General features: G+C 41.4%; 1 protein-coding gene across 1 annotated transcript; it reads left to right on the top strand.

Moving 5' to 3' along the window:
• The first annotated feature begins 35,135 nt into the window (after window positions 1-35,135).
• Window positions 35,136-87,192, top strand: GPATCH2L (G patch domain containing 2-like). The gene is made up of 10 exons (XM_011949518.1): window positions 35,136-35,183; window positions 37,557-38,228; window positions 50,111-50,175; window positions 55,283-55,459; window positions 57,121-57,200; window positions 60,540-60,607; window positions 61,894-61,948; window positions 64,703-64,788; window positions 79,826-79,920; window positions 85,674-87,192. Exons 2-10 carry the CDS (start codon window positions 37,567-37,569, stop codon window positions 85,829-85,831), a joined length of 1,446 nt encoding a protein of 481 aa, XP_011804908.1. The 5' UTR covers window positions 35,136-35,183; window positions 37,557-37,566; the 3' UTR covers window positions 85,832-87,192.
• Window positions 87,193-144,179: the final 56,987 nt, after the last annotated feature.

Below are 144,179 nucleotides of genomic sequence, written 5' to 3'. Positions count from 1 at the left end.
GACAGCAACATCAACTCTTACCTGAAACTCCAACTTGCTAATCTGCCCTACAGATTTCAGACTTGCCAACCCCCACAACTGCATGAGTTAATTCCTTAAAATCAATCAAAATCTCTCTCTCTCTCCTTTCTCTCTCTCTCTCTCTCTCCCCATAGATATAGATATAGATAGCTCCTGTTGGTTCTGTTTCTCTAAAGAACTCCCACCTGATTAATACATATTATCCTCATTTCTAGGTAAAGACAATGTTCAACTCTAACTAGCAGTATGGCCTTGGACAAGCCTTTTTCCCTTTAGGCCTCTGTTTTACCATGGCCAAATGTAGGCCTTAGGTAAGATGAATTCAAGGTTACTTCCGGGGCTAACATCTGCTTCCTCAGCCCTGGAGCTTGGCTGGCCTTTGCTGGGTCTCCGACCAAGACTGCAATCTTGCCAAGGATGCTGCAGTGGGCCTTGCATGTTGGCCATCTAGCAGCCATTCCTAGCCTATTTCTCCCTTGCCACCACTTACAAATTAGCCTAGATACTCTCGTTATTAGCCACTCAAGTAATTAGGGGAAGTTGTGTGAACGTCTTCTGGCTAATGATAATTAGCTAATGATGCAAGTCTACTGGGGGTTTCTAGAAAACATATTTTGTTTCCCAACAGAAAGTTTAGAGAGAAGAGTTCACTGGTTCTGATCTTTCCCCTTTCTTTGTGCCTCAAGGAAGGCCATGAGGCTTAGACCTACAGCAGTTGGCTTGTGACTATGGGGCACAAACCAGCTGCTTAGGATGGCAAAACAGAGACAAGCACAAAGGTCCTTGATATATGCTTGAACTGCCAAACCAACCCTAAGACCTGCTGCCTCTGTACTTCTTGGTATTCAGGCTGCACAAATCCTTATGGTTGAGCCACCATGGCTAAGTCCATGCTACTTGTACTTGTTACTTGCAACTAAGTCACAGTATTGTAAACTGATACCAGGCCCTTCAAATACTGCTAGAGACCAAGGCTCAGCTTGGTGAGTGATCTAGGGAAGGGTCCTGACTGGGGAATGTTGCTTTCAGCCTTAAGAGAACTGAATTTACTCATTTTGATTGAGTCATGACTTTGACCCCAAAGAGAGAGCCACTAATACTATGATTTTCCAAATTCCCAATAGGTGGTGCCACATATTCTTGATCAGTAAGATTGATGCTCCCCAGGCAGTTTCAGAACAGTGTGCTTATCAAATAGATGGCTTTGGAGCTCATAGAAAAGTATGTGGGTCAAAGGGGCCTGCATTGCTCATCCCAGCCAAGCCTCACTTTCCTGTTTCGGAAGATTGATAAGGGGAATGTCAGAGACTTCACATTCTTATATTTCAGAATGTTTGATAAAACCTATCATAACGGACTTGGGGCCTCATACAGAAACGTGGGTTAAATAATAACAGTTTCAGTTCACAGCTCTTTATTTCTTTATTTATTTTTGAGATGGAGACTTGCTCTGTCACCCAGGCTGGAGTGCAGTGGCACAATCTCGGCTCACTGCAAGCTCCGTCTCCTGGGTTCATACCATTCTCCTGCCTCAGCCTCCCGAGTAGCTGGGACTACAGGCACCTGCCACCACGCCAGTTAATTTTTGTATTTTTAGTAGAGACGGGGTTTCACTGTGTTGGCTAGGATGGTCTTGATCCCCTGACCTCGTGATCCACCTGCCTCGGCCTCCCAAAGTGCTGGGATTACAGGCGTGAGCCGCCACACCCGGCCTCAGTTCACAGCTCTTGATCTACCAAATCCCAGTTTGTTTACCAAATATTTTCATATTACTTGCTGTGTGCTAGGCCTAAGAGCTTTACAAATATTAACTCATTTAATTGTCACGTCCATCTTATGAGATAGGTGCTATTACTATTCTCACTAAAGAGGGCTGATCATTGGGTTGATGTGAGCCTAGGTGAAGTGTCTAGAGGCAAGCCACAGGACTCTGCTCTTAACCCTGTTCTGTTCAACCCATTTTTAAAATCAAAGACTTGGCGCTGGGTATAGTGGCTCATGCCTGTAAACCCAGCACTCTGGGAGGCCGAGGCCGGTGGATCACCTGAGGTCAGGAGTTTGAGACCAACCTGGCCAACATGGTGAAATCCTGACTCTACTAAAAATACAAAAATTAGCCGGGCATGATGGTGCGCGCCTGTAATCCCAGATTTCCTGGAGCTGAGGCAGGAGAATCGCTTGAACCCAGGAGGCAGAGGTTGCAGTGAGCCAAGATTGCTCTACTGCACTCCAGACTGGGTGACAGAGCGAGACTCTGCCTCAAAAATAAAATAAAATAAAGACTTGGATAGTAAGCATCTGGCATTTTGACCACAATTTTAGGACTGCCAACGCTGTCCTGTGTTAGACGATTCCAGTGGGCCGGAATGAGGCAGCTGAAACCATCAAGCTGAAATTGAATAGGGTTACATACAAAGCCATTCATCCTTGCTTAAAAATTCCTACCTTAAAAACACAGAAAAGGAGATGGGGGCTAACTGCAGCACACAGGAAGGAAGACATGGGTGTGTTAGTTGCCTGTGGATTCAGGGAGTCAAAGCTTCAGTGTAGTCACGTCATATCAAATGGGACACCTGTTTCTGTGATGAAATGGGGTGCCCGGGGGTGCAGTGGGTAGACCCAGCCCCCAGTCTTTGCTGTTGACAGCACACAGGAGATATTGGGTTCCAGTATCTGAACTACACTCCACAGAGAAAGACTAACACATTAGAGAATGGTCAGAAAGAATCGCCAGGATGGGACAGGCCTCAAAACCATGGGAACTACAATGGGCAGTGGTCGTTTTGGCTCAAACCCCATTTCCCTTTGTTCTGAAAATAACTGTATGACTTCCCTTAGGAGATCCACTCCGGCCCTCTTTCCATGTCATATAAGTGTGGTCAATCCCAGAGGATGGACACATGACCCAGGCCCGGCTACTCAGAGACTTGTGACTTCCTGGCCACAGGGATTGGTTCGGGGTAGACACGTAACCTAAGGCAAGCCAAAGAGAGCCCTACCCGTGGCTTCCACTAGATTTACTGGGAAACAGGAGTTCTCTTCCTGCTGTGTTTGGTGAGCTGGCAGGATTTAGGCTGGGTCTCCCAGGGCTACCACATTAGGAGTGCCTGCCTGAGAATAGGGTCAATGCAGAGGAGGGTGGGGACCAAGAAAGGGGAGCAGGTTTCTGAAAAATTTGTTTATACCCTTGCATGCCACAGTCCCTAACTCTGGATTTTCCCAGTTTCATGAGCACTAAGTTCCTTTTTTCAGTTGGCTTTTGGCCCCTGTGACTCTGACTGGCACAGCAGCTGAGCCTGTCTGGTCCGACAAAAGGGCTTCAAATTCTTAAAAGTGAAGTGACTTGCACAGGATGAGACTTGTCCGTGTGGATCCCAAGAGCCAGTGGTAACAGAGATGGAACCTCATGGATTGGGCTCCAGAGAGGTGAGAAAGAGTTTTCTAAGAAAAGAGTGCCAGCAGGTGCTGCAACACCCCATATTGAGGTTATCATGAAGGTCACTTGTGTGTAAGGTAGAGAATGGGACCCTACGGTCCTTGAGCTCTGAGTTATGATGATTCAACTGTAAGTTTGCAACTAGGTGTGGTGGGGAACATGATTCCCTAGACTGTTCTGGTGGAAAGAGACAGATCTAGAATCAGAATCTCTGGGTTCTATCCCTTTCTTTCACTAGCCAGCTCCATGGGCTAAAGCAAGTCAGTTAACCCTTCAGACTCATATTCTCCCTCTGCCCAGGTTAGGGGAGTGCTGTCTGCTGGGGGTTATTGTGAGACTCAAAAGTAGTAAAAGCTGTAAATGGTTTGAGGAAGTTAATGCATGGGCAGACAGATGTTAGAGTCTGGCAAGAGGGAGTGAGGTGGAAAAGGAGATGCCAGAAGAATGAAGGGCTGAGTGGGACCACCCAGAAGTCAGATCTGGGCTTCAGGGGCTTTCTTGGGGTCACGCTTCTTGTGGAGAAGAGGTGAGTGATGTCAATGACCAGAGCTTGGAGGGAGGGTGAGATGGCAGGTATCTGTGGAGCACGGATTGTTGAAAACTTGCCCTGTCTGAATATCTGCTCATTCTAATCTGATAAAACCACTGCAGATCAAATATAGACAGACACTTGTGGGGCTATGTTTGGCTTATGGGCCCTAGTTTGCACCTCCTAAGCTAGACTCAGGAAGTAGGTAAAGAAGCACTTGGAAGCCTGCTGGTGTCTTGCAAACGAGTGTGTTTAAGGATAATCAACTCATGCCAACTCAAGGGTACACCCACAGAGGGGGATATGACTGCCCAGGCCAGGGTTCCAGGCCAACAGCATTCTATTCTTTGCACCTTGGTGGAGACAGGTCTCTTCATTGTAATCAGTGAAGTTTAGAGAAAGGCCCCAATGAGTGCTGCACACAACCTGTGACATCATCCTCATCAGTGCCCTCTGTCCAGCTGGCTTCTCACCATGTAGGAAGCATCACACCCATGCCTGATTCTCCTGCCCTGTCTCCTACTTGGAAGAAGTTCCTGATTGAGCTCTTTAGAGAACCCCATCCAAGGAGGGGCTAGGCCAGGGATTGCTTTGCATAAGGCTGGTTCTCCTTCCTTCCCTCCCCTCTGTGATACAATAAAGCTGCCTACAAGCCAGCATCTGTGGTCCTGCTGCCCTTCCCCATTTCACCCTCCCCAGGGACATTGGAGTGGACGTGACATTGGAACTCCTGTAGAGGCTGCCAGCTTTGGCAAGGTTGATTGGGACCCACATGTCAGCCTGGGCCACTTCCTCATCACCGTAACTCTGCGCCAAATAACAAGACCACGGGAGTCTGCTAGCACAGGCCTGGGGAACGCACTCCATTACTCTCTTTTATTCTCTCGGGAGATTTATGTGGCCTATCTCCCTTCCCTTTGTCCACCTGCGAGGCCCTATAAGTCATGTCTCGGGGCTGACAGGTCACAGGGCCTGTGCTGCTGCTCTGTCAGAGTGAGTGATGCCAAGGGGTGATTAAAAAAGAGGAAGGGTGAGAGGTCAGCAGCAGACAGCATGATGGGAGTTTGGGATGTAATTATCACTCCTGTGACATACTGCTGGGCTGTTCTCCCCCTTCTTATAATAGATATACACACTTGGGTGCAGCTCAGAGAGAGGAGGAGGGCAGTGATGCTGAGAGGTGCCGAGGACCTGCTGGAATGGGCTTTGTGTACTGGGCGTCACAGGTGAAGTTAGAGCACCAAGGGACCCAGCAGCATCTGTGGCCTCACTGGAGAGCAGCACCCTCCATACAATGAGATGTTCCCCAAAGCCCTCTGCACAAAGCCTGAGACACAGGAAGCACAGGTTACTGCTGTTACTGTTAATTATCAATTAGATCTGAGGGAGATTATTGGGGAAGACAGAGATGGGGCAAGCTCAGGAGGTAGTTGGGTGGGGCAGATGGATCACACCTCTCTGACTTTACACTTTCGTGTGGTTTCCTCCCACAGTGAATCAGAACTGACCTATGACTTGCAGCCAAAGTGAGATTGTGCAAGGTCTGAAGGTGGTGCCTAGGTCTGAAGAAACCTTACAACTTCTGCTTTCTTTCTTGGAGTTCTAAGCCTCCATATAAAGAGGTCTGGGTCATCCTGCTGGAGAAGTCATGTGGCGATAAAAGACCTGGAGGACGAAAGACTGAGAGGAAAGAGGAATCCTAGTATTCCAGCCATCCCAAGGGAAGGGGGCAGGCATGAGAAGGAAGACACTGGGGATCTTCAAGCCCAAATTGTAAGCCACACACTAAGTCCAGTCAAGCTGCATGGAGCAGAGATGAGCCATCCCAGCTGAGCCCTGCCCTGCCTTGCCAACCCACAGAATCATATGCAGTAAAATGGCAGTTGTTGTAAACCATGTGTTTTGGGAAGGTTTGCTATGCAGTAATGGAGTTCTCTTATCTGTGGTCCCTAGACCCATTCCTCCGTCTGTTCTTTGCCTCCTGCTAGGGTCCAGGGCTAGGACTCCTTTCTGGAGTAGATGTACCTGTACCAAATAGAACTCCTGCCTAGGGTTGTACCAAGGATAAGTTGGGGGTTAATCGTCTACCCTGACTGCAGGCATTTAGAACTTAGAGTAACAAAATATTTTTTCAGGGAGGAGAATTTTATCACTGGCATGGTTTAGAATTACTAGCAAATGGTAATAATAAAAAGCAGACTTTCAGTTAGTACTATAATTTTTTTAAGTTCCTTAAGGCAATGGACCCACTTATTGCCAGATCCTGGGGCAGACGGTGCTCACTGCTTCACCCTTGGGACACCACTGTTCTTAGTTCTTCCTCATGACCATATGAGCTTTGAGAAGAGAGAATTGGGATGAGGCCAAATCTGAAAATGGCCCCAAAGTCCAAGGCAAGAAAGACAGTAAGGGTTTTGGGGGCCCCTGTTCTATGAAGGGCTTTTGCAGGCATTGTTGCTTTTAATACTCAAGGAGACCCTGCCTGTATTTTAACCAAGGAAGACAGGGAGGCTTGCCTGAGTTTACAGAGCAATGAAGTGGTGGAGCTGGGGTGCAGACACAAGGCTTTTGGACTCTGGACTCCATGACTAGCAAGAATGGAGGGAAGTATGTCCCAAAGGCTGGGACATGCTGTACAAGGCTGGGGTTATGATGGCCTCTTCCTGGTGCTTTTCTGAACCAGCTAAGAGGTTTATCCCACTTTTCACAGTTACCACAAAATGTGAAATCTGGCTCCCCTCCCCTCCCGTCCCTTTTAACAATACATAGTGCAGTGATTAAATGGTGCTGAATGACCTGAGTTGAAATCCTAGGTCTGCCTGTATGGTTGTGTGACCTTAGACTAGTTTTTCAACCTTTTTTTGCCCCAGTTTCTTTTTCCATAAAGTGGGATTAACAGGAGTATGTATTGCATCAGAACTGATGGGGGACTCAAATGAATCAATATACGTAAAGAACATAGATGCTGGCATGTAACCTACAAATATGAATATCCACTACAGTGGGCACTTGAAAATGCTACAAATACTGTATTAGTCTCTGCTCACGCCGCTAATAGAGTCATACCTGAGACTGAGTAATTTATAAAGGAAAGAGGTTTCATTGAGCCACAGGTCCACATGGCTTGGGAGGCCTCACAATCATGGTGGAAGGTGAATGAGGAGCAAAGTCACGTCCTACACGGTGGCAGGCAAGAAAGCGTGTGCAGGGGAGCTCCCCTTTATGAAACCATCAGATCGTGTGAGACTGACTCACTATCATGAGAACAGCATGGGAAAGACACGCCTCCATGAATCAATTACCTCCCACCAGGTCCCTCCCAAAACATGTGATCTACAATTCAAGATGAGATTTGGGTGGGGACATAGCCACACTGTATCAAATACTAACTCATTTAATTTTTCCAATGATCCTATAAGGTGGCTACTATTATCATCCTCATTTAATAGAAGGGGAGCCAGGACTCATAAAGGTTAATGACTCCCGCAGTGTCACACAGTTAGAAAGTGGCAAGACCAAGATTCAAACCCAAGTACACCTGCCCCCCAGACATGTGCTTAACATCTACACAGGGTTGTGCTCAGTAAATGTCAGCTGTTATGATTTTGCCCAGTTTCCCTAAATAAACGCCAGGGGTTGCTCTGTCTCTCTCCACTTTTCTTCCATGGGAATTATACTAGGGACCCCTTTGCATAAGTAATCACAGGAGAAGAAAAAGCAGAAAAGTTAAAGTGGGCACCATTTTCCACTCATCAAGTAAGTAAAATTTAAAAACTATGGTATCATCAAGTATTGTCAAGAGTGTGAGGAAGTAGTACTTTCATACGTTGCTGGTGGTACTGTAAACTGTAAATCCTCTTTGAAGGGATTGTTTGGAAGGACAGTTAAAGTTAAAACCGTGTATTCCTATGATCCAACAATGTCACTTATGGGTGTCTATCCTAGAGAACCACATGCACAAGCACACAAGACAACACAGATATTTTTAATGCTATCATAGTTGCCACTGCACTGTGATGTGATAGCAATAAACCAGGAACAGCCTAAGTCCATTAATAGGGATGGCTTAGCCTCAAATGGAGTGAAAACCATGTAGTGGTAAACAGAATTCTGAACGAAGAAAGTCAGTTGCAGGCCAGGTGCAGTGGCTCACGCCAGTAATCCCAGCACTTTGGGAGGCTGAGGAGGGAAGATCTCTTGAGGTAAGGAGTTTGAGACTAGCCTGGCCAACATGGCGAAACCCTGTCTCTACTGAAAATACAAAAATTAGCTGGGTGTGGTGGCACACACCTGTAATCCCAGCTACTTGGGAAGCTGAGGCAGGAGAATCACTTGAACCCAGGAGGCAGACGTTGCACTCAGCCGAGATCGTGCCACTGCACTCTAGCCTGGGTGACAGAGTGAAACTCCGTCTCAAAAGAAAAAAAAAAAGAAAGTAAACAACACATAGAAAGTCATTCACACAAGAAAAAAATGACACTGCAGCACAATAATATGTCTTTCCCTAAACGGTATGCACATATGTATGTAAGGACATAGAAAAATCACTGGAAGGTTATGCACCAACTTGCTCACAGTGATAACCTCTGGGAGAACAGGAGGAGACCAAGACTTAAGGTTGGTCAAACATTATCATTTACGTTTTATTTTTTAAATGATAATTTATTTTACTATTACTTTTATAATTAAATTTTAATATTAAAATGGGAAAAATCAATCAGGGACTGTGGTTTTCTGTAGTGTAGACCTCAAAATTAGACAAGCCTGATGTCTTAGCCCATTTGGGCTACCATAACAAAATGCCATGGCCTGGGTGCCTTAAATGCCAGACACATATTTCTCACAGTGCTGTAAGATAAGGCCCAGATCAAGGCATTAGCATCTGTCTGGTGAGGGCCTTCGTGCTGTGTCCTCACATGGTAGAAGGTGGATGGGCGGGGCAAGAGAGAAACCAACTCCCTTCACCAAGCCTCTTTATAAAGGCAGCTAATCCCCTTGACAGGCAGGAGCCCTCCTGGCCTAATCACTCCTTAAAGGCCCCACCAGTTAATGCTGTCACATTGGCAACACCTGAATTTTGGAGGAGACACATTCAAACTGTAACAAAGAGGATGACCCTAACCAAGGTTCCCTCCCTTCTGTTTTTCTACCTGTGCCCAGGAAAACTCCAGAAACCCCTCCCTCCAGTAGTTTTTCAAGGAGGTAGGGAACCCAAAGGGCAGGATTTTGGGTTCGTCTCAGCAGCTCCAAGGCAGATAGGCCTGGAGTCAGAACTGGAGTGTGTGTGGGTTGGCAGTAGAGAATGTGCTCTGTTGAGAAGGTGAGAGCTTTATTCCCAGCACAGTGTAAGGCTCAGTGAAAGTGGGAAGGAGTGAACAAGGGTCTGCAGTGAGAGAGAGTGGTCACACAATCCACACATGTTAGTGCTGCAGAGGCCATGTGGCACAAGGAGAGCAGAGAGTATTTCTACCACAGAACTTTTCTTTCAAATAAAATCCTGCAGAGAAGCCCAGTGAACGACACAGACATAGGTGGAACAACTGAGGCTGCCCACTCCATCTCCTAGAGACCCTCGTCAGTAAATCCCTCTTCTCACTCAACAGTGCACTTTCCAGAAGCCTAGAAAAGAATAGCTCATTATCCAAGGAACTCTCCCCCTTTCCCACCAACCTTCTGGATCCTTCATGGCCTGAGAAGTTTTGCTCGTATCTCACCCAGGTCTTCCTCTGACAAGATTTTGACCCTCAAAAGCCTCACCTGGACACTGGACACTTCTGGGCTGTTGGAACTGCTCTGTATCTTGATCTGAGTGGTGGTTGCACAAGTTTATTCTACAATTTACAGAGCAGTGCTGGATCCAGCTTACCCTGGCTCTCATCCACTCACATCTCTTCTAAACTCTGCATTTGGTGAGGCCATGTTGAGGTTTAGAATTAGCCATGATGGGAGTACCTACACCATGGAAATGGGCAAATGTTACATTTGGGGCTTTCTTCCCCATGAAGAGCCAGTAAAACATTTACCAGCACACTGCTGGATATACACATATATAATTATTCATTAAGCTGTGCACCGATATTTGCATACTTTTCTGCATGCACATCGTACCTCAATAAAAAGATCTGGGATCTCCAGACTGCAAGGTCCAAGGCTGCAACCTAAAATTATTTATCGTCTGCCTTCTTTCTCTCAGTTCTGGGAGAGCAGGGGCCTCATCTGCCTCGTTCACTACCCAATAATTAGCAATTGCATGAAAAAGGAATATCTGTGATGCGAAGGAAGCATGGGCCATCCTAAAGGTGTGCTCATTCATGACATGCCTAGGTTTGTGCTGCTGAGGGCCTAGGCTGCCCATGGGGGTGCCCACCATTGCTGCCTCTGCAGCCTAGAACTGTAAGGTTGGCATAGCTTCTTATCCCCACTAAACTTCCATATTTGGAGAACACTAGTTCCTTTTTCAGTCTCTACCACCTGAAATTCTATCTATCATCACCTCACCCACAAAATAGAATTAACTACTGTTTCCTCTCAAACTCTTTTCCTGTTTCTCTATAGAGCACTTAGCCATGTTTAATAGAGTTAGGAGGTCATGTCTGTTTCCCCTGCAAGACTAGAGGTTAAGAAGGACCATGTTTTATTCATCCCTGCTAGATGGGACTGTGGGGCTTACATCCATCAGACCCTGAACAGAGGCCTGTGGAAAGAGTGAAATGGGCTTCAAGAGTAGCAAGTGGGTTGGGTATAGTGAATCATGCCTGTAATCCCAACAGTTTGGGAGACTGAGGTGAGGTCAAAGTCAAGGCTCGTTTGAGCCTGGGAGGTCAAGTTTAGGTTGCAGTGAGGTTGCAGCACTGCATTCCAGCTTGGGTCACAGAGCAGAATCCTGTCTGAAAATGTGTGTGTGTGTGTGTGTGTGTGTGTGTGTGTGTGTGTGTGTGAGAGAGAGAGAGAGAGAGAGAAAGAGAGAGAGTAGCAAGCAAGAGTAGGTTTGGAGGAAGAATAAACTGCCCCACTGACAAGGTCACACATTGTTGAAACAAGAGTGACCCTCCAGAAACAGGCCAGGCCAGTGTGCTTCAGGTTATGGACTTGCTTGGTGGTGGTGGCCAAGCAGCCTTTTGAACTCTTCTCCACTTCTGGGGCCCTACTACTCCAAAGCAGAGGATATGTGTGTGACTACTGAGCACAAGATCAGAAGCCACTTCACCACACGAGCTCATACCTGAAGGAGTTAGCTCACATCTGGTCTAGGTCTCCTTTCCAGAAGACGTTTTATTCTTAAACATCTCCCTGGTAAAGCGGAAAGCAATTAGAGGTGCTAGAAATGTTTTACATCTTGATTCAAGTGATGGCCACAGAGTGTGTATGTAAAACACCGTTGAACTGTACACATAAGAATTGTGCATTTTGTGTGGGTTATACCTCAATGAACAAGTGTTCCCTGGTGTTGAGGAAGGCACTAGCTCAATGAACATCGTTGAGGAAGGCACTAGCCCAGTGAACATCCCTCTGGCTCCTGCAGGGGATCCTGTGCAGGCAGCCAGCGGAGACTGAAGTTGCTCAGAGGCTAGGCTAACCAGGAGAGAGAAGATGGAGAAAGAAAAACCATCCAGGGATTCCAGGGAAGACAAAGATGCCTGGGCTTTTGGGAAACAGGGAGGGTCAGGCTGGAGGAAGGTGCTGGCATTGAGGAAGCCCTGGGGAATGCAGAGGGTGGAAGGGAGCCTTGCTTGCCCGTGGGTGGGCTGGGCGGGAGCGCTGACCATGGTGCCTCGGAGGAGAGAGGGGGCGGGCTGGGGAGGGGGAAGACAGCGTGACTGCGTCTGATCTACAGTGACGAGTACCAATGTTAACTGTCACCTCTCATCTCCAAACTAAATCACACCTGGAATTGGAGGAGCCGAGGAGCTGATAGAGTCAGCCTCGCAGAGGCGACAAGTCAATCAGCACGGAGATGCCCGCGGAGACACCGGCTCCATGGGCTGGGCGCCTCCATTCATTCTGGGATTTACACTTGTCAGGCTGCCACCTCGGGTGGGCAAGAGGAGGGGTGGGCAGGAGGCCGGTCTCACTTCAGCTCCACTTAAAATGGGATGACAAGCGGCTCCTCCCCAGAGGCACCACAGGCTGGGCCCATCACTCTTGATGTCCCTCCACTTCTCTCTGTCCTGTGGGTCATTCCCCCAGGTCAGTGGACTTCAGGCTCAAGGAGTTGGAATAAGCCCAGCAGTCAGCATATAGGGACAGATTGGTGGTCTCTCAGGGCAAGGGGTATTGGCTGTTTGAGAAACCTTTGTCTGAGAGCTTGACAAGAATTCTTTCCTGGTCCCCAGGTCATCTGTTTGGGAGGGAGCAGTGGGGCTTTGTGCAAAAGGAAGGATGAAGTCAAACTACTTTGGAGCAATACTATCGGTGGTCAGATGAAATGGAAAAGATTGTTGCTTTTTCTTTCATTCATTTCTTTGCTCATTCAACAGATGGCATTCAGTCGGGCTGTAGTAGAGTGCTGGGGGTTTAGCAGCACTGAGCCTCCACATCCTGAAAAGGGGGAGAATTAAAGCAATTAGAACTTCTCAGGTTGCCATCTGCCACTGTCTTAGAATTAGTGAATGAAACTGCAGCTCCCCCATCACTTTCCATCACTGACCACACCATCATAATCCTCTGCACAGTCATTTATAAAATGCTTTTTCACCTATAAACATAACTGTGCTAAGTGTTGTGCCAAGGAAAATGCCTAGAGATATAAATTCCAGATGGAGAAAAGCATATTGAGGTCCCATTGCTGTTTGAACATCTATTTTATTTTTGTCACCATGAAAGTAAGGAAACTTCATTCCAGAAAATACGAAGCAATAGAGAGGGGGGAAAATCCCCTAAATACAAAGTTAATATTTTGATGTGCTTCCTTCTTGACTTTTCTCCTATATCTCTTTAACTTATTTTCTCAAAAGCCCCCAGCCCAGACCATGTACTATGTCAATGAATGTGGGGTCAGGGTAGAAACCTCATTTGTCTCCTCTGACCCCCATTCAGAGTGGCCCCTGAGGCCTTGACTTCATTCTGCCTGGTGCCCGGACATAGCAATGGTGATACAGGCATTCGGTAGGCTGATCTCTTAATCCAGATTGGTGTAGTCATTTGAAACTGAAAGCAGCTCCTTTTTATGTCGCCTGCTTCTCAGCATTAACTTCTCTTTGATGTAATTTTTGCTTCCGATGCTCTCTCCCTTCATGGGTTAGATTAGTGTGAAATTGGCCTGGCTCCTCTAGAGACTGCAGTGTTAAGCTTCAAATACTTGGTCCTTATTGGAAATCCTTAACCCACATCAGGAGAGAAAAGTGGCAGTATTACTTGGGAATGAGAGAGTGTGTGTGTGTGTGTGTGTGTGCGCGCGCGCACGCGTGTGCATGTGCTTACGAACACGTGTGCAGGAATGGGTGTAGACTAAGAAGGAGAGAAGTAAGGGGAAGGTGGGGAAGGGGAGGTTGAGATTCTTCTCCATTTATTGAGTCCTGAGAATCTGCTTATCTTAATCTTAGGAGGAAGAGGTAGGAATCGGTCTTAGGGAACTTGAAAATGTGATAATAAGGGTAAAAATCATGTTTAATTTGCTGGCTCTCTGGGTGGAGCTGTCCAAAAGTCTTGGTGCTGAAGGGAAGAAAGAAAGGTGCCAGTGCTGGAGAAAGTAACAGGGCTGTTACATAACCTAACCTACTTCGCTGGGGTTATGTCTGCCTCTATGGGTGTGGCACCTGGTTCAGATGTGACCTTGAGTTGCACACAAGACCTGGTTACCAACATTCTGAGAGGACTGGCAGGAGCCACCAGTCCTGCTCTTATTTCTTGTTACTTGGGACAAGAAATTTGACTTGGGACAAAGAATGGCAACTAATTAGGCCAGACTGCTGGAGGGAGGTACTCAACTGCAGGAGAGACTCACCTGGACAGGTGACCCAGGAGAGGGTTTCCTTCCACTTTTAAGGTATAACTGGGGGACCTCCTCCCGTGAGCAATTCTGATCAGCCCAGAAGGAAGAGACTGCACCTCCCACTTGCTCCCCCAGTAACACAAGCTCAGACCATCTGCCCCCAAATTCAAGTTGCCACCTGAGGACATCACTGGAGAACAGAAGTTGCCAGAGGTGGTTCTGATGGCCTGGCCAACAGGGCAGAGCTGTTCATAGAGGATATAATTGCCAAACTGTATGACCACTGGAATGTTCTCAGCAAACTTCAGACTCCCTGTTCAAAAAAAGTTTACCTCCAAATATTTCAAGCTTGTTACCAGCCAACCTATACTTTCTCCCCTCAATCCCCATCCAACTTTCTCTGCTCCACTAGCCTTGGCCTTTTCTTGTACTCTCAGCTTCTGCCTCAGTTTCTTTTCTTTCCCACAATGCCCCTTTTTCCAGTCTCAGCCATCCGTTACCCCCAGACACCATATATCTGTGACCTTTCTTTCCTTTGCTCTGTTCTCTGTTCATTTTTCCACTCACCTGGGTCTTCCACTTTGCCCCCTTCTTCCCTAGCTTTGTTCCACTCGCCCCACTGGGGTGCCCCAGCCCAGCCTCTGCCTGTGGAAGGGCCTTGGCCCACCATGGCTTAGCCTTGTGCCTCCTTGTGCATGGGCCCTCCTCTCCCCTTCTTGAGTCCGCAAATCACTTCTCCCAGTGTCAGCCAGCAAATTGGTTTATCCTCCCCCCAACCCGGCTTTCATTACCTTGCCGAAATGAAGCGATATCTCCTCGGCGGAGGCTTCCCGGCCGTGCCGCCGCTGGCATAATAAATGAAGACAAAGTGCCGGCGGCATAGACCATCTCTCCCACCGCACTACCGTCCGCTGCCAGCTTCATTATTCGCTTAAGTTGCCGGAGAGAATTACTTAACCCTGACCCGTGTATTAGGGGCCTGTATTAATGCCGCGACAGGCGCCTCTTACGGCAGAGAACAATTTATTAGTGCCGAAACAGGCTGCTTTTCTCTGTCATTTTTCCAATCTGAGCTTTGAACACACATCATTAAACTTGTCTGACTCTCTCCCCTTCTCCATCATTCCTTTTTCATTTTTTTTAAGCAGAAAGCACCGTAAAGAATGGAGATTGTTCTGAAAATCTCCAAGTGCCTCTCCTGCTCTTTTCTCTCCCTCTTTTCCCTTTCTTTCTTTTCTTCTTTCCTAATTTTTCCCAGGCCTCCTTTTGGTCTTGATGTCTCTGCTGGTGGCTCTCCTATTTTTGGAGTCTGGATATATTGGAAGGGAACATTTGGTTCTTGGAGGAGAATTCAGTTGTCCTTTGGGTGTGAGGTTTGGGGACAGGATAACCACAGCCCCCTTTCCTTGAATCCCACACCAGCTCTCTCTCCCTCATATTCCTCTGCTTCTGTCTCTTTTGTGCCTCCAGCTGGGAGCATCTTACTTTGAAAACAGACATTGGGAAGCATTCTGGGAGCTAGAAGAGCTGGGTGTGAAGAAGAACTGGGCATGGTTTCCGTTTGTCTTGGAGAATGTCTCAGGTCCACAGTTGAGAGAGGAGGTCAGGAGGATTTGGAAGCACCTAGAGATGGCCATTTAGTATCTGGAGCACCCTGAGCCCAGGTGCAGTGTCTGGCCACATCCCAGGAAGCTGGCCATGCTGCTGTGGCTATGCCACCACAGGGCTGCCTAACAGAGGAGTGTCAGTTTCCAGGAGTCGTCATCTCTGGCTCACATGTGGTTTTGTCTCAGCACCTGAGCTCCACCTGTGGCTTCCCCATTCTCCTTGGCTCCTGATCTTGGCTCTTCCGCCCTGGTATATGCCTTTGTCTCTAGCACCTGCTGCTGCCCAGAGCCATTCATTCTCTGATGTAGTGCTTGCCACTCTCCCTTATGACCATCTCCTGCCCTTTGTACTAGGGACACATATGGCCAGTGTCTCAGTTTGTGTTTCCCTGAAAGCAGAACTGAGCAGACTTGGGTACAGATAGTTTGAGAGGTGACACCAGGTAGCAGGAGTGAGGGTGGGGTAAGTGAGATACACCGATACAGATGCCAGTGAAGGAGTGTGCTCCCAAGAGAGCTGCTGCAGGCAGTGGGGCTCGATTCCACCAGGCCCTCTGAGCTGGACACAGAAAGGCCCCCAGAATTATCCTTCCAGGGTATTTATTCACAGACCTCTGTCCCCGATTGGCTCAGGGGGCATAAATGCACTCAGACTTCTGCACTGTGCTTGGTGTGTGTGTGTGGAAGGGGCTGTGTTGGAGGGCTGAGCACCTTCTCCTTGGAGAAGTTCCTGGGGCAGAAAGCTTGAGAGAAATATGAGGTCCTGCTTGAGGTGAATTGGGTTGGAACATGTTCCCATGACAATGACCAGCATAGCTACAGCTGAAATCACAAGTGGGTGGGAAGGATGTGAGGTGGGTACCAACAACATCCACCCTTGGTACCATCCCACGTGCCCATCTCCTCTCACTGTGTCCTCCCTCTCAATCCCCAACCGCCTCCAGCAGTTCTGAGCTCTGCAGCCCCAGCCTGACCGAGCTGCACACACAAAGGATATCACAGACCAGGCAGGGACATAAACAAGTGAGGCAGGATGGGGGCAGTAAACAGGAACTGGTGGGGACTGGTAAATCAGGGAGTACAATCACATAATTAAAATAAACACACTGAGCCAGAGGTGGTGGCCCATGCGCATAGTTCCAGTTCCTCAGGAGGCTGAGGCAGGAGAATGACTTGAGCCCAGGAGGGGTTTGAGTCCAATCTGGGCAACACAGCGAGACCCCATTTCTAACAAATCAATCAATCAATCAATCAAATTAATTACTTTTAAAAACCACACATGCAGTCTCTTAGACAAACATATTTGGGGGCTAGAAAATTTGAACTGGAGGAGAAATGACTTTTGCTAAGTTTTCACTCACTTTTTTGCATTCTTCCCAACTCTAGTTGCTAGTGTTGGGGACTGTTTGAAAGTGAGTCCTGGGGAGAGGGGCTGAGAGGGGGCAGGAAAGCCCATCTACAAGACCAGTGGCTTTTCCCCCAACCCAGCCCTTCCCAAATTCCCACAGCCTCCAGATCCCTGCAACCCTCCCTCCCGCTTAGCTCAATAGCTCTTGAAAGTTCTCTAATCACCTCTCTGCTTCCTGCATTAATGAGCCTCTCATCTCACTGATGGCAATCAGAATATTTGCTTATGAAAGGGACACGGTTAATAACACGATTGCTCCCCTCCGCCTCCTTCCTTCCTCTCCTTCCCCCTCCCCTTTCCTCGCCCTCCACACAATTCTCTCAATTAACGATAGGCAGAAATTAATTTTTCCCCTCGATCGAAACAATTGCAGGGAAGCGGATTGCCAGCGTGGCTTCAGATAGGGACGGCTCCCAGCAGAGTCAAGAGAAAGGAGCGAGATGCGGGAGATAAGCAGGCTCTATCTGCAGGCACAGGACAGAGTAATACAAATGTTATCCTTAGAAATGTACTTAAAGAGGATATGTTTATAATTCGGAGGGGATTTTCGGGGGCTCTCCTGCCCTCCCTCCCTCTCCAGGGCACTCCACTCAACTCACTTCTGCATAGCAGAACCCAGAGTTTGTTGGGAATTTTGATCCTGTTGCCTCGAAATGAGTAGCGTGGGCCTGTGGTGAGAAGGGAGATCAGGTTATGCAGGGAGTCTTGGCTATGGTCTGGGCCCAGGGCTTAGGCCACCATTGATAGGGCTCTCTTTGCGGCCAAGTGCCAAACACCAGGTGTCAGGTCTGACTGTTGTGTGGGCTTTCCAGGTGAGGGCCTGGCTTTTCTGCCATCTTTACCACCCCTTCAGCACCAGCCTGTACTCCTGGCATGGGCCTCCCTCCCAGCCCACTCCACCATCCAGGTAGAGAAGCAGAGTCCTGTGTGGAAGCCAAGATCGTATCCCAGCAAAGTGGGTTTAAGAACACAGACACTGAAGCCCGAAAGCCTGAGTTTGAATCGCAGCTCTGCTGCTTCGCAGCTCTGTGATCACAGGCAAGTTGCTAACCCTCTCTGTGTCTTGGTTTCCTCATCAGTAAAACAGGAGCCACATCTACCGAGCAGGGTTGTTATGAGGATTCAGTGAGTGAATATTAGTAAGTCCTTAGAACATATCTGCCATGCAGCAAGGGCAAATGCCATTTAAACATCTGGCAAACATAGATAGATAGATAGAGAGAGTCTCACTCTGTCACCTAGGCTGGAGTGCGGTGGCATGATCTCAGCTTACTGCAATCTCTGCCTCCTGGTTGGAGCGATTCTCCTGCCTCAGCCTCCTGAGTAGCTGGGATTACAGGTGCCTGCCACTGTGCCCGGTTAATTTTTTTGTAATTTTAATAGAAAGGGGTTTTCACCATCTCGGCCAGGCTTGTCTTGAACTCCTGACCTCGTGATCCACCTGCCTCGGCCTCCCAAAGTGTTGGGATTACAGGCGTGAGCCTTTTTTTTTTCTTCCTTTTTTTTTTTTAAAAAGCTTGTACTCTTGTGGTAGTCAGAAATGTGTTGATCCATTGATTCCACAAACATTTACTGTACACCGGTCCTAGGGAGGATACAGACGTTTTAAAGATTTGGTAGTCTCTACACTTGACTTTTAAGCCACCATAGCATGGGCAGAATTCGCCATAATCACAGTGTGTGAAGAGCGCTATGGGATTTTTAGAGAGATTCAGCCCGGACAATCAGGGTCGGCTTCACGGAGGAGGTGGTATCTGAGCTGAGCTTTGATGGATAAGTCAGGTTTTGGGAAAAGGTTGCTGCTGGGTAGGGGGCAGGAAGAACGACGTATCTAGTTGTAACGCCAACAGGTCGGGGGGAAAGTTGGAGAATGGGGTGGGGGGAGGAAGAATTAGAGTGGCCCCTTCCATCATCGCCACCCTTCTGTGTTCACCCACCCCCGGCTCCGTCCCAACTCTCCCTTCCTCTCCACATCCAGGAAAGATTAACTTCTCTCTGTGCGAGAAAGTTATCATTAGCCAAGAATTAAAAGAGTGATTAATGATGCGCCCTTCCCCCCCGCCCCCTCCCCAAGGCCTTATCTGGTGGCGGTGGGCTGGACAATGCGGAGGGGTGGGAGGGGGAAGCGAGGGCGAGGGAGAAAATGGAAAACAATAAATATTAAGTGCAAGGAAAAAGGGAGCGCAGCGCCGTTCCCACTTGTTAGATTGAAGGCGCCTCTCCAGAGGGGGGAAGGCTCCAAATTGCTAATTAGTGCCTGTGAAAAGGCCTGGCTCTGATATGCGCGCTGCTGAAAGGCCGGCATTAATGAAGCCGCGGCGCGCCCGCTTTCCTTTGACTGGCCTTCATCCCTCCTCCGCGCCCCGGGCCGGCCCGAACAATGCGGCGGGGAGCGCAGGCTCCCCCAGGCCTCGCCGGGACGGCCCGGGCAGTGCGCGCGGGGGGCGGCGCGGCGCCGGCGAAATGTGGAGGGGGAGATAAGGCAGAGCGCAGGGAAGAGGCTCACTCCCAGGGGCCCAGGGAAAATTTGCAGTTATTATGAAGGAGATGAGACAGATTAAAAGCCCTTGTGTTCGCCGCTTTGCCCCTTTATTTAGTGGCTTCATCTACGAGATGAAAGAAGTTGGAAATGACTTTCTCTGCTTTGCGCGGCAAGAAGCTTCATGGCACATTTCTTGACTTTATTTCTTCTTTTGTTTCTCTCTTTCTTGCCTTTAACCCCTGAAAGGCTTCACTTTTCGGCCACAGGTACTTAAGGCTGGGAGGCAGGGACTGGTCGGGGCCTTTGCCGGTCTTTGGCTTTTGTCTCCGAGGTCAATGGCTGAGGCAGGCAGGTGGTGAGCTTGCCCTTCTTGGAGGGCTCCAAGAGGAGGCTGGATGACCCATTTTCCAGATGGGTTGGAGGCTCCTGGAATGCCCTGGGCCTGTCCCTAGAGGGAGGTAGAGCGCTGTGCTTGAAAGCACAGGGACTCCAGAGCCACATCACCTGGGTTCAAAGCTACCCCTTTGGTAAGATCTTGGGCAAGACATTTAACTTCGCGGTGCCTCAGTTTCCCATCTGTAAAATGGGGATGATGATAATAATTCTAATACCCACTTCCCAGGTGGAGTAGACACTGTGTGAATGTCCCTGATTTTTCATGCCTCTCTGTATCTACGCCCCTTGCTACTGCCTTTCCATACTGACTCTGGGCTTGGCCACTTGACTTGCTTTGGCCAATGTCAGTTACAAGGTTGATTCAAGCAGAGACTTGAAGAAGTGCTGTGTGTTTCTGCCTCCTCTCTTAGAATCCTACAACGGCTATGAGAATATACTAGGGCTGCCCTCTGGTCATGAGAAAATGACCTTGCCATCTATCTCAGGTGTGTGGGAGACATGAGGAAGAGAGTTAAGTTGTCCCAGACTAGGACATCCTAGAACATCCAGTCCCCAGCTGACTGCAGATGCAGGAGCAAGCCCAGCTAAGATCAGCCAAGCCTAGGCCAGATAAGCAGAACTTCCCAGCCAGTATATGAACTTACGAGAAGTCATAAGTGAGCGCTGTTTTAAGCAACTAAATTTTAGGGTGACTTGTTATGCAGCATTAAATTGATGCCTAAAAATCAGGCATTGCTATAAACCAAACCAAAACCAAAATCAACTCTAACACATATAGTACTAGCTTTGGGATTAGAAAGCAAGTAGAGGCTAGAAAAGATGATAAAGAAACTGGCTAGGCGCAGGGGCCCACACCTGTAATCCCAATACTTTGAGAGGCCGAGGTGGGGGGATTGCTTGAGGCCAGGAGTTTGAGACCGGCCTGGACAACATAGTGAGACCCCACCTTTAAAATAAATAAAAAATTAGCCAGCCAGGCACAGTGGTATACACCTATAGTCCCAGCTACTCTACTCAGGAGGCTGAGGTGGGAGGATCTCTTCAGCCCAGGAGGTCAAGGCTGCAGTGAACTGTGATCATGCCACTCATAGAGTGAGACCCTGTCTCAGAACGAAAGAAAGAAAGAAAAAGAAATAAAAGGAAGGAAGGAAGAAAGAAAGGAAGGAAGGGAGGAAGGAAGGAAGGAAAACTACTATAGTAGCCTAGAAAAGAAGGTGACCCATATTATGTCTAACAAAATAATAGGCAAAACTGTTGTCTGTGGTAATTCAGAAGATAGAATTACTTAATGAACTTGTGGATTTGAGCAATGAGATTTCCAGGTAGAAGGCTGAAAGGATCAAATGGCTCTTACTAACCGAATTTGATAAGGTACTAGGAGAAAGATGAGCTGAAGAAGGAAATGACCAGTTCGTTAACATAATTTAGAGGGAATATAAAAGGCCCAGAACTTGCTGAATTGGAGCAATTTCGCCACCCTTATCCCCAGTTGTTCCAGCCAGTAAAAGACTCTCAGTGTACTACAAGACCTAAGACTTTCACTATAGGCATTAATGGAGTAACAGGGACTGTGTTTACCCTCTCACCTAAACAATTAAAGGAATACAAAAATTTCCAGCATCCTACAAGGAAAATTAATAATATATGGAAAACAATAAAAATTATGAGACACAGAGAAGCAGGAAAATACACTTATACAGAAAAATCAATCAATAAAACTGAACCAGAAATCACACAGATGACAGAACTAGTAGTCAAGATTAGTAGTCTATTAGTACGAACAGTAGATGATTGACTTGTAGAAAATTAAATTATAGCAATTATAACTATATTTTATATGTTTAATAAGGTAGAAAAATCCATGAGCATACTAAGGAGAGACAGGGAAGATATAAAAAAGCTCCAAATCCTGGGCACGATGGCTCCTGCCTATAATCCCAGCACTTTGGGAGGCTGAGGCAGGTGGATCATCTGAGGTCAGGAGTTCAGTATCAGCCTGACCAACATGGAGAAACTCTGTCTCTACTAAAAATACAAAATTAGCCTGGCTTGGTGGCACTTGCCTATAATCCCAGCTACTCGGGAGGCTGAGGCAGGAGAATCACTTGAACTGGGGAAGTAGAGGTTGTGGTGAGCCGAGATCATGCCATTGCACTCCAACCTGGGCAACAAGAGTGAAACTCTGTCTCAAAAAAAAAAGCTCCAAATCTAACTTCTATATGAATACAATGTCTGAGATGGAAAAACGTATTGGATGTGATAAATAACAGGTTATATACTGTGGAAGAAAAGGCTGGTGATTTTGATTTTGAAGATACAGCAGTATAAACTATCTAAAATGAAACAGAGAAAAAGAAAAATCCCTAAAAAACAAAAAAGAAAAAAAAAGACAATAAGGAAGGAAGGAAAGAAGCAAGGAAGGGCAGATGAACAACTTAAAGTGACCTAATATATGTGTAATTGGAGTTCCAGAAGCACAGCCATACATTGGAGATATTGTGGTTTCAGTTCCAGACCACTGCAATGAAACTAATATTTCAGTAGAGTCACATAGCTTTTTTGATCTCTCAGTGCATATAAATGTTTGTTTGCTTTTTTGTTTTTGTTTTGTTTTATTTTTTTTTTTGAGACAGGGTCTCACTCTGTCTCTGAGACTTGAGTGCAGTGGCAGGGTCACAGCTCAGTCTCAGCCTCCTGGGCTCAAGAGATCCTCCCACCTCAGCCTCCTGAGTAGCTAAGGCCACAGGCATGTACCAGCATGCCTGGCTACTATTTCTGTTTTGTAGTGGCAGGGTTTCACCATGTTGCGCTTGCTGGTCTTGAACTCCTGAGCTCAATCTGCTCACCTCAGCCTACCAAAGTGCTGGGATTAAAGGCGTGAGCCACTGTGCCTGGCCGTGCATATAAAAGTTTTGTTGGCTGGGCACCTTGGCTAAAAAAGTTTTGTTTACACTATAGTGTAGTCTATTAAGTTTGCAACAGCATTACTTAAAAATGCAATGTACATACCTTAATTATAAAATATTTTATTGCTGCTGGGTGTGGTGGGGCATGCCTAAAATCCCAGCTACTCAGGAGGCTAAGACAGGAGGATCACTTGAGTCCAGGAGTTTGAGTCCAGCCTGGGCAACATAGTGAAACCTTGTCTCAGAAAAATACCACAAAACCTTTACTGCTAAAAAATGTTAATGATTATCTGAACCTTCAGGGAGTTGTAATCTTTTTGCTGGGGGAGGGTCTTGCCTCAATGTTGATGGCTGCTGACTGATCAGGGTGAGGGTTCCTGAAGACTGGGGTGGCTGTGGCAATTTCTTAAAATGAGGCACCACAATGAAGTTTACCACATCAATTAACTTGTCCTTTCACAAAAAATTTCTCTGCAGGAGGTGATGCTATTTGATAGCATTTTAACCATAGCAGAACTTCTTTCAAAATTGGAGTCAAAATTCTCAAGCCCTGCCACTACTTTATCAACTGAGTTTATGTAATATTCTAAATGCTTCATCGTCATCTCAAAAATGTTATCAGCGTCGTTACCAGTAGTAGATTCTATCTCAAGAAACCACTTTCTTTGCTCATCCATAAGAAGCAACTTCTCATCCATTCATATTTTCTCATGAGATTGCGGCAATTCTGTCACACTTTCAGGCTAGTTCTCTTGCTATTTTCACCACATCTACAATTACTTCCTCTGTTGAAGTCTTGAACCACTCGAAGTCATCTATGAGGGTTGGAATAAAATTCTTCCAAACTCCTGTTAATGTTGATATTTTTACCTCCCCCCATGAATCACAAATGTTCTTAATGGCATCTAGAATGATGAATCATTTCCAGAAGGTCTTCAATTGACTTTGCCCAGATCCATCAGAGGAATTACTATCTATGGCAGTTATAGCCTTACAAAATATCCTACTTAGATAATAAGACTTGAATGTCACTTGAAATCACTTCTTAATCTGTGGGCTGCAGGATAGATGTTGTATTAGCAGGCATGTAAACAACATTAATATTCTTGTATATGTCCGTCAATGCTCTTGGTTGATCAGGTGCATTGTCAGAGCAGAGCAATAGTATTTTAAAAGGATTTTTAAAAATCTGAGCAGTAGGTCTCAACAGTTGGCTTAAAATATTCAATAAACCATGCTATAAAATAGATGTGCTATCATCTAGGCTTTGCTGTTCCACATGTAGAGCACATGCAGAGTAGATTTAGCATAATTCTTAAGGGCCCTAGGATTTTTAGAATGGTATATGAGCATTGGCTTCCATTGAAAGTCAACAGCTGCATTAGCCCCTCATGAGAGAGTCAGCCTGTCTTTTGAAGTTCTGAAGCCAGGGATCGATTTCTCTCTAGCTATGAAAGTCCTTAATGGCATCTTCTTCCAATAGGAGGCTGCTTTATTAACATTGAGTATCTATTATTTAGCACCACCTTCATCAAATATCTCAGCTAGATCTTCTGAATAACTTGCTGCTCTAGATCAGTACTTACTGTTTCACCTTGCGTTTTTACGTTCTAGAGATGGCTTCTTTATCTGAACCTCATAAACCTACCTCTGTTGGCTTCCAGCTTTTCTTTTGCAGTATCCTCACCTCTCTCAGCCTTCACAGAGTTGAAGAGAGTTAGGGCCTTGCTCTAGATTTGACTTTGGCTTAAAGGAATGTTATGGCTAGTTTGATCTTCTAGGCAGAACACTAAAACCTTCTCCCGGGAGGCCGAGACGGGTGGATCACGAGGTCAGGAGATTGAGACCATCCTGGCTAACACGGTGAAACCCCGTCTCTACTAAAAATACAAAAACTAGCCGGGCGAGGTGGCGGGCGCCTGTAGTCCCAGCTACTCGGGAGGCTGAGGCAGGAGAATGGCGTAGACCCAGGAGGCGGAGCTTGCAGTGAGCTGAGATCTGGCCACTGCACTCCAGTCCGGGCGACAGAGCGAGACTCTGCCAAAAAAAAAAAAAAAACCTTCTCCCTATCACCAATAAAGCTGTTTTGCTTTCTTATCATTCATTTGCTCACCAGAGTAGCACTCTTAATTTCCTTCAAGAACTTTTCCTTTGCATTCAAAAATTGGCTGTTTGGTGCAAGAGGCCTGGCTTTCATTTTGTCTTGGCTTTTGACATGCCTTCCACACTAAACTTAATCATTTCCAGCTTTTGATTTAAGGTGAGAGCTGTATGACTCTTCCTTTCACTTGAACACTTAGAGACCATTGTAAGATAATTAATTGGCCAAATTTCAATATTGTTGTGTCTGTGGGAATAGGGAGGTGTATTAGTCAGTTCTCACATTGCTATAAAGAAATACCTGAGACTGGGTAATTTATACAGAAAAGAGATTTAATTGGCCCATGATTCTGCAGGCTGTGCAGGAAGCAAGGCGGCTTCTGCTTCTGGGGAGGCCTCAGGAAGCTTCCAATGGTGGAAAGCAAAGGGGGAGGGAGGCACTTCATATGGCTGGAGCAGAAGGAAGAGAGAGAAAGAGAGGGGCAGGGGAGGGAGGTACTATACACTTCAAAATAACCAGATTTCATGAGAACTCACTATCATGAAAACAGCTCCAAGGGGGATGGTGTTAAACCATGAGAAGCTGCCCCCATGATCCAATCACCCCAAGTAGGGCTCACTTTCAACATTGAGGATTACAAATGAACATGAGCTTGGGTAGAGAACCAGATACAAACCATATCAGGAAGCTTGAGAAAGGGGAGAGAGACAGGGAAATGGCCAGTCAGTGGAGCAGTCAGAACAGAAACAACATTTATTGATTAAGTTTGTCATCTTACATGGTCACAACTCATGGTGTCTCAAAACAGTTATAATAGTTACACCAAAGACCACTGATCAAAGATCACCACAACAGATGTAATAATGAAACATTTGCAGTATAGTGAGAATCACCAAAATGTGACACAGAGACATAAAGTGAGCACATGCTGTTGGAAAAGCAGTGCTGATAGACTTGCTCAATACAGGCTTTACAGGGTTGCCGCAAACCTTCAATTTGTAAAAAAAAAAAAAAAAAAAAAAGAGTGAAGCACAATAAAATGAGGTATGCCCATACATAAAAAGTGGGAGAAGAAAAATATTTTAAGAAATAATAGCAAAAAGTATGAAAACTATAAACCCACAGATTAAAAAGCTCAGTGATTCCAAGGACAAGAATCATAATGAAACATTATAAAAATGACACCAACACACATTATAAACAAATTGCTTGAAGCTAGTGATAAAGAGGAAATCTTTTTTTTTTCTGTTTCTTTCTTTCTTTTTTTTTTTTTTTTTGAGACGGAGTCTCGCTCTGCCGCCTAGGCTGGAGTGCAGTGGCCGGATCTCAGCTCACTGCAAGCTCCAACTCCCGGGTTCACGCCATTCTCCTGCCTCAGCCTCCCGAGTAGCTGGGACTACAGGCGCCCGCCATGTCGCCCAGCTAGTTTTTTGTATTTTTAGTAGAGACGGGGTTTCGCTATGTTAGCCAGGATGGTCTCGATCTCCTGACCTCGTGATCCGCCCGTCTCGGCCTCCCAAAGTGCTGGGATTACAGGCTTGAGCCACCGCGCCTGGCCTTTTTTTTTTTTCTTTCTGTCACCCAGGCTGGAGTGCAATGGTGCAATCTTGGCTCACTGCAACCTCCACTTCCTGGGTTCAAGCAATTCTCCTGTCTCAGCCTTCCAAGTAGCTGGGATTACAAGCATGTGCCACCATGCCCAGCTAATTTTCATATTTTTAATAGAGATGGGGTTTCACCATGTTGGCTAGGCTGGTCTTGAACTCTTGACCTCAGGTGATCCACCCGCCTCGGCCTCCCAAAGTGTTGGGGTTACAGGCGTGAGCCACCGTGTCTGGCCAAAGAGGAAATCTTAACAGCAGCAAGAGTACAAAGACAATATGTATAGAGGAACAAAGATAAGAAGAAAAACAGGCTTAATCTTTGTAATAATGTGAGCCGGAAGACAGCAGAGCAACACCTTTAAAGTGCAGTCACATGTTGCTTAACAATAGGGACAGATTCTGAGAAATGAGTCATTAGGTGATTTTGTTATACAAACATCATAGAATATAGTAATACAAGCCTAGGTGGTATAGCGTGCAACACATCGACGTATAGCCTCTCCTCCTAGGCTGAAAACGTGTATAACATGTTACTGTACTGAACGCTGTAGGCAGTTGTAACAAAATGGTGTTTGTGTATCTAACCATGTTCAAATACAGAAAAAATACAATAAAAATGCAGTATTATAATCTTATGAAACCACCATTGTATATGCAGTCCATCGTTGACCAAAACGTCATTATGTAGCATATGACTGTCCTGAAAGAAAAACATTGTCAACATAGAATTCTATACCCAGCAAAGACATCTTTCAAAAATGAAGACAGTTATAAAGACTTTACAAGAAACCAAAGCTGACGGAATCATCACAAATGTACAAGAACTATATGAAACGTTAAAAAAAGTTTCAGACAGAAGGAAAATCATATCAAATAGAGATCAGAAGATAACAAAAGAATGAAAAGCACCAAAAGTGGTATTTATGAAACTATAAAATATATTTTCTTTAAAAAAACTCTTTCAGTAATAATTGACTGTTTAAGAAATATAAATGTATTGCAGGATTTCTGTCATAAGTAAAAGCAAAACATATGAAAACTGGTGGCATTCAGGACACACTACTCCAAAATATAGCACTTTTGCTATAGAAGAAATAGCAGAAACAGGCCATAGAAACTAAAAAGAATTTCTCTCACTTCCTTTCCCCTGTAGTGGGCCATAAACCCAAGTTGACATTCCCTGAAAATAGGTCATAGGACTCTCATTCTAGAGGCATTCTCCCTATACCCGGAGAAAAAGAATGTCCTTATCCTCAAAGATGCAAAGACACCAAAAAGAATCTGAACAAATGGGCTTTGCTAAGTTTCCCCCAGTTTATTACCATTAGATCATATCCTTTTGTCTCCAGTCATATATCTGAATGACTGTCCATAAAAATACAGTTTTCCCTGTTTTGTGAGGTCTTCATTTCTGAATGCTCTTGTGTCAGGTAAAACTTATCTCAAATACATTTGTATGCTTTGCTTTTGTTAATCTGTCCTTTATTATAGGTGCCATAGCCACAAATGTCAAAATGGTTATTGACAAGATTAAATGAAATACTGAATCTAGTCTTCAGCATGATTCTTGGCTAAGATTTTAGTAAATGTTACTTCAACAAAACCCCCAAATTCAACAGAGTTGAGGAGGGTAAGTGAGAGAGCATGAAAGGCATGGCAAGGGAGGAGTTGGCGAACCTCTGTCCACTGCCACCTGCTCCTTGGCTGCTGCCGTGGGTCCCTGCACAGCCCCTCACTGTCCCCTCTCTTGATGTGCTTTATAGGAGATGTGTTTCTGTTATCACTGCTGCCAAGGAGTGCTCAGCATCTCTCCATCCCTGCATTCCTGTTCCAGGGAAGATTCCTATAATCCCAAAGAGAAGGCACCAGGAATACCAGGGGTAGGGGAAGAGGGCAAGTTGCCAGGTGTCACTCATTTTCCAAGTAAACGCTAACACTTCCTGTCCTCCTTGGTGGACACTGTTTCTGTTAGTAACATCTCTCCAGTGGCTTCTGGGAAAACTTTCTGGAAAGCTTCCAGGATGTCTTGGATCTGTTCAGAGAAGATCTGAGCCAGGAAAAGGGGAAAATGGAAATAAATTATGGAAAGAGGATGAGGAATCCATTCATTCATCAAATGTTTATTGAGCACCTACTATATGACAGGCACTGTTGTAGGTTCCAGGGGGATACAACGGTGAAAGGACAAATACCGTCCTTATTCTTATGAAACTTACATCCTGTTGGGAGGCAACAGAGTACAAACAAATAAGTACCAAATAATAAGTGCCATAAGGGAAATATACAAGGTGCTACGGTTTAAATGTGTCCTTTCCAAAATTCAGGTGTTAGAACTTAATGGCCAGTGCAATTTTATTAAGAGGTGGAGTCTTTAAGAGGTGATTAGGTCATGCGGGCTTCTCCCCTCATGAATAGAATTAAGGCTCAGATAAAGGAGATTTTACAGAATGTTGGCTCACTTGCCCTTCTACCTTTCATCATGTGAGGACACAGCATTCCTCCTTTCCAAAGGATGCAGTAACAGGGCATCATCTTGTAAGGAAAGAGTGAACCTCATCAGACCACCAAACCTGCCAGCACCTTGATCTTGGATTTCCCAGACTCCAGAAACCATGAGAAAATAAATTTTTATTCTTTATAAATCACCCAGTCTATGGTATTTTGTTATAGCTGCACAAAATGGATGATGAGATAGAAAGTACTTTAGATCATATTAGAAAAGGTCTCTCTGTGGAGGTGATATTTTAGCCAAGGCCTCAGTGATGCTCTCAGGTGCAGGACAGCATATCAAGGCCCTGGGGAAGGTGGAAAAAGAGGATGGTGGTTTGGTACTGTAGGCACAGGGAAGAGTCAAGACCAGAGGCAGGCAGGGCCCACATCACACCTGGTTGTGTAGGCCATGGTGAGGACTTTAGTTTTATTATAAGTGCAGGGAATGTAATAAATCAGCAGTGGAAGATTTTCATTTATTATTAATTATTTGTTTAAAAAATATATTGGGCTGGTCACAGTGGCTCATGCCTGTAATCCTAGCACTTTGGGAGCCAAGGTGGGCGAATCTCTTAAACCCAGGAGTTTGAGACCAGCCTGGGTAACATGGCGAAACTCTGTCTCTACAAAAAGTACAAAAATGGCCAAGTTTGGTGGCTCACGCCTATAATCCCACCACTGTGGGAGGCCAAGGCAGGCAGATCACTTGAGGTCAGGAGTTCGAGACCAGCCTAGCCAATATGCAAAACCCTGTCTCTACTGAAAAATACAAAAATTAGCTGGGTGTGGTGGTGTGTGCCTGTAATCCCAGCTACTAGGGAGGCTGAGGCACAAGAATCGCTTGAATCCAGGAGGCGGAGGTTGTGGTGAGCCAAGATAGCGCCACTGCACTCCAGCCTGGGCGACAGAATGAGACTCTGTCTCAAAACAAACAAACAAACAACAACCCCCAAACAAGTAAACAAACAAAAAGTACAAAAATTAACTGGGCATGATGACGCATAGCTGTAGTCCCAGCAACTCAGGAGGCTGCGGCGGGAGGATAACCTGAGCCCAGAGAAGTCGAGGCTGCGGTAAGCCATGATCGTGCCACTGCACTCCAGCCTGGGTGACAGAGTGAGACCCTATTTCAAAATATATATATACATTTTTGTGGGGAGGAAAGAGGAGAGAAGTCTATTATTTCCTTCCATGTGCAAGTTCTTTTTCAGCTGGGAATTTCCTCATTTCACTATGTTTGATGGTCAAAAAAGGGAAACTTCTGTTGACTACTCCCCTCTTTTCAGTAACTACTAATACTTTTGGAGCAGTTAATTTGTGTTGGGCTGTATACTAAATGCTTTACATTCATTATTTCATTTCGTCTCCATCCAAGAGACAGGTATGTACAAATATTGTCTCCATATTGCAGATGGGGAAGCGAAGGCTCAAAGAGGTGAAGCTGCTAGCTCTGGACACAGTCAGGCAGTTAGGGCTTCATCCTTCACCTCCTTCCCCCTCCTCCACTGCTGCCTGCTCGCAGCCTGCTCGCAGCCTGCTCAAACCTTATTACCATCAGTGACCTCCTCAGTTGCCAAGTGTGGTGGCCTTTCCTTAGAACTGTTCATCCTCAAACTTCCTTTTGTTCTTCATTTTCTTAAAACTCTCTCTCCTCTGGCTTTTAGACACAGGTTCTCTTCAGATGCTCTCAGTCTCTTTGGAGCTGTCCTCTTCTTCCCCAACAGGCCACTTCTCTCGCCACCCTCTTTCATTATGTGATTCTGCCCCTGGATTCCACCATCCCATGAAGGTGCAAGTTTCACTAAAATTTTCTCATGGGACTGAGACAAACACTTCTAATGTCCCTGACCCAGCATTTAGTAAACAAGTATTCATTTAATTTTTAATCAACAATAACTATGGAGCACCTACCATGTGTAAGGCACTGTGCTAGGCACTGATGAGATACAACGAATAGGACAGGGTCTTCAGGGCAAAGGAAAAAGGGCTTTGGTTTTGTTCACACAATTATATATGTATAAGCACAGGGCAAGGCATACTGCAGATGCTTAGTAAATATTTGTTGAATGAGTGACTTAGTTGGGGAGGCAAACTTGCGCATAATTGGCTCTAGTTCAGGTTGAATGAAGAGGGTGCAGTCATAAAGGTACTGGCAAGTACTGAGAGTGAGAGCCAAAGGAGTGGGCAAGCAAGGGTAAGTGTCTTTATTGAGGTGACATTGGAATTGAGCATTTAAATCACCCCAGATCCCAAGGGTGTTCAAGAACTAGCAAGTGATATGGTGTGCTCAAGCATGTTGCAGGAGGTAGTGGAAGATGGATGAAGTGACACGATTAAAATTGTGTTTTAGGAAACTCACTGTGGTGTCTGTGTAGAGGATGACATTTTGGGGGGAGAGACTGCAAATGGGAAGACTAGTAAGGCAGCAGCTGCTGCATCATCCAGATGAGGCCAATGGCAGAGCAAAAACCAATGAGGGAGGACAGATGCAAGACTACCGCAGGAGTGCAATCTACAAGGCTTAGCACTTTACTAGATAAAGGGGTAAAAGAAGAAACAAGAACAAAAAATGGGTTTGAAGCTTCTCACCTGGGTAACTGCATGATGGTGGTGATATTTCCCAAAGAGTGAACAGTGGAGAAGGGGCAGGTTTGACAGAAACTATGGAAGAGGCTGGACAAGATGGCTCTACAACACTCTAGGAGGCTGAGGCAGGAAGATCATTTGATGGTAGGAGTTCAAGACCAGCCTGGGCAACATAGTGGAGATCCTACCTCTCTACCAAACATTTAAAAATTAGCTGGGCATGGTGGTGTGTGCCTGTAGTCCCAGCTACTTAGGGTGCTGAGGTGGGAGGATTACTTGAGCATAGGAGGTCAAGGCTGCAGTGAGGTAATGACCATGTCACGGTGTTCCGTCCATAGGTGTATCATCATTTACTTAACTAATCCCTGTTGTAGAATTTCTGACTTTTTCTAGTTTCCTCAGTCCTCCCTCAGAAATGCTGTAGAGAAGAATTTAACCTGTATTTAACATTTTTGAGACCATTTCCTTTTTTTTTTTTTTGAGACAGTGTCTCACTCTGTCTTCCATTTCACAGAGACCCTGTCTGGGGAAAGAAAAAAAAAACGGAATGGAAAGAGGGAAGAAAGGAAGAAACTGTGGAATAAACTAAGCTTTATTTTTATTTTTGACATTTTATTTTATTTATTCATTCATTTATTTTTGACATAGGGTTTCACTCCTGTCACTAGGCTGGAGTGGAACAGTGTGCTCTCAGCTTACTACAACCTCTGCCTCCCGGACTGAAGTGATCCTCCTGCCTCAGTCTTCCCAGTAGCTGGGATTACAGGCACATGCCACTACACCTGCCTAATTTTTTGTATTTTTAGTAAAGACAGGGTTTAACCATGTTGGCCAGGCTAGTCTCAAACTCCTGACCTCAAGTGATCCACCTGCCTCAGCCTCCCAAAGTGCTGGGATTACAGGCATGAGCCACTACACCTGGCCTATTTTGACATTTTAAATTGGAAATGCTGGTGAGGTGAACAAGTGGAGATATCTAGTAGAAAGATGAAAATACAAGTTGGATTTCAAGAAATTTGGGAGCTTTCAGTGCTGATGCAGGCAACCAACACCGTGGGAACAGATGTGATTTGTGGGAGAGAATTTTCACTTATGCAGAAAAGAGGCCTGATGGCCGTGGACACCTGTTGAACATTTCCATACTTCTGTCCTGTGGGAGTCACAAATTCAGCATGTCCAAAATGGAATTAATCATCTTTCCACTAAACCCGTTTATCTTCTTGACTTCTCTAGCTATGCAGATGGCACTGACCATTGTCTTAGTCGCCCTAGCTCGAAACCTCAACTATCTTCGTCTCCTACATTGACTTTTTTCACCTATAGAAAATTCTGAAAATCCACCAAAAAACAACAGATAGGAGATACAATCATTAATAATGAAATCATTTCCGATATTGTGTAGTGAATTCTTCTGGTCATACTCCTATGTGAGTACAGATTTAATTTCCTTTGCACAGGAATCATACTCTACATTTTTAGAGCAATCTTTTTATTGAAGTATAACAGTCATGCAGAAATGTACACAATCATAAGTCGATGGCTTTTCATGTCATTAAATACTCTTTTGCAACATCAATTTTAAAAAGTTGCAAGGTATTCCACCCATTGATGTACCATAATTTAGTTAACTAACCCCTGTTGTGGAACTTCTGGCTTTTTCTAGTTTCCTCATCTCTCCCTCAGAAATGCTACAGAGATGATTTACCCATATTTGACATTTTTGTGTCCATTTCCAATTTTTCCTTAGAATACAGTTCTTTGGGGCAAAATTTCTGGGTCCAAGGTATGTGCATATTTTCAAATAAACTTTTTATTTTAGGATAGTTTTAGGTTTAGAGAAAAATTATAGATACTACAGTTTCTGTATAAACCACAGCATTTCCCCTATTATTCACTGTTTTTTTGTGATGGAGTCTTGCTCTGTTGCCCAGGCTGGAGTGCAGTGGCTTGATCTCTGCTCACTGCAACCTCTGCCTCCTGGACTCAGGCGATTCTCTTGCCTTAGCCTCCCAAGTAGGGACTGGGACTACAGGCGTGTGCCACCATGTCCGGCTAATTTTTTGTATTTTTAGTAGAGACAGGGTTTCACCATGTTGGCCAGGATGGTCTCGAACTCCTGACCTCAGGTGATCTGCCCACCTCAACCTCCCAAAGTGCTGGGATTACAGGTGTGAGCCACCGCACCCGGCTATTCACTCTTACAGAAGTATAACACATGTCACGATTGCAACCAAAATTGATACATTATTATTATTATTTTGAGACGGAGTTTTGCTCTCATGACCCAGGCTGGAGTGCAATAGTGGGATCTCGGCTCACTACAACTTCTGCCTCCAGGGTTCAAGCAATTCTCCTGCCTCAGCCTCCTGAGTAGCTGGGATTACAGGCACGCACCACCATGCCTGTGTAATTTTTGCATTTTTAGCAGAGACGGGTTTTCGCCATGTTAGCCAGGATGGTCTCAATCCCCCGACCTCAGGTGATCTGCCTGACTTGGCCTCCCAAAGTGCTAGGATTACAGGCATGAGCTGCCTCGCCCGGCCCGATACGTTATTATTAACTAAAGTTTATACTTTACCAGATTTCCTTAGTTTTTACCTAATGTTCCTTTTTTAATTGCAGTGTCACACCCAGGATACCGTATTACATTGTCATGCCTCCTCAGGCTCCTCCTGGCTCTGAGTTTCTTATACTTCCCTTGCCTTTGTTGATCTTAACAATTTTGAAGAATACTGGTCATGTACTCTGCAGAATGTCCCTCAATTCGGGTTTGTCTGATTTGTTTCTTATAATTAGACTGAGTTATGAGATTTGGAAGGAAAGTAGCATAAAGTGCCATTCTCATCATGTATCAGTCCACATACTATCAACATGATTTAGCACATGGTCTTGATCACCTGGCTGAATTACTGTTTGCCAGGTTTCCCCACTGTAAAATCACTCATTTTCCCCTTTATAGATGTTGTACTTTTGGGAAGGAAGTCACTATGCACAGCCCACATTTAAGGAGGTGGAAGTTATGCTCCAGGATGGCTGTCATGTACATAAGTTATTTGAGATTCTTCTGTGGGGCATTTATCTCTTCTTCCTCATTCGTTAATTTATTCAATCACTTATTTATATCGGTATGGGCTCATGAATATTTCTTTTATACTTTGAGTTATAATCCAGTATCACTTGTTTTATTGCTCAAGGCAATTTGTAATGTTCTGAGTAACTCAGTGAAGAACAACCCCTCCCAAAGGTTGTACCAGCTCACAGGGTAGACGTCATTAAGATCCTTTTCTTCTCAACTTCTCAGACGCATTAAAAAGGTCAGAAAGCAAGGGAGAAGCTGACACCCCTGCCTAGCGCCCAATTTCTGGACGCCCCTAAGGCAGATGAGGCCAGCATGCAGGGGTCTTTCCCCACACGGGCACCTCAACCCGTGAGACGCTCTTTCGCGGCCAGACCTTACTCAGCACCCCTCCTTGTCCCCTGCCCCATCTCCTGGCTTCCTGTGGCTCCGCCCACCACAGGGCGGAAGTGGGTGTGGCCACGGGCGGAAGCAACGGGTCAGGGGCCCAATCTTGCGACCAGCCCCTCCCACTCGCCGCCGCCCCGCCCCTCCGGCCCAGACCGGAAATGAGGTCAGAGAGGGAAGCCCTGGCGGTGAGAGTCGGCCCAAAAAGCGGCGGCCGTTGGAGGTGGCTGCGGCAGCTGGTGAGGGGGAGGAGTGGATTGAGAGTGTTGGGGTCCTGGGGGCTAGTACCAGAGGGGATCGGAGCGTCACGTCGCGGCTGAGCGGCTAAGGGCGTCTTGGGGCTGCGACAGCTGGCCGGAGGGTGAGGGTGGTGAGGCCTTGCTTTTCAGGGCCCTTGTCCCCGTCCCTGGGGATGTGGGTCGGGCCGTGTTCGGGGCCACAGCCCCCTCTTCCTCTTTCTTCTTTCTGCCTCTCGGGCTGGCGGCAGCGTGAGGGCTTGGTGTCCTGAGCCATGGGCGCCCCAGCCCTCAGGGACGGGCCGGGGCGAGGTGGAGAGTCCTTCGAAACACAGTTTTTCTCACATATGTGGCCATGTTGCGACCCCTGATCCCGGAGGGAGCTCAGTCGCCACGACTTGCATTTTTTCAGTTTCTGCCCTAGAAGAGCCGACCCCCGCCCCTGGTGAGCCCAAATGAGAAGTTACCTCCTGCCTCTCCCACCTCCTACTCCGCCCCTCACTTCCACCCTGCTCCTGTTTCTCTTCTTACTTGCTGTCCACCAGCTACCCTACCCGTTCCTTCCTGTGCGTGACTCAGCCTCATCTCTACCCGGGTGCGTGCCTGGACGCCGGGTCCTCTCGAGAGTGTGCACCCGCGACTGGAGATGGGGAGCCCTAGGGTTCTTCTGTCACCTACTGTTCGAATTACAGGCTTTGAGGCAGGAAAGGATTCTGCACAAGCATTGTTTGGTGACTTCGTTCCGTGTTCAAGTTTGTGCTATTTTGCCTGAGATTTTTATTTGTTATTTTGTTTTTTTTTTTTGTATTTTAGTTGCCTGAGTTTTTAAAGCAGTAATTCTTTATTAAGGAAGTAGATTTAGGCATGCTGTTCCCACTTGTTTCTTTATTTTGGTCTTAGGGACAGTTGTCTCCCAAACCTCAATCGTGGCATTTTAATCCACTTTTTTTTTTTCCATTTTTTCCCCTTCTTTTCACAGGTGTTAATAAATCACTTCTTAATGCTTAAAATAACTTGGTCTTGTTTAAATGTATGTGCCTTTGGACACTTTGAGAAGCTTCATTTGTATGGTAGTTTTGGAAGTAGGTGTCACCATTGCTCCTACAGGTGTGGCAGATAAGCTGGAGGACTGTTTTCCTGTCTTTAAATTCATTGGCATAGGCACAGCATGAAAACAGGTTTTAGAAAGCCCTTTGCAAAGTGAAAACTGAACGAATGGGAATATGGTGAGAGAGTGGCACCACACAGAATTTTAAGCTGATCTTGAAATACTTTGGGCGTAGAGGCAAGGGAAAAGTGCTAAAAGTTTAATGTGTATTTAATTAGCTGCTATACAAATTAAACATTTCCCCTTAAGAGGGAATTTTGAAGATTGCTCCTACTACTCTCATTTCTTGAAATGTTTGCCTCTGAAGTGACTCCTGAAGTGTGATGTTTGGTTTGAGGATAAACAGAAAAATAAGAAATTTTGGAAAGCAGTTCAGCCAGAAATCTTAGAAACTTCACCCTATCCCTGTCATTTCAGCTGCTATTGTGTCCTATTTTTGTGTGATTGTGTGGCACTGAAGCACATAACTAGGACGGACGTTTATTTTCTGAAGAGTAGGAGAGGGGCTTAAAAATGGTTAATTATTCAAAAATATATGACCTACTGTATAAGGTTCTGTACCTGGTAGCTTCCAGGTGATAGTTGGTACCAGAATGGGTGCAAACTTAGTCTCTTCTCCATTCTGACTTCAAACCTGGGTCACTACAATTTCTTGAATCATGAAAACTGCATTCTTCCTTAAAGGATATCCCTAAGTTGTCTTTCTGTTTCTTTCTGCCATGGTCATTGTCAGCAGTGACCCCAAGCCAAAGAACAGTTTTTCATTCATTCTCAATACCTCAGTGAGACCGTGTCCTGCTCTGTGTTTCTGCAACTCTAGTGTGATTTTGAAGTTGTATGTTTTTCTACTCCTGTCTAGTGAGAGTCTCTAATCTTTCTGGATCTCATCATTAGGTAATTCAGTGACAAGTTTAATTGGGGAAAAGTGAGAAGGATCTAGTCCCCCGAATTTGTTTTGGGTCCTGTCCCAGTTGTCATCTGGTGAGTAGGTTTTTGTGCTTAAGAATATGTTGACTTCAGGCATTTAACAAGGGACAAAACATCTATTTTTAGTGGCTTTAGGAAGTGGTAGGAACAGAATCTAAGTGTAGCCAGATGAAAGGTGACTTATTTCATTTAGACAGGCAGAACTGTGGACTACCATGATCTGTTTCATCAAATTATTCCAAAACAACAGATCCTTTTCAGGCTTTCTTTTTCTTTTTCTTTTCTTTCTCCTCCCCGCCCCCACCACCAAACTTCCTTTTGGCAGATGTGGCCTCATGGATGAGCTGGTACACGACTTAGCCTCAGCCTTGGAGCAGACATCTGAGCAGAATAAGCTTGGTGAGCTGTGGGAGGAGATGGCCCTGAGCCCCCGGCAGCAGAGGAGGCAGCTTCGGAAACGCCGAGGTCGGAAGCGTCGTTCTGACTTCACTCACCTGGCAGAGCATACCTGCTGCTACAGCGAGGCCTCTGAGTCAAGTCTGGATGAGGCCACTAAGGACTGTCGAGAAGTGGCTCCCGTGACCAATTTTAGTGACTCTGATGACACAATGGTGGCCAAACGACACCCAGCTCTCAATGCCATTGTTAAGAGTAAGCAGCATTCTTGGCATGAATCTGACTCCTTTACTGAAAATGCACCTTGTCGACCACTCAGGCGCAGGCGGAAGGTGAAGCGAGTGACATCAGAGGTGGCTGCTAGCCTTCAGCAGAAGCTGAAGGTGTCAGATTGGAGCTATGAGAGAGGCTGCAGGTTCAAATCTGCTAAGAAGCAGCGTCTGTCCCGCTGGAAGGAGAATACTCCCTGGACCTCATCAGGCCACGGATTGTGTGAATCAGCAGAAAACAGGACTTTCCTAAGCAAAGCAGGAAGGAAAGAAAGGATGGAGTGTGAAACAGATGAACAAAAACAGGGCTCTGATGAGAACATGTCAGAATGGTGAGATCTCCCTTACTAAGTCAAAGATTTGCCTGGTTAATGTTTCCCAAAGTACACATCCACAGTCTTGGTGGGTTCTGCCTTTTTTCAAATCAGCCACTCTGGTATTGACTTTGAAGACTTCCTTGAATCAATCAGTAGTTTAGCTTTTTAAGGTACCATTCAAGTGTCTATTTCCCTCTGTTAGGAAGGCTATAGAAACACAGTTGTTTCTAAAAACTGTTTAAAACGTGTACCTCAAATGCACAACTAATAATTTTAAAAAACAATTTGTTGCTTATTATGCCATGTAGTTTGTACATAAATATTGTTGTTTAGAACTCAGGTCTCAGCAGAGGCTGGTGTGTGTGTGTGTGTGCGCGCGCATGTGTGTGTGAGAAAGAGAAAATGTTAGCATCAGGCATATGGAGTTTATAAATGTTCCGTTAAGTTGCCTGTCTTAAATCATGGCTTTAGATACTTTTTGGCTATAATTCTGTTTTCTGCTACTCGTGGTTTGACTATATTGAATTTATTTTTTTATGGCTGACATTCAGATTGTCTGAACACGTGGTGGGCTTTGAAAATAACAGTACCGAGTCCCATTAGTCTTACATCAGATGTGATCAAGCCAGAAAAATTTGTCTCTAATGGGTACGTGTTTAAAAATGTAAGTGTAGTTTTGGTGAGTTTTTTTAGCTTTTACATCTCAGATAATCCTAGGAACATTGATACCCCCCAGCTTGATACTTTAATGTTATTAATGTTAATCTGTGATTATCTTTTACTTAATAGTGAGGATGCCATTGGTGTTTTGGATGGGACCATTCTTTATGGTGCATTGCAGAATATTTAGCATCTCTACATTGTTCACACCCCCTTTTCATTGTATCAACCCAAAAGCCTCCAGGGGTGATCCCTAGGTGGATTGAGTACTCCCTGTTGAGAACCAGCGTATTCTATTATTGTTAATATTAGTTGACATTTATTAAGCACTTAACTATGGACCAGGCACTGTACTATGGACTTAACATATACTCTTATTTAATGTTCACAATTCCACTATATGGTGGATACCACTATTTGTATTTATAGAAGGGAAGCTGAGGTTATAAGAGCTTAGATAATTTGCCTAAGGTCACCCAGTGCCAAAACGGGGAATCAAGCCTGATTCCAAAGCTCGTTCGTAACCACCATGTTCTGCTGCCCTTTGAGTTGTTCTGTCTCAATTTAACTTTCCCAGCTGTAGAACAGATGACCTTTCTGAAGTTTATCTTAGAAACAAAGACATCAGTCTTAGGAACTCTGAGGTGAGGCTGTGTCAGTAACAGGGAAAGCTGCTTAGGTCTGTGTACCTGTACCTTTCATGGATGGTTTTTAATCCAGCTTTTAAACTTTTTCTTATTAAGTTTATATTTGCCAGTCTGCAGACTATATTGAGATAGGCTCATATTTTGACTTTCCTAATTTTCCTCTAATGCCTCATTCCTTCTAAGGTCTATTTACAGAATTTATATGTATATGTTTGGATTATAAAGGTATTTTTTCCTCATCAGACTATTTTTAATCAAACAAGAAATGCTTAGTCAACTTGTAGCCTTTCACACTATTGAAACCCTCTACTGAGACATTCAAGTTTGTTTACCATATATATATACCATATATACCAAATGGATCATATATACCAAATAGAATTCTTCTTAGTATTGAGAATGGTGATTTTAAAAGTAGCCTTTTGGGATAATAGCTTTGTGTATGTTTCTTCCCCATAATTTCTTGTTAAACTACGACATAACTGTATGTGAAAGAGAGACTGTTAACTCTGTCTGCTCTGAGATAACAGCTCAAGTGTGGCTCCAGATGCAGAGCCTATAATCTAGCATGAGATGCTTCACTCTTTTCTGTTCCTTCTTACTCCAGACACATCTATTGCACATTCTAGTCAGGATGTAATAATATAAATTCTCGTTACCTGAGAGTCTGGATAAACTTAAGTGGATGGGAATTCTTGTGAAATTCTTCCTCTTTTCAAATTGAGGAGACCTCATTCACCCATTTGGGCTATTACCCTGGCCTCTCACTTCAGAGTTCTTTCAATATGTAGATGCTAAAGGGCTTGTAGCTGTGAAGGAATAATGGATGGAGTGGTGGCGCACATGGCATGAGGAAAGTTCTTTAAAATCTTCTAGTTGTTTAGGAGTTCTAAATTCCCTTGACTTGTCTAGATTCATCTGTAGTTACAAACAGAAGTGCTTTGTATTTTTTTCCCCTAAATCCATTCTGTGGGAGAGGGGGTGATTCTTACTCTTTGACCACATGTTGTGTTCAGCCTCTTTTCAAGAGGAGAGTGGAACTAAAATCTCCCTTAATTGTTAGGCACACCTTTAAAAAGGGCTAGCATTAGAGTGTAAGTAGATAATAGTTTATGATTTGGATATTATACTGTCTTGGTCAGTTGATTCTCTCAATAATTTTCTACTTTTTTGTTTCCCCTGCATTTTTAAAAGAAATACTTTCAAGAATCTTCTTGGTTACCCTTTCATAAATCTACTTGGATGTGCCACTGTTCACATACAGATCAAAATGTAGACTTTTACTTTTTAGCAGTGATATTGAGAGTTGTCAGAGTAATGATCCACGTTGTAAGATTATTAAGATGAAGTTGATTGTTAAGCTTAGCTTAGCCTAGTCAATGGTAGAGTTTTTTTGTTTTTTTTTTTAAAGCATGTATTAGGTGTTTTGGATTTGACAATGTATGTCTCAATCAGCCTATTTCTAATTTCCTTAAACTCACTCTTTGTGAACTAAACATGGAGTAGTTATAGACTTCATCAATATTTGTTTGCTTTTCTGTTTCTGGTCTTCCTTTAATATTACACCAGCCAATCCCTCACAAGTTTTGAGGAACTAAAAATGGTTATAGTATAATAGTTTTTTCCTGCTTGCATAGAGATCAAACTTATTTTAATATTTTTCTGTGTATGTTTGTGGGTATTCTAAAGTAGAACAATTACTGTAAAATTATTTTCTACTGATCTTTATTTAAATTGTCTATATAGCAGCTATTAATAGCTATTAGGTGACTGTAGCCTAATTTTGCTCTATTCTTTGCTAACACATCATTTGTTTGTTCCCCTTGAATATAGTTTAGCTTCTTTTTTTTCATAAGTGAGTTGGTTGGGTGATGGCCAGAAGTCACATTCAGGAGCCTTCCTAAGGTGATGTATTAGAGGCTGATCTCACAGGAAAGAAAATATTCTCCTCTCTTGGAAGGCAAGTGACAGAGATAGAGTGCTAAACCTACCCCCTCCTTCTCCAGCCCAGGCTGACCTTCTGCGGCCCCTTGGTGCCTCTTGTTTTCTTATTTTTATAGAAAATCAATATCCCTTTTGACACAAACAATAGCTCAGAAGCAAGAATAAATGGGAGAAAGCTGAGATCTCTGTCCATCACCTCTCACTTTAACTCCCCCGAACTCTTTAATTATGAGCGTGCTTTGCTCCAGGTGTTTGTGACAGTGAAATTGCTAAATGAGGACCGTTTTAACCAAAGATTAGGTGATCAATAACACTCTATAGCAGTAGCTTGTTGGATCAATAGCATTCATTATTTCATGGTTAAGGTAAGTAGCCTCCTTTGCAAGTGGAGGTCATTAATCAGGGGTTCCTGGAGCTGTGTAAAAGAATATGTATGGTAGGTGGGGGTGTTCTGATTTCTATTCTGTAAGTAGGGATGCTGACCAAGAGTGTATTTACTATTGTTGCAGGTGGTAGTATTGCATATGAGATTCTCGAATCTAGCATAGTGTACTTATATGGATATATTCACAGTTCTGCTAGTATCCTTAGGGACAACTAAAAAACACACCTTGGGAGGTAGATATGATACTATTGTACTTGAAGGTCTATATCTTGAAAGAAACATCCATCTCTTGAAAGAGTCTACCTCTTAAAAGAAATATTGGGATTATTCCATGTGGCTCCACAGGACAGAACTCAGGAAGAAAAAGTACAGAGTGTTAAATGTTGCTGTGGATAAAAAATAGCATTCTAAAAATTAGGACTCTGTAAAAATGAAGTGAATTGTTTCACCATGTAATGCGTAATGACTTCTAGATAAGTCGGGGGGATTCAAACATGGGCGTGATGACCGCTTACTTAGTTGCTGTGGAGTTGAGAGGGTTGAACGGAAGACTTCTGAAATCCCTTGTAACACTGAGATGCCATGATTCTTTTCAGTTATAGTCTACCTCCCACCATTGTAACATCTGAACTGGTAAGTAGCCTCAACTGCCCAATTGAATTCTTGTAGTTTCCACTGGCAGTCATCTTCAAAGATTCGTTCTTTCTCTGAACTTTTAGAATGCTATTCCCTTTTCTCTTATTTTGCAGAATTTGTTCAAAGGCCTCTTGGTATTTGCCAGCAAGGGTGCATAGATTACCATTGGTCCCCTTCTCTACTCCCATGGACATAGGTAACATGCCATTCTCAGATCTACAGCTGGCCAAGAGAATATGCAGAGCCCCTAGCCCAGTGCTCCCAGTGCTACTGGGAAGCTTTTATCTCATACAGCTATGCTGGGCTGAGATAGGATCATCCAACCCTCACTGCCTGATTCTGACTCCATTCTAGGAGTGTGCCATAAATGAAGGTGTAGAAAACACAACAGTCCCCAGAATGTACTATCTCCAGAATGCACTTCTCTACCCATGTCAACTGGAATCTTTGTTCTTGAAGACTGTGCTTTCTAGGACTCAATACCCTATAACTGCTCCTTACCCTCAAACACAGATACACACAGAAAACACTAAGCTTCCCTATCTAAGTGTATTCTGGGAGTTAGAGTGACCAAATAGAAACTGAAAGATACTCATTGGGAAGAGAAGGATGTAATCCCAGCACTTTGGGAAGCCGAGGTGGGTGGATCACAAGGTCAGAAGATCGAGACCATCCTGGCTAACATGGTGAAACCCTGACTCTACTAAAAATACAAAAAAATTAGCCGGGTGCGGTGGTGGGTGCCTGTAGTCCCAGCTGCTTGGGAGGCTCAGGCAGGAGAATGGTGTGAACCTGGGAGGCGGAACTTGCAATGAGCCGAGATCACGCCACTGCCCTGGAGCCTGGATGACAGAGTGAGACTCCGTCTCAAAAAAAAAAAAAAACCAGAAACTGAAAGATACTCATTGGGAAGAGAAGGATGGAACCACACCCTGCCTCAAACTGTAGCTGCCTGATTTTCTGACTGAAACTGGCCTTGCATTTCTGAACCTCAAGGTGACTGTAGAGAAAGGATGCAGAGGCTTGCTGTCTACCTTCAGGGCAGGCCCAGCACTTCTCATGTGGGCCTCTATTTCATTGTTGAGTGCAGTTCTATCAGCCTTGTAGTTTGAGGAAACCTTGGCAGTAGGCCATCTGTATTCTCTATTGCTACAGAAAAAAATCACCCTAAAACTTAGTAGCTCTAAAGAGGCCAAGTCTGTGAGTGTGTAAATATTTCCAAGGAAGAAACTTGCTGGAGAAGAAGAAGATACAACTGAAGAGAAAAAAGTGTTCTTGAGTTGAAAAATTAAGTCTAAAGATTAAAAGAGAAAATTAATGAAAAGAGACCTCTACTGAGATGGATCTTTTTAAAAAGTATTTTATTTTAGTTTTTCTTTTTTTCGCATATGCTCAGGACTAAGGAAAGAAAAATCTTTAAAGAGATTGAAGGCTGGGTGCAGTGGCTCAGACCTGTATTCCTAACACTTTGGGACGCTGAGGCGGGAGGATCCCTTGAGCCCAGGAGTTGAAGACTGCACTGAGCTGTGATTACAACACTGCACTCCAGAGCTTGGGTGGCAGAGTGGGATACCGTCTCTTAAAAAAACAGTTGGGGGTGGGACATGAAAATAAAACTGACATTCATCCCTACAATAGTAAGTGTTAAGGGCTACATTTGCCCATAGAGTTTTGAGAGGGAAAAAGTGACTCACTTCACCTTGCATTTTATATACAGTAAAGGTATATTTTATATGGAAAGGCAGCAGAAAGACATTCTTAGATATGCAGGCCCCAGAATCCATGCTCTTTAAAAATTTACTCTGAGAAGATGTTTCATCTACCTGAAGGTGAATAACTTAGCTCTAAGAAAAGGGATGTCTTCAGGCACAGCCCCCAGCTCAATAACAGAGTCCTGAGGAAAATTGTATCTCTGGAAAGTGTACCTGATTGTACAGGTCACAGTATCGAACCTGTCAACCTGGGGAGGTTGCTGCCTTTCGTGTCACCATCTGAATGAAACTGAAAAACAAATGCTTCTATTATATATTCTCATTACTTATAGGAATAATTTCGGAACTGATGTGAGATATTTCTCTGAATAACCTCTCCCTCAGTCTTGTTTACTACTAGATTCAGAAGTCTGATTACAAAGGGTTACAATGTGCCACCTCTACCCTGGAAAATAATAGAGCAAAAATACCTTTGGTCAGGAGATCTAAGAGTGACTTTTTCCCACGTTTTTCTAAATTCCGAAACAACTTTTACTTTTGTTAAGCGCATTATTATTTACTAAGAAAAGTTTTTTAGAAACGATGTAAGCCATAAATTTTATTTTAAGATATCTATTAATTAGATGCAAAAAACACCTCTTATTAAGCTACTTGGTTAATAAGCTCTTAAATGGGGAGAAACAAACCCAGATGGTAACTTATTAACACCAACTTTTGATTATAGGTGATTAACTAATTCTGTAGCTCCTTATTATAATTGGAACAGGTATAAGTTACTCTTTCAGTTCTCACTTTATAGTCTTCTGTGGTTAGGAGTATGAAAGAATTAGCAAGCTCTCAGATCAGAGGGTGTGCCTTGCTTTTTTCTGCCCCCTGCTCCCCCTGGCAATAGTGGGAATTCAGAGGGGGGGTTTGTTTTGTTGAAACTAGAAGCTACTGTTTAGGAAGAAGGGAATTAGTTTCAACAAAGAGTTTATAAAGATTCTGTATTATCTGTTGCTGCAGAGAAATTTGCCCTAAAACTTACTAGCTCTAGGCTGGGCACAGTGGCTCATGCTTGTAATCCCAGTACTTTGGGAGGCTTAGGCGGGTGCATCACCTAAGATCAGGAGTTTGAGACCAGCCTGACCAATATGGTGAAACATTGTTTCTACTAAAAATATGAAAATTAGTCAGGCGTGGTAGCATAGTCCTGTAATCTTAGCTACTCGGGAGACTGATACAGGAGAATTGCCTGAACCTGGGAAGTGGAGGTTGTAGTAAGCCAAGATCGCATCACTGCACTCCACCCTGGGCGACAGAGGGAGACTCCATCTCAAAAAAAATAAACAAACAAAAAAAATTACTAGCGCTAAACAATGAACATTTTATCACTTGGAATCTGAAAGTGACTTAGCTGGATGGTTCTGGTTGAGTCTTCTCACGAGGTTATAGTCTAACTGTTGGCAGGGACCTCAGTTCTGTCAAGGCTCTACTAGGGCTGAAGGATTTGTTTCCAAGCTCACTCACATGACTGTTGGCAGAGCTCATTTCCTCATAAAGCTGTTGGACTTAGAGTCTCAGTCCGTTTTCACATGAGCCCCTCCGCATGCCCATCAGCATCCTCAGGACATGATAGTTGGCTTTCCCTTGAGTAAGTGATCTGAGAGGGATGAGGAGAGTCAGAAGGAGAGCCCACGATGAAAGCCACAGTCTTGTATAACCTAATCTCAGAAGTGGCAACCTATTGCTTCTGCTGTGTGTGATCAGTTATACAGACCAGACCCTGTGCAGTGTGAGAAGTACTACACCGGGGTGTGCATTAATAGGAGGTTGGGGAATTGGGAGTCATCTTGGGAGTCTGGTTACCGCAGATGACTGCTGGCCTGAAACATTGTTTTCCTAGCCTTGTGTGATGCTAAAGTCAGGAATAGTGTTCTCAGACTCTGCTATTTCCCCTGAACTCATTAAGAGAATGTTTTTACTTTGATTTCAAAGGAAGAGCATTCAGGAGTCATAAAGGCAAGTGAGGTATGGGTGCCTGAGAATATATTTTGGTGTATTTTATGTCAGCATACCGAAAATGAGTGTTAATTGAATTCAAGATACAGCATTAAGAAGGAGAGCTTCTTTCCAAAGTGAGTTTATAATTAGTTTTCTTAGGGTTCAGCATATATGATGTATTAGTTGCTGATAAGGGATAGTAGTCAAGGCACAGCTGCAGTTTCAGCTGTTCCTGAACGTTTTAAGTAGCTAAAGCAAACAAATACTTCTTCCTTAGCTCAGTTAATCTGTTTGCATCTTCAGGAGAATGAAAAGTCCTGAAATTCAGAGGTATCTTCTGAATAGAGAAACATTTGATTGACTTTAGTAAATGAGATGAGTATCTGTGCTTTCTGTGTTGTAGTGGCCATTCAGTGAACACATGGGCTTTAGACATACACTGCCCTGGCTCTGATGCTTACTTGCTGTGCGATCTTGGATAACTTGCATGCTTTCTCTAAGCCCCTTTCCATTTGTAACATGAGGTTGATGTATTTACCTTGTAGAGTTTGTGGGTAGAAGAAGCATAATAATTAATATAAAGTGCTTAGTATATTACCTGGCCTGCAGTCGAACTCAGTGAATGATATTTTTGGTATCATTAATAGTAGCCTTCTATATTAATAATTTTATGAATAAACTCAGTTCAAGTACCAAACCCCTTCCTGAGGCACTTGTAGATCTTGGCTGAGAGTAGTGCCTCCTCTCTTTTGGATGAAACCCAGTGCAGGAAAAATAATAGATTTCATAGGCCATATTTTGTTTTTCCATTTAAAATGAAAATAGGTTTGCATCTTACAAAATGTAGAGTACTGTTCTAATGAGAAGATTGTCAGTGAGGAAATTACTACTATTAACCTCTAAAATAATACTTAGACACAGACTTGGTGCCCTAGAAGTAGCTTTCTAATCTTTCATCGTTTACATTTGTGTATTGCTTTAGAGTTCACAAAGCAGGGTCACATACCTCATACTGTCACATCCTTAATAATCCATCCACATTTCCATGTAGGGAAATAGGACTAAAGAGTTGAAGTGACATGCCACAAGGCTGTATAAGGGCAGGCAACAGAGGTGTCTAGAACAAGTTCATTCCATTTACATAACATTTACTGAATGTCTGATATGTGCCAGGCGCTGTGCTAGGCATTGGGGACATTGAGATGAGCAAGATATTTTTTTTCCCTGGATCCATGGATCATTCTCTTCTATGGTTACAGGATCTTCTTTCTGCCCCAGTTAGGCAAGGAACGGTGAACTGTATGACTCATGAGTAATTTCAGTTCTATCAGTTTGTCTGAATGTCTGTCTGCCTTCTGATTGTTTCTGGATCTGGAGGCTTCAGATCATTTGAGGCCCTGGCCCAGCCGTGGCAAGGAAGTGGTATTGTTGCTTCTATGGGATGTTGACTGCTGCATCCAGCTAATGTGCACAGGCTCCTCTCTTCTCAAGTAGTTTCCCTAAACGGGACGGCCTACGTCTTCCAGCCCTCTGCTTTGTTCATCGCCGTGGATCAGGGTTCACAACTTAGGCACTACTGGCATTTTGGGCCAGATAATTCTCTGTTGTGGGGCTGTGCTGTGCATTGAAGGATGTTGAGCAGCATCCCTGGCCTCCGCCCACTAAATGTCAGTAGTTCACCAACTCCTCCTTCTCTGCTTCAAGCCATGAGTATCAAAAATGTTTTTGGGTATTGCCAAATTGGGAGAGGGGCTGCAAAATTGTCTGTAGTTGAGAACCACAGTTCTTGATGTTTCTGGTACTGAGATTGGGTTTTTACTTTATTGACTCTGCTTTTACCAATAAGTATGAGTTTCAAATTGTAGAACAGAATACAACCAAAACATTGATCTATAGATAGAATGTAAAAATATAAAAAATATAGAATAAAAAACTAATGATCTACAGTTTTAAAACTAAGAATTTTTGCTAGTTTGAAAACCATACCCTTTAATTGCACCTTGAAAGGCAAACAGTTCGTCTTCAGAACTTGAAAAGCAGTTGAGATGAAAGCATTTTCAAGTCAGTACCAAGTTTACAGTGTTTAGTTAACAGTGGACAAGAGGGCTCCATAGTGTTTTATTAGGCTCGATTCCTATAATAATATACTTGTCAGAAAGTAGATGCCATGCCCAATCATCTGGCTTACCTAGGGTGCCTCTGTTTTCAAAGACTCTCTGGTGGGAAGATTAGATAGAGAGACATGTGAAAAAACAAGGAAAGCAAAATGTTACTTGCAGAATCTAAGTGATGAAAAATTTCCTAGTAAAACGTTGAGAGCAAAAACATTTGGAGCTGCACGTTAAGATGACTTTCTTCACACTAACTGTTGTTTCACTTGGATGTGGTTCAGTTGCTTTTCTAGCAATGTTATAATAATTAGGTAATACAGTTGGAGGCCCAGCTTATGCTAAGTACATAAGAAAATGAAATGAAAGAATCTATAAAGAAATAGGATTTGGGCCGGGTGCGGTGGCTCAGCACTTTGGGAGGCCGTGGCGGACGGATCACGAGGTCAGGAGTTCGAGACCAGCCTGACCAACATGGTGAAACCCCGTTTCTACTAAAAACACAAAAATTAGCTGGGTATGGTTGTGTGCTCCTGTAATCCCAGCTACTCGGGAGGCTGAGGTAGGAGAATTGCTTGAACCTGCGTGGTGGAGGTTGCAGTGAGCTGAGATCACACCACTGCACTCCAGCCTGGGCAACAAGAGCGAAACTTCATCTCCAAAAAAAAAAAAAGAAATAGGGTTTGTTCCACCATGGCACATGTATACCTATGTAACAAACTGCACATTCTGCACATGTATCCCAGAACTTTAAAAAAAAAAAAAAAGAAAAATAGGGTTTGTTTGTTGACTATTTCTGTGACAGATCTTTTGCATCTGATATTCAGGGACAAGCTTGAGTAAGGAAAGCATTGCTCCTTAATTTAATTGGCATTTTTAAGATTTAGTGTTGGAAGGATGTTTGGAAATGTTGCAAAATACAAAATATTTTCAGATTTTTGATCCAGGAATATAGATTGGGATTTTGCCAAGCCTGTGTTTTCTATAGCATGGTGAAAATGCTTCTTCCTTGCTTTGGTTTCTTGCATCTTCTAGAGTAGGTGAAAAAAAAATTTTGACTATCTTGGAAGGAAATACTCCCAATCAAAGAAATAGCTAATACTGTAGAGGATTGAGAAGTTTTTCTTGAACCAGAGAAACCAAATTTAGAAGCGCACCATCAGAAGAAACAGAATCAACTGTGAGCAATGGCTCAGAAAATGAAACAGACTGGGCAGAATTTCATGGGACAAAAGCTATATTTCAGTGAGTGCAAATGAAGTTTGTTTTTATATTTTTGTTTTTAACTTTAGTTCCTTTTTCCAGAATGAGTTTTGTGTATCTGCTCAATATGAAGGAGGACAATAATTCAGAAAACAAGTTTTGCCATATTTTTTTTCTTGTTCATGGAGTTTTGTTTACTTCTTTGTAAATGGGGGAAAACTTTAAAGATGCTAGACGTCTTAAAATTACATAGCTTCATTGGAAACTGATAGTTGGCAATATTTAAGAACAAAATTGTTTGGTAAATTTGTGTTGTTGAATATATCACACTAGGTTGAGATTATGTCTTTGAGCTTTAATAGCTTTCTAGTCCTTAACTAACAAAGTGACTTTAGATTTTTTTTAGTACTTTAAAATATAAGTGAAAATTTTAGAATTCTCCTCTTATATTTCTTTTGTTTGGGGAGGAAAATAAAATTTTGTACCTTCCCAGTGAAATTTACGTATCTGATTGGCTAATAGGTTGGAGTGAAATTAGGGAAGCTTGAAAACCATAATAAGCGTACGGTGGTTATTGACTGGAGCTGATGAGTTCTCTTGTGTTTTACTCTTTTTACAGTGAAACCAGCAGTGTGTGTAGCAGCAGTGACACTGGGCTCTTTACCAATGATGAAGGGCGACAAGGTAATGTTGATCCCAGCTTTGGGACATTGGTTCCGTGTTTATGGAAATGTTTGAGTAATCATAGGAGTGACTCGTGGAGAACATGGTGACTGTCTATGGCAGTGGTTCTCAAACTTTAAGGCATATGAGAGCCACCTAGGGAACTGTTAAAACCGCACAGTCCTGAGCTCCTAGAAATAAATAGGTCTAGAGTTGGCCCCTGGAATCTGCATTTTTCACAAGCACCTGAACTGATTCTTATGCCGGTAGATCAGACATTGGGAATCGTTGGTCTAGGTGGTCAGAGTGTCGAGCCTGGGACATTGGGAAGTTTCTTTTTATTAGAATCAAGAAATAGCTTCATGTGTTACTGTCTTTTTTTAGGTGTTAAGACATTGTTTTCATATAGAGAAAATCTTGTCATTTTTATAGCCTTATTTATAATGATTATAGTGTTCTAGGTGAATATATTATATAAAACATCTTCCTCAAAGTAAAACTCCTGGAGTATAGAGTCCTGTAAATAAGGCTAGTATATGTTAATTACCAGTTCTTTATTTTTACTACCTAAACACTAATTTAAAACTTTGCCTGTATGTCAGGGTATTTTAGAAAATGTTTGTCCTCTAAACTTGTGTGGGGCCACATGCCAATAAAAATTTTATGTAGCCTTTTTGGACTGTGGTTTTCTTAATCTAAATAGGGGACTTAGGGATTTCTAAAGTCCCTTCTAGCTCCAAAGTCCAATAATTTTTCTCCATGGGTTAAGCAATTAAAGGACTGACGTAGTGGCTACATGTCTAGGTTGATCCAGGTAGCTTCCCCAGTAACTGAAGGGATACTGGGGCTGTGAGACTTAACATCCAAGTCCTGATTTTTGGAGAAGGACTGTGGGGACAGCATCTTGTTCATGCCTCAAAGTTGTAGGCGTAGAGGCAGTTTATCCCCCTGGAGTTGTTGAGCTTCCTACTGTAATGGAGGTTGTTGTGAGTACATTTCTATCTTTTAGATTCTGAGGGAATTAGGTGTCATTAGAGATTATGTGTGTGTGTGTACAGGTAGGCTCTAACTGGAGTTTTGATTTTATTATCTCATACCAGGAAAGTCTGATGTCTTTCCATGAATGAGTTATATATACTATTCAGAGTTACCAGTATTTACTCTTTTTCTTTGCTTTTCTACAGTTCTAGGAATATCAAAGTGCATCTCTTAAAGGTTATGATGCATAATTATAGAGATGGAAGAAAGTGTGGACCTGTTACAGCAGATTAAGTGTTTGGGCCTTTGGAAAGCCTTTTCACTGATAAGGATTCCTTAGTTTATCATGAGAGATTATAGAATATTCTGTAGACTCAACTTTCCTCTCTTTTCTCTGCTTCAGCTTCACACATTCTGGTGACATTGATGCTTAACGTTCTCAGTGTAAAGCTATGGAATTTCTTGCCTCTGTGCCTTTGTTTATGCTGATCTTTCTCCCTGAAATCTCATCCTCATCTTCCTTGAATGACTGGTCGTTTACCAAGAACAGTTTTCCTTTTGCCCCTGCAAGGGCATATTTATGAACTATATCAGTGGGTCTTCTTGGTTTCAATTTCTTGTTGGAGTTGTCCTATAGGAGACATCAACAGAAGACCGAAGGGAGGGAGGTGAATGATATTGGATATATTGGTCAAGTATTTATTGTGGTAATGCTGCTTAAGAGCCCCCAAATTTTAGTGGCTTATCACAGTTTACTACACTCATTTTTTGCTATGGGGTTGTGGGTTGCCTATGGTTCCACTGATCTCGTCTGGGCTCCACTGGTCTCCAGGCTTCAAGTTAGGTTTACATCTGCTCAGTGTGTTGTATTTTGGGACCTAGGGTGGAGGAGCAATGGTGATAGGCAGCATGGACTTCCTGTGGCAGAGGATGTAAATGCCAGGTGACAAGGCTAGACCACGTGTACATATTTAAAACCTTTGCTTGAATCATGTCTGTTAATTTTCTACTATGTAAAGCAAGTCATATGATCAAGCCCAGTGTCAGTAGGATCTTCCTAAAAGGGAAGGTACTGTGGAATCCAATGGCAAAGAGCAAAAGGCATGGATGAATGATTCTATTATGGAGAGGACTTGGAAATGCTAATGCAGTCTACCACATTAGATTATTGCTTTCCCTGACACCTTTTCTGTTGGATTGCTGGTTGGCAGTGGTTGTGTTCCTCTGCTGAGGGCCACCACTCTTGTTTGGCAGACTTCTTTTATAACTGCAGTTCTTTGGACTCTGATAACCATTCTTTCCCTTGCCACTCCAGGTCTAGGAATGGTAAGGGCCTCCTGCTGTGCTGGCTCTGCCTGATGTGCTTCACCATCCCTTGTGGGGTTCCTTGTTAGTACTGTCTACACCTTTGTGAATAGTCACTTCATTACATCTCTGCAATGACCCCATTTAAATGTGCCATGTGTTTGCTGAAGGGGTTCTGGCCAATAGCCCTTTCTCCTTTGTTCTCTGTGGCTCCTTGTATTATACTTACTGTTTCTTTTAGTACTCGCTGGATTATGTTATTGTTTGTAGGTACACGTCTTTTCCCTTGAAGCTTTTCAAGGCAGGAGTTACTACGTGTAACTGCAGTACCTAGCACATTCCTGGCATATAGTAAATGCTTAATAAATAATTATTGATAATCCAATTAAGGGGAAAACTCTCCTTTTTTTCCCCCAAACAAAATCATACATAGATTCTCAGATTGTAAAACAACTAAGCCTATTTGGTTTAAAGCAAAATTCTAGAGGAGCCAGAGGTCAGGAACCTGATCCACCCAGCTTCTTGCTTATTCCCTGGCAGCACTCTTTTAAGGAGCTCCTCTATCAGGTGTCTTAGTGAACCCTGATTGAAGACTACTGGTCTACATGATCTCACAATGTTCCTTCTGGTTCAGAGAGTCCCTTTTTGTGTTATTAAAAATCTTGAATGAATGCTTGAGAACCAAAAAAAATCCATTATAGTTTGCCATTTGTCATCAGAAAACATGGCCTAATTAAATATACTATTTCAATAAATGTCCTGAGGAATGCTTATGAATAAGAAAAGAATTAATATATTGAAGTACAGAGAAACTAATTATTATGCACTAATGCCTGTCTTCAGTTCATCTATGTATCTGATCTGGTGAGATGCTTTTAGAGTAGTGGTTCTCAAAACGTGGTCCCCAGGCCAGCTTAGCATCATGAAGGAACTTGTTAGAAATACACAATTTTGGTCTTGCCTAGACTAGAATCAGAAACTCTGGAGTTAGGTCTCAGCGGTCCATGTTTTTACAAGCCCTTCTGGTGCTTCTGATACATGCTCAAAGTTGAGAACTACTGTATCAGAGAGACAGCTGTTTGTGGTGTGTTTTTATAAGGGAACACTTTGAGTAACTGTCTTAGTTGTAATATCTGCTGCTTTTTACCAGAATGCAGTTTTCATTCCCCATTTTGGAGATCTCCACAGTGATTTAAGAGTTACTATCCTGGGTGTTAATGACCCATGAATCTCATACTTCATGGGATTGACATGTTCTGAGCAACTTCTCTGGAATCCAGTATACATTAGAGAATGACTACATTGTGAACTCTTTTAGATTTCTTTAGAAGAAAATAGTTTCCTTCAACTTTGCTATTTTGAAAGGAGTATGGTGTGGCAGACATAAAATTATCTATTCTTTGTTGGCAGGAATAAACTCTAGTGGAAACTGAGATACTATCATTGCAGCCAGTAGAGAGAAGTTTGTACCAACAGTCTGGATATATGGATCTGGTTGTGACTTTGCTGTTAATTAACAATATGGTCTTGGGAAAATTGTATAACTTATTGAAAAGTCTTAGGGAATTATATTATTTGTTGCTGTGGTTTTTTTTTTTCCCCAGTAGCTTGGATTGCTAGTGTCAAGATGATTTCTGTCCCATTAATGAGATACCAAGGATAAATGAAGTATGGACGTATATTCTTTATTCACCTTTTATGAGAGAGGCAAATATAGCAGGAAATCCCTCAGGAATAGCTAGCTTTGAATTGAGAAACAGTTATGGGCTTTGAACCCCCAAGTTTATACCACGGAGAATGGTATAGGGGAGACAGTTTGTTTTGATAATAAAGATCTCAGGCTTTTGAGTTAGTCAGGCTTTGGGTTCAGATCCTGGCTTCGTTGTTTACTAAATTGACCTTGACTTCTCTAGGCATTAGTTGCCTTGTTTGTAAGTTGGAGTTAGTGTAGGGCTTGAAAGAGATGACATATTTACAGGTTTTTAGCATGGATCCTGGTAGGTTGTAAGGGCCTAGTAAGTGGTAGCTTTATTTATTTATTTTTAACTGTTAAAGCAGTCCAGTTTAACACAGTATGACGTTTATGTGAAATCAGGTTGACCTTTCAGTTTTCATTGCAATGTGAATCAAGAAGAACCAGAACAATTTCTTTTTTGTGTGCCTTGATTTATTTAAAAGTATAATCAGCCTGTAATTCCAGTACTTTGGGAGGCTGAGGTGGAAGGATTGCTTGAGCCCAGGAGTTCAAGACCAGCCTGGGCAACATAAGGAGATCCAGTTTCTACAAAGAATTTAAAAAAAAAAAAAAAAGGCTGGGTGCGGTGGCTCATGCCTGTAATCCCAGCACTTTGGGAGGCCGAGGCGGGCGGATCAGTTGAGCTCAGGAGTCCAAGACCAGCCTGGCCAACATGGCAAAAACCCCATCTCTACTAAAAGATACAAAAATTAGCCGGGCGTGGTGGCGGCGCCTGTAATGCCAACTACTCAGGAGGCTGAGTCAGGGAGAATTGCTTGAACTCGGGAGGGGAGGCAGAGGTTGCAGTGAGCTGAGATCATGCCACTGCACTCCAGCCTAGGCAACAGAGCAAGAATTCATAATAATAATAACCAGGCATAGTGGCATGAGCCTGTGGTTCCAGCCACTCGGGAGGCTGAGGTGGTAGGATTGCCTGAACATGTGATTATGCCACTGCATTCCAGCCTGGGTGACAGAGCAAGACTGTGTCTCAAAAAGGAAAAAAAAAAAGGGTGATCAAAACTATAGCACTAAGAAATCATCCCTCTCATTTGTTTTTCTCAGACCTTGTTTAAAATTCTAGCTTATGATATGATCTCTTTACTTTAGGTGACGATGAGCAGAGTGATTGGTTCTATGAAGGAGAATGTGTTCCAGGATTCACTGTTGCTAATCTTCTGCCCAAGTGGGCTCCTGATCATTGTTCTGAAGTAGAAAGAATGGATTCTGGATTGGATAAATTTTCAGATTCCACATTCCTTTTACCTTCTCGGCCAGCTCAAAGAGGTGAGTTCTGAGGAGACCAAGAACTTAATGCTTTTATGGTTCTCCTTGGGCAGAGCAATCATCTCCTAGCAAGCATACTCATGTCTTCAATTACACATTTAACTATCTGAATTTTGGAGCTAGCTCAGGGATTTTCTAGAGGATTCAAAGTGAGTCTCAAAGCTTAAGGTTCCCTCCATTCCTTCCTAAACTAATCCATGGAAACTCTTGGGACATATATATTAGCAGGGCATTCCTTCAGCTTGCCATTGCCGCTTGTGCCAGATTTAGTGACAGCTGCTTATCCTGATGTGAAACTGATAGGTTATTGAGTATTGGATTTTGGAAGAGAACAGATTTCAATAAGAACATTCACATACACATTCTTATTTTCAGTAAGAGTATTCACATATACTGGTGTTTTAAAAATGGATGCTTTTAAAATAATTTAATTAGTTCTATTTTAATGACCCTATTTTTGGGGACTTTAACACAAATATGTTTCCTTTTCCCTTTGCTTTTTCTTCAATTATGATGTAGCAAAGTGGGTGGAAAGAACCTAGGACAGAAAAATGGAAATGTGGTATTAATACTCTGGTACTGTCTACCAAGCTCTGTGATAGTCGCTTCATTTTCTTGGGATGACAGGGTCATCACTTAAGATATGTGACATTGGACAAAACCATTTCTTTTAGCACTATAAATTTATGATTTTAGGGTTCCCAGTAACCCATGATCAACCAGTTAATCAGTTGCCAAGAATTTGTTGAACATCTGTTGGTGATCAGAATCACACTACGAGATGTAAACTTGTATTATGTAGGATTTTGTCATGGTGAACCAGCAGTTGGTTCTTGGTAAGGACTGACTGAGGCACACATTGCTTTATTGAACATTTTGATGAACATTTCTAAAAGTTTCTAATGGACCATTTAAAATATATACAAGTAAGCAAGAATAGTAAGAAGAAACTTAAAATGGCCTATAATCTCATATCCAGAGACAATCTCATTAATAACATTTTGGTGTGGTTTCCTCCAGTTGTTCTTTCCTTGTGTAGAACACATGCAGCAGTGAGAAAAATTGGGTTATCTGATGCGTGCTATTTTCCCCATTATGTCATGAATTAGAATGTTTTTGACATAGAAACTAACATTTAATTTTAAATTAAAAATCATTAATAACATTTTGGTGTGGTTTCCTCCAGTTGTTCTTTCCTTGTGTAGAACACATGCAGCAGTGAGAAAAACTGGGTTATCTGATGCGTGCTATTTTCCCCATTATGTCATGAATTAGAATGTTTTTGACATAGAAACTAACATTTAATTTTAAATTAAAAATTGTTAATAGTACCTTATGTTTGTGTGGTGTTTTCAGTTTATAAAGTCCCTTCTACTTGCTATTTCATTGGGTCTTCGAAACAGCCCAGTAAGGTAGGACTGAGTGATTATCCCTCTTTTATAGATGGAGGATGCCTAGGTCAAAGGTAAATGGCATGCCTGTGATCATACTGCTAGTGACAAAGACCTGGGAATAATAAATCCTCGGCAGATAGCTCTGTGATACTATTTTAAAGGTCAATCTAGTAAGATCCTGGGGGTTAAGCCTTCAGTGTACTACAAACATAGGATTGCATTTGGATTTTCTGCATTCGGTATCTTAGGCCTTCCTTCTTTTTTTAGGGTATCATGCTCGCTTGAATCGTCTGCCTGGAGCTGCAGCTCGGTGCCTCAGAAAGGGGCGAAGAAGGCTGGTTGGGAAGGTGATACCTCTCACAGTTTGCTGGGCTCAGTGGGTAGATAATATTCCCTATGGGAGTTGTGTACCCTGTTAACAATCAGAGGTGCTACAGAATTCCCTGAAGTTAATGGAAGCAACTGGAATGTGTTGGGAGTTTACAAGAGTGAACATTATATAGGATGTGAATGGATATACAAATAAAACATGAAACGTAATTCATACAGAAGTTCTGACAAAGCAAACAGTGTCATTACAATGTCTGTTGCCTATAAACCTACAAGCCTGAGCTGTGTCTTCTGTAACTTTTGATTAATGTTATGTTATTATTGTGTAAGTTAAAATATTCTTGGCTTCTTTATGACTCCTCTTGAATTCATGAATGCATCTTTGTTCTTTCCTAACTTTGGTCTTTCATCCTAGAATTCATAAAAAAGAAAAAAAAAAAACTGTTACTGAGTTTCAAGAGCCCCTCAGCCATGAGGGAGAACTATCTGCTGTTCATTCAGTTCTGCCTTTGCCAGGGATGATGCCAGGGACTCAACTCTTTTAATCCTTCCAGCAACCTTGTAGAAAAAGGGCAAGCTCCTTTAGCAAATGAGGAAAACTTAGGTTTGAAGAAGTTAAGGAATGTCTGATGTTACCCGGATAGGAATGGTGGAATAGAGATTTGAACCCAGGTCTACTTTTGTCTTTTTACATTTTTATTGAATTTTATTTTTTACTCTACTTTGAGATTGAGAAATAAATTAAGACAGGGGCTCATCCTCAGTCAGAGAAGGTGGTGGTGGGCAAAGAATAAGGAAAGGAGTGGCATTGAAGCATTAATTTGTTTGTTCTTGGTAAGAACAAACTTGGTAAGTTACAAGTTGTAACTTGGTAAGAATTTAGAATGCCTGCTAGGTGGCACAATGTGTGCCACAGTCTGGCTTCCCTTAAGGGGATACTGTTTTATAGCCTGACTAGGGAACAGTTTTCTGAAGTTTTAGGCATACAAAAAAAAAATGAGGCTGTTTATTTCCAGACGAGCCCAGGATACTTACTTCTTTTTATCTTTCAATTCGAGTTCAAATCTTTTTTCTTTTCTTGAGACGAAATCTCGCTCTGTGACCTAGGCTGGAATGCAGTGGTATTATCTCGGCTCACTGTAACTTCCCACCTCCCAGGTTCAAGCGATTCTCCTGCCTTAGCCTCCCCAGTAGCTGCGATTACAGGCACCCACCACCTTGCCTGGCTAATTTTTTTGTATTTTTAGTACAGACAGGGTTTTACCATGTTGGCCAGGCTGGTCTCGAACCCCTGACCTCAGATGATCCACCTGCCTCGGCCTCCCAAAGTGCTGGGATTATAGGCATGAGCCACCGTGCCTGGCCTCAAGTTCAAGTCTTGAATTAGAAGACATTTGATTATTGGAAGACTGAAACCTTTCGAATTACTCATTTTACAGACAAAACGCTGCTTTTGCTGCTCCGGGAACTTATTGTTAATAGGGATAGCTAGCAAAATAGCAGCACATGGGGTGGAGGAAGGAGAGGATTTTACTTTTATTGTTTAGGCTTGACAGATAATGTTCCCCCTGCCACCTATGTTACTTTCTTTCAGCTATTATAAAATGAGAGCCATCCACGTCCATGAAGGCAAGTCCATGAAGGTTTCCCTTTAGCTTGCCTGGAAGGGAATGAGGGCCTATTGGATGTGCCTTTAATGATGTCAAATGAGTAGGATAATATTTACTTGTTTAATTCATCTTCATCACCTCAAAGGGATATTTATCATTTCTAGCAGAGGTCACCGCTCTGCCCCCCTTCTTCCCCCTCCCCCATCTCGCTTCTGCTTTTCTAAATTGTAATCATAAATAATGAGTTTCATTCACAGCTCCCTGCCAGTGAGCTGCTAATTACACAAAGTACTGCTTGTAATTTACACAGTAATAAACTGTAAATTTAAACATTACGGCACTTTCAGTTAATAATTTTTCTGCTGTAACAAATAGCTCATTTTTCAACCATCTTTTCCCTTGGCCCCCCTACCATGTCTGTGTCTGTGACCAGGAGGCATAGCTATAAGAAATGCAGAATGTGAAGAATATAGTATATGAAAACTTCTCATTTAACTCCACTACTTCCCGGACTGTGACCTCAGAGTAATTTTTCTATAGCCAGTTCAGCTAAAATGTGTACCCTGATGTTTAGGACAGTCCACACATATAGATGAATATAGATAATAACATTTGTCCAGACACAAATGTGTTTGAAGAACAGCCTTGACATTCTTGACAGTCACGCCCGTGACTTGTGTTATCTCAACACAACAATTACTCAGATGTGTGTTGGCATGCTTTCCCAGGTGCCATGGTAGGTAAGCATTGGGAATGTACTCAAATGAAGAGTGAATTGCCGTTTTCCAATTTTTTGGAAATGGTTGGTTTCTGAACTATTTGTGGTGATATGGGTAAGCTTTTACACTAATGATGTTGAGAACCCTGAATTTAGGAATCAATTTTATACAAATTTCATTTTTATTTCTTGAGATGATGTTTGAGGGACAAAGTACAGAGTAACAATTTTTGCAAGTCACAAAACTCTTTTGATGTATTTATATTTAGTCAGCAGATACTTTTACCAGTGAGGATTTAGTAACGTCCCAGGATGAAGGCTGTTGGGACTATAATCACATAGCTCTAGGGAGCTTGGTGTGCTGGCCTGTTAAAAATTGGCTACTGTTGAATTTTCTAAAAAAGGATTTTTACTCCTATATACTGCAGTAGTTCCAGGAGGTACAGTACTTACTAAAATACCATATATGGTGAATAGTGTCTATAAAGTGTTGATAAAGACTTTTGGATCACTGGAGAGTAATAAATGTAGGGTAACATGTAAGACTTTTAAGATTAATTCCAGGGGGCTGGGCGCGGTGGCTCAAGCCTGTAATCCTAGCACTTTGGGAGGCCGAGACGGGTGGATCATGAGGTCAGGAGTTCGAGACCATCCTGGCTAACACGATGAAACCCCGTCTCTACTAAAAATACAAAAAACTAGCCGGGCGAGGTGGCGGGCGCCTGTAGTCCCAGCTACTCAGGAGGCTGAGGCAGGAGAATGGAGTAAACCCGGGAGGCGGAGCTTGCAGTGAGCTGAGATCCGGCCACTGCACTCCAGCCTGGGCGACAGAGCGAGACTCCGTCTCAAAAAAAAAAAGATTAATTCCAATAAAAAGAAATATAGTTGCTGTTTTATTTTAAGATTGATTTTTAACATGTGCCTTTTGAGGTTGCTTTAGCTGGCACAGTTATGGGAAGGATTGATATTATACTTTATATGTTTGTTTCTGTGGTTGGATGATACTCTTGTCTGCCTTGTCTTTTTAGGAGACCAGCATAAACACTTTGGGGACTGAGAGGATAAGCCATATCATTAGTGACCCTCGGCAGAAAGAGTAAGTGCTTACGTATTTACTGGCTGTGCTAGTCTGCTCCTTGGAGGTGGAGGCAGAAGGGAGTTTTATGGAGCAACTTAGAAATCAGGCTTCAGAGCTCAAAGAGATCTTAAAGATTTGTACTTTATAACAGTTAAAGATGGCAACATCCTAAACCTGTGACAGTGATTTTCTTTTCCTTTCTAGACTAGTTTCATTGTATTGTTTTTTTATACCTGCAGATGCTGCATTAGTAGCCTCCAGTAAAGATGTTTATTTTAAACTAATTTTTCTATCTCTAAATTTTTTTTTCCAAAATGGATGATTACCTCTATCCTTCTATATTCTCTTTCCATTTTTAGACCTTTTCATAGGGAAATATCTTTTTTTTGAGACAGGGTCTGGCTGTGTCACCCAGGCTGGAGTGCAGTGGTGGAGTCATGGCTCACTGCAACCTGTGCCTCCTAGGCTCAAGCAATCCTCCCACTGTGGCCTCCTGAATAGTTGGGACTACAGGCATGTGCCACTGCGCCTATCTAATTTTTGTATTTTTTGTAGAGACAGGGTTTTGCCATGTTGTTCAGGCTGGTCTTGAACTCCTGGGCTCAAGCGATTTGCACATCTTGGCCTCCCAAAGTGTTGGGATTACAGGTGTGAGCCACTGCGCCCAACCTGTGAAATACTTTGTTCTAATTACTGTGGAGAGTGCTGTAGGAAGCCTGTATGTAGCTACAGGAAAATAATTCTGCAAATTCTCGTGACAGCCTTGTCCCCTAAAGTGGTTGGTTCTTTCATATATCATGTATGCATCATGGTCAGTAACCCAGTTATGATCCTATACACATCCAACCCGGGCTAATTTTAACATAGAAAATAAAGATGTGGGTGTGGTTTGTGCCCTTGTTGAGTTGAGGCTTCTGTTGTCACTGCACAACTGAGAGAGTATTGGTGCCACACTGTAATCTTGGGTTTATTTCTATTGTCCAGTCTTTTACATTCCATTACAAGCCTTTTTCCTTTGAAGAGGTTTTGTTTTTTTTTTCCAGAACCTTCACATGCATTTAATGTCTTCTCCTCTGATTGCATCTTTTCTCTATTCCCTGCTTTGTCTTTACTTCATTATTCCAACATCTTATCTTCTTCTCCCTTCTGTAATTTTCCTATCACTTCTTTTATTGTTTTCTTTCCTGTTATTCTCTCCCTCTCTTTAGTTTCTGGTTACCATCAGCTGGGAAAAGAGAACGAAATCAGGTAAGATCATTTTTCTTTGTCATCTTTATTTTATCATTTGGTTTCCTTTTCTTTAGAAAGAATAAAGCGTTGGCTTCTGATTTTCCTCACATTTCTGCTTGTGCACATGAGGTAAGGTTTCCTCTTTCTTGTTATTTTGATTTTCTTGGAGAACTGTTTTCTAAGAGTAACCAATACTTACTGGTAAAAACTGCAGCTAATTCCTCTTTGTAGGTTCAACTGTGATCATTAGTTTCTTGTAGCGTGTATTTCATAGGAATCCTGTTTTTATTTTAGTTTTGAACTTTGCAGTAAGAAAGCGGAATGAATCTCATTTGCATATGGTTTAGTTCAACATGAGAATCCTGCGTTGAGAAGTACTATGTTGAAGCCTAAACGTATGAAGCAGAAGGTAGAGCTGCTCTGGGTGAAGTGGGGTCAAAGCCTTAGAGCAGTGGTCCCCAACCCTATGGCACCAGGGACAAGTTTTGTGGAAGACAGTTTTTCCATGGACCCGGGATGGGGGCATGGTGAGGAGGGTGGTTTCGGGATGATTCAAGTGCATTACATTTATTGTGCACTATATTTCTATTATTATTACATTATAATATATAATGAAATAATTATACAACTGACCATAATGTAGAATCAATGGGAGCCCTTAGCTTGTGTTCTTGCAACTAGACAGTCCCATCTAGGGGTGATGGGGAACAATGACAGATCATCAGGCATTAGGCTTTCATAAGGAGTCCACAACCTAGGTCCCTCACTTGCTCAGTTCACAGTAGGGTTTGTACTCCTATAAGAATCTAATGTGGCTGTTGATCTGACAGGAGGTAGAGCTCAGGCGGTAGTGCCAGCGATGGGAAGCAGCTGCTTGCTGACAGCTCACCTCCTGCTGTGCGGCCCTGGGGTTGGGGACCCCTGCCTTAGAGCCTCTCTTTCTTAGTCTTTTCCCTACCAACCCCCTGAGGGGGGCCCTTGGCATATTTAGGCCCATGTGGTGGGCTCACAATTTAAAAATTAATTCATAGTAGTTATCGATATGTTTCTTTATGTGTGAAGCTTTGTGATTTTTTTTGGAGGATTGTTTTATCTTGGTGATTAGTTGTAAAACAGATGAACACTGACAGGTGAAAAGTTGTAGTCTTCCTGTTTGTCGTGTTTTTTTTTTAACTACTTAGTAACTTATTGAGTTGATACACATGATCCACATTTTAGACTTGGAATCTTCATTATGAGTCTGCTGTTTCAAAATGAACTAGAGTGGTAGAAGACATAACTGGTGTATGTGTATGAGATAATTTTAGATGGCATATGGAAGCACAATTTTTAAGTTTTGTATTATAGTTTACATTGGAAAAGATGTAATTATTATATCAAGCTTGTTATTTCACAGAAATGTAGTAAGGATAAAGCTGAGCAGAAATAATTGATATGAGGAAAAATAATAAGTAAACAGTAATACAGGTTTTAGGCAGCTAAGGAAAATCATGAAGGTGGTATATGAGAGACTGCAGTTTGGGGAACACTAAGCTAGAGTACTACCCATGTTTGCATCAGAGGATCTAAAGGCAGAAGGGAACCTGTGGCAGTCCACCTGGTCCAGATCTGTTATTTGCAAATGATGAACGGGAGCTCTATAAGATTCAAACTATTTGCCCAAAGTCATACAGCTAGTAGAACCAAGATTGGAACCTCTGTGGCAGATAGAACAGTTGCTTAGTTTGTATTCTCATAAAACACGTTTGAAGTTACCATTCCAGGGTCTTCCAGTCTTTGTATATGTCACAAGGTATTAAGTTCTAAACTTTTTGGAGAGGACTATTGGTTGTGGAAAAAGTCCAAAGAAAGCTAGCAAACATAAAGTGAGGGATCTCATTTGATCCTCACAGCCACCTCTTGAAGTCAAATAGATGTTTTTGCAGATGAGAAACTGAAATTATACTCTAAAAGCAATATGATAGCAATGAAAGTAAAATAGGTAGGGCAGGCCTGGCGCAGTGGCTCACACCTGTAATCCGAGCACTTTGGGAGGCTGAGGCAGGTGGATCACCTGAGGTGAGAGGTTCGAGACCAGCCTGGCCAACATGGCGAAACCCTGTCTCTGCTAAAAATACAACAACAACAACAACAAAAATTAGCAAGGCGTGGTGATGGGTGCCTGTAATCTCACCTACGTGGGCGACTGAGACAGGAGAATTGCTTGAACTTGGGAGGTGGAGGCTGCTGTGAGCTGAGATCATACCACTGCACTCCAGCCTGGGTGATAGAGTGACTGTCTCAAAAAAAAAAAAAAAATTAGGTAAGACAGATAGTGATATATTCATTTAACAGATGAGGATAGTAAAGCTCAGAAGTTATGTAATTTTTGAAACCCAGTACATCAGTGGTAGATTGGAACTAAAAGGTGTTCTAATTCTTAGTCTAGTTCTCTTTCCACAATGCGATGCTGCTGTTATGTGCCAACCAGTTATTCTTGGAAACATTTGCCAGGATAAGGAAATGAAAAGGTAATTTCATGCTAATCTTGGAAACAAGGGCTGATACATAGTTGATAATCAGCAGCAGGCACAAGTTCCTGTTACATCATGTGGAAAAAACTGTCTTCTGCCATTTAAGTGACTGTTGTATATCAAGTTTTTGAAAAAGTGTTGTTTAATAAGGATTAGTTTTTTTTTTTTTTTTTGAGGTGTGCTAGATCAGGTTGGGTACATTCACAGGCACACTATTAAATATGCATGACTTTACTGAGCAGTGCTTGTGTTTGGTATGACAAAAGAGTTGGACAGTCAAAGGGGAAAAGTAATCAAAGTGTAGGTTACCCTTTAGGATCAGGTCCGTTTCATGTAAGCCTTACTAAAATAGTCTTATTCATTCCTGCAGTTCAATCCCCTGTCTCCCCTTTACTCACTGGACGTTCTTGCCGATGCTTCTCACCGAAGGTGTTCACCAGCACACTGCTCTGCCAGGTAATTGTCTTTTAGTAGCTGTTATTTGCTTCTGGACGATACTATATTCCTTTCTGGTATTCCTGAAATTATAAAATATGTTTGTGTACAGTATCCAATTTGATCCTGACAATCCTCCTAATCCATAGGAATATTTTGAGGTGAATAGATGTTTTACAGATATAGAAACTGAGGCAGAGCAGTGAAGTATCTTTCCTGTGGTCCAAGGCTAGTATGTGATTAAGTCTCAACTTTAACCTAGGTCTTCTGGCTCATATTTCATTTTATTCCTGCTGCTAAAAGCCCCATCTTCAAAGAACATTATTAATGTTCCTTTCCATGACCCTGCAAAACCCTGCATAATCTGACTTCTTGCTACATGTACAGCCTCCTTTCGTATAATTTTCTCCCTCTGTCGGGGAGAGATCCAGCAGTACCAGGGAGCTCTGTTTTGTTCTTCAAAAATTGCAGCAGTCCTTTCCTGCCTCTGAACCTTTGCTCTTTTTCCCTTTGACTGGAAAACTGTCTTTGAGCTGCTGCTTGTCTCAGCTCAGGTGCCACCTCGTCAAGGAGGCCACTCAGACCATCCTGTCTAAGGGGCCACCTCCAGCACTTCCTCCTCATTATCTGTTTGTGTTTCCTTTATTGCTCTATCACAGTCTGAAATGAATTTGCTTATTAGTTTATTTTAGTGAGTTTGGTTTTTCTTTTTCACTTTATCCCTCAGTCTTTCCCACTAGAATATAAGCTTCAGAGTACTGGGATGTTGTCTTGTTCCCGATAACTCCCTAACACAGTATCTGGGACTTGTTAGGCATTAATATATATTAGTCAAACGAATGACTCCTTACAAATATAAATTCTTTTAGGTGACGTGGGAAGTAAATATGGTTTTAATGGTAGCACCCCCTACAGGGCTGTTATGCAGAAAAGAGTAACTAATAGGCTGGACCCTAGAAGTTTTATTGTTTCTGGTGTCACAAAGAATTTCTTTCCAAGGTTCTGATAACTCTTTTTTTCCCTAATAAGTTCTTAAATGGTTATGTTCATAGTTTTTGAGGTGCAGGCTGCACAAAGAAGTTACTCTTTCGTGGATACAGTTAGAACTTCTACTGTGGGCTATAATAATAAATTTTGCACCATAACCTACTGCCAGATCTTTCTACTGAAATATTGGTATTTCTGTACAGAATGTCTTTTGAAAAGAGAGACCATCACAAATGGTGTTATTAAGAATGTGGAAGCAGCCTAGGCTATAACATTGTGAGACCTTGTTTCTATGGAAAATTTTTTTAAAAATCAGTTGTGTCAGCCGGGCGCGGTGGCTCAAGCCTGTAATCCCAGCACTTTGGGAGGCCGAGACGGGCGGATCACGAGGTCAGGAGATCGAGACCATCCTGGCTAACACGGTGAAACCCCGTCTCTACTAAAAAAATACAAAAAACTAGCCAGGCGAGGTGGCGGGCACCTGTAGTCCCAGCTACTTGGGAGGCTGAGGCAGGAGAATGGCGTGAACCTGGGAGGTGGAGCTTGCAGTGAGCTGAGATCCGGCCACTGCACTCCAGCCTGGTCGACAGAGCGAGACTCCGTCTCAAAAAAAAAAAAAAAAATCCGTTGTGTCTGGTGACGTACACCTGTAGTCTCAGCTACTTGGGAGGCTGAGGTGGGATGATCGCTTGAGCTCAGGAGGTCAAGGTTTTAGTGAGCTGTGATGATACCACTGCACTCTAGCCTGGATGACAGAGTGAGACCCTGTCTCAAAAAAAAAAAGAATGTGGAAAATTGTGGAGTGATATAAACTATTAGTAGTAAGGCCTTTCCTTCAGTAGCATGATATTTATTCATCATTAATTCATTCAGCGTTTGCTGGGATCCTGCTGTGAGCCAGCCACTTTGTTTAGATACCACCCTCAAGGAGCTTACGTTCTCATGGGAAAGTCAGGTATGGAAGTTGACAATTACAATAAAGGTTTGAAAAAGCACAGAGGAGGGGCCCCTAACTTCGAGGCTCAGGGAGATCTTTTTAGAGGTTGTGCTCAAGCTGTCAGAGAAGACAACAAGATTTTAATCCATAGAAAAACAGTCCTTCAGCTGTTTGTCTTAATACCAAATAAAATAATGTCTGTGTATACTGTTTGGGAAAATGATTTGAGTAGCATGATACCATGTCAGAATGCTGAAAGTGGATTACTTTCCCTCCTCTCTTTACCTCTGCTACCTAGAGCTGTGCTGTGCTGAGATCAGTATTCGTACTTTTGTTAGGCTTCCTGTTTCTTTTAAAAGCCTTATCCTGGGGCTGGACTAGGCATTAGCTTCTTGTTTCTTTGTGTGTGTCATTATCTGTATCACTGTCTTCACTCTCTTGCCTGGCAGTGTTTGTGGCTGAACTTGGAAACCTAAGGAAGTCTCTACAGTGCTTCTATGTACTCAGCCCTAGGGTAATAATGCTTATTGTTTTGGACCATTGCTGAAAGCAAAGGAGAGAGAATGTGGACAATCATACATCCTCTTTGTCCTTCTAGACATCATACCCAGGGCAATAGATACCAAGTGGGTTGCATACATGAAGGTTTTTTGGGACAGGGGAAGTACATTTTTAAACTTACATTTATTTATAGCTGATCCTTCAAATTTTTTTTGTTGTAAATTGTACATATGTGTCTAGTAGCTTGTATTTATATTTTATGTGTATGTACTACACATATCATGTTTTTTCAGATTTTTTACTCCTGAGGGTACACATCAATAAAACTTGGCAACCACTGCTCCATAGGAAATGATCAGCACAAGTGACTTCTATGCAATGTTTAGAAAATGTGAATGATGACATACTGAGCTCTCAGGGTAACTGGTCACTCCTTTGTAATAGTTTCTCCCCAGCAGGGGGTTAGTGAGGATGGAACCGTTTAGCTCCAGTGTAGCAGACTGATGAGACTGGATTCAGAACAGAGCAGTAGGCTTTGCAAAGAGTGGATCATTTAGCAAAAGCCTGGCACCAAGGAGGAATGTGAAGGAGTAAGTGGCAGAAGAAGCAGGTGAATGACTGTACTAAAAACTGTTTCGAATGGAAATTGTATCTTTTTCTTGTCCCATTTTATTTGTAGTAGGGAAACATTTATTTCAAAGCATCTGGACAGCATTGGAAATTTCACATGCATCATTAGCATGGTATGTGTGTGTGTGTGGGGGGGGGGCGACTATGTTATCATTAGTGGTATAATTTTATTTTGCAAAGAGAAGTGTTTCCTGTTTTATCACAGCTTTCCCTGAGGAGGGCTGGTGTATTAATTTGCTGTATTGCCTCCTGGCTGTTCCCAGGCTGTTTTTCCTCTTCATCATGGAATTTTTAATGGCCCTACTGCCTCTTGGGAAGCATGTGAGGAAGAGTTCCTCAGGGAGTGCTTCCCTTTTTTCACATGCCTATAATTACTCTCCTTTAAGAGCACAAAGAGTTCAATAATCATGCCTGAACTATGAAGGTTCTCTCCTGTCAGGTTACTGAGCTGAGGCTGCTTCTTGCCTGGACACTGCCAGTTCCATTCTCCCAAGCAAGAGGAAGGGCTTTTCAACAGTTTTCCTCCCTGCTAGAACCGTATGCTTTTCTGGTTCTCAGAATAGGTGGGGGCGGGGGGCATTGGGAGGATGGCGCATGACCTAAAATCCTCTCTTGTTTAGTATTTCATTGCTATAAACAAATAAATAATTGGACCATAATCTTAAAATAACATTTTATTGATGTATCTTTTTAATACAGCCCAGATGACAGGTGCAGTGGATGGGAAGGTTTGTGGTCTTTGTACCATCTAATAGATTTATGGATTTCAGGAATACCACTCTGGAAATAGTTAACTTGGTGGTTTTCAACCCTGGCTGCAAGTTGGAATCACCTAAGAAGCTTTAAGAAAATATATCCATGCTGGGCCCTACTTCCAGAGATTCTGATTTAACTGGTCTGGAATGAGGCCTAGACATTGGCATTATTTTAAAGCTCCCTAGGTGATTAATATGCAGCCAGGGTTAAGAACTGTTGTCCTAAATGCATATGGTTTTGTGACTGGTGCTTTGTAATTTGCTTAATAGGGGCTCCCATTTCATAATTGGCATGAACTCTGTACTTTGGTATGGTATGCACCATTCCTTATAGGAGGTGGACCCCTGGACTTCTCTTAGTTTTGGAGAACCTACTGCAGGTAAAGAAGAGTGTTAGTATCTGCACAGTGCCCAGCACATAGTTCTTAATAAATGGAGGGGCAGAGTTTTGTCAGGTGGCTGTATGGATAGTTGGATTGTTGGCTGGCCACGTGGATGAAATCCATAAACCAACTGTTTTGGTTTGGTTGTTTTGGTTGCTAGTATTGGGATTTGCTGTTAAAGGTGTAATACTTGGTAGTGGTGTTAAGAATTGCTGCTGCTCAAACAGCAGATGGTGTGATTGGCGTTCTAGTAGAGGCAGTGGTATTGTTAAGGGCACAGTCACAAACTTGTAATAAGGAGACTAGTGCTGCAAGCAGTTTTTCCCAAAATGAGAGATTTGTTGATTGTGAAGGATAGTTTTTCTTACTATTATTACCAAAGAAAATGATAAGTAGGATTTATCAATTGCTACATACAGGTCAGTTGTATCTGTGTGATGCATAAGTCACCAATTGCAGTTTTTGAGTGCAAAAACTTTTCATGGCAGTGTTTTAGTTTTCTCCAACTCAAAGGAAAGATCAACTTGTAGTGACCTTTCCTTCATTTTGGAAGATAATTTGGTCATGCATTACCATTTTAATTTATTCTTTCTTTAAGCTCTGAAGTAGCAAAGTACTGATATCTTCTTTTCATATAGGTCAGCTTCCTTTGTAAATAAACTATTTTTTCTTTGAGAAATCTTATTTTTAGTTGCAGTAAGGATGGCAGATATCAGCCTGGTATGCAAATATTGTACATGTTTCTTAATGAATGGATGAAAAGTTTCATAGCTTCTACTTTCTTCATAGACCATTGGCATAGGTGGTAGGAGATTAAGAGTATGGATATTAGTGTCAGGCAGACCTGGGTGAGAATCCTGGCTTCACCCAGGCAAATGACTTAATCTTCCCATACCTCAATTTCTACATCTTTAAAATGGAAATATCAATACTTTTTAAATTGGTTGAGTGGGGATCAAAATGAAATAATATATGTAAATATTTAGCATCCTGGTAAATTTTTGTTATGTAGTTACTGCCCTACCTCGTCCTTAGGATAACTGCAATTTTAAAAACTTTGAGTTGGCTTCCAGAGTCATTTGCTAATTAGATGTAATACAGATTCTTGAGGTGCTTAAATGGCCTCAAATGGTCTATAAGAGGAGGCGTTTGGACAGACTTGGGATTAAAAAAAAAAGAGAGACAGAGAGACCTTCCTGCCCATTAGAGAGTTGAAATAGGATAGGCTGAGCTCATTTGTAATTCATTTTATGTGTTCACAAACGTTATGATCTACATATCAGAGTTGTGTGCCCAGCTGGCTGTGCCACTTGACAAGGAGTTTCAAAGAGTAAGAAGAAGACTCACTTCATGCTATTAATTTTGACCTTTGGAGCCATAATAAACAGCCTGAGGTTTTACCTCAGGGCTTGGGGGAAGGAACCTTTTATTAGTCCTGTATCTGTTGATGCTGTGAAGTACAGTATTGCTTTCTCACCTCTTTAGTGCCTCAGTTTTGGCCATGTGTGAAGCAATGTTTCTGCTGTAGTATTGTCTATAAGGTTGCCCAAGCCTATTGGAACTGCCCATTGTATAGTACACAGTTCTTGAATCTTTTGTCCTCTATTGGAGGGTCTCATTGACAGTGGCTGTCAGCTGGCTGGCATCTTACTGCCTAAGTGGAATGATGAAAGCATTTTCTCTCTCTCTCTGTTTTTCCATTGTAACATACCCATCTTTCCAACTGATGTGAAATGATTCGACTCTTATGGGTGGCATGAAACAGCTTCATGATATGCCTACTTTAGCCCAGCTAAGGGAATTAGATTAGGGAGAATTTTCAGGTGCCGGTGAGCAGTTTGTCACAGACTACTGAGGGTTAGATTTAAGTGAAAACCATTAGTGGAATTGCTAGGATTGCTTCCTGTTAGATAAGCCTCCTCTGTTTCCTATGATAATTGTGAAGTGGTTTTTTTTTTTTTTTTCTTTTTTTTTTTCTTCCTAGCTGCTCCTAGTGCCATAGGCCTAGATCTTTTCCCAGGTGCAAGTCTGTGAAAATATTTCCCCCTCTGACTGCTTAATAAATGTCAGTTTAGTAAACCCTAAAGGTAAAATCGCATGTGAGAAAGGAGTCTCACATTTAATCTAGGGATTAAATCCCTAGATTTAATCCTCCTTTTTCTCCTTTTACCCAGCACTTACTTGTTCTCTGATTACAACTCACTGTCTCGGAGTATTAATTCTTTCTTTAGAAATTGGCCTTCCTACTATGTTGTGAGCTCCTGGGGACAGGACCTCAGCTCAGTCATCTTTTTTCTCCCTCTGCACATCCAGCATAGTATGTTACATTGGGTAGTCCTCCATAAATTTTTGTTAAAAATAACTGAGGTGAACAGATTAGTAATTAAGGAGAATAATTGGAATATATGATATATATGACCTTTGGTCCCTAGAAACATCAAATTTTTTCCTGGTGTTACTTGTTTGTGTTAAAGAAAAAGTATAGAAAACAAATACCCTTTTTACATTGAAATTTATTAACTTTCTAATTTTTAATTTTTGTGGGTACATAGTAGGTGTATATACTTCTGGGGTACAAGAGACGGTTTGATATAGGCATGTAATGCATAATAATTACATCATGGAGAATGGGATATCCATCCCCTCAAGCATTTATCCTTTGTGTTACGAACAAACCAATTTTACTCTTTTATTTTAAAACGTACAGTTAGATTATTATTGACTATAGCCACCCTGTTGTGCTATCAAATAGTAGATCTTATTCATTCTTTCAATTTTTTTTGTACATATTAACCATCCGCATTCCCCACCACCCTCGTTACCCTTCCCAGCCTCTGGTAACCATCCTTCTACTTGTCTCCATTAGTTCAATTGTTTTGATTTTTAGATCCCACAAATAAGTGAGAACATGTAATTTTTGACTTTCTATGCCTGGTCTATTTTCCTTATTATAATTATCTCCATTTTCGTCCATGTTGTTGCAAATAACAGGATCTCATTCTTTTTTATGGCTGAATAGTACTGCATTGTGTATATGCACCACATTTTCTTTATCCATTCATCAGTTGATGGACACTTAGGTTGCTTCCAAATATTGGCTATTGTGAACAGGGCTGCAGCAAACTTGTGGGTACAGATATCTCTTTGATGTACTGATTTCCTTTCTTTTGGGTATTTACCCAGTAGTGGGATTGCTGGATCATAAAATAGAGTCAAAAAAGACTCTGTTTTTAGTTTTTCTGAGGAGCCTCCAAACTGTTCTCCATAGTGGTTGTACTAATTTACATTCCCGCCAACAGTGTACGAAGGTTGCCTTTTCACTGCATCCTCACCAGCATTATTAGTTCTGTTTTGGATGTAAACCAATTTAACTGGGGTGAGATGATATCTCATTGTAGTTTTGATTTGCATTTCTCTGATGATCAGTGATATTGAGCACCTTTTCATATGCCTGTTTGCCACTTATATGTCTTTTGAGAAATATCTGTTCAAATCTTTTGCCAATTTTTTGATTGAATTATTAGATTTATTTTCTATAGAGTTGTTTGAGCTCCTTATGTATTCTCATTATTAATGCTTTGTCAGATGGGTAGTTTGCAGGTATTTTCTCCCATTCTGTGGGTTGTCTATTCACTTTGTTGATTGTTTCCTTTGCTGTGCAGAAGGTTTTTAACTCAATGTGATCCCATTTGTCCATTTTTGCCTTGGTTGCTGTGATTGTGGGATATTACTAAAAAAATTTTTGCCCAGACCAATGTGCTGGAGATTTTTCCCAGTATTTTCTTATAGTAGTTTCATAGTTTGAGATTTCAAATTTAAGTCTTTAATCTACTTGATTTGATTTTGTATATGCTGAGAGATAGGGGTCTAGTTTCATTCTTCTGCATATGGATATCCAGTTTTCCCTGCACCATTTATTGAAGAGACTGTCTTTTCCCCAGTGTATGTTCTTGGCACCTTTGTTGAAAATGAGTTCACTCTGCATGTGTGGATTTGTTTCTGGGTTCTCTGTTCTGTTCCATTGGTCTGTGTGTCTGTTTTTATGCCAGTACAATGCTATTTCAGTTACTATAGCTCTGTAGTATAATTTGAAGCCAGGTAATGTGATTCCTTCAGTTTTGTTCTTTTTGTTTAGGATAGCTTTGGCTATTTTGGGTCTCTTGTGGTTCCATATAAATTTTAGGATTCCTTTTTCTATTTCTGTGAAGAATGTCATTGGTATTTTGATAGGAATTGCATTGAATCTGTAGATTGGTTTGGGTAGTATGGACATTTTTAAAGTATTGATTCTTTCAATCCATGAACATGGAGTATCTTTCCATTTTTTTGGTGTCTTCAATTTTTTTATCCATGTTTTATATGTTCATTATAGAGATCTTTTACTTCTTTAAGTTAATTTCTAGGTATTTAATTTTATTTGTGGCTACTATAAATGGGGTTAATTTTTAAATTTCTTTTTCAGATTGTTCACTCTTGGCATATAGAAATGCTACTGATTTTTTTGTGTTGATCTTGTATCTTGCAACTTTACTGAACTTGTTTATCACTACTAATAGTTTTGTGGTACAGTCTTTAGGTTTTTCCAAATATAAGTTCGTATCATCTACAAACAAGGATACTTTGACTTCTTCCTTTTCAGTTTGGATGCCCTTTAGTTCTTTTTCTTGTCTGATTACTCTAGCTGGGACTTTCAGTCCTAAATTGAATAACAGTGGTGAAGACGGGCATCCTTACCATGTTCCTAATCTTAGAAGAGAGACTTTCAGTTTTTCCCCATTCAGTATGATACTAGCTGTGGGCCTGTCATGTATGACTTTTATTACGTTGAGGTATGTTCCTTCTATACCCAGTTTTTTGAGGATTTTTATTCTATATAAAAAAATGAACTTTTCATTAACTTTAAAAATGAGTGATTTTTGAAGGTGAACTATTCCTTAAACTAGCTTGCCATTGGCAGACAGACTGTTTGCTCTCCATAGGAGTGACTCTAAACATCTTTGTTCCAAATCTAAAGCAGTCACTTCAGTTATTTTTTTGCCAACATTGGTTCTATTAAACATGCATGTATTTCTCAAAGTATTTTTTTTTCCCTAAAAGTACATTCCTGCCCCAAGGACATAGTGATCTGCCCAGTTTCCTAAGTAACACTGCAGTTTTAACAACTCACCTGATCTTTCAGTTACCTGCAGTAAAAAAGAAAATAGAAATGTTGTGTTTATGCTTGGATAGAAAGAATCCTCTTTCCATTAATTGTTAATCTTCAGCATTCACCTTCACACTTGTAATAAGAATTTAGTGACTTTTTCTGCGATAAGAATTTTTTTAAAAAGAGTGTACTTTTTGCTTTTAGTGCTCTTTCTTCCAACTCTGCCCTGGCAAATGCCACCACAGTGGGGAAACTAACACACTCTTAGGGGAAGTACTGATTCCACACTTACACTGTGAAAGAAGCATATGCCCCAGGTTTTACTGGCCTGAGTGAAGATTGTCACTGAGGCCCTGATCAGATGAAACAGAAAAGGCATAGCCTGTCTTTTCTCTAATTGCATATATACTGGGGAATAGTATTTTTATCTAAGTGTATATTAATTTAATCATTCTATTATTCTTTAGGTTGAATAGTTAGATCTGTATTATTGACTAGGTTGACTCTGGGAATTTGGTAGATTTTTCAACTCAGTAATTTTCAAAGTAGGTAGGTGCTTATCAGAATTACCCAGGGAAAAATTTAAAAATAAGTATGTTACTGATTCTCCTCCCACTCCTGCCCAGCCTACTAAATTAGGATCTTGATAGGGACATGTGTATTTAGTAAAAGCTCCTTATATAATTCTGATAACCATTTGCCACTCCAGTTGAGAATTAAGTTTTAACTTGGTGGAGACTTTAACTTAATACTTAGCCTTTTATACACTATGCCTTATTGAAAGATCACTTCCCCTAACATATTACATGGTTTGCAACCCAAGAACAACCATATACTACTCTGGAAAAATAGTTTTGAAATATCTCGTTGATCTTTTACCCTTTCTACTTGCAGGAAGGGTCTCTGTGTTGGTGAGAAAGAGAAGCTTAGACTGTTTTATCCTTTTTGTTACCGCATTTGTGCTTTTGTCCCTCTTTTAGTTTCCATTTTGAGAGTAAACAGTGATGCTTTCAAAGTAAAATAACACACATTAAATAAATAACACGTTTAAAAGAAAAGGAGCCAAGTGGTTGTTAAGTACCCATAAATGAAAATGGGGTTGGAGAGGTGGTCAACCTCTTTATTTTTCCTTCCCTTCTTTAATTTTTTATGTCTGCAACCCTTGATGATCTGGAATTATTTGGGGATAGACAAAAAACTGGAACTACTTCTTCGATAGGAAGCCGAAGCTGTAGCAGTTGCCTTCGCCACATGCTAAGGTTCCCCAAAATAATACAGGCGGCCCTGCCAGCCCCACACGTAGTAGTATTCTTTATTCCTGAGCAGGGCTGTGCTAATATTCTGGATGTGCCATGCTGCATGACAGCTTCTGTTTCCTGCCTCTAAATCCTCTTGCTCTAAGCACCCAACTTCCTTCTTCTTTCCCCCGACTTGTTTTTTTTTTTAGTTCTTCTTTTTAAAATTTTATTTTATTTTAAAAAAACTGACACATAATGGTTGTACGTATTTATGGGGAACACAGTGGCATTTCAATACATACAATATGTAGTGATCAGATCAGGGTCATTAGCATATACATCTGCTCAAACATTTATCATTTCTTTTTGTTAGAAGCATTCAATATCCTCCTAGCTATTTGAAACTGTGTAATATATAATTGTTAACTATAGTCATCGTACAGTACTGTAGAGCTAGAATTTATTCCTCCTATCTAGCTCTAAGTTTATATCTTTTAACAAATCCTTTTCTATCCCTCCCTTCCCATACCCCAGCCGGAAGTATCCTCTGTTCTACTTTTTACTTCTATGAGATCAACTTTTTTAAGCTTCAACTTATGAGTGAGAACTGATGGTGTTTAACTTTCTGTTCCCGGCTTGTTTTCACTTAACCTAATATCCTCTGGTTCCATCCATGTGGCTGTGAATGACAGGATTGACTCTTTTTTTTTTTTAATGCCTGAATAGTGTTCCATTGTGTAGCAGGCTTGTTCTGGGTCCTCTTCCTTCTTTGTCCTCTAGGGTTCTTTCCAAGTAGATGGGGCTTTCACATAAGAAAATAGATTTTCCCAAGCTGTGAACTCTAGCAGTACTAATGTTCACTTAAAACCAAGAAAGAAGCAAAATGTCTTACTGTCCTATTATAACAGTTTGATCATTTTTCTTCTTCCCTCCCCAAATCTTGTCTAAGAAGGGACATAGAGAAAAATGTCCTCGTATACTGACTGCTAAGATATGATGTCATTCTACCTCCTATGAAATAGCTCTCCAACCTCGAAATGTGTCTTAAGAGAAATGTTTTAAGAGGGAAGAATCATTTAAACTGAGTTTTAAAAATGAACATACCTTCTCTTTATTGATACCCTAGTTTCTTTGTTATTCGTATTCTGTAACCTGAAAAGCTGCACAGCCGCAGGTAGAACTTGGCTATAAGATCCATCAAGGCAGAGATTGTCTCTTGTTTATCACTATATTCCTAGTGTTTAGTACAGTGCTTGGCAAGAGTAGGTGCTCAGTAAAAATTTAGTGAACAATGAAAGAAGCAACAAAACTGCTTAGTAGAAAGGAAATAGTCCACAAAAGTACATACTTTTACAATAAAATAATTCACTTAACAAGCTTCATTTCTTGATTTCCTTAGAAAGTCTTCAGTTCTTTCCTGTTATAACCAGAGGAATTTACAAAATCTGAAGGATTTAGGATATTCAAGACGACAGTTAGATTTAGGAATGGGGTGGTAGAAGTAGACCGTTTACCACAGAGAGAAGTAATATGCTGGAGGCATAACAGTCAAGGGTCACTTAATGTAGAGACAATTGACCTGAAGGCTAAACAATATCACCTAGAGGAGCAGGGTGGTGGAAGGACCACCTGAGCCATTGAACCCACAATAACACCCTAAGAGTTGCAATGTAATAACCTGTGTGTGTAATAATAGGTAAGTAATACTTACTCTCAGTTTGCTAAAGTAAATAAGCATTTCCATTAAAAGTTGTTAAAAACTTAAACATTTTAGTGCATAAATTTTTTTTTTACTTCCAAAATGACACTATCATTCCTTGAAAGTGTGAGATAAGTAGTGCTGACTAGATCCATAAAAGAGTTGATAATATGGGCCTTTTCCCATGTTACTGACATATGTCAAACATACAAAATGGTAAAAATGATGGATGGGGGCAAATAAAAGGCAGTATTTGTGTAGCTCAAGTTGATACTCCAAGAATTAATATCTTGATATACTTCTTGAGTACTTATGCTTCTCATTTTGCATCTATCTCATGAAACTCAGCATATTGTAAACTGTGATCTTGAAGAGGCAATGTTTTTAATTTTTATTGAAGGATCAACATACAGGGAAGAGTACAAAGAAATATACACTCAATGAACAGTCACAAAGTTACAGTCAAGTAACAAGCATCCAGATGAAGACAAAGAGCATTATCAGAAAGAACCCCAGAAGCTCCCTGTGCCTCTTTCTCTGCCTGTCTTCCCCTCGCCACTGCTGTAGAGCGCCACCATCCTGATGTCTAACAGTAACATGGTTTAGCTTGAAGCAATGGTGTCAACATTTTTTCTGAAAAGCTTTGGAGGTTCCTTTAATGAGCTTCAGATAAAGAGGAAAGAAGTATGACTATACACTGTTAGCCTTTATTTGACTTTGTTTCTCCTTCTGAATCATGCCTGAGGATAAGGATGATTGAATAAGATCAGAGTGCTTGGATAGTCTCAGTTTGGGTCTGTACTCAAGTCCCATGTTTGTGGAAAAGATGGATGCTGTATGTGTTCCACATTTCTCTGTTTTGAGGAGAAACACAATTTTGTCATGTCAACTTTATTTTCTGCTTGTGTCTGGACTTCAAAGGGAATTACTACCACTCCATTCAGACTGAAGTCCTGTCTACCTTTGATGTTGTCATCTATGTTAATTTGTTATTAAATCAGCATGCTGCCTAGACTTATTCCCAGGATTTATGCAAGGTATGAAAAAGGAAGTGTTTTCTCTACTTTACACATTTATAATTAGCTGTTTAGAATTAACTATTTGGGCTTTCAGAATTAATTATTCATGAGGTATTTGACTTTAATTTTCTGTACAGGACAGAGTGATCAATAAAAGGTGCTTTGAATGGAATTTTCCAAACCACTGGCTTTGTATTATAAATCTCAGCCTGTAACATTCTTCACATTCCTAGTTTCTTAGGATTTTAGTCAAATTCTTATGTTTTCCTATTTATAAATTGAATTGACTCTTAAACTTTTGCTATTTAGAGAAGTGAAAGTGTGTGTGTGTGTGTGTGCGCGCGCGCGCTGCACCCCTTTCAACTGTGCAAGTTATTTTGGGGGCTTTCTGAGTCAAAAAATTTGTCCATTCAACAGCTGTCTTGTTGCCTTGCTAACCAGGTTTTCTTAGATTTGTCTGAGGTTCCAGTTTTAAGACTACTAAGGGTCTTGATCCTCAGCTGGGACTACTGATTAGGAGTTTATCTGGTATAATTTTATATGCTATTTATTTTGGCTAGTTTTTTTAAATTGTGAAATGTACATAATATAAAATTTACTATTTTAACCACTTTTAAGTGTTCAGTTGGCCATTTGATTTTTAGAACTTGTATTCATTCACAGCAGTTTTAATCAACAGCTAATGAGGACTGCCTGTGTGCCTTGAGCCAAAGTTGGTAGATCATTGGAAAATTATCAAAGAAGTGTAAATAAAGTTTGTTCTCAAGATCCCTGTTCTTAAAGAGATTAAGCCTTCTTGTTTCATCAGAGAAGCAAGATATATGCACACCAGTTAAACATTGCTTCATGGTAGATGAGGCCCCAAATGTTCAAGGGAACACTTTGTGTAAAGGTGAGACTCATTTTGGTCTTTAATCAGGGGCAGGATCTGTCTAGTTTGAGAGGGACAAAATCTTTACATACGTAAAGAGTTTTTTTAGTGCTTTCTGCATGGCCAGGCCCTGAGCTAAACACTTTGTAACATACATAAAGATTTTTATTTTACTTCTTAATTTGCATACAGTACAATACATTCTTTGGGAACAGTGGTGAACTAAAATAGCATACCAGCTAGTTCAGTGTTAAACCCGTTGTCTTTCACAGAATCATTTGCTTTTAAAATAAGCTGAGTATTCAGATGAAGGAACATATTGTCACATAATTAGAAAAAAAAGAAAATATTTTTATTTTCTTTTTTTGCCTGTAAAATAAAAAACATAATTTGTATTTTTAAAAGTCACAGAAGCCAAACTTACTTAACTTGTGATGTAGACAGTATTAAAAATTCAGATTTACATGGCAGGAGGTTAAACTTCCTATTAAAATTCTGTGCAAATATCTGTGTTCATGCAGCATTAAACTTTTCAATGTATTACCTCTTGGGAGTAAGTATTTCATTAGTGAGTTTAGAACAATTGTGGTTGTAGTTTTTATGAAAAATAATTGTATAAAAATAAGCATGTAATGCAACACATATTTATTGAAATTAGTCTTGAATGTCTCCTACACTGAAATCAGGTAAAAAGTTTAGAATGGGTGTGTATTGTGGATAAAGAGTGAGTTACTACTAATTCTGAATAATGTTGTCCCAATGCTTAATGGCAAAAGACAGTGCCCATTTTATTTATGTCTGTAATGGGTTAAGGATTTAAACTGGGCTACATGTAATGTCTTACAATAAGAATTAAAAAGTTCAAACCTTTTTTCTCTTCTTACATCTGCAGACAGGCAAATGTACATTGGGGACCACCATGTTCACGTGACATCAAGAGGAAGCGGAAACCAGTGGCCACAGCATCTTTGTCTAGCCCCAGTGCAGGTGATTACATGCAGTTATCATTTATTGAGCATGTACCGTGTGTCAGGCACTAAATTATGTGTTTTGTATACCTTTTCATGTAACGTTTGTGGTAGTGTAGATCATTTTACTCCCACTTTACATGGGAAAACTGAGACTACAAGAAATAATTAGCCTAGTTCTCGCTGATTCTGAAGTCTATGCTTTTTCACTGTTACATGACTGTCTAGAGTTTGAAACCCTATATTCCACTATCAGCAATCTCCAGTCATCTGAGCTTTTGTTTTAGCACAGACAGGAAATTAGGTCCATGTTAATGAAAGTCCAGGTGAGGTGGCAGTTCAGTCAGCAGTCAGGCAGTCACACGGGGTTATTTACTTTCTTATTTTGCATACAGTACAGTACATTCTCACTGCTTTTATAAGTGGACTGCTAATATTTTACTGGTCATGACATTCCTAATTAAAAACAATTTTTTAGGCTAAAACTTTTCAGTTTTTTTTTTTTTTAAACAAAACTAACACGAATTGGTAGAAGCCAAAATAGTGCTTATCTTTGGTTGCGGGAGGGGGGCAGTGACCAAGAGAGGGCACAAAGAAGCCTTCTGGGCTGTTGGCAGTGCTCCATATGATGAACTTGGTGTGGTGTATGGCTGCTTACATAGGTAGAATCTGGAGCTGTGCACTTAGGATTGATGTCCTTCACTGTGTGTATGTTGTCCTTCAATGAAAAAAAGGGGAGAGTTATGTATTAATATTTCAGTGAGAAAACTGGATATTGAATATGTCATTGAATATTTTATTTTCTTTAGAAAATGCTACCCATTACATAGATCAGAGCAGTTGATAGCTGAATAGAGAGTAAACCTCAGACAGATGGGGAGGGAGCCCTGTCCTCTACCTTGACTTAGTAAGTTTTGGTGAACTGTGAAATTGTCTTCTTTGAGCTTCTGTTTGTGATGTCTGCTTGATGGTGGTTCATACTGGATAGTCTTCATCACCGGTCTGATGATTGTAGTACTTTTTTTTTTTTTTTTTTTAGTGCTTTCCACATGGCCAGGCCCTGAGCTGAACACTTTGTAAACATTATTTCACCTAATCTTTGCAACAGCCTTGTAAGGTGGACGCTGTTTTTATTCCCAATTTACACATGAGAAAACCAAGGCTTAAATCACTTCCCTGAGGCCACATGGTTGATAAATTGCAGAGCCAAGATCAGACCGGTTTCCCTGTGACTCTAGAGCTGTCCTCTCGAGCACTGCAGGTGTTCTTCTTTTTGTATACAACAGGATCAAGTCCAGACTATGACCCCGCATCACAACTCAGATCCTCATTCAGTCTGTGGTATTGGAAGCATTAAAAGAAAACCACCCTTCTTTTATCTTTTTGTTCTGTTTTTTTCTCCTTAACGTCTAGCTTCTAGTTTTAGCTTTTAATTGCTTATAAGAGAGGAACGAACCATTGAAGAGTTTAAAATCCTTATTCCATATTCAGGTTGGGAAATGTACGTGTGTGGGGGTGGGTATTAAACAAGACTTGAGCATTAAACATTTCCCCTCCTGAGCCCAGCTCCTCTCCTCTCACTTGTTGACTAAGCCCTGCTTCACTGAGCATTTTCTTTTTTTTCTACCCACAACCTGAGTGCCCCATGGAGGTGAAGGACATAGCCTGAGTCTGTGCCATCAGTCAGCAGAATAAATGGGCTTGCTCTGCCTAACATCGGGCCATCTCGGATTCCACCTCTTTTATAGGAATGAGTGATGAAGAGAGGTGCGTTCCGCTTTGCCGCTGTATTAATACACATCAGGGGCCAGCTCCTGGCACTAAATCACGCTACTGCATACATCTGTTATCGGACTCTTCACCAGTGTGATGAACAAGACTGCAGATAGAGGCTTCCTTGTGTCATTCTTTATAGGATTTTCCTAAAAGAATAAATAGCTCAGATCTCTGCCAACACTCTCCCCTGTCACTGTGATGAATTCAGCTTCTTTCTTAAACATGCAGCCACGAATCTTTTCCCTTTTTTCCCCTCCCCCACTGGTAGAAAGTTTTGAGTTGAAATTGACTGAATTTAAAGATATTAATAAGGGTAGAGAGGTGAAGAGCAGGAAGAAACAGTATGTCTTCCTTGTCTTTTTGTAGTAATAGTAACAAAAGGCCAAGGAAAAAGACCGTAAATGACCATAGGGTTGTTAAATAGACCCATTTGGAAAGTGTAGCACCTTTATTTTCTTTGTATCTTCATTCTCCCCTCCTTATGGCTTTCTAGCCTACAGGTGTCTAGTGCACAGAACCACATCCTGGATCTTAGTGAGCAAGCATGCTAACCTGCTTCTGAGACTTGATACACCAAAACAGGGATTTTCCCGCAAGTGTCTCCCTCATGCTGAAGTGAACTAGCTGAATATGCTCTTAAAGAATGTACTTAGAAAAGAAAAAAAATGGATTATCTTCTCCAAAATTTGAGACTAAGTAGCTGTAAAAGACATAATAAACCCAGATGAAAACCAGACTTCGTTTTCTTGAAATGATTTTCTTCATCAGAATGGTAGATCAGAGCCATCGGCATGCAGATTCCAATCCTTCAAAAAGTAAACACATGGCTTTTGATAAAGCGGATTTGAGGTGAACAGAAATTCTGTTGAGAACCCAGCTATTTGTGTGAGTATATTTTAGCTATCCCCAAAACTTTTTCTGACCTTTCTCTTTCTGGGATAGGATATGTGTGCTTAGAGTATCATTCAGAAGGATATCTAATAGTTAATCTGCTAATTAGTTACATCAGGTTTCAAATACTAGGTCAGTGACATAAGAGAAAGAAAGAGAGAGAGAGATGTGAATTGTCAAACGGATTGTCAGATGCACTCACAAGAGCAGAACTGCTTATCTGTTTTGCTCACTACTGTACCCCTAGCATCTAAATGAATACCTAGCCCATGGAACAAACCCACTAGTTATTTGTTGTAAGAATAAATTATTAGAATCTTAAAGTTGAAACAGAGTGATTCCTGATGTACTCTAACCACATGGTTGGATTCAGTAGTTCCATTTTAGGATGTCCCTTTTCTCGGGAGTCATAGGGCAAATTCTTACTGCCCACTGTGTCTTTTTAAAGTTTAAATGTTTTTTAAAATTTAACATGTTTCTTAGTAAATATTGAATGGGTATAAAAGAACGTTTATAGCAGATATGTAAGGAGTAAAGAAAATATAGCAAATATCCATGTACCTACCATTCACTTTAAGAAAAAGTTAAAATTTTCTTTTTTAAAAAGTTAAAATTGTCTTTAAAAGTCTTCTCCCTGCTCTCCTCAGAGGTAAAAGTTATTCTGATTGTTTTTTATTGTTTGTCATTCTTTTTTTTTCAAGTAGTTTTAGCAGACATATGTATCTTCAAGCAATATATTGTCTAGTTTTGTGTTTTTGAACCCTTGTATATATGGAATCAAAGTATGTCATATTTTATGTTGCAGCTTTCACCCGGTTCTGTTTTTGAGATTCAGTCATGCTTTGTCCTGCCAAAATCTATTTTTCAGCTGCCATGTATATGGTATTCCATTGTATGAATATGATTAATATACTATAATTGAATGTTCTTGATGGACATTTGGACCGTATTCCTGTTTTATGCTATTATGGAAAATACTGCACTGTTCTCTGAGAGAACAAGTGCAAACATTCTTTGAGGCCACTTCCCGCCCGTTAGGATGGCTGTATCAAAAACAGAGAGCATCAGGTGTTGGTGAGGATGTAGAGAAATTGGAACCCTTGTGCAGTACTTGTGGGAAGGTAAAAATTGTGCATTGCTGTGGAAAACAGTATGTAAAAAAAAATTCCTCAAAAAATTAAACATAAAACTACCATATGATCCAGCAATTCTGTTTCTGTGCATATACCCAAAAGAATGAAAAGCAGAGACTCAAAATAGATTTTTGCACACCTCTGTTTACAGCAACATTATTTGCAATTGGCAAGATGGAAACAACTCACATGTCCATTGCTGGATGAACAAAATGTGCTGTATACATACAATGGAATATTATGTAGCTTGAAAGTCTTTCTTATTCAGAATGAAACTGCTACAAGCTACAAATTGGATGAAGACATTTGCTAAGTGAAATAAGTGAGACATAAAAGGAGAAATATTGTATGATTCCACTTTTATAAGCTGCCTAGAATAGTCAAATTCATAGAAACGGAAAGACAAATAGTGGTTGCCAGGGGCCAGGGGAAGAGGGAAATGGGGAGAGTTATTGTTTAATGGGTATGGAGTTTCCATTTGAGGTGATGAAAAAGTCCTGGTGATAAATAGTTGTGATAGTTACACAGCATTGTGAATGTACTTAATGCGACTGAACTGTACACTTAAAAATGGGTAAGACAGCAAATTATATATATATTTTACTGTAATAAAAATAGCAAAAAAAAAAAAGTTTTTCTAGGGTAGTGCTTTTTTCACTGCAGTTTGGTGACCATGTAGGTATAGTTTTTTGAAATTTATTACCAGTTAAATATGAGTGAGTATGTGTGCCTGAGTTTGTTGTGAGTGTGTGTGTGTATGAGAGAAAAAAAGAGAGAGAGAGATTTGAGTTGTCAAATGTATTTCCTGCTGCTCTGGTGAAGTTCCAAAATGTTTGAAAGCTTTTGCCCTCAAGAAACTCTTGTATCTAGAGTAACAGCTTTCAAGATATTTTTACATTAGCCCTCAATAAGAAATTCATGTTTGAATATGTGTGTTGGTTGCACATGTAAATCTGAAATAAATCCTGGGTGCATGCTGATACTTTCTATTTTTTTCATTGAGAAAAAAAAGTAATGGTCATGACCCACTAAATTGATTTCGTGACCCGCAATTTGAAAATTACTGTTCTAGGTTACATTTCTGGGAGTGGAATTATTGGGTGACAGGGTAAAATCCAAACTTTCCTAGGTTTTGCCATATTTTAGTATATGTTTGTTCTTAGCAGAGTGGGTGGAGATGATGGTTTGTGCCACTCCACTCAGGGGCATTTGGAAATGTGAAGTAAATGTTTGTTTGTCACAATGACTGGGGAATGTTCCTGGCATTCGGCAGATAGGATCCAGATCGGTGAGTGTTCTGAAGTATACAGGACAACCCTGCACAAGCCATGTCTCCTGTCCAGAATGTCTTTAGTGATCTTATTGAAAAATATTGGGCCTGATTGTGCTCTTTTTCTGCCATTTTCCTTGTTGTATGGTATATATTTATTGGTAACACTGCCCTGTCGGAGGCATGGGTTGTGGCAGGAAGAGCGTGGGGTTTAGAGTCCAGTATCTGTGTTTGAATCTTGATATTTAACCAGCTCTGTTTTATCCCTGAACAATTTGTCTGATCTCTCTATACCTCAGTTCCCTGATCTAGAAAGTGGAGATCACTATGAGTCATCTCTACGAGTATCTATAAGTAAGGGTTTGTATTAACAATTAAGATCATGAGTATTCATTGTTTAAGCAATAGGCACGTAAGTACTTTATAAGTGATTTTTACTACATTATGAATGCGTGCTACTGAATTTATTTATTTGTTCAATTGAACCCATTTTCTCAGATTAGGAAATACTGTCTTACTTAAATCTTGTCTTTACTTTTTTGTAGAGAAAAAAGAGATACCTTATGTGGCCACTTAGGTTACTAGGACATGAAGTATAAGGATTAAGAAAATTTTGTTTCTAAGTGTCTCTCATTCTAATTTGTCTTATTCTGATTTATCTCCCCTTGATGTTTTTGCTCCCCTCTATTGTAACCTTACTAGTTCACATGGATGCAGTGGAGCCAACCACACCAGCGTCACAAGCCCCCAAATCACCCAGCTCTGAGTGGTTGGTCAGGACCTCTGCAGCAGAGAAAGCCACAGATGCAACTACTACATTTTTTAAAATGCCACAAGAAAAGAGCCCTGGATACAGCTAGAGAGCAAGACTTCACTCTCCAGGAGCTGACTGGGTGTTGCTGAAGCAAATGTTGGACTTTGTGTTAGATAGTCTTGCATATCTTAATCGACATTCCCAGTCCTTTCACCACCAGAACCAACTCCTCTTTCAAACACAGCAGTGGACTCTCTCTCAGAAGATCATGTTGTGGGAGTCTTTTTTTTTTTTTAATAGTAAAATATTGAGGCAGCAAGTTTTTACAAAAAGGTCATCCTCTGCTCTATTTGTTACCTTGTTATTGCTGTCTCAACATTTACTACAGCTCCATTCACAGAGCTGTTGCTTTTTTGCAGTTGTCTTTGTTCTTGAAAAACCAGTAACTGCTTCTGCATACGTTTTGTGTAGAGCTTTTAATATCATTTGAGGAAGTTCCAAATTTGTAGCCAGTTCCAAACAAATTTAAATACTGAGTTGAGGCCTGTATGGAATTGTTTGCAGGAGATAAGGCTTGCCTTTGAGCCTACTCTTGATTCACGCAGAGTGCCAATAAGATAAATCAACGAGGTTCTCGTTTTGGAGCCTCAAAAGAGACACCAGCAACTGGGCCTTGAGAACTTCCATTTTTTTGCAGATTGTCTGCAGAAACTCAGACAGCTCATCAGCAGCAGCAGCTGTATTTTACCTCATCTTCAGAGTTTATGTTCTACTGAAAGAGGACGTGTGTATACATGCACACGCACACACACAGCTTGGTGTAATGGAGACGATGGTGTAGGTGTACAGCAAATTTAAAATAGTCAGTGAATTGTGTCTTACTACTTCATGTCCCAGTGTAAGCCTTTATGTCCTAAGCAGAACTTTATTGTTAGTATTATAGGTTAATAACCTGCAGCAGAAATTCATACTCTATTATAATAATGGCTTCTTGGGGCCATGCTTTGGGGAGGTAAAATGTCTTTTTGACATGCATTTATATTTGGCGTGTTTATGATGGCTCAGCTGCATGTGGAGTTATATATACAGTCGTGCCTGAAGTTGGATGCTACTTTGTCAAAATGAGAAATAAGTGATGGCCTGGAGCTGCTGGAGAGAAGCCACGCTTTCTAAAAAGTATTATCAAGAGGGTCTGTCATTCATTCAGGAGCCTAGCTGACAGAAGGGCTTTTTTTAATACCAATGAGTGCATTTACTCTGAAATACACAGAAGCTCTTGGTGAATTGCTGCCTGCTCTGGTCACATTGTAGAGGGACTCCCACTCATGCACCTGCTTATTTTCTGTCTTAAACAGGTGCTGGATGGGGCAGCACCTCCTTCCCCCAAAATGCGATTGCCTCTGTTTCCCATACAAAGTGTAATGATGGGTTGCTTTATCATACTCCCTTTTACAATTATAGTCCTTATCAGTGGAAACTCCAGATTTCTTTATCGATGAAGTGGGGAGGTGGGTGGGCATGAATCTAGTTGGAAAAGGGGACTTGAAGCTAAGTTTACATGGCACTTTAAGACTGAGAACATGTCAGTTGTTCAAATCAGGAATATGGTAGAGGGAGAGCAGGTGGAGATGATGGGACGGGAAAGTGCTGAAAGCGGCCCAGCATGCCTCTCAGTCACCCTTGGTTCTCATGCAGCAGTGTGTGTGCTTACAGGGGTGTTCCACTCTTGGTTCTCATGCAGCAGTGTGGGAGAGTGCTGAAGCTGGCCCAGCTTGCCTCTGAGTTGCCTCTGGTTCTCATGCAGCAGTGTGTGTGCTTAACAGGAGTGGAGATGATGGGACAGGAGAATGCTGAAACTGGCCAAGCAGACCTCGGAGTCACCCGTGGCTCTCATACAGCAGTGTGTGTGCTTACAGGGATTTCCCAGGCTGCACTTCCTTTCCCTGTGGGCTGCACCCACAGAAGTATAGAAAATATGTCTGTTGAATATAAATTGGTACCACTGAATTGTTTTAGTGATGAGGTTAGATTTTGTTGTCATGTGCATTGTCACCATAGTGACCTGTGGCATATATTTTTAACATAGTTCGTTGGGTTTGAGAGAAATCTGTGGACATAATTTTTTGTTTGTGTCAAGCTGTATGACTCATGCAGTGATTGGTCCCATGATCATGGCCTATTAGTGAAAACCGCCAAAGGTCAGGTGGCCAAGGTGTTCCCACATTTTTTCTATATAACTTATTGCCTGATAGTCCACCTTTCTACCTATGATTAAAAATAATTTTTATATACAACATTATTTACATTTCAAACATCTCTACAAAGTCATGCCAATTTAAGGAGACGAAAACAGTCACAGAGTTGAGTGACTTGCTCCAAATCACAGAACTAAGCCAGGACTAGAATCCCAGACTTTCAGATTTTCTCTGCCCTGGGTTATAATCTCTTGTTTTTCAGTGATAGACCTGAGTCAGTCTGAGATGCTTATTTATGAAACAGTATACCGTGAATATTTATTATCTTCCTGGGCATGCTTTTCTACCCATTTTGAATACTTTCAACAGGGATTACCCAAGAATGCAACATCTACCTGTAATAAATGGGGAGAAAGTTAGTTGCCTGAGAGAATAGAATATTAAGCACACAAATACTTTCCAACACAGGGTTGTAAATTGTGCTCCTCATTTTAAGGTGCTGTATGTGCATGTTTAAGGAATTATTAATCAATGTGTTCTGCTTGCTTTCTGTATTAACCAGTTCCAGAGGATAGCCTTAGAAATGAGTGTATTTTGAATCTTAAAACTTAAAGTTTCTTTATATGCGGCACAGTGTATAATGTCATAAGTTAAGAAAAATCTATTATCTTTCAAAGAAATTACCTAGTTTCAAAAATCAGGTTTTGTAATCAGTGTTGAAAAACTCTGAAACATGACTTACTTTGAGGATGATCCTTGAGCTCATGTATTTGATCTGCTCAAAAGTAGTAACTAAAGCTGAGTTAAACAGTTTTTATTTATTTTAAGGTTCTGATTTTTCCCAGCTGGCTACACAGATGGCTTGTCTGAATCCTAATTTTGTGTGTTTTCCACAATGGGCAGAAGTCAAAACATTATCTGCTTCTGTGAGGATCATTAATAAAAAGTTGGTTTTAATTACGAGTTTAAGGGAATTTTAGATTATTTTACAGATGCAGTATTTGAAAGGAACAAAACTCTCGTGTTGCCTTTTGTTGTTGTTGTTGTTTCCTAGCGACAGGTTCTTGATCTGTCACTCAGGCTAGAGTGCAGTGATGTGTTCATAGCTCACTGTAACCTTGAACTCATAAGCTCAAGCCATCCTCCTGCCTCAGCCTCCTGAGTTGTGAGAACTACAGAAGTGTGCCATCACACCTGGCTAATTTTTTAAGTTTTTGTAGAGATGGGGTCTTGCTCTGTTGCCTGTGCTGATCTTGAACTCCTAACCTCAAGCAATCTTCCTGCCTCGGCCTCCCTAAGTGTTGTAGTAATAGGTGTGAGCCACCATGCCGAGCCTTGTGTTGCCTCTTGGTAAGAACTAATAAAAGGAAATTAGTAGCTTGTTTACCTGGTACCGGATTTGGAGGGGGCTGAGTATAGTTTTTACTGAGTGGTATGTGGTTGGAAAATAGGCCACATTAGCCTTGAATTGTTTAGAAATCAAATGCGATTCGAAGTTTTAGAGGACATTGCTGGGCTATGAAATAGGCTACTAACAAGGCTATTTTTGTAGCAAAATGGCCAAAAGCTGAAATAAATCTTCTTAGTCTGTGATACGTGTAGAGCATCCTTTGTTAAGTAAAGCACAACACCTAGGACAAGTAACTAAACTAGTTATGACTTCCAAATAGATTGATAGAGCCTTGCATTTTGGAGTTAGAGACACTGTAGCTGTATCTATATACCTGTAATATAGCCTGGGAAGTTCTGTTGCTGCAGAGTTACCATTAAAGTCACTTGGAATTGAAGAAGATACGGAGTGTTGAGACAAAGGAACTAGGCTGGCACAGTCATTGCTGATGCGATGGGTTCTCCACTTTGGCTCCAGGCGTAGGCTCCTGGTGGTGATGCATGATTCATTTCAGGTCTTTGTTTCATTTTGGCTTCATTACTGTGGTTCTGAGCCACACAGGTTTCTCCCCCTGGGGAGAAGACTGTAAAAACCTCAGCTTTAGCAGCTGTGTTCAGTGCCCTGTATGTCTTGTGAAGCTTATCTGAGCTGGACTGAGAGCAGAGTGGCTCACTCCAGCAGCTGTGGATGCAGTCTAGTTGGAGGCATGACTTGGAGGACATCATGGTTCATGCGATGGTTGGAGGGATGGTAAAAGCAGTTAGCTCTTGTCAGCTGCTTCCCTCTGCTAGTGCTTGAGCTGCCAATTTTGTCTGTCAGTGTTTCCTTATCTCCCACTCCTGTTGTGAAAGGTCACAGAGTTACTGTCACTGGCAACAATTTCTCCCCTTAGAAGAAATCTGGTACAGAGGGAAAGGGTGAGGAAAATGGTGAATTCCATCACTCAGAACTAAATGCAAGTGGCACAGAGACGCTTTCTTCTGTGTTAACGTCTCCAAAAGATGAACATCAAATGCCCAGAAACAGCAACATCAAAAAGAAGGAAGATGAGAAGTATTGTTGAAGAGTATGGACTACAGGGTTTTTAACAAGTCCAGCAAAACAAACTTATGGCCAAAAGAAGACATTTTTCTATCACTGCAAGTAGACATCATAATGCTTGGTAAAATTGCCAGATTTAGGGAATAAAAAATTTTTCAAGTACAGTATTGAAGAATGGGGGCATATCCTGAAGACATTCAGCAAAGAAGCAATCTTGGCAAGGTGGAGAAGTGGGAAGCAACGTGGAGAGAAAAGGAGCTGCCCAGAAGGAGTTCTCAGCATGTGGTCCCTAGGCCAACAACACCAGCACACCTTGCCCACACCAGACCTACTGAATCAGAAACTGCCAGCGCAAGGCCCAGCAGTCTTTCCATAAGCCCTCCCCCCTGGAGGAGGGGTGCATGCTCAAGTTTGAGAACCATAGACTTTGCCACAGTTAAAAAGATGTTTTAATGGACTGGTCTCCTTCTAAGCTCTGAGATGCTCTCATATTCCCTCCATAAGTAAAGAGATTTTTTTTTTTTTGTATAATTCTTTGCAGAAATTGTTAATGTCTTTATTTCTCATATTTTTTTTCCCCTACAAGCTCCTGAAAGATCTTTTTGAAAAATTGACAAAGGATGCTATCAAGGGCTATGTTTAGATGGATGGAAATAACCTTGAAAATGGATAAAGCCTGGGTGTGGTGACTCACGCCCATAATCCCAACACTTTGGGAGGCCAGGGCAGGAGGATTGCTTTATCGCAGGATGTGAAGACCAGCCTGTGCAGCATAGTGAGACCTTGTCTCTACAAAAACTTTTAAAAATTAGCTGGCTGTGGTGGTGCATGCCTGTGGTGGTGCATGCCTGTGGTCCCAGCTGCTTGGGAGGCAGAGGCAAGAGGATCACTCGAGCCCAGGAGGTTGAGGGTGCCGTGAGCCATGATCTGGCCACTGCACTCCAGCCTGGGTGACAGAGCGAGACCCTGTATCAAAAAATGAATGATCAAATAAAAATGGATAAAAATATAACAATGAATTGTTAGTCTATGAATGATAGTCATTTTTCACAATTGGCAGTAAAAATATGATTTGTGTAAGGTATGAGTTTACCACATTTGTTCATAAGATCTTAGTTTCAAGGGAAAGTATCATGTATTTTCCAGCATGATAATGATGAATCATTTAAAGTATGGCTCATAAAAATGAAAAAAAAATATTGGAAGGAAAAACCACCTTGGGTGCATAGGTGTGTAATAAATAGCTGTTGAGTTATTGGTAATCTCTTGCTAGGACTGAATCTCAGTACTTCAGAGCATGTAAAAATCAATTTTCTGTGATCCCACTTAATCACACCATGTTCTCTTTTTTTTTTAGATTTCAGCTAGCGATTCTGCAGGGGTTGGAGACCAATAGCAATCTCATGCTTTGTTGTTGCTGTTATTGTCTGACTCGTGGATTCAGCATTTCAGAATATGGTACTCTAATCTTAAGGTTTTGAGAAAAAAAAACCGTGGCCATTTTTTCTTTATATTTTACTTGTGTTAATTGGGCTGGGTCCTCACTGGTTGCCAGAGCCCGGAAATCCAGGTTCTGTCTTTTCAGGGAATATGCATAGCTAAAGAGTTCATTGTGTTTGCAAAGGTATAAAGGTATACTAGGAGTTCTCATTTCCTCAGATGCTCATGTGTGTAGGCTGTTAAGCTCTCATTTCAATTTTTGCAGTCTTTTAAAACACCACACAATTTTTCTTTTCCATCTTAAAGACCAGTTAAAACTACCTCTGGCCACAAATGTTAGTGTTACTAGATATTATCAAGGTGTGAGACTAAAAAGTTAGAAGGCTTTAAGATGTAAATTATATAAGTTAATGTTTTATTTCTCTGAAAGTTCTGACCCTTGCTGACCTCTCATTCAAATGTTTTTAATTGAAAGGGGTAAGAAAATATCAGAGAACTTAAAGATGGCCTTCGTGACTTTGACTCAAAATCAACACATTTCATTATGTATAGGTCCTACACCTTGCTTCCTCAAGCGGGCCATGAAAAAAAATCTCATGACCATGCAAACTGATGCCACCCCAAAATCATAGTAACGATTTGAATTGCTCTCAATATTGATCTCAAACTCCCTCCTGTTGTCAGCAGCTACTGCAAACTGGCTATTATAAACCCTTTCTACCCCCACCTTCTCTCAATCTCAGCAGTTAATCACAGCCCTCCCCCACCACATAACAGCCTCGGGCAGAACTTCCCGCTTAAGGCACCCTCACACACACCCTTCCTTACCTTCCTGCCAGTGCCTGTCCTGCCCAAGACGTGCCCTAAGCCCTCTCCCTTGATAAATGACTTGATCTAGATACAGCCTCACACTCCTGGCACATACAGCTTTGCATTTAAACATGTTCAGATACTCCTGCTTCAAACAAAAATACCTTTCCTCAACCCTTTGAAATCCTAACTACCACTAAAGTATACTGCCCTTATCTGCACTTTGTCCATTCTGCAGTCCACTGAGGCAGTGGGTTTTAACCCTGGCTGCATGTTAGCATCACCTGGGAAGCTTTAAAACATCCTAATTCTGGACTGGACGACAGACCCATTAAATCAGCATGGGGAGGTGGGACAGGTTTCAGTCTTTAAAAAGAAGTGTAGCTGAGGCTGAGAACCACCACTCTAAAACCTGGCTGCTACCCTTGCTACCATTAAAACTTCTTGCTGGATTCACCGGTGACTTCTACTGTCAAAATTTAGCCCATAGGTTGATTTTTATGATACTGATGCTATATAACCACTTCCTTCTTTGGAATGCTCCCTTTCCTGACCCTGCTTTCCTGATTTTTCTCCCACTTCTTCGCTCTTTCTCAGTTTCTCTGGGTTGTTTGGTAGGTCAGTCTAGCACAGACTGGATGCCAGTCTCTGCCACCACCCCCGTTACTTAAGTGAACACGGTGTGCCAGTGAGTTCCTTTGCCATACCACCTAAATGCACCAACTTAAAAGCACAGATTAGAGGGAAGCGTTCACATTCACTAATCACTGCAGGCTTCTAGGAAAGCATACTAAGGGACTCTGGTCCTTCTTTTACCTCCCTTGTTCCTCCTCCAAGCCCAGTGAGGTAGGAGGAATTGCTGATTAGATTAGTGAGACTCTAAGGTGGATCACTCCTGTTTACTTATGAGTTGCTGTTTATGAAAAGATGACCTGGACTGTGGTCCCTCTTCTGCTTTCTCCTCATCGGGGTCTTGGCCTGGTAAGGGGGCCCGTGCCCAAAAGAGGCTCCTCCACCTAATGCTGTCTTCAATCTGTGGCTTTCTGCTGCTGGTTAAGATTTTAATTGGGCTGCCTCATCTCTTTTTGACCTTGAGCTTCATGTTGATCTTTATCAAGGAACTTTTTATTGGGGCATCAGCACTAGCCCTATGAATACAGTGAAATTTGATTTCCCAGTCTACTGTTACCATTGCATGCTGCCCCTGGAACTGGATATATGGGTTCAACTTTCATCAGAAGTGATGCTGTGTGTTCCTGATGTCTTTGAATCACTAGTTTCTGATTCAAAATATGGGGTAGGTGGATCTGATTAATAGTCATATGCCTGTGTCCTGGCTAGGAAGTCAGAGTGAGGTTATCTGGAAAGTTGAGCTTCCTCACATGTGGGAAGGTACTTCAGATGCTGGACAGCCAATAAGAATAACAAAGGTCCACCAGAGCCATTGCCTCAGTTACTGATTCAACAAACATTTACTGAACACTGATTAAGCCAAGTCTTCCTCAGGGACCTCTTAGGGAAGAGGATAACTGCCCTAAAGCAGGATACTCCTGGGCCCCTTAGATATACTATCCTTGAGACTATTAGGCCCCTGTCCAGAATACCTAATAATAATGATAATGGTAAATATGTACTTAGTGGTCTGCCATTTGGAAACAACATCTCACTTTTTCAACAACTCTAAGTAGGTACTTTTATCTCCATTTTAAAACAAGGAAATACACTTACAGTTATAGACAGACTTGCTCAAGTCACATATCTATTAAGCGTCAGTGAAGATTCAGATTCAAGTCTATTTGATGTTAAAGAGTGTCTGTTCCCAACCAATACCTCTGCTGCCTCTTTTGACAAACTGAACTGTCAGAGGGCATGTACGTATGCATAAGCTGTGGGCCACTGGGCCCTGGGCCAGTGTCTGATGAGACCTCTTTATTGACTTGTTTCTCTTGGTGGGCTGTTTCTCTACCAGGCAACTGAATGGGCTCATCCCTTCTCTGTGCGTACATGATTGAATGGAGATAGCTGGTTTCTGTGACATCCTCTTATAACAACCTAGTTTTGTTCTTGAGAGTGACCAGAGCGAGAGAAAAGTCAAGATCTTGCAGATCTTGCAAACCTATGGCAATAAAAAGGTATTGTCCTTTGTGTACCAAGGCACAACTGATTCCTAAGCGAGGAAGATCTGTTATGAGATCATAATGTTAGTGATAGACTGTTTTCAACACCTTGGTAAACATTTCTTTGACTGTTAGCAAAAGCTGCCTTAGCAGTCTTGACTTTTAGAAATGTCCCTTCATTCAGTAGATGTGTATAGAACACATTTTATGCCAAGCACTCTGCTAGGAGCTGGGTATACAGAGAAGAAAGGCATTCCTGCTCTCATGATGTTCATGGTCTTCTGAGGAAGAGACAAGAAAAGCAAGTATTATGGTATAGAGTGAGATAAGAATGACAGGGTATTTTGGCAGCAAGGAAGAGGGCACTTTAACTCAAACTGGGCAGTGGAAGAAGTAAAAAAAAAAAACCACGGAACGAAATCCTGAAGGATGAGCAGGAGTTAAGAAGAGTGGATCAAGCCCTCCAAGGGTAAGAGCATGGTTTGTTCAGAGCACTGCAAGTGTTTTCGTATGGCCCACATGTAAATCTTATAGAGGAACAGAGAGAGGAAGGCAGGAGACAGGAAGTGAAGGGTCCTGTGTATACTGGCTTACTTGTTGAGTTGGAGAACTATTGCAGTATTCCTCTGCTAAGCTCAGGGTGCATTCATGGAAACCCTACTGCAACTGGCCCATTGTGCATACAAAGCTGGAACTGAGATGTGAACAGGTTTGCATTGCCTTGGTCACCTTCCGTGGGAAATATAGCTAGGCCCACTTATTGGTAGGAGCTACTGACATGTTAAAACTAGGTTAAACTGAATTGGAAGTAATGCTTTATTTGGAATCATGGCTGACTGATTCCATTACATGTTCTAGCATGATACCAGTCTGAGGTTATTCCCCTTGAACCACCGACTTAGTAGAGTTTAAAGCACAATGTGATGGTCTTAGTTCCTTGTACTGTTCTTCAGCAACAAAGTTGTTCAACTGCCAGTTAAGTTTTTTGGGCTTTGTTTCTCAGTAGTGACAGTAAATTTCTGTTGATATGTTTACACCTTTTGGACTGAACACCTTAGCAATCTTTGATATTTTAAGCCTACAGAAAGTGCCCATGGGATAAAACCAATCTGCTGGCTCACACTAAGTTCTGATCCCATGATTTTGGTCTCATTAATACTATGCTATAAATAAACTTAGCTAAACCTTTTGAAACTGCATAAAAGTGAAATAATTGTGAGTTTTGGGCCAACATTTTTCCTGAACAGCTTCTGACTGACCACCATTTTAAATTAGGTAATGTAGTCTAGCTTTTGTACATAGAAATAAGAAAGTGGCTTTTATGTTCCATTATTAAAACAGTATAGGGAGGACAGGTAAATATACTAATTTTTCATTGCTCCTACTAGAGAATTAAGGTGTATTGACTAATGAAATAAAGGATTATGGGGATCATATGAAAATATGATTAAAGAGATTATCACTAGAAGAAAAATTCAGACTGCTAATTATGAGAAAAAACATGTATGCACAACCAAATAAATCACAAAAATTAAAGATTTCTAAAACAATAGAATAGGAACAAATGTACCTGTCATATTAATAAAAGTAAACTTAGCTGTAGATAAAAGGCAAAAATGTCAGCAAACACTAATTTCATGTTATAAGATTCAGAAAGGTTGAGCAAAAGTAAACCAAGCAAACACAAACAAGAAAATGAGTTGTAGTCTGCATATCAGGCAAGGTTGCACTTAGGGAAAAAGAATTGAAAGAAAAAGAAAAACGCTACATAATGCTAAAGGGTGTGACTCACGAGATATAATGTTTCTCGATATCTGTACCAAATAATGGAAAAGCATTTATGTATTGGAAGCCATGGGGGAGATAGGAAGAAACAGAAATACAGTGTTAGTTGGATATTTTAATTCAATTCTGTCAGTTCATGACAAATCAATGGATAAAACCTAGGACATGGGGTGATTTAAATAAGATACAGAAGATCCAGTTGATACATATTAGATTTTACCCTAAGAATGGTAACTACACTTTACCCGTAAAACATTTCCCCATTTGACTGTGTATTAGAGCATACAGAAAACATAAGTTTCACAACAGAGAAAAGGAACAACAGATGGCATTTGCTGAAAAAAATGCAATAAACTTAGAATTAGAGGATAAGTGGTCAGAAAAAAAAGAATGCAATAAATTAAAGCCAGAAAACATTGCTCATCTGCAATCTAAAATGTTTTTAAGCTCTTCAACTATTCTTGGGTTGATTAGGAAATGCAAAGCATTTCATATCTAGACTATAAACTTGTTCTTCTGAGATACACATAAAACTGTGCTCAGAGGAAAATTCATTGCCCTAAAATTTGTGTATTAAAAACTAAGATAAATGTTGTATAACTCAAAATATTAGGAAAAGGAATCTTTTAAAAGCAGACTAAAAGAATCCAGAAAAATTAATTAGAAAAATGGGGAAACAGAATTAAAGAGCTAATTTTTAAAATACGTAATAAAATATGTAACATTTTAGCTACCATTACAAGAGAAGACAAACACAAAATAAAAATTACCAGATAATATATAAGAGCCATAAAATATACTTTGCTCAACTGTATGCAAACAATTTAAAAACTTGGATTAAATGGATAATTTTCTAGGAAGGTATACTTTGCCGAAAAATGACATCAAAAGAAATCTAATATAACAATTGTCATAGAAGAAATGAAGTATTTCAATTAGCATGACTAAGTATTTTTAAAGACCCTACCAATGAAAACAAAGAAATGCATTTGGAGGATTAAAAACTTTTTATAACACCAATTTTTTATTTTACATTTTAAAGCATGACATGGAATTTATTGAAAAGACATGTATTTTATAGAATCCAAGCAAAAGCTGACCAGCCAGAGATAAAGTGAGACCAACTCAGGGAATGTGAGCAGTGGTGATTTTTTCCCTCTGGTGTTCCATGTTAGCCTGACACAGAGCTCCTTTTCCACATTTTCAGGGGCTCTTGATCCAAAACCTTTAAAAAAAAAAAAAAATTAGACTTAAAAGCTGCAAAAATAGATTTCCTGTGTGCCCTTCTCTCAGCTTCTCCTAATGTTAACTTACATACCAATGGTACAATTATTGAAACTAGGAAATTAACATTGGCACACTCCTATTGACTACATACTTTATTTGAATTATAGCAGTTTTCTCAGTAATGTTTTTCTGGTTTGGTATTCAATCCAGGATCCATATGTACTTGGGTCTTTCTGGGTTTTCTATTCTGTTCCACTGGTCTACTTGTGCATGGTACCACACTGTTTTAATTATAGAGACTTTATAGTATGTTTTAATGACTAACAAGGCTAGTCCCCCTTATAATTTTTCCTATTTGTTGTGCTTCTAGCTATTCAAACATGTTTGTTTTTCCATATGAACTTTAGTATCAACTTGTGTAAATTCATTTTTTAAGGTACATTGGTATTTTATTGATATTATATGATATTAACTGATTTAGAGAGAACTAACATCTTTAAAATGTGGAGTCATCCTATCCAAGAACAGAGGATGTATTTCCATTTATTCAAGTCTATTGTGCCTTTTCAGCAGTGTTTTAAAATTATCCTTGTGTAGGTTTTGTGCGTTTCTGGCTAAGCTTATTCCTAAGTATTTAATTTATTTGCTAGTAAGTGAGATTTCCTCTGCCATAATGTCTTCTAACTGGTTATTTCTCTCTATATAAAAGCTACTGATTTTGTATGCTAATATATCTTGCTGCCTTACTTATTTTTTTTTTTTAAATAAACAACAGAAATTTATTTCTTATGGTTTCACAGTCTGGGAAGTCCAAGATCAAGGTGCTGGCTGATTCAGTGTCTGGTGAGAGCTTGCTTTCTGGTTCATAGATGTCACCTTCTAGTTGTGTCCTCACATGGTGAAGGGGACTAGTTAGCTCTCTGGGGTCTCTTGTATAAGGGCATAAATCCCAATCAGTAGGGCTCCACCCTGCTAATCTAATGACCTCCCAAAGGCCCTGTCTCCAGTACCAACACTTTGGGGATTAGGATTTCCACCTGTTTTCGGGGGACACAAACATTTATGCCATAGCAGTCGGTAGCAAACTCTTTTTGTTTTGCAGCCAAAGGTCAGTCAATTTTTATCTTCTTAGCTTAGTATAATCTAAGCCCTAAAGCCATGAAATGCATGGAAAAGGTTTTTTTTCTTTTTCTAACTTTTATTTTAGATATGAGGGGTACATATGCAGGTTTGTTACCTGGTATATTGCGTGATGCTGAGGTTTGGGGTATGAATGACCTGTCACCCAGGTACTGAGCATCCTTACAGAATTCTTTTACTTTTGAAGTTAGTTTTATCATTGCTCCTCTAGAAAAACAAACACACACAAAAAAACAAAAATTGTTTCTAAATACCCAGAAGAATGATGAGAAATGAAAAAGATCTATAGAAGTAAAAAATGACATCAAAGCTTAAACCTAGGAAAGCAAGTAAGACAAAACTTTCCTGACTTTGGCCCTGGGTGAAGGAAAAGGTGTTCCTCTCCTACCAACCTACAATTGTTGAACAAGTTGTCCCTTATATAGAGGGCTGGGGCTCAAATTTATACTACTTGTACGGTGCAGAATACTGCATGAGGAAATTTAATTTACCGTAGACCCAAGCCAATTGTAACCCCAGGTAACTACTAGAAGCAACCACAAATTCTCTCTGGAGGAATGAACCTTCAATCCAGTTATCAAAGAACTCTCACAGATAAAGTTATGAATATGTACAACTTAAGCCAATAAATTTGAAAGCTTAGACAAAATTCTTAGAGAAAATAATTTCACAAAACTCATTCGGGGAAATAGAAAACTTGATTAGTTCTTTAACATTACATTTAGTAAGTAGTTTAAAATCTGGGCCTGTGTACTCTGCAGAAAGATGTTGTGGGACCCCTAAAATGCCATCGGTTTTTTTTTCTGGAGCTTGACACATTGATTATGAAGTTCATGCAGAAGAACAAATGCACAAGAGCGGCCCAAGGAAACCCTTTTAAGAGAGCACTTGGTAGGAGGAGGGCTAGTCCCACTATGTATTAAAACATAAAGCCTCAACTCTGAAAGTGTGGTATAAGTGCATGCATAGGTCAATGGAACAATATAAAAGGCCCAATCGCATATGACAATTCAGGATACAATAAAGGTGGTGCCCTAAGTCAGTGGGGGGAAAAGATGGATTATAAAAATGAATGGTGTTGAGATAACTGGATATAGTTATATGGCTACATATAAATATATAACCATACAGGAAAAAGTGGATCTGTTTCTCACACTATTCCAGGATAATTTTAAAATTGATGAGAGATTTAATTGTACAATTTAAACTATACAACTACTAGAAAAAAAAGATGAATTCCTCTGTGACAGAGGTCAGCAAGCTACGTAGCCTGTAGGCCAAATCTGACTGACCCAAGGCCTAGTTTTGGGCTGCTGCAAGCTAAGAATGGTGTTTTGTTTTGTTTTTTCTTCTACCTTTAAAGTGTTCAATAACAAAAAGAGGAGACCTTGGAACAAAGACTGTATGCGGTCGCAAACTCTAAAATATTCACTATCCAAACTTTTATTTAAAAAAGACTGTGGACCCTTGCTTTGTAACGTGGGTTAGCTATTGCATAATAATGCCACTGAACTCAGCTGGGGTATATCTGCTCTAAGTGTCTCTCATCTCCTTGGACCAGTACAAAAATACACTCCACTCCTTTGATAGAAGGGAATGTAAATCCACATGGCAAAGGATGGGGATATAGGGAACTGAAAAGTTTTGGAACCAATAATGTACTCGTCCACACTAAATACTACTAAAAATTTATATGCAATAAGAGATATATTTGACTGTTTTAAAAAAGTCTTGTATGCATATACACAGTAAGCAAAGTAAAATATAAGTGATAACCCAGAAACATGGTTGCAACTTACATCACAGATTAAAGGCTGATACTCCTAATTTATAAATAACATAAAAACAGAATTTCCTGTAGACCACTGCGGAAGAGATATGAGCAGACGGTTCACTGAAAAAAATGCAAATGTCTCTCAAACATACGAAAAGATGCTCAACTTTCCATATAGTCAATTGATTTTCATGGCAACCTAATGAGTAGATATTCTTATCCCCATTTAAGAGACAAAGAAACTGAGTCAAAGTTGTGAAGTATTATGCTTGAACACAAAAAGCCAAGAAGTAATGGTGCCGGGATTTGAACCCAGTCAGGCTGGCTCTAGATGAAAGACTAATTTACCATGACTAAATGAGGCTTATTTCAGGAATTCAAGGATCATTTAATATTAGGAATAGCTGGGTGTTTCCTTAATATGATAAAATATATTTATCTCAATCCAAAACCTGCGTCGTGCTTAATTGAGAATACCAGAAGCAATTTCATTAAAGTCAGGAACAAGAAAAAGATGTCCACTAATTAGCACTATTATTTAAAAATGTTCTGTAGGATGTAGGCGAAGCAATTAGACAAGTGAAAAAGATACAGAAATTAGAAGAGAAAATTGTGATTTTCAGATGCTACTGAGTTTTTTACTTAGAAGCTAAAGACTAAGCAGACCTTACAAAATAAGAATAATTAATTTTCAGAAATCAATAGCTTTTATAGATACAATGTCTGATTTCAAGCTCTAAGGGAAGAAAAGACCCATTTTATAACAGCACAAAACATAAATGATAACATACTTGGGAATAAACACAAGGCATATTATTTGTAGAAAAGGTTAAAATGCTAATGAGAGATGAAACAAGACCCAAACAAATGGGAAGATATACCATGTTCTCGCATAGAAATACACAGCATCATAAAGATATCACTTCTCTCAATTTACAAATCTAATGTGATCTTCAATAAAAATACTGATAGAATTGAAAAAAATCACATAAATTGATTCTAAAGTTCATATTCAAAAACAATAGTGATGGAGACTACTAGATATTAAAATTTATACATCTACAGCAATTAAAACAGTGGCAGTAATTTGTGAGTAGTCATACAGATGAGTGGAACAGAACAGTTCAGAAATAGATCTAAATACGAGAATTGAGAAGATGATAAAGGTGGCTTTTCAATCAGTGGAAAAAAGATTAGTCAGCAAATGGCGTGGGAACTACTAGGTAGGGCTCTGTTGAAAAAAATTAAGTTGGATCTATACTTCACCTCTTATACCAGGACAAATTACAGACAGTCTGAAGATTTAAACATTAAAAAAAAATACTTTTTCTAAAAGTAGAAAAAAAAAAGGGGAAAGTTATTTTATAACCTAAGAGTAGGGAAGGCCTTTCTAAGTATGACACAAAACCCAGAAGCCATAAAAGAAAAGACTGCTAGATTAGACTTCATAGACATAAAAAATTTCATCGTGACAGTAGCACCATAAGCAAATGCAAATGAGAACCTGGGCAACAAATGTGTAACTGCCAAGATGAGGGGCTAAGTTATCTAAAATAGAAAGAGTCCCTATCAATAAAAAAGAAAACAGATTAGCAATCCAGTATAAAAATGGGCAAAGGAGATGAACAGAGACGTTTAATAGAAGAGAAAATACAAATGACTTTAAAGCATACGAAAATACTTAATAATAGAAGCTTTTCACCTACCAAAAATAATAAAGTTTGTTAACACACTATAATGGCAAGTGCGTAGTTAGATTGTCTCACACATTGTATAAACTAGTGCAAACTATAAAGGGTTGGCACTATCTTAATAAAATTACAAAGGTACATTACATTTTTAAACCCATCAATCCTAGGAATTTGTTGTACAGATAGAATTGTATCTATACATACAAAATAACGTGTGTCAACATAAAAATGTATAGAAAGATGAATCTCTAAGTAAAAAGGTTTTATTGGGGAATAATACACAAGATGTGGGATTGCAAACCAGGTCATACATACAAACCAAGGTGTCCTCCAGTATGTCCAGAGGAAAGGAAAATGTTAGGGTTTTATTGGGGAAAGAGGAGGTTATACATGTCATTTTGAAAGAAAGTCATTGGGGATAGTGTCTTTTGGGAGCTGGCAAGTGGTGATTTGTCAGTGGCCGCAGTTGTTGGCTGAAATTTGTAATCTTAAAATTATATTTTGTTCGATTGGCCTTGCATACGAGTCAGTGTGTCGGGCAAGTGTTCTTACAAAAGTGATTAGTTGTCCTGCTGTCTTTGTGTGACTTAAATGGTAAGCTTTGATTCGCTTCTGTTATCAGGCAAGTCGTGCACAAAATCCCTCCTTTCATAGCCTTCCCTGGCTCCATTTTGTCAGGGTTTGACTCAAGTGACTCCATTTTGCATGAGCAAAACTAACCATCAGAATTCACTAGAGGTTAGTCAGGTTCAGTCCTCATACAAGGAAGGCGATTACAAAAGGCTTTAATACCAAGAGGTTGGTCATTTGAGGTCATCTTAATGACCTCATTATTAGAGGTTAGAGGCTGCCTAACACATGGGTAAATATTTTAAAAACCTAACTATATCTGGCTTTCAAGAGGCATACTTTGAGTGTGAAGAGAAAGATTGAAAGTAAAAGGACGATTAAAAACACACCAACCAAAAAAGGCTGATATAGCTATACAAATACCAGTTGAGATAAATCTAAGTCAAGAAGCATTACTAAGGACACAGAGGAACATTTCATAGAGATAAAAAGCTAACTTTACCAGAAAGATGTAGTTTGTATTTTAATGCAACTAATAATATAGCTTCAAAATATAGAAAACAAAATTACAGACCTAGAAGTACCTGATAGTACAAGTAGTCATTAATAATATGGATGATTACAACAAAATGAATAATAAATTTCATGTAACTGATGTCTGTAGAATACTATAACCAGCAGTGTCAGAAGAGGTATTCTTTCCAAGTACCCACTGAATTTTTACCAAAATTTATCATATGCTGGTCTTTAAGTTCCAACGAATTCCAAAGGGTAAATCATCTAAAATATGTTCTCTGACCAAAGTAAAATTACTCTAAAAATCAATTTTTTAAAAACCCCAGAAAAGCCTGAAATACTTAGAAATTAAGCATTATACTTCTAAATAACTGACAGTTCAAAAATAAATTACAATAGATGTTAGATAGTATTTTGAACTAGGGCAATTTTTAAATGACATCAAAACTTGCGTTAAAAAGTCTAAAGGCAGTCTAAGTATGCATCTCAAAAAGTATAAAAAAGATGGCAACAAACCCAGAGATTGGTTCTCTGAAAAGACTAATAATGTTGATAAACCCCTAGCAAGACTGATCTGAAAAAAAAAAAAAAAGAGAGAGAACATAAGCCCCAGGCTGGGATAAAATGTTTACAAAAGACACATCTGACAAAGGACTGTTACCCAAACTGTAAAAAGAACTCTTAAAACTCAGTAAGAAAAAAAAAAAGCACCCAGTTAAAAAGTGGACAAAAGATCTGAACAGAGACCTCACCAAAGAAGATATACAGATGGAAAATAAGCATATGAAAAGATGCTCATCATATGTCATTAGGGAACTGCAGAATAAAATAATAACGAGATATCATGACATACCTATTACAATGGTGATTTTCCAAAACACTGACAACACTGAATGCTGGTGAGCATGTGGAGCAACAGGAACGCTAATGGGAATTAGCTAATGGGTATGAAAAATGGCACAGCTATGATGAAAGACAGTTTGGCAGTTTCTTGCAAAACTAAGCATACTCTTACCAGACAATCTAGCAACCATGCTTCCTGGTATTTATCCAAATGAGCTGAACACTTATGTCCACAGAAAGACTGCAGACAGATGTTTATAGCAGACTTATTTGTAATTGCCCACGATGTCTTTCAGCAGGTAAATGGATAAACAATCTGGTACATACAGACAATGGAATATTATTTTTAACTCTAAAAAGAAATGATCTATCCAGCCATGAAAAGACATAGAGGAAATTTAAATGCATATTGCTAAGTGAAAGAAGCCAATCTGAAAAGGAGACATATAGTATGATTTCATCTATATGAAAAGGCAAAATTATGGGAACAGTAAAAAGATGAATTGTTGCCAAGGGTTAGAGGGGAAGGAGAGATGAATAAGCAGAGCACAGAAGACTTTTAGGGCAGTGAAAATACCTTGTATGATACTACAATAATGGATAAATGCCATTATACATTTATCAAAACCCATAGAATGTACAACACTAATAGTGAATGTTAGCGTATCAACTATGGACTTTGGATGATAAAGATGTGTCACTGTGTTATGATAATGTATTGATTGTAACAAATGTATCACTCTGGTGAGGAAGGCTGTGCATGTGTGGGGGAAGAAGGTATATGGGAACTCTCTGTACCTTCTGCTCAATTTAGCTGTGAATCTAAAACTACTCTAAACTCTATTTTAAAAATAGAAAAAAGGCACAAATTACCAATATAAAACCCTAGAAAAAGCCCGGGGTTTTTAAAAACCCCAAATCTTTGTATTCTAAGAATATAATATGAAGAACTTTATGTCAGCAAATCAGAAAATCCACATGAAATGGAATTTCTAGGAAAATACAGTTTACCAGCTCATGAGTAAATAGAAGGCTGGGCATGGTGGCTCATGCCTGTAATCCCAGCTCTTTGGGAGCCCAAAGTGGGTGGCTCATTTAAGTCCAGGAGTTCAAGACCAGCCTGGCCAACATGTGAAACCCCGTCTCTACTAAAAATACAAATAATTAGCTGAGCATGGTGGCATGCACCTGTGATCCCAGCTACTCAGGAGGCTGAGGTGGGAGAATCACCTGAGCCCAGGAGGTCGAGGCTGCAATAAGCTGAGATGCTGCCACTGCACTCCAGCCTGGGCAACCAGAGTGAGACCCTGTAACAACAACAACAACAACAACAACAACCCAAAAGAATAAATAGAAAATTTGAATTGTCTATATCTGTTTAAGAAGTTGAATCTGGGCTGGGCGCAGTGGCCCACCCTTGTAATCCCAGCACTTTGGGAGGCTGAGACAGGTGGATCACTTAAGGTCAGGAGCTCAAGACCAGCCTGGCCAACATGGTGAAACCCCATCTCTACTAAAATACAAAAATTAGCTGGTCGTGGTGGCATGCTCCTGTAATCCTAGCTACTGAGGAGGCTGAGGCATGAGAATTGCTTGAACCTGGGAGGTGAAGATTGCAGTGAGCCGAGATCACACCACTGCACTCCAGCCTGGGCGACAGAGTGAGACTGTGTTTCAGAAAAAAAAAGAGTAAAAAGGAAAAAAAAAGTTGAATCTGTAACTATAACTTTCCCACAAAAAAATCCCCAGTCCAGATTTTTGCTTCACCAGCAAATTCTTTTAAACATTTAAAGAATTGACACTAGTCTTATACAAACTGTTTGAAATAATAGAAAAAGAAAAATAATTCCCAGTTCACTTTGAGGCTACCATAATTTTAATACCAAAGGGTGGCAGGTTCATTACAAGAAAGGAAAATTATAGGTCACTATATCTAATGAACATACTTATAAATATTTTAAAGAAAATATTAGAAAGTAAAGTTAAGTGAACTATTTATTTTAGGAATGCAAGATTTTGGCTTAACATCACAAAATCAGTGTTTTCAACCCATTCAACTGGATTTATTTTCAACAAACTACCTGGGACAAGTGGATATCCACATGCAAAATAATGAAGTTGGATCCCTCTTTATACAATATGCATAATTAACTCAAAACATATCAAAGACCTACATGTAAGGGCTAAAACTAGAAAACATTGAGAAGAAAACAAACGCATAAATCTTCATGACCTTGGATGAAGTAACGGTTTATTAGATATGACACCACACACACAAGCAATTGAAAAAAAATAGATAAATAAGACTTTGTCAAAATTTAAAATTTTGTCCTTCAAAAAGACACTGTCAAGAAGATGAAACGATGACCACAGAATGGGAGAAAATATTTGCAAATCATGTATCAGATAAGGGTCTGATATCCAGAATATATAAAGAACTCTTATGACTCAACAACCAAAAGGTAAACAATCCAATTTAAAAATGGGCAAAAAGACTTGAGTAAGCATTTCTCCAAAGAAGATGTATGCATGGCCAACAAGCACATGAAAAGATGCTGAACATCATTAGTCACTGAAGAAATACTAAAACTACAAGATGCCACTTTACACCCACTCCTAGATAGTTAAAAACTTATGTACCCCCAAAAGCTTGTACACAAATGTTCATTATAGCTTTATTTACAATAGACTAAAAGTGAAAACCACCCAAGTACCTATCAACTGATGAATGGTAAACAAAATGTGGTATATCTGTACAATAAAACATCATTCTGCCATGAAAAGAACTGAAGTACTGATTCATGTGGCAACATGGATTAACTTTGAGAATATTATGCTAGTTGAAAAACACCAGATACAAAAGGCCATATTCTACTCACATGAAATGTTCAGAATAGGCAAATCCATAGAGATAGATATTGGAGACAGACAGTAGATTAGTAGCTGCCAAGGGGAAAAGGGAAATGGGGAAGGACTGCTAGTAGGTATGAGGTTTCTTTCTGGAGTGATGAAAATGTTCTGGAGTTATATGATGGTAATAGTTCACAACTTTGTGAATATACTAAAAACCACTGAATTGTACTCTTTAAAATGATGATTTTTAAGATATATGAATTATGTTTCCATTTAAATATTAGTGTATTTCACTATATTAGCATCATAAGGCAGAAAACATATCTCAATAGAATGATGCAGAAAAAGCATTTGATAAAATCAAATACGTATTCATAGTTAACACTTAACACACTAGGATTGGAAGGAAACATCTTTAAATTGGTAAAGATCATCAGTAAAAATCTTACAGGAAATATCATAGTTAATAGTGAAATATTAAAAGCTTTCACCCTGAGATTAGGAATATTTCCTAATACTATTTCTATTAAACATTGTACTAGAGATCTTAACCATTGCAATAAAGCAAGGAAAAAAAGTTACAGACTGCAAAGCATATGATTGTTTATGTAGAACATCCAAAAGAATCTATGGTCAATAAATTTATTAAAAATAAGTAAATTTAGCAAGGCTACTGGATTCAAGTTTACTATATAAAAATCAATGATATTTTTACATATCTGCAATATTCAGTTCAAAAATGAAATTTTAAAATATTTACAATAGCATCAAAGACATAAACTGAGAATAAATCTAATGAAAGAGAGAAAAAAATCTTTATATGGAAAGCATTACAGAGGAAAAATAAATAAGGTCTAAATAAATGGAGAGATCTGCGGTGTTCATGAATTAAAAGCCTCAGTATTATAAAGATGTCAGTTATTTTCAAACTGGTCTACAGAGTTAATGCAAGTCCAGTCCAAATCACAGCAGATTTCTTGGGGGAAATTAAGCTGATTCTGAAACATATGGAAACATTAGAGACCAAGAATAGGGAAGAGAGTGTTTAAAGAACACAGCTGGAAGACACACTGCTAGCTATCAAGACTTCTTATAAAGTTACAGTAATTAATACCATGTGGTATTGGAGGCAAGAATAAACAAATAAAACAGTGAAACAGAACAGAGTCTAGAAGCTGATCCACACACGTAGTCACTTAACTAAGGACAAAGGTAATGATGTAGTGCAGCAAGGAATGGGTGAGCTGTTCGATATATGGTGCTGACTCAGTTGGATGTCCACAGGTAATATACATCTTGATCCCTGTTTTCACAGCTTGAAAAAAGCCAAGTCCATATAGATTGCATAATAAAGATCAAAGTATAAAAAAGTAAAGATTATGGTTAAAAAAAGGAAAGTATCTTCATTTACTTGAAGTAGATAAAGATTTAAAAAATAAAATACCAAAAGCACTATCTAGGAAGAGAAAGAAAATGATTACTATAATTATTGAATTATATTAAAGTTGAAATGTTCTATATATCAAAAGACCCCATTAGTAAAAAGGCAAGCCATTAAAAAGGAGATTATACCTGTAACACAAATATTTGAGAAAGACTTGCATTCAGGATCTATTTTTAAAAGTACTACAAATCAATGAAAACAAACAGATGATCCAGTGAAATTATGAGCAAATGACTTGAAGAAAACATCACAAAAGAGAATATCCGAATGGCCAATAGACACATCAAAAAGTGCTTAAACGTCATTAGTCATCCATGAAATGCAAATTAAAACCCAATGCGATGTTACTACACACTCAACAGAAGGTCTAAAATTAAACAGATAACACCAACTACTAAGTAAGGATATGGAACAGTGAACACCCTCATAAATTACTGTCAGGGAGTAAATTCGTACAACCACTTTGGAAAGTTATTTGACAATGTTCATTAAAGCTGAACATACACAAACCCAATCTACCAGAAATTCCACTCTGAAGTACAAACCCCATAGAAATATATATGCATATATGCATCAAAACATATGTACACAGCAGTGCTACATATAACAGTGAAAACTGGAAATGATACCAATTCCTAAGTGGTGTTATATTCATAGAACAGAACACTATACGGAAATGAGGATTAACCAACTGTACGCAGCAACATGTATGAATCTCAGAATTACAGTGTTGAGCAAAAGAAGTCAAAGATGAGAATGCATTATGTGATTCCATTTATACAGGGTTGAGAAGATGCAAAACTGAACTTTGCTGTTACAAATCAAGATTGTGCTTGCTGTAGATGTGAGTAGTCACTGGAGGGAGAAGAAGGGCCTGTGGAAATTGTGGTCATGTTCTGTCTTTGTTTAGAGGATGTGTTCTTGCTATATCCCGATTCTATCATGAAAGACTGAATGTATGGCCTGGTTTTGACAGCAAGCGTAGCATCTAGCGTATGAGGGAATACCAATCCCCTACAAAACTCAAAACTCAGAGATTAAAGTTCACTGAAGGCTCGTGACTGAATTAATGATGCTATAAAAAGGGCTCGTGGGTGTGGGTTCACCCCCTTCCACCATCTGCTGTGTGAGGATGCAGCAAGAAGGTTCTCATCAGATTCTGATGCCTTGATCTTGGACTTCCCAGCCTCCAGAACTGTGAAAAGTAAACCTCTCTTATTTGTAAATTATCCAGTCTCAGGTGTTCTGTTACAGCAGCATGAAATAAACGAAGACAGTTCTCTTTGTAAAAGAGAGTGTACATGGAGCTGTACACTTATGATTGTACATTTTTCTGGAAGCGTATCGTATTCAATGAAACAAGGCAAATGAAAGCCCAAAAAAGTGTATGAGCATGGAAAGGTGTTTTTGAGTGTAAGGGGATATCTGAGAGCCGAGGGGAGGGCATGTGCAGTCCCAGCTCCCCTTTAAGCCCAGAGACTCGGCAGGAAGTGTTACACAGAGTCCCTCCCTCCTGGACTGTCCGCGAGCTCCAACCCTCCTGCAGTTTGGGGATCCTTGAGGGCCCATGGCGTTTTCTTTTCGAATAGGCTGTCAGGCCATGTATATTCTCCACGTTGTTTGAAAAGAAACTTCCACAGCATCAGACACACTGGGATTCTGACCCTGAGTCTTTTGGCCAGCATCTGTTCTGATTAGGATACTCACATGATATCACTGGTGTGGGACTAAGTGCCTGCCAGTGTTTGTTTCTCCCTCTTCTCCTAACCTCAAAAGACCTGAGTCCCTGACTGGCCAGTGTGGGGTGGAGGAAAGACCCCAGGCTGCAGGGAAATGAGAACAATGGAGTACCAGAGTCCAGGGGAGAGTGACTCAGGCAGGAATGACTGTGACCAGTCGATGGGGTAGAACCCAAAATGTGAAGTTGATTCCCTGTGGAGTGACGAATCCAGGGGGTGTGCAGCAACACTGTCTAGGATGTTTGCAACCCACAGCTTCAGTGGCAGCATCCTTGCAGGTCATTCGTGAATTGCATAACCGAAATGAATCATGCTCCTGTGAAGACACATGCTTTTAGTTTAAGATATTAAACAGTAGCTCCTGTGAGTAACACAGATATAATCCTATACATTTATGAATGCATTGGATAAAGTACTACTTACAAGAACTCCAGTAGAATTGATATCCACGCTGCATAGGTATGTAAAATATGAGTTGCCCAATTCCCTCAACAGGCAGAAAACAGACTCCTTGGCTCAGGCCCATGAGTCTGTACCACAGGAACCCTACATAGAATCAGAGTTGGAAAAGCCCGTTGCAGGTCACCTGGTTCAGCCTCTCCCAGGCAGAGGGCTCAGTCCCTGATTCCTGTCCCCAGGGAGCAAGGAAAGCAGGGAAGACCACCTATTCACTTCTCCCAGCACAACTCCTATGTGAAAGGGAAAAAGCAGTGAACAGCCTGGAGCTTTCCAGAAGCAACACTGCAAAATAAACTAAGCAGCACAAAGTAAACTAACACAGTTTCTGGATCTGTGTGGCTACAGCGCTGATGAGGTTAAATGCTAACAAGATGCCTTGTCTGGAACCAAAGGGTGAGCATAGCTTTAAGTATCTGGATATTATTGTTTTGCATCCCCATTTAAAAGATAATAAAGTGGTGGTGTTTCCTCTTTACCCTGAAACCCCAGAAGGAACAAAAATTCCCCTTTCTGTTACATACAACATTCATAAGAGTTTTGTTTTGAATGTTGAATTCCTTTGGGGGAGGGGGAACATAAATACTTGGTGTTTGATGTGTGTGTGTGCGTGTGTGTACACAAAGAAAGAGGTTGCTTTCTCCCTCTCACTTCCCTGCATTGCAAGTCTTTGCCTCTTGCTCTGAACTTGTAACTTTCCGCATTGTGCCAGGGGGCAGGCAGTTTCTAGGTTGTCGGTTTTCCAAGGTCATCCTTTGAGATTAGTGTTCTGTGGGTTGCATCTGTAATAAGTCAGACAAGGGTTTCTTCAGCTGACTTAGTAGGCTCTTCCCTTCTGATCTGATACTGCTAAGGAAGTCTCAGCACAGCCCATAGACTGTTTTGTTGCTATACATTCCTAAAAGAAAACAAAAGCAGAGTTTAATCATTTTTGGTGTCCACTCCTCATCTGTCTCCTCCCTCTGTGTCCTTTGGTGACTGTGAAAGGAGGTGACAGTGTCTGGTGGAGTTGGTGGAGAGAGAAACAGTGGCCTGTGGGTTGGAGCTCAGAGAAAGAGGTTATCCTAGGATGAAATATCAAACCATATCCCATTGATTTTCCCTTTGGGGGTCCCGGATATCACATCCTTCCATTTCCCTCTAGTCCCTGCCCGCCATCGACAGGGAAGCATTAACAGGGAATAATCAATGACGCCCTGTCCTGAAAATAAAAGGCTTGTCATGTCTCTCCATTTGGTGGAATGGATGTGGGACCAGGGGTCATGTGGCCGCTTCTATCTGTCTCCTGACAGAGGCACTGACTCAGACATGCTTTCCACCCACAGGGCTGCAGCCCACAGCCAGGTGACTGCAAACTCTCCGTGGGCATCAAGAAAAACAAGACTTTAATTTCTTTGAACCCCTGTGTCAGGAGCGTGGCTGACTATGAAATATGGCAGCCTAGGAGTGGTGTGAGTGAACTTTAATTTCTGAGTTTTGTAAAGGATTGACATTCCTTCTTATGCTAGATGCTGCTCGTGCTGTCGAACCAGGCCATGCATTCACTGTTTCATGATAGCATCAGAAATTCAGAATTGACAGAGACTTTGCTCTGCGGTCCAGCCCCATTCCCCATCTGATGTATGAGTTCACTACAACTTTCCTGGTAAACCCAAAGATTGTCTGAACGTCACTGCTGCCTCCTATAATTGCTCATCTGTTTGTCGGAAAGCTGAACTCTTAGAAAGTGTTTTCTTATACTTTGCCAAAATCTAACATGGGCCCTGGAAACAGAGGTTTGTTCTCCCAAGAAGCTGCTCTCTACAGGCCCTGCATAAGTGTCAATAAGGTGGCTCACTTGCCTTATTTCCAGCAATAACCCTGATTTTCTTTGGAGAATCTGCCTTCCTCCACTCTCATGTCATGAGGTTTAATGACATCTCTCTCCCTCCTTTCTCCAAGCTCGATGGGTAGGCACAATTTCTAAAGCTACGCAGTGGGACTCACTGTCCTGAACTTTCAATCTTGATTAGGTGGTAGAAGGACAGCCCCCCTGCTCTGAGACAACACTCAGAGGCCTGTATTCCAGCGAGAGTGCCCTGACAAGACAGTTCTGGCCACTCTTGCCTGGACCCTCCACCTTCCCATCAGTTTCATGAATTCTCCAGTCTTTTCCCAGGTAAGTCCAGTTTCCCTTCAATATATGAGAGTTATAGTCTATTGCCTATAGCAATATAACTCTCAATGTAAAACGAAGTGCAGGTTTCAACAGTAACCAGGCTCTGAGGCTGGCCCGCCTTGACTCACGTTAGCCTCACTGACACAGCTCTCCTGGTTTCCTGGTGGGCACCTCATGCTTCAACTATCCATTAAGGAACAGCCTAGCCTTGTGCCTGACACAGAAGGGGAGTAAGAAGCCCTTTGCTGAAATACAGATGGACCACATCCAAGAGTCTGATATGGCAAAGAAAGAAATGATGTCAATTGGATGTAGCGTGTGTGTGTTGTAAATGAACCCGTGCAGCATCACTGTGAGCACCACTTTGCTTTCTAGATGCTCAGAGGTTATTTAGGATCTGAGATTCTTGCTTGGCAGTCATGAGTAGCTCCTGTATTTGCAGAATGAATTCTTGGTGGGAGCTTCGGTGAGTCTAACTTGGGCCTCAACTTCCTCAACTGTAAAATGGACGGAATAATTTTATCGATCCCACTGATCATATCTGCAAGCCTCTGGGTGGGGCCTTACCACTTGTGGTCACATTGATCTTCTATACTTTGGCCCAACTATACTTGTTTGTTGGGAAGAACAAACAAGAATTTGTGTAAAAATACTTAGCAAAATGTAATGCTTTATGTCTAGGCTGTAGTTTGTTATAAGAGCACCAACACTGATCTTCTAAAATCTTCTGTTCTCTTGGTTGCCTCCAAAATCACTGACAATTTACCAGTCCCATTTTCAAGGGTTATCAGCATCTGGAAAGCAATTCATTGAGGTAAGCAGCTTTAATTCATTCGCATGGCTAGAGAGCAGGTGCACTTTTTATCACCTCTCCTCTTGGAGCTTTAATTCCCTCTCACCAACATTTGTATTACCCGTTTCATGGTAAAAGACTTTATTTGACAGAAATGACAAGTAAATTAAGGGTGGAGGGCTTCTGCCTTCTTTCTGATAATCACTACTGATCCTAAATTGTGGCCTGTGTTATCTTTTTTTATACTTGCCCTAAACTTAACTTTAAAAAGCAGGAGCCATTTGTGATGCCCTGGGCTCTTTTTGCAAGTCTCAACTCATGGCTGGCTTCGGCCTTCTGACACTCTTTAGCCAAAAGTCAGCTTATTTATTAATTCACATTCCACTCTGCCAATAACAGAAGCCCATGAGAATAGAGGCAACATTTAGGAAAGTGTTTTGGGCATGGTATCAACTCAAGACCCCCTTGCCTGGCTCAAGGAATGAAGCCCTCACTGTTGGTACTGACAGGGGAGTGATTCAAAGGGTTTGCCAGGCTGAAGCCCCCCATTATCGACTCACATCATCCGTCATCACGACCCTCTCTTTCCTAGTGCTGCCTGGCGCCCTGCTCAGGGCTTCATGTGACCTTCTGTGTAGGTCCTCGCTTTCTGTTTCTTCTTCCCACCCTTTATATTTGTCCTTCCCCCTTTTTAGTGGTGCCCATCAGAGTTCCTTCTGCAGCTGCGTAGATTTCTTTATATCCCATCTCCCTTTCTTTCCTTTTGGTGACATTTTTAGTGACAGAGTCAGATTTGAGGTTTTGAGGAGTTCCTAGTCATGAACCATCTTTCTTTATGCTATGGAATCGCCCCTAGTATGGCTAAAATTAGAAACTCCACACACACACACACACACACACACACACACACACACACACACACACACTCTCTCTCTCTCTCTCCTCTGGTTATCAAACTAAGCTATGCGTATCAGCATATTGTAGACCATTTGAAAAATATACAGAAGTAGGAAATGCAAAAATAAAATCATATGTATTACCACCCCCAAACAGATACTCATTTGCATTTTGTTATAATTTCTGTGGATGTTATTCTACATGTGTTTTGAATTCTACATGTATATAGTAATTATACTATGCCTCCAACATTTTGTGTTTCATGTGTTATGTAGCCATCCTCCCATATAAATATATATACAACAGGGTCTCACTTTGTCACCCAGGATAGAGTGCAGTGGGGCAAACACATCTCACTACAGCCTCAACCTCCCAGGTCAAGCAATCTTCCTCCTTCAGCCCCCCAAGTAGCTGGGACTATAGGCGTGCGCCACCACCCTAGGCTAATTTTTGTACTTTTTGTAGCAATGGGATCTCACCGTGTTGCCTAGGCTGGTCTCGAACTCTTGGGCTCAAGCGATCCTCCTTCCTCAGCCTCCCAAAATGCTGAGATTACAGGCATGAGCCACCGCACCAGGCTTTCATGTTAGTATATATTTTTATAAGTGCTATATTTAATGGCTGTATGAAACACACAGTGTTCCTCTTATTGAACATTGCAGTTGTTCCCAGGCCTTATTTTTTTTGAGACAGAGTCTCGCTCTGTTGCCCAGGCTGGAGTGCAATGGTGTGATCTCGGCTCACGGCAACTTCTGCCTCTCGGGTTCAAGCAATTCTCCTGCCTCAGCCTCCTGAGTAGTTTGGATTACAGGTGCCCGCCACTGCCCCCGGCCCTTTTTTCTTTTATAAATAACTCTGCTTGAAGTTAGCAGGAGCACAGTGCACAAGACCACCCTCACTTCTGACACCAATTGCAAGTCCCAGGGCATTCGAAAAACCACTGTGGGCTTTGATAATTCACTAGAAAGACTCACAGAACTCACTGATAGCTGTTATACTCACAGTTGTGGGTTATTACAGCTAAAGGGCACATATTAAAATCAGCCAACGAAAGAGATGCAATTGGCAGAGTCCAGGAAGGTTGCAGGCATGGAGTTTCCAGTTGTCCTTTACCCATGGAGTCCTGGGCAGTGTCATTTTCCAGCACTGATGTGTAACAATGCATACGGAATATTGGCAACCAGGGAAGCTCACTCGAGCCTTGGCGTCCTGAGTTTTTGTTGGGGCTCCACAGTTGACTGCCCATGCAGCTGATCTTTAGTCTCTAGCCTCTCCAGAGGTAAAATGGATACTGCATGGCCCAATGTCCCCATCATAAATCACTGTGAAACTGTCCAGTGGCCAAGGCCGCAGGCAAACAAAGGCACTCTTATCAGGCAGGACATGCCAAGGGCCCAAAGCTCACCTTCCTGCAGCAGAGAACAAAGGCCAGACTGCTCTTTGGGTAAGGTGAATTCTTTACTACACAGCCTATGACAAATATCTTTGTGCAGAAGCATTTTCCATTTTGAGGGTTAATTTTTAGGGTATCATCAGAAGTGGAATTACTGGAGCAAAGGACATAAATATTTTAAAGATTGTTGATACATATTGCCAAGATGCTTCCCAAGACTAGACCAATTTGTCTTCCATTCCTCTCTACCCCCACCCAGTAGGTATCAGAGCATCCATTTTATCACTCCCTCACGTGCAATGGGCGTTGCCATTTTTAAAGAAATTCTAGCAATTTGATAGATACAAAGGGGTGGTTTCAAATAATTTTCATGTGCATTTCTGATTACAAATGAGGGCAAATACTTGCCCATCTTTAAAAGTTTTCTTGTGGAGAATCTTGAACACCCATAAAAGCTGATAGAATAGTTTGATGAATTCCCACATGCCCATCATCCCAGCTCCACAACCATCAATCAGCTCCTGGGAATTCTACCTCATCCGTAGCCCCACCTTCTTCTCCCACTGTCATAGTGTTTTTGAAGAAAATCTCCTGGACCCATCATTTTATTTTGTAATATTTCAGTATGAATTTCTAAAAGATATGGACTCTTCATTAAAAATTCACAAACACAATGATCATACTTTAAAAATTAATGATAAGTCCTTAATGTCATCATATACCCAGCTAGTACTGAATTTCCAGTTGTTTCATAAATAACAGGGTTTTTTTCACATTAAAAACAATTAGGGTCCAGGCCAGGTGTTGTGGCTCATGCCTGTAATCCCACCACACTGGGAGGCCAAGGCAGGAGGATCACTTGAGGACAGAAGTTTGAGACTAGTCTAGGCAACATAGCAAGACCTCCTCTCTACAAAAATAAGAAAAAGGAAAAATTAGCCAGGCACAATGGACACACCTGCGGTCCTAGGTACTTAAGAGGCTGAGGCAGGAGGATCAAACTCCTGCAGCCCAGGAGTTTGAGGCTGCAATGAGCTCTGATTGTGCCACTGCACTCCAACCTGGGCAACAGAACAAGAATCTCTCTCTAAAAAATAAAAAATAAATTAGGATCAAAATGAGGACCAGATATTGATTCATGGAGATTCATAGATATGTCTTTTAATGTAATATATGTTCTTTAATTCTTTAATCTATGGATTCTTTCTCTCTCTGTCTCTTTCTCTCCAGCTGCTTTCGTCTATGACATGGCTTAATGTTCACTGTTGTACCTCTGGTGCCTAAAACAGCAAGTGTGGCAGACAGACTTTAAGATGTCCCATGATTGCTGCCTCTTGGAGTCTACAGCTTTGGGTAATCCCCTCCCCTTGGCTGTGGCTTGCTTCTAGCCAATAGGATGTGGCAAAGGTGATGAGATGTCATGCCCATGGTTATGTTATAGAAGAGTCTGTCTTGTTATCACTCTCTTTCTCCCTCTCCCTGTTACTGGCTTTGAAGGAACAAGCTTCCATGAAATAAATGACCATGTTGGAGAAGCCCATGTGGCAAGGAACTGTCAGCAGTCTCTAAGAGCTGACGGTGGACTTCAGCAAGAAACTGAAACCCTCAGTCTGGTGGCCACAAGGAAATAAATTCTGCCAACAACCTGAAGAAACTTGGAGCAGATCTTTCCTCAGTTGAGCCTCTGATGAGATTGCAGCCCCAGCTGTCACCTGGATAGCAGCTGGTAAAACCCTTCAGCAGAGAAGCTAGCCAAGCTGTGTGTAAACTTCTGACCTGCAGAAACGATAGATAATGAGTGTGTGTTATTTAGAACCGCTAAGTTTGTGGTGGGTAGTTAAGCAGCACAGAAAATGAATAAAGTAGGCAGGAAGTGATGGCTCGCGCCTGTAATCCCAGCACTTTGGGAGGCCGAGGCTGGCAGATCACCTGAGGTCGGGAGTTTGAGACCAGCCTGGCCAACATGGAGAAACTCTGTCTCTACTGGAAATACAAAATTAGCAGGGTGTGGTGGTGCATGCCTGTAATCCCAGCTACTTGGGAGGCTGAGGCAGAATTGCTTGAACCCCGGGATGTGGAGGTTATGGTGAGCCAAGATCGCATCATTGCACTCCAGCCTGGGAAACTCCATCTCAAAAAAGAAAAAAAAAAAAGAAAAAGAAAAGAAAAAAAATGAATACAGTAGACATTCACTAAACTATATTGAATTGAATGACGATATGGTTTGGCTGTGTCCCCACCCAAATCTCACCTCGAATTGTCATAATTTCCATGTGTTAAGGGTGGGGCCAGGTGGAGATCATTGAATCATGGGGATGGTTTTCCTCATACGGTTTTTGTGGTAGACTTAACTCGAATAAGTCTCATGAGATCTGATGGTTTTATAAATGGGAGTTCACCTGGACAAGCTCTCTTGCCGGCTGGCATGTGAGACATGCCTTTGCTTCTCCTTTGCTTTCTGCCATGACTGTGAGTCTTCCCCAGCCATGTGGAAATGTGAATCCATTAAATCTCTTTTTTTTTTTTTTATAATTACCCAGTCTTGGGTATGTTTTTATTAGCAGTGTAAAAATGGACTAATATAATGATCAAACGTGAAGGCTAGTTAGGACTGATCAGACACTGTGCTTTTAGCTGAATGAGTCCTCCAGCCATTGACCAGATGGTTGAACCTCACTATCCTTTGTTTCTGAGGTGGTTTTGTGACCCACGTCAGCACTAGTTGAGGTGGTCAGGCCCTCCTTCCAGCCAGGCTGATTGTAGCATTCTCTGACAATTGCTTCACGTCCTCTCGCCTTCCCCCATGATCTCCTTGCAGCCTGCCCACACTAGCCTTAGGGTGATTTTCTGGAGAGGCAAGCGTCTTCATGTGAGACCCGCCAAAGGGTGTATACCTTCTCAACAGACCCTGCAGTTTCTTCTCCAATGTGGACAACGCTGAGTATATGATCTTTGGGTGTCTATCTGCACTTTCTTTGCCCTGTGAATATTTCTGTTTATGGTGTAATTTACTTTCCCCTCTCCACACAGCTTCTCCAGTCTGATTTCTGAATGGCTGTAAATTGCTCCCGACAAAAAGCTGTAGAACATAAGCATTCAGCCTTGAGCTGAGCCTATGTGGTCACTGTGCAGATCTGTCCACCCTGGGACCCTCCCTTGTGCCCTCCCACCATGCAGGGACAGTTCTCCCTTTTTGTCTCCATGGCCCATGGCTCTGTTCTCTCTCTAGTGTTCTCTCTGTCACCTCTCCTTTCCTAGCCTGGGTGTTTGAAAACAATCATTGTCAGAATATGACATTTAATCTGTTTTCATTTTTTATTCTAAAAAGAAGCAGCGAAGACTAGCAGTAAGATGCAGATGACTAATAAAAGAATTCCTCACAGCTGTTCAGGGATATATATTCTTTCTGCAGCGGAGCAAGACAGATTCCCATCACAGCTCGGGGACTTGTTCCTTGAAGCCCCTCATCTGTCATGCTCCGGGGACGAAGGGGGCAGTGGAGAAATGTCATTATGGATGTAACTGGACTCAGAATGACTGGTCAAGGTTGGCACTGCAGTCCTGATGGAGCTGCTTATGGAAGTTTTCCTGGGAGGCGCTGCTGGCCGGTGGAAAGGGCAGCTCCAAACAGCCCCTGCTTGTGGTTGATTCCCAGGTTCTGTCCAATCAGACCACCTTAGAGCTGAAATAAGTCCCTCCAACATAGCTATCCAAGGAAAATACCCTTCTACCCATTCCAAACCAGACAGGAAATCAAAATAAGTGTTTTCTCAGGTTTTGCACCAGATCTGAACAGGTGCTCTAATCATCTGCTCTGATGCCACTGGCCCATCTCCCTGGGAACTCTGAGCAGAGTGGAACCAGGGTGGTCTGGATCTGTGCCTGGTGCATTACACCAACAGGGAGGAATGCTTGGCTCCACAGTGCCTGCATCAGGCTGACCAATCCTGTGTGGATACTGACTTAGTCTCAAAGGGAGAAGGCTAAGGAAGACAGAGATCAGCTGATCTATAAGACACAGATTCTACTGGGCGCTGTGGCTCATGTCTGTAATCCTAGTACTTTGGGAGGCCAAGGTGGGTGGATCACCTGAGTTCAGGAGTTTGAGACCAGCCTGGCCAATGTGGTGAAATCCTGTCTTTACTAAAAATACAAAAATTAGCCAGCTGTGGTGGTGGGCACCTGTAATCCCAGTTACTCAGGAGGCTGAAGCAGGGGAATCTCTTGAACCCGAGAGGCAGAAATTGCAGTGAGCTGAGATTGCACTGCTGCACTTCAGCCTGGGCGACAGAGCGAAACTCCATCTCGAAAAAAATAGAAAAAAGACACAAATTCCTTCTCCATACTCCCTTTTCCTAACCCCAGGAAACAACTTGAGCAAAGAGCTTTTCAGCCACTAATAGCTGTCCTTCCCCTTTCTGCTCCTGCCTTCAGGCTCGCCCATCCACCTTCCACCAGAGGCAAAGAACCTCCCCCACCCCCACTGCCCACAGCATCGGCCAGCCCCCTTGGGCTTCTCCACCTGACTGGACCCATGGCTGTCACGCCTTGACTGCCCTTCCTCCTAGGTTTCGTGTTTGCTTGGGGAGAGAGCCTTTCTCTTTTCTCCCCCACTTTTAAATGTATTTCCTTATTGTCAGCCTCATTCCTAAAAGGATTGGAAATATCTGACAAAAACAAAAACAGTACAGCAAAGGAGGACACTCAGGCAGGGGAAATAAAGGCAGGAAACATGAGGCAAAGCCACGTGAGGCTCTCATACCAAAGGCTGATTGATGTTCACTTGCTAATTTGAGTCTGCGTTTTCTGGAAGAAGGAAACAATCAACAATTCCCTTCACAGTGTCCACGAGATAAAAGCAAAAGAGCTGTTTGGGAGAAAGTTCTGAAGTGCCAGATGCATCTCTAGTGGGATGTTTATCCTTTCAAGGATGTGAGCAACACCCTCAGTCATGAAGAGTTTCATGAGCCATACAATTATTAAAAATTTTTAACTTTCTTATTAAGATTCCTGTGAAGATCACTGGCATTTGAATTCTGATTGTCTTTCGAAAGACTTTGTGTCTCATGAAATCGTGTTTGAAAATACACTATATTTTATCCTTTTTCTTCCTCCTCCTTCTCCTATTTCTCTACTCTGTCTCTCCCCTTTCCCTTTCTCTTCCTCACCCTTCTTTCTTTTTTTTTGAGACAGGGACTCACTGTGTCACCCAGGCTGGAATGCAGTGGTGCTCACTGCAGCCTCTACCTCCCAGGTTCAAGTGATCCATCTCAGCCTCCCAAGTAGCTGGGACTATAGGAGTGTGCCACCATGCCCAGCTAATTTTTGTATTTTTTGTAGAGATGGGGTTTCACCATGTTGCCCAGGCTGGTCTCGAACTCATGGGCTCAACGGATCTGCCTGCCTTGGCCTCCCAAAGGGCTGGGATTACAGGCATGAGCCACTGTGCCCAGCCCTTACCCTTCTTGAAAGGACACTAGACATTTTCCACTCTCGGGGGTCAGGGAGTTTGGGCTCTGGTACTTACTCTATGAATGGTTGTCTATGCCATTCATTGTGCTATGTGTGTCCTGTGTCCTGATCTCTCTGTGCAGTTTCTGTGCTGGTGTGTTTATGCATGAACAGTAATGAGTGAAAGTATCCAGCCCAGCTACTTTACTGAGTTATTATTAAATTACATGCAATGAGCTGTGTGTAGGACTTTTTTTTTGAAGCAGTGTTTCTCAAACTCAAGCATGTTTTAGAAAAGTTTGTTAAAACACAGATTGCTGGGCCTCACCCTAGAGCTGCTGATTTCGTAGTTCCGGGTGGGACTGAGAATTTACATTTCTAACAGGGTTCTAGGTGGTGCTGTTGCTGTCGGTCTCAGTATCATTGAGAACCACTGTTCTAAAGAAACTTCCTTTCCTTTCCCTTAAACCATCCTAGGTTGGACAACCAGTTGTGATCCATTTGGGAGTTCCCATCTCATTAAAAACTGAGAACATCCTGAGCCAGGCAAAGATGCTCTTTGTACTTTTAGTTTCATTCTGAACCCAAGCCAGAAATCTACCTAAGCAACTCACATGGGAGTCAAGAGGAAGCAAATATTTAGACTTTACAAGCATGTGCATTCTATACTGACCAGTGTTGAATTTTTCCACGATTTTCATTTGGGCAAAATACTTTGTGTTACAATCAACCAGGTGGTACCTCTGAGATGCCTGATAATGTTCTGAAAATTAGAGAGATAAACATTATCCTTGTGTGACAAATACGGGTACATCAGTACAGGCTGGCTGAAGATCTGATTTGCTGGGCGAAAGCTCCTTTCCCAACTCTTTCACCTGAAACTAAAAGTTCTTGCTAGTGAGCATCCATTTTGGCCAGAGTGTGGCTACATCACCAACCCAAAAGTGTTTAGGGAGGACAGGGAACAAGATCTCATAGCTGCGTAATACCAGGCATTCCCAGAAGTGCTTTGCCACCTTTGCTGGTATGTCTTCTGTGGCTCTACACGTGCCAGGTAAGTTGAGAGCAGAAAATCAGTATCCACCTGTTGTGGTTTTAAAATATGTTCACATAAAAAGTTGAAAGCATTCCCCCTGAGAACTGGAACAAGACAAGGATGCCCACTTTCTATTCAACATGGTGCTGGAAGTCCTAGCCAGAGCAATCAGACAAGAGAAAGAAATAAAGCATATCCAAATTGGAACACAGGAAGTCAAACTGTTGCTGTCCACCAATGATATGATCATATACCTAAAAAACCCTAAAGACTCATCCAAAAAGCTCTTAGATCTGATAAATGAATTCATAAAGTCTCAGGATACAAAATCAATGTATACAAATCAGTAGCACTGCTATACACCAACAATGACCAAGCTGAGAACCAAGTTAAGAACACAATCTCTTTTTATGACAGCTGCAAAAAATTAAAATACTTAGGAACTTACATATATATTTTAAATTTTTAATATGTATTGTGCCACTGCACTCCAGCCTGGGCAAGAGAACGAGACTCTGCTAAGACAGAGTCTTAGTTGAGACTCTGTTGAGACACTGCTGGAGTGCAGTGGCACAATCTCAGCTCACTGCAACCTCCACCTCCTGGATTCAAGTGATTCTCGTGCCTCAGCCTCCTGAGTAGCTGGACTACAGGCATGTGCCACCACACCTGGCTAATTTTTGTATTTTTAGTAGAGACTAGGTTTCACCATGTTGCCCCAGCTGGTCTCAAACTCCTGACCTCAAGTGATCTGACTGCCTCAGCCTCCCAAAGTATTGGGATTACAGGTGTGAGCCACCACGCCCAGCCCCTGATTTAGGAATATACTTAACCAAGGAGGTGAAAGATCTCTACAAGGAAAACTATGACACACTGAAATCATAGATGATATAAACAAATGGAAATACATCCCATGCTCATGGATGAGAAGAATCAATATTGTGAAAATGACTACACTGTCCAAAGCAATCTATGGATTCAATACAATTCCCATCAAAATAGTATCATCATTCTTCACAGAACTAGATAAAACAATTCTAAAATTCATGTGGAACAAAAAAAAGAGCCTGCATAGCCAAAGTAATACTAAGGAAAAAGAACAAATCTAGAGGCATCATACTACCTGATATCAAATTATACTACAAGGCTATAGTTACCAAAACAGCATGGTACTGGCATAAAAATAGGCATATAGACAAATGGAACAGAATAGAGAGCCCAGAAATAAAGTCAAATACTTATATCCAACGGATCTTTGACAAAGCACACAAAAACATACACTGGGGAAAGGACACCCTATTCAATAAATGGTGCTGGGAAAACTGGCAAGCTACATGTAGAACAATGAAACTGGATTCCCATCTCTCACCTTATAGAAAACTCAGGATGGATCAAAGACTTAAATCTAAGACCCGAGACCATAAAAATTCTAGGTTATAACATCAGAAAAACTCTTTTGGACATTGGCTTAGGCAAAAAATTCATGGCTAACCCCCCAAAAGCAAGTGCAACAAAAATTAAAAATAAATAAATGGCACCTAACTAAGCTAAAAAGCTTGCGCACAGCAAAAGAAATAATTAGCAGTGTAAATGAACAACCCACAGAATGGGAGAAAATATTCACAAACTATTAATCCGACAAAGGGCTAGTATCTGAAATCTACAAGGAACTCAAATCACCAAAACCCTTCCCAAATCATCCCATCAAAAAGTGGGCAAAGGACATGAATAAATTTCTCAAAAGAAGATATATAAACAGCCAACAACTATATGAAAAAATGTTCAACATCGCTCTTCACTAGGGAGATGGGAATTAAAACCACAATGAGATACCACCTTACTCCTACAAGAATGACCATAATTAAAAAGTCAAAAAACAATAGATGTTGGCATGGATGTGGCAAAAAGGGAATACTTTTAAACTGCTGGTGGGAATGTAAATTAGTACAACTACTATCGAAAACAGTGTGGAGCTTCCTTAAAGAACTAAAAGTAGATCTAGCATTCAATTCAGTCATCCCTCTACTGAGTATATACCCAAAGGAAAAGAAGTCATTATATGAAAAAGACACCAGCACAGGTGTGTTTATAGCAAGGAAAATTTGCAATTGCAAAGGTAAGGAACCAACCTAAGTGTCCATCAACCAAGGAGTGGATAAAGAAAATGAGGTATATATACACTATGGAATACTACTCAGACACAAAATGGAATGAAATTATGTCTTTTGCAGCAACTTGGATGGAGCTGGAGGCCATTATTCTAAGTGAATTAACTCAGGAATGGAAAACCAAATATCGTGTGTTCTCACTTATAAGTGGGAGCTAAACTATGAGAATGCAAAGGCATAAGAATGATATAATGAACTTTGGGGACTTGAGGGGGAAGGTTGGAACGGGGTAAGGGATAAAAGCCTACATATTGGGTATAGTGTACACTGCTCTGGTGACAGGTGCACTAAGATCTCAAAAATCACCACTAACCACTAACCGTGGTTATCTAGATCATGTAACCAAAGTCTATACAAATTAAAACCATGAGATACCACCTCACACCTGTTAGGATGGCTATTACCAAAATGATAATTATCAATATGAACCCCTGCACACTGCTGGTGGGAATGTAAATTAGTACAGCCATTATGGAAAACAGTATGAAAGTTTCTCAAACAATTGAAAATAGAATTACCATATGATCCAGCAGTCTCACTACTGGGTATATATTCACAGGAAATGGAGTCAGTATGTTGAAGAGATATCTGCACTCTCATGTTTACCGCAGCACTATTCATAATAGCCAAAATATGGACTTAACCTAAGTGTCTATCAAAGGATTAATGGATGAAGAAAATGTGGCATATATACACAATGAAATACCATTCAGCCATACAAAAGAAAGAAATCTTGTCACCTGCAACAGCATGGATGAACTTAGAGGATATTATGTTAAATGAAATAAGCCAGGCACAGAAAGACAAATACCACACAAACTTATTCATCTGTAGAATCTAGGGGGATTGCTTTCATGAAAATACGGAGCAGAATGGTGGTTACCAGGGGCTGGGGTGGTTGTGGGCTGGTGGGAGTTGGGGAAGAAAAACAGTATGTTCACAAATTATTTGATATTACTCCTTTGGAAAGGTGGTACTTAGTTTCCTATCGCTTGAGTGTAGGTTCTACTGAGTCTCTCTTATAATGAACAGAATATGGCAGAAGTCATATTTTAACCAAAACTTGATCACTTCTGAAGGGAAGTCATAAAAGGCATTGTAGTTTCCTCGTTTTCCACTTCCTGGTATCACTCACTCCAGAGGAAACATCTGCCATGTTGCGAGGAAGATCAAGCAGCCAAGGCTGGGCGCAGTGGCTCATGCCTGTAATTCTGGCACTTTGGGAGGCCGAGGAAGGTAGATCACCTGAGGTCAGGAGTTCGAGACCAGCCTGCCCAACCTGGTGAAACCCCATCTCTACTAAAAATAAAAAAATTAGCTGGGCGTAGTGGCAGGTGCGTATAATCCCAGCTACTCGGGAGGCTGAGGCAGGAGAATTGCTTGAACCCAGGAGGCAGAGGTTACAGTGAGCTGAGACTGTGCCACTGCACTCTAGCCCAGACAACAAGAGCGAAACTCCGTCTCAAAAAATAAAATAAAATAAAATAAAAGATCAAGCAACCCTATGGTGAGACCCATGTGGCAAGGATCTAAAGCCTCCTTCCAGCAGCCCTAGAGTGAGCCACCTCGGAATTGGATCATTCAGTCCCAGTCATATCTGCAAACCTGGAAAACACCTTCACTACAACCTCATGAAAGACCATGAGACAGAATGGCCCAAGTAAGTGACTCCCAAATTCTTGACCCACAGAAACTTTGAGATAATAAAAGTTTGTTATTTGAAGCCACTATGTTGGGATAATTTGTTACGCCGTAATTGATAACTAATACATTACAATAAAACAAACCTTTATACCACCACTGCTAAGTCTCTGTTCATGTGACATTCCTTCTAAGAAGCTTTCAGTGATTTTAGTACCTCAAATTAAGTGCTCACTCTACAGTTAAGTCCCCAAGATGCTCCTACATATAGTCCTGAACAGACCCAACTGGACTAGTATTTGCTGTGCCCTGAACCCCTGTCAGACTTCCACACCTTGGCCAGCCAGCCTGAAATTATACCCCAAGTCCCATCTCCACCTTATAAAATCCTTGCATCCTCCAGGTCCTATCCCCAAAGCCACCTTCTCTGTGACGTCATTTTTGAGTCTCTCAGTCAGATGCTCCCCTCCTCATCCAAACCCACATTATACTTTGTGTGCCTGCTTGTTGCTCACCCAACAGCCCTTCCCCTTTTGCTTCTTTATGGCAGAGCTCTGGTTTAGTTTGAGTCAGGTCAAATCCTGTTTAGTTCAAGTCGTTCATAGTGGCCCCAATTCTCTTGGCAATGACTGGTGCAGGAGTGGTTATGTGATATATTTCTGGCCAATGACTTAAGAGATGTCTGCTAGACAAGAGCATAGCATTCTGGGAAATGCTTTTAGAAAGATATTATGGAAGAAAGAGTACTGCTGAATATTATCTGCATAGATATGATTTTCAGAATCATGGCAGCCACCTTATAAATCAAAGGGAGCCCAAGGATGGGTGGATGGATGAGCAGAAGATAGAACCAGAGTTCTTGGCCAGGTGCTGTGGCTCACACCTGTAATCTCAGCACTTTGGAGACCGAGGCGGGTGGATCATGAAGTCAGGAGTTTGAGACCAGCCTGGCCAACATGGTGAAACCCTGTCTCTACTTTAAAAAAAAATTACAAAAATTAGCTGGGCGTGGTGACGCATGCCTATAATCCCAGCTACTCAGGAGGCTGAGGCAGGAGAATCACTTGAACTCGGGAGGAGGAGGTTGCAGTGAGCTGAGACTGCACCACTGTACTCCAGCCTGGGCGATAGAGCGAGACTCCATCTCAAAAAAAAAGAACCAGAGTTCTTTGTGATTTTGTTGGACCATGAATTAGTCAATCCTGTTATTGCCCTGGACTTCATAGTATGTGAAGCCCTTTCTTAGCTGTTCTAGATTAAGCCAGTTAAGTTGATTTTGCTGTTACTTGAAGCTGAAAGGCTTCTAATTAGCTAAAAACCCTGGTGATGGTTTTTAGATTCATTAAAGTTATCCTTGTGCTCATTTTTCTTTGTATCCAGTTATAATCTGAAGGACAGTGATTGTATTTTGATTGAAGTAAGTTGTACATACTGAAAAATACGTAACCTTCAAGTTTTGGTTTGGTGAATGTTCACAAAGCAGCACAAATATATAAAGAGCACCCAGATCAAGAAATAGAACATTACCAGCACACACAAGCCATTCTTCTACCTGCCCTGCTTTTAGTCACTATCCCCTTCCAAGGGTAACCACTCTCAGTACTTATAAAGACATAGATCAGGTTTGCCTGTTTTTAAACTTCACGCTAATGGAACCACCATGGCGTGTACTCTTTTGGTCTGGCTTCTTTCGCTCATTATCATGTCTGTGAGATTCGCCCAGTCTGTTGTATGTGTCTGTAATTTGCTCATTCTCATTGAGACACACTCTTCCATTGTATAAATATACCACAATTAGATGTTCTGTCTACCATTGATGGACTGTTTGTTTCCAGTTTGGGGCTATTACAAAGAGTGTTGCTAGGAATGCTCTTGTGCATTCTTTTGGTGAGTTTATGTACACAGAGCAAGGGGCTGGATTGATGGGTCATAGGCTAGGCATTTGTTCAGTTTTGGTATGCATATTGCCAAATGATATTTCAGGTGTTGCCTTTTTATTCATCTTTGTATTTCTACACACACACTCACATTTCTTACCCTCTTGTCTCTTTTTACCCTAAGAAAATACTTTGCACATAGTGAGTACTTGACAAAGGATGTAACAAAAAGTGTACATATATACACATGTATATGTGTTTGTAAATGCATGCATGTATGTATGCACATATATAAATAAATCCCAGTGTTGTGTATAATAGCTCAAATATAACAACAACCCTAGTCAACAATCAAACAGGCTATGCTTGGGTTTAAAGGTGTGAAGTTGGTAGGGGAATGGCTGGGGACCTCCATTCCCATCTGATATTTGGCTCATCTGCAGGTGCCTTTGATCTGAATTCTGGAAGTTACTCCAACTTACGTCTTTCTTGTGGCAGTTGACAAAATAGAAGCAGGCCTTTGTAAGGAAAGGGTGTTACTGAAGAAAGAGGTCATCCTTCTTCATGGAGAATGGGGGAGAGATGAGCCTGTTAGAATGCTTGGTGCGGAGAACAAGACTTTTGGAGAGAGGATTGTCCAGTACAACTGCCAGGCTAAGGCTCTTAGATTCAGTATTGATTTTCTTAGATCATTTAGTTTTCAACAAACTACCTTTTCCTGCACGCTTTTTCCTCATTCAACCTTTAGAAGGGACTTGGGCTGCACATGATACAGGCGCAGCTCTTCTGTGAACCGTCTCACAAGACTGGAACAACTTTCAGAATTTCTATACAAGAAAACATTACAGTATTGGGGATTTTTTTTTAATCACAGGAGGACTCTAAAATGTGTACTGCAATTTTCCTTAATCTTGATTGACTTCATGGGAAAATTTGATGCCACCAAGAAATATATAATTTCCCACAGATGTTATATCTCTGCCATTTGATGTCCCAGAACCCTGTGTGTTTGTAGAAAGGTCTAGAATCCATGACTTTGGCTAATCACCTACTGTTCACAGTTTCTAATGGAAAAAAAGAGCTCAGTGATTGCAATCCAGGGTCTCTGTATAAGGACATTGTGTGTGTGTGTGTGTGTGTGTGTGTGTGTGTGTGTGTGTGTGTGTGTTGAGGGTGATGGTGATGAGGGGGTCATGAATATATCTTTTACCATGAGGGGTATGAATGATTACCATTTGAATAGCAAAAATACAGGTCTTTAAGTCAAGTAATTAGAGAAATGCTTAGAAATCCTACCAAGCAGATCTGCAAGCAGGCATCAGAAGACATTACAGGATTCATAAGAAACTAAGTTGATATTTTTGAAGCCAAACCAACAGTAACTCACAATTCAAAGGGAAAAATTTGACAACGATTGAAAACCTGACTGACTCTAAGACACTGGTGCACTTGGTAGGACACTGTCCTTTTGGAAAGCTGGGGGAATCCTGCCTCTGAGCAAGCATGTTCAGGAGTGGCTGTGCCTTTTGGCCAAGGACTGCACAGATGCCAGATGGCTTTGGAGACCCCAGAGTAGAAGTTCTTAGTGAACTCTGGGAATGTGCTAATGCAAGCTTATGAATATAGATTTCAGTAATCCTTAACCTTCTCAGGAGGTTACTAGCATGAACCTCTTAGTCATATGGAAGAAAAAAAAAGTCCTTGTAGTTGCTCATCATTTGCCCTGAAGAACCAAGAAAGGACTCATGATACTTCTTGGCCCAACAGACAGTCAACACAGCTCCACAGTAAGACACTGAGAAACAGAGTCCCTCACTAATAGAATGTCATAAGAGTCAACCTCCTAATGCCTTCAGTGCAAATGTTTCAATCTTCCTGCAGGTCTTGGGATGGATGGGATGAGTTAATAGGGCATGCCCTGGAGGAGTAACACAGAATGAAGTACTAGTCTTGGCAATACAGAACCCCAAGTAATAGCCGCTGAGGGGGTTTAGTTGAGAGGAGGGTGTGCAGTGATCAATTGCTATGTGGTATATGACATGTGTTATGGTGGGGGATGATGGTGGGTGTTGGAGGTAGCCTGGGTTGGGCAAGTCCAGGTCAGCCCATTGTCTGATTATTTCTAGTCTTTCTTTTATCACAAAATGATCTTCAATCATCTCTTGTGACTGGTTTCCACTTAATTTTCAGATAATTTCCTTAAAAAAGTAATCAGTAAGCCAGGAATTTATTCATAGCTGAAGTCAGTTTCTATGTATATTGTGTGGTTCCAAATATATGTTTCAAAGCTCTGTGTGATATACAGAACCACAGAGAGATCAGAAAACATACAAAGAATAGATCTTGTCATTTGTGAATTTGGTGAATTAGACCATTTGAATCACCACTTGAAGGTTTGCTGTCCTGCAAGTCTTATGTATTTCTCAAAATAAAGGAGGTCTTCAGACACCCAGGTGTCCAACTACCTCCCATTTTCAGCCAGCTAATGTATTTTGTACTAATCTGCACTTTGCCTTTCTTAGTCCTCAATAGCTAAGCCTTACTCTAACCAGATTCTCAGTTGATTATTTTTTAAACAAGTGTTTCTCTGCTTGTGAAGGTTGTGTATAAAGATAGTTACACATCCTGAGCTCCTGTGGGATATCAAAGGACAGAATGCTCACCATGAAAATATTAAATAGGATAGAGGCATGAGGAAGGCATAAGAACACACACCTTTGTAGTTGTGTTTTTCTGCTGGAAGCTGCAGATCAGTCTTCATTTTGTGGAATATTTTTACAAATGTGTTTATTGACTGAGTTTTAGAAAGGCAGGTGTACCTGTGGCTTGTTCTATGTTAGCTACTGGTAGCTTTAGGATTTCCTGCCTAATGTGTTAACTTGGTCACGGACCTGTCATGCCGAGTGAGCAGTAAAAGCACTGGAACCTGAGGAGATGCCTAGTGCATGGGAAACTCTACGATTGACTTGTTGACATGTCTAGTTTGGTCTTGAAATAAAAATGAACAAATTTAGAACGGTGGCTTTATTTCTGTGGTGTTCTACCAAACTCTGATTTTTAGCATTCCAACCTCTTATAATGGCATTCAAAGTTGCCAAATACCTCACAATTATTCATTCTACCCCATATAAATGGATCTTTTAAACAGAGCCACTTTCTAGGCTGGCAGTAGGACTTGGGAACTTTGCTATAATTACTTCTCTAAGGACTTCTGTCCTCCCAAATGCCCTGGGATGTTCCAAAGCTTGATGGAAAATATACTTGGTAAGATTGAAGAGTCTGCTGGGAAAGGCAGGTGGGAATGAGAATGTTTAGAGTTGGAGAAAGAAGGTGGAGAATTGAGTAGAGGATGCAGCTGCCACGGTGACTGGAGTCAAGTCCTTGGAAAACTGGAGAACAACTGTAGCTCAAAGAATCAGGGCCAAGGAACTGACGGGCCTGGAAGCAGAGAGGACTCTCAAACTAACGCCCCTGGTAAAAGGCTTCCCCTTACTCTCCGCATGCTCATTTCGTCTGTCCAATGGGAAGGGTGCCTTTGGAATGCAGGGAAAGGGAGGAGCCACAATTATGCAATCAGAGCCAGTGTCTCCTACTGAAGGCCTTTTCCACCGGAAGGAAGGCGGCTCCCAAGACCTGCTTTTGGAGCTCACTGTTCTAGAGCTGGTGACACTTGGAAAAGGGGGAAGGAAGGGGAGGGGGGACATCACCATTTCCATTTTCACTCAAATATCCTAATATCATATCTCTTCCTGTCATCTGAGTGACTCCTGTTTTGGTAAAGTGTATTTGTTCACAGAAGGTCTTTACCTTTGTGCTTTAAAAAAAATTTTTTTTTGAGATGGACTCTTGCTCTGTTGCCCATACTGGAATGCAATGGCACAATCTCGGCTCACTGCAACCTCCATCTCCTGGGTTCAAGCAATTCTCCTGCCTCAGCCTCCTGAGTAGCTGGGACTACAGGCGTCCACCACCACGCATGGCTAAATTTTGTATTTTCAGTAGAGATGGGGTTTCACCACGTTGGCCAGGCTGGTCTCGAACTCCTGATCTCAGGTAATCTGCCCCCCTCGGCCTCCCAGAGTGCTGGGATTACAGGCATGAGCCACCGTGCCCAGCCACCTTTGTACTTCTTGCAGATGGAGCTTTCTACTTGTTTCTGACCACACTATTTACTGGCAAAGAATCCAAGAAAGTTGATGAATTAATTAGTGTTATTGACTTCCTAAAAGGGTGAGCAGTTCATCTTCCAGAGTTTGGTAATTTTCTAAAGTGAGAGGGCAGGGTTTGTGCACATAGAGATGTGCATATAGAATGAACTTTCAAATGTAGAGGCTGTAACACACACTGGGACCATTTATTAAAAAATCAAATAGATTTTCATTTATATTTGTCACATATTCAATCAAGGCTGGAAAATGGCTGATGACTGGTCAGTAGGCAAGTGCTAGTCCCAGTTCCAGACCCAATGTACTGGTGGGTTTCTAAGGGATCTGAGACAATGAAACACACAAACGACCCAGAACTACACATCGCTTTAGCTAACAGGTTGAATTGTGTCTCTTCTTTTCCCTCCAGCCTGCCTACCCCAAGCAGTGCCTCTCAACCCTTTAACTGAAGGCATTAACAATAACATTAACACATTTTGGCCTTGTTTCTCTCTCTATTTTGATCTACTCTTAAGTGGATATTCTAAGGAGTAAGGAAATAGCCAAAAGCAAAAAATCATGGGTGCTTTACAGAGAGGAAGAGATCCTTGGAAATCTAGTTAGGGTGCCTTTCATATTGGGAGTAGTCATCTGTACTTGGGCAATGTGGACTAATCCCTCACCTCCCTCCTTTCTCTGCAAACCCAACTGCACCCCACAGACTGACTTACTGTGGGTCATCTTAATGTAGAAATTATGAGTGGAGAGGGGAGAGCCCACTGGTACACATAGCTAGTTTTGACCTTGTTTGCTTCTGGTGTGTGTGTGTGTGTGCACCTGCATGTGTATTTCTTTATTCTCTTTGTATGTACCTCTAATTGATCTTGAAAAGAAGGGACAGTTAAAGAAGACGTTAAGGTGAAATGAAGCCATAACTGCAGCTGGAGACTTTTATTAAGTGTGGCAAAGTTCCCTGGGCTGCGCTGAAATTGTTTATTGATTTTGGTATGGCTGGGTGCTCGGGAGTAATCGCCCAGAATGCCACTAGAGAGAGCGTCTTGTTAGCTCACGCTCAGCATCGCCTCAACCCAGCCATTCACTCTGGAGCTTGCCTCTTTAACCTGTAAATAAATACCCCTGGTTAACTCCTGAGGTGCCTCTGCCTGGGACCAGCGCTGCTTCTGACCTGAATGTGCTCACCCCCAGCAGCATTTAAAGACTCAAGGGGTTTAATTTCTTCCATTAGAAAGAGATATCTCGAGGGGGAGCAAAAACAGGGTTAAGTTTGTGATGAAAGATGCGTATCATTTTCCATCTTGAATGTGTATTTGGTTTGTTTTTCTCATTTCCCTTTTGGTAGTAAGGTTGGAAGTTTGAAGAAGCAAAGTAAATTGAGACTGTTTTCAATAGTGTTTTCACTATCTCATCCCTTTATCTTTCCTTGTGTGTGTGGTGTTTCTTTTTGTTGTTTTTGTTTTTTTTTTTTTTTTGAGACAGAGTCTCGCTCTGTCGCCCAGGCTGGAGTGCAGTGGCCGGATCTTGGCTCACTGCAAGCTCCGCCTCCCGGGTTAACGCCATTCTCCTGCCTCAGCCTCCCCAGTAGCTGGGACTACAGGCGCCTGCCACCTCGCCCGGCTAGTTTTTTTGTATTTTTTTTAGTAGAGACGGGGTTTCACCAGGTTAGCCAGGATGGTCTCGATCTCCTGACCTCGTGATCCGCCTGTCTCGGCCTCCCAATCCTTGTGTGTTTTTAATCAGTGTCATGCCTTTGCCCATGTCTGGGTCTTCCTGGCTTTCCCACTGCTGTATCTAAACTTTCTCTGGGGTTGCAATAGGGGCAGAGGTGAACCTGGGAACTGATCTTGTGTCTGCAGCCAGTGCTGCTCTCCAGCAAGTGATCCTGTGTTGGGGCAACTGCATGGGGAAGATGGGGTGTGCACACAGTCAAGCTCAATAGGAGGTGGGAAGAGAAGTCTGGCTCCAGGATCATCCGAGGGAAGAATTGAGTTGTAGGAAGAGAGCCAGGAAGTTTGGGTCAGCTGAAAAAAGGCTGGTTTAACCTGGGGCATTCTACTTCAAAGGTAGATAAGATTGGTATCTACTGGGGTCCCCAGGTTAACTCTGGAAGAGTCACATTCCTAAAGCTATTTTGCTTTAGAATTAGGGTTGCCAGTGATGGGGAGCTTACCGTCATTTGCTTTGTGGACTTTATTCCACATCATCCAATGAAATGCCCTCATGATTGTTTTATTCTTTACCTTTTGAGATCCTTCTGCGATTCCCAAGCATCATTCTTTTCAAGTTTCATGACCATGCTGCTGTCAGGCTTCTCACAATGTAGTACAATATCACTCCAAAAGTAGGGATCTACAAGGCACCTGGGGAAAAGGTCTTACATTGGAGTCCCAGGGAACTAGTAGCTGCTTGAAAATCACATTTCTATGAAGTGTCCCTCTAATTGTGCTTAAATAATCCCGCTAGAGATGCTGATATCATGTCCTTTCGAAGTCTCTCTGTATTTGTCTCTTCACCCTATCTTATGTAGTGACTATTTTCTCCTGAAATCAGGCATTAGCGTATTTCCTCTTTTCATTCTGATCACAGTGAGTTTTTCCCGTGAGTGACACAAGAATCAGAGACACTTTGGAGAGTACTGCATTCCGAGTATTTCTACAACTTCCCACCTCCCTCACCCTGAGTATTGTATCAACCTTGCCCAGTGTCTTAGGGAATGACTCTATTGCCAGGAAAGGGAGCAAAGATGAAAGACAAAGTCATAGAATCCTTGGGTTTTATCCCAAATTGCTATAGATTGTGCCTTGGCATTGCCTTTTCATGCCTCGTCTTAGCTTCCAATAAGAGAGTTTGTATTTGTTTCTCATGTAATTGGTCATTGTTGGTCAAAGCTAAGGAGCAAGTAGGAGTTCTCAAGATGAAATGGATGGTAAGTTAACTTTATGATGAATGGCATTGCCCTGAAGTCTCAGTAGAACCAAATTAGTTCTAAATCTAAGATGGTATCTTCACCTCAAAAACTTCTCAAGAAAATGACATTTTGGCAAAACAGTAGGGTTTGGACTGCCTTTGGGCCAAATTTGACTGGTATAGACATGATTTGTATAGGTGTTTGACTTTTGTAGGTAATATTATTAAGAGTGATCATAATATCTTCTCCTATGGAAAGCAGCACACATCTCAGGGAAAATTTTTGCATCAAGCAGACATGTATTCTAATCTCAATACCATCCTTGAACCTGATCTTGACCAAGTTTATTTAACCCTTATGAGTTAAACCTTCCTTATGTAAAATGAGGTTGTGAGAATGTACTAAGATCCTATAGACCATGGATCAGCAAACTTTTCTGTAACAGATAGTAAATATTTAAGGCTTCGCAGATCGTATTTTCCCTTGTCACCACAACTCAACTCTACCATTGCAGCAAAACAGCCATAGATAAATGCGTAAATAAATGGGCATGACTGAGTTCCAATAAAACTTTATTTACAAAACAGCCAGTGGTTGGATTTGGTTGCAGTTGGATATAGCTGACCCCTACTATAGATGAAGTATTTGGCAAATGAGTGGACTTTCCTAGCTCTAAACATAGAGAGCTACAACTTTAATGGACTGAAGTTCTTAATTTTAATGAAGTACCTACCTCTTCCTTGATCATAGGATCACTGGCTAACACTTAGACTATATTCAGCAAACTGGTTTGGCCAGTATGAAAAACTAAGTTTTAAACATCTTCTAAAAGCTTGTACTGGGTGTTGATCCTAAGATGCAAATCCATTCTATCTTCCTAATTTTTCCTTTTTTTCCCTAAGCTTGTCTGTTGCAGACCTCATTCGGACTCTCCCTCCCACAGTCTCTAATTTGGGGTTGGGACACTCCACTCTTCCATTGCCTCCCTGGCCCATGTCTTTTAGAGAATTTTAAATTCCTGTTATAATTTCTCAGTCTGTTGCCTCCACTGGAAAGAGTTATTTTTGACCTATCCTGACCCCATCTTGAACAACAATAAAATGGGGATTGGGAGAAACGTGACACAAATCAATAGGTTATCCTAACAGACGTGATCTTTGAGGCTGTTTTTTCTTGGACACTCGCAGCAGTAACAAAGATAAATAGTGACTCTGTTACGTTGCCATCTGAGCAGTAGGTGGCTCAGCAGATCACTGTGTGGCCTCTAGTCTGGGTGGCCAGGAGGTTTGAGCAGGATGAGAAGCAGAGAAGAGCCAGGAATCTGGCCACGAGGATAGAAAAGGAGAAGGCTCAAGGACAGCCGGTGCCTCTGTTTCTGTTGATGGTTGTTGATAACACACGGGGTTCCTTTGTGCTACTCAGTTGGCTCTGCTCACTCACCCACTTTCTCACTTATCCTTATCCCCTTAGTCTACATGCATTCAATAAGCATATACAATAAGCACCTGCTGTATACAGGGCACTGGCATGGTAAGAGAACCTGGGCATTAGTAGTGGCTCTAGTGTTTCCTTTGCCAGGTTTTGAGCAAAATGTGAGAAGTGATTGAGAATTGAGAATTGATTGCTATGGCTGATTTGAGGACCCTGGGGGAAGAGAGGGTAAAGTAACTCAATGGTTTCCTCTTCCATCTTCCCAGGGACACCAGCTGGCTGGAGAGTGGTAAAGAGCAGATGTAAGAGATGCAGGGAACACCACTCTCTCCTCCTTGAGTTCTTGTGGTAGTTGTGGTGAAAGTGGTACTACTGGTGGTGGTAGTACTAATTAATGGAGGTGATGCTAGTAATGATGGTACTCTTAGTGATAGTACTAGTAGTGGTGGTACTAATAATGATGATAGTAATAGCTAACAAATATATTGATTGATTACCATATACAATGTATATTCTAGCTATATTACTTCTGTTACCTCATTTAATTCTCACAGCCCCATGAGGCAGGTATGGTTATCATTCCCATTTTATGCAAGAAGAAAAGAAGGCTGAGAGAGTTTAAGTCACTTGCTACCACATGACTAGATTGGGGCAGAGCTGGGACAGGCTCATCATGGCATTGATTTCATTGTCTCATGAATGCCTGTTTTCTTTTCTCTTTTTTCCCCAAAAAGCTGTTAACTGGTCGATGGCATACACCATAATTTTTGTTGATTTTAAAAATATTATAAAGTATAGCACATATACATTATTAAAAGAAAAACTTCATCTGGGCTGGATTAACTTTAAAGGAGTTTAATTGAGCAATGATTTGGGTAGCCCGCAGAATCACAGCAGATTCAGAGAGACTCCAGGAATGCCTTCTGGTCAGAACAAATTTATAGATCAAAATAAGGGAAGTGATGTACAGAAATCCGATGTGAGGTACAGAAACAGCTGGATTGGTTACAGGTTGGCATTTGCCTTATTTGGACACAATTTGAACACTCAGCAGTGTATGAGTGGTTGAAGTATGGCTGCTGGGATTGGCCAAGACTCAGCTATTGTTACAGGTGCATACTCCTAAATTAGGTTTTCAATCCTGTCTACCTATTAAGTTAGGCTGTGGTTCATCCACAAGGACTCAAATATAGAAGTACGGAGTCCTTCTCAGGCCATTTTTAGTTTACTTTAACAACATGAAACTACACATACAGTATAAAGTGCAGTGGATTATTATACAACAAAACACCTGTGTATTCATTACCCAGACATTGCCAGCATTCCAGAAAATTCTCCCAGATCCCCTGTCAATTCTTATCCCTTTTCTTCCCTTCCAGAAACAGCTCCCATGAACTCTAGCCCTACAGTTAGTTCTATCTATTGCTTAGATTTGTGAGATTCATCCATGTGTGACATGTAGCTGTAATTTGTGTGTTTTCATTTTGGTATGTGATATAGTTTGGATGTGTGTGTATAATATTTTAACAATATTATAAAGTATAGCACATATACATTATTAAAAGAAAAACTTCATCTGGGCTGGATTAAATTTAAAAGAGTTTAACTGAGCAATGAATGATTCAGATCTCATATTGAAATGTAATCCACAATATTGGAGGTGGAGCCTGGTGGGAGGTGGTTGGATCATGAGGGCGTTTCTCATGAATGGTTTGGCACCATCTCTTTGGCACTGATCTCATGATAGTGCGTAAGTTCTTGTAAGATCCGGTCGTTTAAAAGTTCGTAGCACCTCCCCACTCACTCTCTTGCTCCTGCTTTTGCCATGTGACATGCATGCTCCCCCTTCCGCCATGACTGTAAGTTTCCTGAGGCCTCCCCAGAAGCCAAGCAGATGGCCAGTATCATGCTTTCTGTACAGCCTGTGGAACCATGAGCCAATTAAACCTCTTTTCTTTATAAATTACCCAGTTTCAGGTGTTTCTTTATAGTAATGCAAGAATGGCCTAATCCAGTATAGCACTCCATCGTGGGAGCATACCAAATGTATTTATGCAATCTATTGTTGACGGACATTCAGGTAATCTTTCGCTTTCGTTTATTATGAAGAGTACTACTATCAACATTGTTTTCCATGTCTCCTGGTCCTCCTGTACACATAGTTCTTTCTCTTAGAGAGGAACCTAGGAGTGGTCTTTCTGGGTCAAAGTATATTTCTATGTTTTATAATTTACCTTCTCACAAGAAGCGTCTGACAGTAACTGTTTCTTCACAGCTCACTGACACTGGGGACTGACAGATTTTTAAGGTAATTCATTCTGACCTTAATTTGAATCTCCCCAATCAGTAATGAGGTCAATATTTTCATGTCTACTGGTCTTTGGAATCTCCTTTTTGAAGTGCCAATTCAAATCTCTTGCCCATTTTCATGTGTGTGTTTGCCTTAAAAAAAAAAACAACTAATCTTTGGGAGTTATGTATTCCGAACACAAATCTTATGCTGGTTATGTGTTTGTCAAACAATCTTCTCTTATTATGTTGCTTGCTTTTGATTCTCTTGATAGTGTCTTTTGATAGACTGAAATTCTTAATTTTAATGAAGTTAAATTTATCTATCTCTTCATTTATGGGCAGTGCTTTTGCCTTATCTTCTAGAAGCTTTATTGTTCTGTTTTTCTTTATAGATCTATAGTCCGCTAGGAATTGATTTTTGAATATGGCATAAGGTAGGGATCATCTTATTTTCTTTTTACCTTTCTTATCGATATTGAGTTGACCCTGCACCATTTATTCAGAAGACCATCCTTACCCCACTGCTCTGCAATGTCACTTTTGTTGTAAATTAATAGGCCATATATGTGTGGGTCTGTTTCTGGACTCTCTTGTTCCATTGGTCTATTTGCTTGTCCTTGTGACAATTCCATAATATCTTAATTGCTGTGGAACTCCACTTGAGTCTTACTTTAATTTCTTAATTGTATCCTCCATGCCTACCACAGTGCTTGGCACATAATATATGCAAATACTTATTGGATGAAAGGGCCTCTAGTACTGGTTTCTGTGGATTTGCCATCGTGGAAGGCTCTGAGAGGGTAGAAAGAAGGTGACTTTACTCCTCTCCCAGAATGGAGGCTGGGCTTGGAGGGTGCTTTGGACCTACCAGTGTTTTGCTGGGATCGTAAGATCTGAATGTCTGCATAAGGCAAAAGGCCATGGGGGTTAGTGGAGCTGGGAAGCTGTGACAGAGATGGATGTTAGAGGTGGGACAGCAGTGGTGGAGTGGGTTAGCTGAATCCCCTTCACAATGATGATGGCATCCAGCTGTGATCCAGCTGTGTTCCTTGGGGGAGGGGCAGAGAACATTAATAAACTAAAGCTGTCACCAAATCTAACCTCAAAGCCTCCCATCAGCCTCCCCAACACCCACTGAGACTGCTCCTTTGCTCAGAAGGAGGACCGTATCTCAAGCAGACTGGTGGGTCATCTCCTCCCCATCTCCCAATGGGAACCTGACAGGAATCCAATGTCTCAGAGATAGCTTCCCTGACTTTGCTCTCTCCCTGTCTCTGGAAGCAGCTAAGCTTCCTTAAACACCACCTTCAAGTTGTGACTCCCTTGCCCCAAGACCAATAATGAATTCTTGTCCTCAACAATGTACATTTCAAACTCCCCAGTATGGACTTGAGAAGACTTTCCATAATTTGGCCCTTCAACATTTATCCAATTTTCCTTTTCTCTCTCAGCCACTCTCTGGCTGGGTCAGTTGGCTTAGTTATCCTATTTCCCACCTGGGTCATTCCTTCTACTTAGATGCCTTTATTTTCTCTACTGATTCATTAAAGCTCAGCCTGGGTTTTACCCCCACCCACCCGCCACAAAGCCCTCTCTGATTACTTCAGCACCCTATTCTCTCCCATCTCTGAAACCCTTGGTGTATTCCTATCCAACATTGAAAAGTGGCCATTTATGGTTCTCCCATAGATTGCAGGAAAAGAAAGCGTATTAGTCAAGTGTCCTTTGGTAGCTGTGTTAGTTATTAGCTGCCATAGCAAATTACCACAGACTGGGTGGTTTAAGCAAGAGAAATTTATTTTGTCACAGTACGGGAGGCTAAAAGTCCAAGATCAAGGCATTGGTGGGTTTGGTTTCTTCTGAGGCCTCCTTAGCTTGCATACAGCTGCCTTCTCACTGCGTCCTCGCATTGTATATTTGTGCAACTCTCTGCTGTGTGTGCATCTAATTTCCTCTCCTTATAAGGACACCAGTCAGATTGGATTAGGGCACACCCTAATAGCCTATGTCAACAACCTCATCCCCTCCTTAAAGGACCTATCTCCAATACAGTCACGTTCCGCGTACTGGACATTAGGGCTTTAACACGTGAATTTGTTGAGGAAGAGGGACACACATTTTAGCCCATAACAGTAGCCATCTCACAGTGAGAAAAGCCAATGAGAAAATTTATCACCTCTGGCATCTGAAAAGTGGGAGTTGATCAAATTGTTACAGCTGATTCCAGGTATCCCCAGTTGTCTAGGGCCTTGCTCTCTCCCTCCCTCAGCCCCATTTTCTTCAATGTTGAAATCATTCTAAGAAAGCTCCCCTTCCATTGTTGTGGCAAGATGGCTGCCACAGCTCTTGGCTCGTATTTCAGCCACAGGGCTGCTCCAGGGAACAGGAGGCTTCTATCCCAATGGTACCAGGAAAAGTTCTAAGGCCAATTCTCATTGGCACAGACTTGGTCAAGTGCTCATCACTGAACCAATCACTGAGATTCTACTGGGCCTGATTTGGCTAAGGCATCCTCTCACCTCAGAGGAAAAGTAGAGTCACCTAATCAGACCACATTGACCAAGAGGCGGGCAGTGGTCCCCCACGGAAAAGCCAAGGCATTGTCATAGAAAGAGGACAGGATGCAGGACAAGGAAAACAAGAAATATTCATTCCAGCTACTTTCCAAGTTCATCATGCTGATACACACTTAGTCCCAAGACGTAGGTTTTATTATTTTCATTTTATTATTTCCTTGAAGCGGGCAATAAAGAAATGGTGTCTCAAGGAGGGCATGTGAAGTCAAGTAGCTGGTAAGGTGAGATCTCAATTTGAGTACTGATCTGACTGCAAAACTCACATCCTTTCCTCCACTATACTGTCTCTCTCAGCGTCTTCCATGAAGGGATTCAGCTGCTGGCATCCTCAACAACTGGCACAGCTGCAGGAAATCACAAGAGCTCCATCCGTTATAGGGCTAGAGGCTGATTATAGTTGGTTGTGCCTTGGACATGCTGCAGGGTATGTTAAGCTTCAAGGGCTGAGGCTAGGGAGGCAGGTAAGGCTCAGGCTTGAGGGCAGAGGCTGTGTCAACAGGGATTCTGGGAGGAGGCAGCAAAGGGCACAGGAGGAAGAAATGGAGATGGATGTAGAGATAGCAGTTCGGTAGATGTAGCAGGTGCAGTTTACTTCCCACTGCCTGGGTGTATGTGGCTCTCCTGGGGGACTCTCTTGCTATCTCCCATTTCTCCCTTCCAAGACTGGAGTTTTACTGTATGAGTGAAGGCAGGTCCACCTGGCTCCTTCCAATCTTCTCTTTGTTCCTCTTCTTTGCAGATATCTTTCCAGACTTCCAAACACTAAAAACATTAAATTCAGAGATGGCTCAGCTCATTGTAGTAGAGTGGAGTGACTAAGAGAACAGCCTGGAGGTGGTCTGCCTAGCTGTCCACTTAGCTGCTGTGTGGCCTTGGGCAGTTATTTAACCTCTCTGGTCTTCAGTTTCTTTATGTGTAAGATGGAGCTAAACAGAGATTGACCTCATAGAACTGAGATAATCTACCAAAAGGTGTCAGGACAGTGCCCTACACACTGTATATGCTCAAAAATTAAAAATGTCAGGCATTATTGATTGACTCAAGGCTGAAGAGCCTGGCTGGACAAGGGCTGCCCAGCTCAGAGCAAAGACACTGGTGAACAGAGGTGAGCTCACTTTTTATTTGGGGATGTTCCATATGCTCGATTGCGAGAGATAATATTCTGAGGGCGAGTTTCTGGGGCCGGTAGGTGAAGGGTTACTTCTGAGTTTGCTTTCCTTGAAGCGGGCTTAGAAAAGGCTTCTCAGAAGAAGTGAGTCATAGGAATGATTTTAAGAAAGGGAAACTGCTGATTAATAGGGTGGCATGAAAATTCAAAAGCTGACCTCCATAAAAATTTAACTAGTAAAAATGGAGTAGTTTTACATCCCCTTATATTAATTGAGGGCTTCTTTGGCATAGAAATCTACATCCATTGATAACCCCAAATGCACCTTTGATTTCAGAATGCATTTATATATATTTTTTGGCAGTAGATTTACTTCCTAACCATGTTTATAGCTTAAATTAATATGGAAATTAACCCTGAAACCCCAGACCATTTCAAAGCACTGGATTTTACAGACCTCAATCTAGTTTAAAATAAACGTTGAAAATGTGAACTGCATTAAAAAGAAGCTGACAGTATTAATTTAATTTCATCTCCATTAAAATATACAGGAATGATTTATTGAGTTTTTAAAAGAAAAAAAGCATAGGCTCTGTTATGGGCAGGTGCCACTTATAGATACAGGTTATTTGAATAAAAATAATGCTTTTGTCAGATGCTAGCTTACTGCTGGATCCCAATTGGGAATAAAGTTCTGTGGGTTTCACTGTAATGATAATCTCTGTGAACACATGTCTTTATGCAGAAACATTTCATACCTTTAGCAAGATAGTTCTACCTACCAGGTTTTCTCACGTTCCAGATTTAGGGATGTGGGGAGGTGTCACATAGTAAGCTTCAAATCATTTTTACTATGGATATGAATTTGTTCACTCACAAATAATTGTTGCATAGCCACTCTGTGCCATGCACTGCATTACGTGTTTAATGAAAATATTGGGTTAAGAGAGCAGACAGTCCCTGCCTTTGTAGTTAGTTAGTAGCCTAGTGAGTGAGAGAGACACAAAATAAATGACCCCAAGTGGATATATAGTAATCACTTGAGGCCAGGCCCAGAGGCTCATGCCTGTAATTCCAGCACTTTGGGAGGGTAAGGTGGGTGGATCATGAGGTCAGGAGATCGAGACCCGCCTGGCCAACATGGTGAAACCCTGTCTCTACTAAAAATAAAAAAATTAGCTGGGCATGGTGGCGGACACCTGAGGCAGAAGCGGGAGGCTGAGGCAGGAGAATCGCTTGAACCTGGGATGTAGAGGTTGCAGTGAGCCAAGATTGTGCCACTGCACTCCACTCTGGTGACAGAGTGAGACTCTATTGCCAAAAAAAAAAAAAGAAAAAAAAAAATCACTTGGGCCAGGAGCTCACGCCCATAATCCCAACACTTTAGGAAGCTAAGGCAAGAGGATCACTTGAACCCAGTTCAAAACCAGCCTGGGCAACATAGTGAGACCTTGTCTCTACAAAAAAAAAAATCCCAAAATTAGCCTGGCCTGGTGGCATGCACCTGTAGTCCCAGCTACTTGGGAGGCTG

Source organism: Colobus angolensis, unplaced genomic scaffold (genome assembly GCF_000951035.1).
Source record: "Colobus angolensis palliatus isolate OR3802 unplaced genomic scaffold, Cang.pa_1.0 Scaffold3, whole genome shotgun sequence".
Lineage (NCBI taxonomy): Eukaryota > Metazoa > Chordata > Mammalia > Primates > Cercopithecidae > Colobus > Colobus angolensis.
Note: the sequence above shows the minus strand (reverse complement) of the source record. Positions and strands in the feature narration are given on the sequence as shown.

Coding starts and splice junctions, on each gene's coding strand:
- GPATCH2L (XM_011949518.1), top strand. CDS start 37,567: ATGGATGAGCTGGTACACGACTTAGCCTCAGCCTTGGAGCAGACATCT. Junction 57,201..60,539: donor GAAGAAGGCTGGTTGGGAAG/GTGATACCTCTC, acceptor TTGTCTTTTTAG/GAGACCAGCATAAACACTTT. Junction 61,949..64,702: donor TTTCTGCTTGTGCACATGAG/GTAAGGTTTCCT, acceptor TCATTCCTGCAG/TTCAATCCCCTGTCTCCCCT.